This window comes from Xiphophorus couchianus, chromosome 13 (genome assembly GCF_001444195.1).
Source record: "Xiphophorus couchianus chromosome 13, X_couchianus-1.0, whole genome shotgun sequence".
NCBI lineage: Eukaryota > Metazoa > Chordata > Actinopteri > Cyprinodontiformes > Poeciliidae > Xiphophorus > Xiphophorus couchianus.
Window position 1 is genome coordinate 3,222,124 of NC_040240.1, and position 127,802 is coordinate 3,349,925.

General features: G+C 39.5%; 1 protein-coding gene and 3 long non-coding RNA genes across 5 annotated transcripts; 2 read left to right on the top strand and 2 right to left on the bottom strand.

Moving 5' to 3' along the window:
* Positions 1–1,485: 1,485 nt before the first annotated feature.
* Positions 1,486–2,000, bottom strand: LOC114155593 (uncharacterized). Its single transcript, XR_003597788.1, has 2 exons — positions 1,859–2,000; positions 1,486–1,566 (listed from the first exon to the last, which is right to left on the bottom strand). It is a non-coding gene; the product is annotated as an uncharacterized LOC114155593 (long non-coding RNA).
* Positions 2,001–13,050: 11,050 nt separating this feature from the next.
* Positions 13,051–118,697, top strand: LOC114155585 (CMP-N-acetylneuraminate-beta-galactosamide-alpha-2,3-sialyltransferase 1-like). The gene is made up of 7 exons (XM_028035551.1): positions 13,051–13,489; positions 78,787–79,385; positions 83,967–84,160; positions 112,152–112,331; positions 113,629–113,674; positions 113,775–113,894; positions 115,159–118,697. Exons 2-7 carry the CDS (start codon positions 79,098–79,100, stop codon positions 115,330–115,332), a joined length of 1,002 nt encoding a protein of 333 aa, XP_027891352.1. The 5' UTR covers positions 13,051–13,489; positions 78,787–79,097; the 3' UTR covers positions 115,333–118,697.
* LOC114155589 (uncharacterized) lies at positions 20,143–28,331 on the bottom strand. Of its 2 annotated transcripts, XR_003597784.1 has the most exons (4): positions 26,339–28,331; positions 22,858–22,919; positions 22,730–22,789; positions 20,143–22,651 (listed from the first exon to the last, which is right to left on the bottom strand). It is a non-coding gene; the product is annotated as an uncharacterized LOC114155589 (long non-coding RNA). The 2 variants fall into 2 exon arrangements; XR_003597783.1 differs by having other exon boundaries at positions 22,730–22,919.
* A 6,323-nt stretch (positions 118,698–125,020) lies between the features above and the next one.
* LOC114156122 (uncharacterized) lies at positions 125,021–127,089 on the top strand. The gene is made up of 4 exons (XR_003597908.1): positions 125,021–125,243; positions 125,345–125,825; positions 126,058–126,527; positions 126,914–127,089. It is a non-coding gene; the product is annotated as an uncharacterized LOC114156122 (long non-coding RNA).
* The last annotated feature ends 713 nt before the right edge of the window (positions 127,090–127,802 follow it).

The window sequence follows — 127,802 nt, forward strand, 5'->3', positions numbered from 1 at the left end:
CAATTTGGCATAAACACGGGACGTCTAGCATGTGGCTAGACTTCATGTGGTCTAGCCACATGCTAGACCTCATGTGGCTGGAGTGTGTCAGCAGTTCCTGCAAGATGAAGGCATTGAAGCTATGGACTGGCCAGTCCGTTCCCCAGACCTGAATCCGATTGAGCACATCTGGGACATCATGTCTCGCTCCATCCACCAGTCTGTTGCACCACAGACTGTCCAGGAGTTGGCGGATGCTTTAGTCCAGGTCTGGGAGAAGATCCCTCAGGAGACCATCCGCCACCTCATCAGGAGCATGCCCAGGCGTTGTAGGGAGGTCATACAGGCACGTGGAGGCCACACACAATACTGAGCCTCATTTTGACTTGTTTTAAGGACATTACATTAAAGTTGGATCAGCGTGTAGTGTTATTTTACTTTAATTTTGTGTGTGTCTCCAAATCCAGGCCTCCATTGGTTAATAAATTTGATTTCCATTGATGATTTTTGTGTGATTTTGTTGTCAGCACATTCAACTTTGTACAGAACAAAGTATTCAATGAGAATATTTCTTTCATTCAGATCTAGGATGTGTTATTTGAGTGTTCCCTTTATTTTTTTGAGCAGTGTATGTGGTAGAAATGAACAAGAAGAAATAGTACACAGGTGTTTTTTCATTATGACGTAATTATACATTATTAAATTTTAAGTAGCTTTTCCATAATCTAAAAATAGCATTTTACTTCCTGCTAATTTTTTTTCAGTGTTCTGTTTTAACACCAAATAAATCTGTTAAACAGATGCATCTTTCCCCTCTCTTCTACCTGCAGCATCGTTTATAGATTCAGAAAGATTATGCTAGCATGATTCATCCACTGAGAATTGGTCAAATTGCTTTGTTTTCTGTTGTGTTTGTAACTTAAGAGAGATCAACTTCAGCTCGGCCGGACTTGTGTGGAAAAGCTCCTCTGTCTACTTGGTGCATTCTGCTTCGTGAATCAGGTGCAGAACATTCCCAAAACCTATACATACGGTAAATAGTTGGCAAATTGAGACTTCACTGCTACTCAAACAGAAAGAAAGATCATGTGCCATTAATTCAGCTTGAGCCAGACACTTTCAGGCAGAAAACACGAAGAGCCAGATGGGGAAACAAATTGAAAATAATGGGTGACAAAAAGAAGGAAAATTGGAGAAAAGTATCACCAGACAATTGGACATCTGTTTCTTCACAACTATTAACAAAGAGAAGCTCGGCGTGAAAAACAAATTGGATTAGTCACTCATTTTGCCTTTCTCTCGTTCGTCCCATTCACTGATACATGAGCTGCATTTCCTGCTCCCATTCATGCTACCCTGCAGCTAACCGGCTATATGTACGAGTTAAAACATTAAATTGATGGTCATCTTATCCAGATGTGCAACAGTGGGTTATTACGTATCATCCGCCATCTCTCACAATGTACAAGATTTCAAGTACAGGAAAATACTCTAGGCAAAAAAGAAAAAGTGCAGAAGAAATACCAATAAATTTAATAATCATTGGAGAGGCAGGAACATCATCACAGTCCACAGAGAAACGGAGATCTGAAAACAGAACCAGGGAACAGCAAAATACAGCCACATGAGAATATCATCATTAATTATGTTTGATGTAACCAGCAAATTATAAAGCACATAGTTTACTCCTTGAGCACTTTACAGTGTAATATACATCGTCATTAAACACCACTGTGCAATAAACAAAATCTAGAATTGTGCTAATTAGCTGCTAACCACTAGCATTTTCATTAGCTTAAAGCTAATTTGCCTTAAATCACGTGTAAAACGAACAACACATCTCTCAATGGGCTACAACATTCAGTATCAATCAACTCACCCAACATGGTGAGTGTTGCCCACCATGTTGGGCAACACTCAACAACATAAATAATAAGTAGTTTTAATAACTACATGGTTATTAATATGGTGTCACGCTCCAGTGAACTTTATAACTGACAGCCAACTTGGCAGGCAGTTGCTATATGGAGTTGCTATGACAACAATAAGCAGGCCACAAGCTCAGGACTATCGTTTATTATCCAACTTATAAACACAAGTATCTATTACTCAATCACAATTTTTGAGTACTTGTCCCATCTCTGTGTAATAGTAAGATAAATAGCAGTTATATTTACTCTAGGACTGATGAACTATAGCAAAATAAGCTTAGCTAATGTAGCTTTTTATCTGCAAGTTAAGGCTTGCATGTGGCCTACGAGTATGCTACTACATGTACTCACTGTTCCAGTCACAATTACTTTGTTATTCACATGAAGAGTTTGAACGTTGTTTACAAAGTCGTCTAAATATTGATTTTATTCGTCCATGGACTTGCGGCTCTGAAGCTCCTCCATGTTGTACGCTCTCTTCATGTTCACTAGGGAGTTAACTATGTCATAATAGGAGATCGAAGGCAGCTTGTCCACATCATCTGACTTATTTTCATTCTCCGTCTCATACGGGTCGATCCAGACAGCAGTGATTTAGTGTATCTTTCTCTTGCACATTAGTCAAGAGTGTCCACATATTTTCTTTCTGTTGGTCTTGAAGCCATGGGTCCGCTAAGCCTTCCACTGCTCTTCCCTACCAAGATCACTTCTGGTTCTGACTTGTGAGAGCTATGTATTCACCTGGCTTGCTTCAGCTGTCGCCGCCATAAGACCACTTCTGGTTCACAGTCAAGTCACTTAAACCAACGTAAATAATCTGCAGGGCCCCCCAGGGAATGGGAGGAGAGACTCCAACATCAATAAAGTACATTGAAGGTACGATTAAAACAAACAAAACACAATCTAGGATATAAATGTATAATATAAAGTTATTCTGCATTTTAAGACACATTAGATGTTTTCCCTTTATTGTACTATTATTATTCCTGCACGTGGTGTCACCAAGCATAAGCCTAAATGACAGAGAAGGCTTTGTAGTTCCTTTAGTTTAAACTTGATAAACTAAATACAATATTAACACACACACACCTGATGGCCACAGGGCGCCGCAGCGCAGAGACACTTGCCCAGATCAACACCAGACGACTTAAGGAAGAAAATATACTTCGAGATCAAACGTGAGACAAGGCACGACATGCACTGGCAGATGGAGGAAGGGGACAGCAATTTCTCTCTCCAGTCCATTTGATGTTTTTTGATTATGACTCTCCATCAGAAAAAACGGATTTTAAATTCCTCCTTTGAGACCATTTGTCAGCTTTCCTTAGCCGCCACGTAGCTCTCCAGCTCAAGCAGCTGCAAACACTTCTTTCATTTATTTCCCCACAGCATAACATGCTTTAGCCTGCCCAATCAACCGGCACCCACACAAACCTGTTCACACAGCATCCCAGGCAGGCATAACAAAAATTGGACGAAGATTTGAAATAACAGTGCTTCCCAGGAGAGAAGGTTTTTTGGAGGTTTTTTCTTCCTCCTGGCAGGTGGGAATTGATAAATCACTCTGTAAAAAACACTGCTGCGGTTCCTGCTCAAGTGCGGCGCTGCTGCCGAATGGCCGGGGCAGCACTCAGGGTCACCACAATCAATTCCCTACATTGCACATCTTCATCTAATCCTAACTGCACCTCTACAAAACAGTAACATGGCAACAATGCACTTCTATTTGCTGTTATTACGCCTATAAATCATTGACGAGTTTTTGCTTTAAGGTCGATTTGGAACATCTTCCTGAAGGATGTGATGAGGCTTCATCTTGGCAGCCGAAGCCTTCTTGGTTTGCTAATAATCTCGGGAAGGCGTATGTGGATCTGTCTCATTGGAGGCAATTTTTCTCATCTCGTCTCATTCACGAAGGATTTTAGCTGACAATCTAACCGGGGAAGCAAGAGAAACGGTGATTTGCAAAACTGTTTGTACCCATTGCACCATCTTGCTTTTTGTACCGTCAGAACCACAAAGTTTGACATATTTTATTGGGACTTCACATAGCGCACCAACAAAAAGTAGTGTATAATTGTGAAGTGGGAAAAAAGTATTACATTTAAAAAAAAAATTAAGATAAGAAAAGAACTCCTGGAAGACTTTCACGTCTTGCTCTCCTTTCCTTGTTTGTCTCTGAATTTCTGCCCAATCTCTTAGCCGCTTCTCCGACTGCCTACTTAACAATCACTCACCCCAACTTTCTGTGCCCGTCTGTCACTGCTTCAGCTCCCTTCATGCATACACAGAACATGAACACAACAAAAACAAATTTCATGTCACCCAGATTTACAGAATTTCCCTCCTACACCACTCAAATTTCCTAGACAAAGTAAGACAAGAAACGTTCTTTCTGTCCAACTATCATCATCTGTTCCTCACAAGTTCTTTCCAGTCAAATCTTCATGGATTCCCACCTACAGGTAGAAGACACAAATCTATTCTGAGTTTTCACACCTAATACTCCAGGAGATCCAGTTTGATTGGGATGTATCAAAAAACCAAACCCATTGAAAAACCGGTTCCCCTCCTCGCCTGTGGTGGTGCTGCACCAAAAACCACTGAAGGAGACAACACAAAAATCTTTGAAGAAAACACTGAGCCCAACTTCCTTATTCACAAATATAGTGGCGTTAGATTTTAGCAATTGTAGGATTTCTCTTTCATCTTTCCATTTCTCCCACCAGCACTAGACTTGCACGTTTGTTTTGGTTGTATTTACCCAGAATGCTCTGTGTTATAGTCCACTTCCTGATTATTTAAGCGGCCTCCGGTCCACTTGGCGTTAACATATGAATTTGAACAAAACCAGAGTTCACTTCAGTCGAACTGGTTCACTTCAATCGAACAGGTTTGTAGGCGGATCAGAATTTGCGTTTTAGGTCCACATCAGAGTTTGATTACACATTCACACCTCCCGAAACAAACCGGACTTTCTACACAAACAAACAGGAGTTGTATTAAAGCGGACGGACCAGGATTTACACAATAACCACCTTAAAAACCACTTACTGACACATTTTTTGTATATTTAAAAAAAAAAACACATTACTCAAACATTAAGGTTTTTGATTGTGATGCATTCTGTCTTTATGCTCCAAAAAAACAACTGGAGCATTAATTAATATAATGTATTATTGATTATCCTCGATGATTTTGATGATGGCCTTTGATAATTGTTTATTGTGTTTTTATTACATGAAGCACTTTGATCTACCTTGTTACTGAGCTTAATGTGACAAAATGCGAAAAAGATTCAGGGATACACAGTAATGTTGAGTAAATTAAAATATGTCTTCCAATGTTGCCTGTTTTGAAAATAATCTCAAGGAAGTAATTAACATATTTTTCATTAAGCCCACATTTATACATTAAAAATGTTTTTTTTTTTTAAATGGGTCTGATGTAATATTCTATACTGAAAGGTCACGTCTTCTTCAGCAGTACGGAGAAAATTATCATAATTAACAGGCTTAAAAAGCCTGCAGGTAATCACTCTATACAATGTGATTCTCTTGGTGAACTGAGTTTCTGACATTCTAATTTATTGAATGAGTCTACACATTTGTGTTTCTCATTTCACCTTAAACATGCAGGATTTTACCTGATGAACTATCAGCAGGAACGATGAAAGGAATGAATGAAATAAGTGAGGTCACTTTGGAGAACAGAAGAAGAAGGAGGCACAAAAATAAATAAAAATCCATTCCTGGAAATGGGAAATGCTCAAAAGAGCTCTGCTCTATTGTTCCAGGTGGCTAATAAATTTAGAAAGCACAGAGAATAAGAGTTGATTTATGCTCTGAATAACAAAAGAGGGAAACGCATACAAATTGGGCCGTGTTCGAAAGTTGAGGATTTGTTAAGGGGGGGGGAAAGTGCTTGTAAGGATTTTGGCCCCTCTGGAGAGCGGCCCCGGCGAAGTGGTAATCCCATTGTGCTGAGATGAGATGCTGCATCCCGCTAAGTGACCTTGGCTTCATGTGGGAAGGATGATGCCAGAGGGACGCACGCATACATCCTGCTGGGAGGCAACGCGGCTTGGCTCCGGCGCAGATCGCAGGAAGAACGTCCCTGTGGCTCTCTGGCTGAATAGGGAGCCAATCAGATCTTCGTTTCTATTAGCAACAACAGAAAGGAGAATTTTTTTTCCCAATTCTCACAGTCGAAGCTGTCAAGACTTAGAGACACAATATCTGATGTCAGCCGAGCTATAAGAGGCACATGATAAAATGAATTAACTTTTACTTCATTGCTGTGTAACACACACGCACACCCCCGCAAAATCAGACACACAACTATTGGAGAGTCGGTACAATGGTTCAAAGTCTTTTGTTTTCTATTTCTATGATTATCCAACACAGATACCCAGTTTCCCTCCATCTTAGTCATATAGAAGCTCTACAGTTCCATTCAAATGGCTAGTATTATGAAAAATTGACTTATTTTAGCTTTACATCATGTTATAATATTATTCCCTCATCACAAACAAACCAGGAGTGTTGCCTCGATTCGTTCATGCAGGTTTGAGAAATCCTTTAATTTCCATGGCAACCATTCAGCTGTGCAAAACACCTCTGTAGACCTAGCCCCGCCTTTGAGGACAAAGCTTCTCCTCTGAGCTTCAGGGACTCTCCCACTCAGCTCCTTCAGACTAGCCAGCAGCAATTAGCAAACACCTGATGGAATTGAGCATCTACTGAGCTCATTATAGAAGCTACTTCCCATTAAAAAGCTGGTAAAAAAGTTGTTAAAGGGTTAATAGAGGAACCATGTTGTGATGACTTCCTGGAGGTGGATCTTCAGAAAGAGCAGGAGAATCTTAAAGAGACAGATTTAATTTAATTTCAAGGCAGTAAATTACAAAACAAAATTTCCTTCAAGTAAAGGATTTTAATAACAACTGAACACAACACAGCTACTGAATTGTGCTACAAATTAAAAAATTAAACAAAAATATGAAAATTATGAACAGAAGTCAAGAAAAGAACAAGTCGGAACATAACACAGTTACTGCAACATGGAAAAAATACTGACATCTAACATCAACATGTGAAAATCTCAGACCTTTCTTCTTGACTTCAGTACAGTGTAGGGCTGATTCGGTGATTGCCATCCAGTTATTAATTGATTAATCCAAAAAACAAAAGGTGCTGAATAATTTTTTCTTTCTTTTACAAAACCTGAACTAAAAAAAATGCCACTTGAGGACTTCAGTATAGAAAATATTAACAAAGTTTTTTTTGTAGTTTTTACACACAAAATGTATTTATATTATGTACAGTTTAACTTAATTACTGCCCTGACTATTGTTTCAGGAAATTCTTTTCTTTTTTTTTGAGTCTGTATATTCCAGTTAACCATTACTAAATGAGTTGTATGATTATTTCAATAGTCAGTCCATCATGATTACTCCAATCAGTTGTTTTAAACCTAAAATGTATGTAGACTTTGAAACTTGTAACATGTTCTAACAATGTTCTGAAGATTTCTTCCTCTCATTGTTCTGGCATTTACTAAATATAAATAATTTTGATAATGCTATCTAACCTTAAAAGAGGTTGGGGGGGAGGGGGAGGGGGGAAATGTGCCCTGTTTTAATGTTGGGAAGTGAGGAAAAAAATGCTATTTGTCTGTGTATGTAAATCTCTAATGTCAACAGTTTTAAATAATCCAAGATGACAAAATAATGCTGATAATATAGAAGTCGCCTGAACTGATTCACAACAGCTGAGACAGAATGCAAAACGAAGCTCTCGTAAAGATACAAATCTCGTCAAAGTCTGAGACCTCGAAATCTATCTCCCATTCATCGTTAATTGAACTTGTCTGGACTAACACTGGAGAGGAATTGTTCTAGCCTGCAGTATTGATTGACCTGCGTCGGGCCTTCAGGGGAACTGTGGCAACGCCGCAGAAAGAGCACAAATTCCACCTTGCCGTCCTTTTTGTAATTACAACCAGACATCACCTCCTCTCCTACATAAAGAATTCATGACCCGAGGACAAAGATACGCCACTGAAAAGTAGACGAGACTCGGCTGCCAATCAGCGGATAGAACGGTAACTTCAATTGAAAGTTTGCCGTCCAGTTGGCGGGCGTCGAAGCCATGACAGGTTCAGAACTTCGTAATACAGGTTAATATCCCGTCTGTTATCTATCTGCTTTGCATTTTAATGTTACTAGGCAAACAATTCTCCAGCATCTCGTTTGTTCGTATCTGATACTGCAGCCAGTGTGATATAAACTGCGACTAAACGACCATTTATACTCACTTTTGAATGCGCAGAAGAAAGTTCTCTGTCTTCTGCGTTCATTTTGTGCTTCATCTTCTGATGCAATACCACCAGTAAATGTGGGGGGCAGTGTGGAGTAGGGTAGCTAACCTCTGATTAACAGGAGGAATAAGGAGAAAGATGAAGTGGTCAAAACGAATGTTTTGCTGAAGGGGTGGACTCTTGCTGATGTCTTGTTGAAACAATTGAATCTGATTTTACACGATCACTAACCCATCACAGCTCAATCGTGAAGGAAGCTACACTCTGAAGCTAGCCGGAAATTGTCTAAATGGGGAAGTATTTTGTGTTTTCCAATTACATCGTGCCATTTTACAGCACAGTTAAGTATCTTTGTTACCTTTAGTTGTTATAAAAATGCTATATATATCAAATATGACTTAAAAGAAAATTGACATTGCAATTTAGCATCTTCAAATTGGGCCTCTGTCTCTTTAAAAATTCCACCTTCAGGAAATCATTGCACCATGGTTCCTTTATTAACCTTTTAACAACGTTTTTACCGGCTTTTCACTGAGAAGTGGCTCCTATAATGAGCTCAGAACATGCTCAGTTCCACCAGGTGTTTGCTAATTGCTGCTGGCTAGTCTGAAGGAGCTGAGTGGGGAAGTCCTTGAAGCTTGTAAGCCTGGAAACTGCAGCTCAGAGGAGGAGCTTTGTCCTTGAAGGCGGGGCTAGTTCCTCTCAAGTGTTTTCCACAGCTGCTTGGTTGCCACGAGAGATTAACGGATTCCTCAAACATGCATGGAAGAATTAAGGCAATGTTGAGGTATTTTTTTGATGAGGGTATAACATTATAACATGATGTAAAGCTCAAAAAAAGTTAACTTTACATAGTACTGTCCCTTTAAACATTTGCCTTGCACTGACTTTAGTTGCTCAATATTTGGAAGTGTGGCCAGCAACATTGCCGACTTGCAACCACAAGCAGACTACAATTCTAAAACCGTGCAGCTACTCAGGGTCATCGTTCACAACTCCTCCTTCTGTTTGCTGATTGGCCCGGTGGAAATATGTGTCCTGAGAAATCCAACTCAATGGGAGAAATCCCAGACAGAGCCCTGAATTGAGATGAGAGTTGAACGGAACTGCGTAGGAAAGCAAAGTTCAGGCTCACGTTTTGGTTTTCTTTTCTTATTTTTCCTGTCCTCAGGGGATCCTCTGCACTTCGGGAAATGAAAAGATGTGCCCTGGCATGCAGCAGTTTATTTTCAGGAGGTGCTAATTAAGCACTACCAAGTTTAGCTTCATGATAGGGAGGACAGAATGGCCAGTTGGTTCAAATGTTGTATAATTTCTTTGATGTCAGTTTACTAAGAATAGAAGCATAGAAACATCCGTTATCGTCCCACAATGAGGAAATTTTTGTGCAACAGCAGCAAAGTGACAGGCAATAAAAACATTTACGCAAAAACTCAAATACTGAAACACAGAATAAAGAATTAAATAACATTTAATTAGTTTACTAGATGCTTATGTTTCATTATTGGTCACCGTAATGACTAGCTATAGTCATTACGGTGACTATTATAATGACCTGTCTTGCTCTTTCTTTTTGTTCAGCAATTTGTCAAAATTTGTCAGTTTGTCCTCTTTTAAGGACCTGTGACATTTCTCAATTTTTTTATGTTTTATTTTTATTTTTGGGTAAATAAAACCCACATTTCTCAAAAGTACTAGTGTCCTCAAGCCTTACTTCTTTTTTTTTTTGTTCATTACAAAGGCTGAATAGAGGCGCACATCACACTTTTCTGATTGCAATTTGTAAAAACCATACATGTATCCATCTATCTATCTGTAATTTAAAATCATCCCCGGCTTACCTTTTCTCTGTAAAAAATAAATAAACAAAATAAAACTGCAGTACAATACACCCAAGATTTCAGAGTGCAACACGATAAGGTGTGAAAATAATTTAAGAGCTCTGACTACATTTTGGGGATTTATTACAACATTTTGAGCCTTGAGAAACACGAAGCTATTTCTCATCATTCCATCTTTTTTTTTTTTTTTTTTTGACAAAATAGCCAAGAAAACTGGTTTGGTTTTCTTGTGATTAATAAAATGTACAAACTTTGTTTCTAGAGAAAAGAAGGTTTCTTGTTTTTAGAGTATAACACAATGAAACTATGTTACGCCAACATAATGAGACGAGTTACTCATTTTCTTAAACCAATGGAAACTATTTATTCCAATGGGGCTTTTAGAAGCGTCCGCGCTCTCGGGGTTTGTCTGATAACAGAGCTGTCGACTCATTTCTCTCCACTTTGAGCTTCTGTCTGGCGATGCCTTCGCTACAATCAATGTCAGCGAGGAATGAGATTGATTTTTCCAGCCCAATCAGTAGTTATCAACAGCCCGTCTGACTTAAACATCATTTTAAGCCGACATCGACGTGAATCTCGCTAACGCGTTTCTTTTCAAAGGGCAGCACGAGCGAAGCTGAGTGAAGCGAGTCGTGTTTAATCACGTCGCTCCATTTCTGATTCGGCAGCCACGTTTGGAAAGAGGTGAACAAACTGAGAAACAAACGGCAGATCAAAAGGCGTGGACCGCACAAAGTCGAGGCATCTGTTTACGGAGCGTCAGGTCGAAGGAGGCAAGCAGAGCCAGGTTGCGTTCGGGTGCTTCATCCCACAAAGCAGCAACAAACAAAAACATTATATAATTATATTTTTAAAACTATTCGCACGCTTGGATGTTTTACTGTTTTTATTGCTTTTACATAGCAATCATGAGCAACAAAAAGCGGCTGTTTTTTTTGTTGAGAAATTACCACAAAAAAACCGTTTAATGTCAAAGTGACAACTGAATTTTACCAAATAATGACTATTGTAAAAAAATTTGTTGTACTCCCTTTGAAGGTGCGGTATGTGACGTTTACCAAAAAAAAATCACATTTGTTAAAAGATCAAAATGTTGTGACAGATGGTCTATGAAAAGATCCAGCTCCTATTTCTGTGTGAATCAATGCACCGCTCCCTGTCAGAAACAACCCATCAGGGCCAGGAGGCGGGTCTTAGCGCTGTCAATCATCCTCATGTACGCTAAATGTGCTAATGGGGGAGAAACAACTTAATGTTACGGAATATCTGTCCATCTGCCGTTATCAGTTGGCCATGCTAACTAACCATAGCATTCACAACAACATTGTGATTGACAGCGCTAAGACCCCTGGCTCTGATTGGTTGTTTCTAGTTAGCACTAAGAAAAGGCAGAGGACTTTTTTTCACAGATTATCTCTCTCAAACCATACTGTAACAACATAGTGACAACAACAAAAATATATATATGTGTGTGTGTGTGTGTGTGTGTGTATTAAAGGTTACATACTGCCTGTACCCTGGCCCTGACTCAGAAAATGCAATCTTCCTGTAAATTAGTCCTCATACAAAAGGACAGCATTAGTTCAAATATAGCTGATTTTATTTCTATTTACCTCATGACTCTGAAAGTACTGAGGGAGGTGGGGGGGCTGCAATAAATCCGTTTCTCCCTTTAACAGCAGTAATCATCCTGAGTTCACAATTGGTGCAAAACACCATGGCAACAAACATTACCATATCTGCCATCACAACTGCACATTGTGGCCAAAAGGAAGAGAAGAAAACAAGATTTTTGCATACAAGCTCTGCTTCTGTTTCCCAGCTCCCGTTTTCACCGGCCTGTCTTCGCTTTCCCACGCAGCGAAGACGCGCTGCGTTCCCCACTTTCCCCGATGCAGATGTGGTGCCAGTAGACGGTGCTCCGATGTGCACGCTCAGCTGACTTGTTAAGGACCCGTGCAGCCAAAGCGCCAAACCGTCTGCTGAACTTAAGACAGTTCAGCAGCCGAAACCACACAGGAAATGGTGGGGAACTTATCTACATGCAAACAGGGTGTTGTACAGGCTGCTGGAGAAAAGTTGCTCATATATTTAAGAGAAAAATTGACACGAGTGTCGTCCTTAACAAAATAGTGTGACCTTTTTGAACTTTATCCATTAACCTTAATAATAATAATAATAATAATAATAATAATAAATATAATTATATCATATGATTTTTCTCACCTTAAGATTAAAGCTAACTTATATTTTCTTCACCTTTTTGGAAAGCAGACGTACAATACTTTGAAAGAGATAACCTACCACCTTACAGGGGTTGAAAATAAATGCACACCACACTTTTCAGATTTTAATGAATTTTTTTTTTTTTTTAGCCATCTTCAAAATTTTAAAACAAAATTCCAGTAAACACAGTGAGGTTTGTGGCTGTATAGCTATAGGAAAAGTGGAAAACGTTCTCGGGCAATGCCCACTTTGCCAAAGCACACGTCTCGGTTTTTCTTTAAAAACATCTCAGATATTCTCCACTAAAAACCTTGAAGGTGCAAGTTTTACACTCCAGACAGATCAAATCAAATCTGATATGATTAATTCAGTAGCAGTAGCATCCATTAAGAAAAAACTAAGTTTTCCCCTCATAGATTCAGGACATAAAGGAACAAAAATAAATAAATAAAATTGGTATTGCTGGTGACACCGGCCAGCCCAACAGGTCCGTCTCCTGCAGGGCCTCAGGCTGCTCTGACTGAGTGTCATTAGCTTGGTGGAGTTTACCTGCTTAGACTGGCTGCCTTTAATCCGCCAGTCACCTCTGTTATCCTATTAGTCAGCTGCACTGATGGAAAACAGCTGCAGCGATAGCGTGAAGGTGGAAGGAGGGAGGGCACTACAAATACACACAGTTTATTCTTTAGGTTACTGTCACTAAAGTATCACCAATGAAGCAAATTCAGTTAGAAATCAGCTGCGGGTGATGTAGACCGGGTGGGGTTTGTTTTTAAATGATCTGGGAAGTTGGATAAATCGGAGGATTTTTGACTGAACGATCAGATGTGAGTGAGTGGTGAGGATGCTGAGGGGCGTAGCGGCGTCGTGCCCCTCATGGTCAGCCTTCAGGGACTAACCCGCCCGCCACTCGCTGCCTGGGAGCGGAGGGAACAGCAGCCCCGCACTTCACCGCTCTCTGCCGTCCTCCAACCTTCGCGGATAACAGGAGAGGAGCCTGCTTCTGCTTCTGCCTCGCGGGGGAGTGAACTTACCATTCAAACAGGCAGTTCGGAGCGCGTGCTCTCGCTCGGAGCTCTCGCGGCGGGGCTGACTTGCGCCTACCAGTCCGCTCCGCGCGCAGCCTCCGGCGGCCACGGCACGCCGACAAGTACCGGGACGCCGCTCGCCGCTCCGGAGCGACTTCAGGTCAGAACCGAAACAAGAACCGAAAAAATTGTGCTTTGACACTTTGGTAGCATCACCTTCTTTTCTAATTATAGTTTCCAAGCTGGCTGCGTTAAACTGAGAGGTGAACACGCGGGATTAAAGTCTTAGTGAGGATGACCAGGTGTTGAACTGTAACTTTCCTGACCGATCTGAGCAGATGAGAAATTTTAAAGACCCAGTGCGGGCGCTGTCTGCATGTTTGCCTCGTGCTTTTTTTTTAAAAAATCACCTGTATTTAGCCTGCACTGAGCATGTGCTTATTATTTTAATTACTCGTATACGTATAGGCAGATGAAGTTATTTAAAAAAAAAAAGCAAATAATTTCGGTTTACCTGCACACTTTTCACATCATAAATTAGAGGTGGGTGACTCCAAAATATTGATAATATCGATACCAAGTTGGTATCTGATTGATACTAAGATGAAACTTTAATGTCATGTTCCCTATTGATTATTTTAAAATTATTTTGTCATTCTAGTTTTTTATGACTGCCATAAAAAAGATTTTGATTTGTTCATAAATCATGATAAAAAAAAAAATGTTTACTTGTAAAACAATGCACACAAATCAGGGTTTTTTCTGTTTATCATGGGAATATGTTGTCAAAATATTTTGTAGATTATCTATAAACTTTATCTAAATTCTGTCCTAGAAGTTTCATGAGATATCATATTTAAATAATTATTGGTATTATCAGTATCTGCAATACCTCTTGGTATCGGATTGATATCAAAATATGCAGCATTGCCTCTATCAAGTTTATTCTTTCACATTCTCAAGTTGACATTTGTCTCAATCCTTTTATGCTTGATGTAAAAATGCAAAAGTTTACTGTTGGAATTTAAATTGTTCAGGCTTTATGTGAAGGCAGCTGGAAATACCAAAAACTAGAAGGTAAAAAGGAGGAAGGCGAGATGGATGAATGGACACACTGATGGAATAATAGAGGGACAAACGGGCGGATGAATAAATTGATGCTAATACTTTTCTTCTGTTAGATGCAGAGGTGGGTAGAATACTCAGAAATTGTACTCGAATACGAGTAGCAATTCTTCAGCATCAGGTAAAGGTAACAAGTAGTCATCCAAGAAATTAGTTGTGGTGGTTGTGTCATGTGATCAGGATGTCTTGGACCTTAAGAGTTTTTCTGCATACATGCCACATTGAGAAACCTGTTCCCGCCAGCCCCCTTCGTCTGTGGTGGCGCTGCACCAAGAATAACTGAAGGAAACAAAATAAAAACCTCAGAAGAAGACACTAGGTGGAACTTCCTCCTTCACAAAATGTAACAAGAAGAATGGAGTGGCGTCACATTTTAGCAGTTGAAGATTTTTCTTGTCTTTGCAAAACACCACAAGCTAATTCTCCTACTTGCAATACTCCCACAACTTTGTTTTGGTTGTATTTGACCTGAATGTTCTGCCCTGCAGTTTGTCTCCTGCTTCTGGAGGACTCTCCAGTTCACTTGGCATTCACATGTGCATTCGAATCGCACCACAAACCTAGGTTCAACCAAACCTACCAGAGTTTGCTTATTATTTGGTCCGCACCAGAGTTTTGATTGTGCATTTACATCTCCCCAAATGAGCCGGACGTTCAAGGCAACCAAACTCGAGTTCGATTAAAGCAGACTAATCAGAACTGGTGTGAATGCGCCCTACGTGTCCTTCCTACACCTGTTGGCTTCTTGACGTGATCTCAGATATGCAGGAGAGAAAAAAGATGGCTTGATAATAGAAAAATTGAGAAATTTATAGCATTTGCATCTGGAAATGCAGGTTTTTCTACATTTTTTTTTCTTACTTGTGTAGACCTGGAAAATAGTGTTTCTGTCTAACTAGAGCAAACCTTACCTCTTTGACTCCAGTGTTCGCTGTGTTTCCTTTGGTTTAAGCCTGTGAAACTGTTGAATTTACAGCACACTGCGAGCTCAGAAGAGAGATATCTCCGCACTAAACACTTTACAGGAGCTGGATAGTCCCCTGGCAGCAGGCTCATTAAGAGCAACAAAAAGATTTCCTTTGATATATTTTTTTAATATGTCGTAAACATTAATCAGTCTTGCTTTCATGGCCTGCAGTGTCCCATGTGTTGATAAATTCCAAGTTTATGGGCTTGGAGTTTTGTTGTGATCCCAGAGATGTCATTTCCTAATGAAGGCGTCCGCAGCTTGTTGCCTAGATTTTTTTTATGAGCAACAAGCCGGTGGAATAAAGGCACAGAGGCCCTGGCTCATCAGTTCTTCAATCTGACTGGATGGGATGACCTTGGGTAGCTGAGCTGCAGTGTTTAGTGCAGCCGGGGGGGGGGGGGGAAGCAGAATTTGATTTGGGGAGCTTTCTTACTACTACTGCCCCTCGTTTAAGATTTGTGCAAAACTCAACTTGTACAACCGTTCATTGCTTTACAGCTAGAAACCTATAGTCAGCACCCGGGTTGTCAAAAATAATTGCAGTGAACCTTCGCTATAACTCGGGTCACCTTTCACGGCCTCGCTGTTTTTTTGTTTTTTTTTCACAGTACATTGTGTTCTGCGTCCTGATTGGCTAAACAGTCTCCGCGCTTCTTCTCTACCTGTGTGCCAATAACGTTACGGTATTTAAATATACGTAATACAGCTTGGCAAATTTTGGCAAATGTTTTTGCCCAGAAGAAAAAAGAGCGACAACAACTACCGATAACTATGTTCTTCTCTCGAAAAAACACACCTGCCCCACAGGCTTCAGAAGAAAAAGCCACTAGAGAGCGGAGTCAGGCTGCAGTATCACAGTGAAATACGCGAGTCACAATTTGTCCTACTGTACTTCGTATTGATGATTACAATGATTCTTTTACTGTAGTTATTTGTAAGAAAGCGTTATATTTGTTTCAAAAAATGATTGGGCCTGAAAACAGGTTTTGTTCTTTGGTTTCAATGTAGAGTATTTAATTATGCTGTATAATAATTGTAAAAAGTAAAGGTAACTACTTCACGGATTTCGCCTATCACGGGTTTTTTTTTTCGGAACGCAACCCCCGCGATAAACGAGGGTTCTCTGTATCTCGATTTACTATTACTATTAAAAGGAACTATTTAAAGATATTAATTTGCATCAAATCGATCAAGTGACTCATTCACTTTTGGCCAAATTTGTGTATTTCTTCTTTTTCAGATGTTTATAAAGGAAGCTTATGTTTCTAATTTATTATAGAAGGATCTTTTATTTTTGCCTCCATTTCATTTTGTTGTCAATAGCAAGTTTACAGACAAATGGAAGCACACACTAAAGTAAAGCAGCTATAATAAAACAATTGCACAACTGACTCAAAGGTACACACTTTCATGAAGGACAGTAGAGTACAATAAAATGATCAATATCGTTCCACAGTTGGGGAAAATCAGGCATGTTAAAGGTTAATGAAATCATTCGTATTCAATAGGATTGAAAAATATAAACACAGAATCATATACTGTACATATGGGATAAATACGCATTGAACTGGGCACGGTCCCTTCACCTGCCCATTGGTCTTGCACATTATTTTAGAATTATGATGCCTGTTCGTGCAACTCCAAATTTTTGTAACTTAACATATATCACAAAACGACAATACGCTGCAGGTGGACTGTCCTCGCGCCCCAGCACCGAGTTTTCTGGATATTAAGATTAATTATATATATTTTTTTCTCTTGCCTAAAAAGAAAGAGAGCATGTGCCTTCAAAAAATGTTACTGTAATATCAAAAACAGTGTAGAGTATATTTTCTAGTATCAATATCAAGTTTGAAAATTAAGTATTGGGTCATCTCTATTTAGCACGTCTTATGGATTTACAGTCTTTACAACTGAATTTGTGCTTCTTGAGTCACTCCATGGGATTCATATAATTGTACTCTTTGACAAGGTTTTTGTTTTTTGCTAAAGTCTGAACTTCTAAGGCTGAGAACTTAACATTGGTAGAGCTATGGAGTAGAGAATGAACATCTACCCAAAATTAACAAGAGTTTTACAATTGCATAATTGGTGCTAAAATCTCACATTTGTAAATGTGACCATTGTGAAAACTATAGGGTGATCCCTGGGGTTGCTGCAAACCAAATTTTGGATGCATATTTGTTTTCTCTATTGGCAATCGCAATTGGTTACGTGACATGCGACGGGGGAAACTATTTTAAGAGGAAGGCTCTGCTGATAATTGCCGCCTCAGCCAGACTTAGTCCTGTCTTTTCTGAGTGCTCTAATGATTTCAATCCAGAGGGGAATGTAATTCCTCTGAATGGCAGTCCTTTTCTCAAGCTCTTTTACCGCGCATCACAGTGAATCATGGCAACTTTCACCAGCTGCCAGCCAGACGAAGACGCATTGCGAGTCAAGGCCTGATGAAACTGCTCTAGCGGCGATGCCGCCATTTCCACTTCAAAGCACGCCGGTGCTGAACGGAAAGTATTCCACACGTGAGTGCCCAACGGCTCATTCCAAAGTTTCTGCGAGTTTCTCATAACGATCCGACTTCCTGCTTTAAGAGCTTTCCTGTAAGGTATCTTCCTTTAGTCCTCGGCTGCCGTAGCGTGAAGGTTGAGTCCAAGTCAGCGCTGGCTTTGCTGTAATCAGTTATTCAGTTCTGCCGTTCAGCCTCAGACAGAGGAATCCCCCCAGCTCACCACACACCCAATCAGCCTTTTAAGTGCGCGGCTTTACAGTTGTAGGTCTTCGACCCGAGGCTGCAGCAGAAAAATGTTTCCAGGCTCCAGGGGGGGTTTGGTGGTTGGCAAGCCTCTGGTGCTTGTACAAGTATATTTCACCAACAGTTGTCCTGCACTGGGGCCTCTTGGCTCAGTCACAAACCGTCTTTTCTTCCTTCAGAGTATTCCCTTCGGACATCTCTCTGCCTTTTTGATTTGCCCTCTGTTTCCACTTAACAGTCCTGGCTGTTTTCCAAGAAACACCTCAGCAATAGTCTTTTTTTTTTTTTTTTTTTTTTTTTTTTTTACCCTTTCTGAAAACCTGAGCAGACTGCACAAACTCTGCGGGGAATGCAAGGCATTTCACAAGAAAAGGAAAACGTCCTCAGCCACATTTTCCCTCAGTCGTGAAGTTATCACAGATGATTGCTAAATGACAATTAAAGTCCGTCGTCTTCCGCCTGTCGAGAATCCCCACAATTGCCGCCTTAATCTTTCCTGAGCGCAATCAGCCATGTTGAGACGACACGTCGGTCCTGCAATTAGGCTTGCCAGATTAAAGCGCGGCGTTTTATTGGCGGTGGCTCATTTGGTGATGCTTATTGGCAGGTGCCATTTGGTGAAGCACAGCATGACCACTGCCAGCTTCCACTGTATGTAAAAACCATGTTATATTCCTCTTAGCACCACAACAAGAGATATTATTTTCCTCTTGATCTGAATTTTGATTAGATCTTTGTTGAGAAAGTCGTTAATTTGCTGAGCTGATTATTATTTGGCCCAGGCACTTGCAGTACCTACAAGTATTTACATCTCGATGTCAGATGTTATGCAATATGATGACACAAATGAAAAAGGTGCTAACATGATTTCCAATCAAAATCTTCTATTTTATTCTTTAATCTAAATCGTTCCATTGTAGCTCTGGCTCCATGTTTATTGTCGTGCTAGAATAGGAATGCCCACCCTATTCTCAAGACCTTTGTAGTTTCTATAACAGGTTGTCTTCCAGGATTGGTCTGTTTTATGTCAGTCCATCGCCCCGTCGACTGACAAACCCCCTCTCTACTGAAGGAAAGAAAACCTTCTACACGATGCTACCACAACTAATGGTGGAATGAGGAAGGTGTGAGGATAGGGTTAGTTTTTGGCAGAACTAATCCTCCCTCATGCCAAAGAGCTCAATTTTGTTCTCATTTGCTAAGTTTCCTTCATGACTTGTTGGCAAATTGCAAACAAGACTTATGTCTTTCTTTGAACATTGGCATTTTCTCAAGACTCTTCCTTGTAGAATTACGTGACTAATAATTGTCCTAACTTGATTTCCTCTGACGTGGATGGTCAATCTTTATAGTAAATTAAGTAAGTGTGGAAATCTTGGTTGATTCTCTGATTTGAAAAATCAGAGAATGTTTAGGTGTCTGTTCAGTGGACTGCGTTCAGTTGGGGACCAAAGTTGCGACATTTTACATTTTCAGGTAGATTGTCAAATGAACCAAACCCTTTGAGAAACATGTTTACTCTCTCACTTGTGGTGGCGCTGCCCCAAGTATCACTGAAGGGAAACAACATGAAAATCATAGAACAAGACACTGAGCACAACGACCTTCTTCACAAAATAGAGACAAAAATGGAGTAGTATCAAATTTTAGCAGTTGCAGGAATTGTTTTTTATCTTTCATCAACAATTGACTCAGGACAAGCCATTTCTCCCTCTAGCACTAGGTTCTTGCATTTGTTTTGGTTGTATTTACCCAGAAGGCCCTGCGCTGTAGTCTGCTTACTGCTTTTGGAGATGTCTCAGATCCACTTTGAGTTCAAAAATGCATCCAAACGGTGCCAGAGGTGACTTAAACTAAACGGAGACTCAGGTTTTTATGTGGACCAGAGTTTGCTTGTTTTGGTTCGCATCAGAGTTCTCTTATTGAAAGGTAGAAACACTGAATCAGTTATACAGAGAAATGCGCATTTGTCTTTAAGATATTTTATTCAAGGGTTCAACAAGCTTAGACTGTTGAGAAAAGACGAGAATGAAGAAACATGTGCATACATCGCTTTTTTTGTACAGCTTGTCACGTACACAAATTCACACTTCCCTAAAAGAACTTTCCATCTCAAGCAACAGCTTACATAAAAAGATAAAGTCTGATACACATCTGGTTTTGCATCTGGAACCTCTGAACACATTTCAACCAAAGATCAAGATGATAAAAACATTTTTGTAAGTTAATTTTTCCGGTAAATAAGTCCAAAGTACAAAATTTGTCACCACAAAGCCAGTTACAGATTGGTTCTCTGGTTGTTATTTAGGGGTGTTAGAGTAAAGTGGGCTGAGAACACAAACTGCATGGTTTTGTAACGTGTTTTTGTACAAGTTAAAATTTTTCTTCCTCACAAATACTTTGTGTTGGAGCATCAAACATAACCCTGTGGTTTGTGGTTGTGATGTGACGCATGCGGTGTGAATACTTTTACGGGGCTCTGCACTCTGAACCGAGTGTGTTGCTCTTTCCTTCAGTGTCTTCATGACTGCAAAACGTCTTCCGTGCTAGTTATTTTCATCACTGTGATCGTTACAGGCTGGCAGTCTCGGTGACCTTGTCAGGGGAAGAAAATAAATGCACTCAATAGGGACTCGATATCGTATGAGCACCACTTCAGACGCTCAGCAAGGCCACGTAAGGTTCTCTGCAGGGTTATATTTGCAAACTGAAACGGAGGAAAACGGACTTTGGCAGCGGACTTTATGGGTTTGCTCTTGTTGGGTTTATTTAAAGGCGAAGCTAATTGTTATGCCTCCGAGGTCCATTGGTAATTAGAAGTTATCTCGGGCCGCTTCTCACATGGTCACCGCTCTAATTGGCAGTCGAAACTGCATACCACCTGGCCCGTGCCTTCAACTCGACAAGCGCTGCGGGCGAAACCGACGACCACGGCTTCAAGCAGGGACGCCCTCTCCAAAGACGAAACGCAGCAAAATGGGAAAAACACAGAGGAAAAGGACAAAGAAGTGACGACAGAGGCGCATTGGCTGCAGGCGGAATGAGCCTCTTTAAATAATTTTTGTTTATTGACAGAGAAAACCTAGAAAGGCTAAGAGGTTTTAGATAAATGATTGGATAGACGATGGGTATTTACAGAAACTGTTACGTGAATGACTGTTTAAAAGACAAACTTCTAAGCTGCACATTATTTGTTGATTATAATTGAGATAGAAGCTGATTAAAAATCAGCTTGAGCCTTAGATGTCAGGAGTAAGAACATTTTCTATGGATTAATTCCCACCATTAGGACTTTATTTTGAGGAAGGAGAGGTTAAGAGAAGAGAAAAATTCAACCAATTTTTTTTTTTATCCTTTTGTCAAACATAGAGAAACAATCAGCATGTAGTATTTCATCTGTCAGTTTCTCCCTGCATATTGTCACCTTCCATAATGACTCAAGTCTTTCTTTTCTTTTTTTTGCCAAAAGATGAATTTGGCTTTAAAAAAAAAAGATTATTGCTATGGCAATGCTGCTGTAATGATATCAGGGATAAATCCATATTGTTCTCCTTTTGTTTCTTAACTAATTGCAGCAAATATATCTCTGTTACCTTAGATGACTTGCATCAGACTAAATATACCTTATTGACATCCAGAGTGCTCATTCCTGAGATTTAAAATTTTTTAGCCTGCAAACATAAATCTGTTGAATCCCTCCGACTCACTCATGAAAAAATTTGCCTATTTGCTCTTTTATTTTTTTTATAGATTATATGAAAACTATTTGATTGAAAATGCTACTTGGACAGCTGAAATATTTATGTTCAATGCTAATTTAAATGCCATTGGGTGATGTCTGTACAGTCGCCGGTTCAGGATTGGTATTTACTCGTCGCGTTCCTTGTTGGCTGTAACCCCGGGGAGCAAAGAAGAGCACCGTAGACGTCAGCTCTTTCAATATTTCAAATACGGTTTGCGTATTAATGCATATTAAGGGATATTTGGTGTTTGAATTAGTAACATAAGTATTTGTAGGTATTTTAAAGGGATTCAGTTATTTGTGGATCTTGGCTGTTAGCAGAATTCTGAGGTCCCTAACCCTGTGAATGTTGAAGATCCTTTGCATTGATATTACATGCCTTGATATTGTAATGATTATATATTTGATATTTTTATGTGTTATAGCTGAGACCAGCCAAAGCGTAATAATCAACAACAGGGATTAAGTTAATTATTGATATTTATTGTTGAATACATGAAGGATTCCCTGCTAGCTTTATCCGTTCGTTGTCAACCCAACATAGGGATCACACCAAACAGGATGTAAGTATTCAGGGAAGTGCCACAAAATAACCAAAACAAACAAAATGAATGGAAAAAGTTGTTAGCCCGCCCTCACAAGTACTAGAAGCAGAAAAATGATCCTAACTGGGCGGACTAACAAAAAAGAAAAAAAACAAACGCTAAAAGGACAGCAGGAGGCAGTGCAAAAACTGTGAAACAAAAATTACTAAATGCATATTAAATCATTTTAATCAAATCAACCTAAAACACATTAAAACACTGCCTACCTGCATTGGATAAATCAACACTTCCAAATCAAATCTTGGTGTATCCAATGTGGTGCAACCCTAGCAAATAAAACAATATATAAACACACAATTCATTCGGATTAAAAAGACCAATGTATAAAACCTACCTGCGGCGTCGAACACCCACGCCCAGGTAACGCTACCAGCCAACACCATCAACAATGCAGTCCTGTATAAAAACACCACATCAGCACAACTTACTTAAAAGAATCACTTTAAAATATCACAATATTCACATATCAGATCACGCTCCCGTGTCACTGAACCTTAAATTAGATTTTAAAAAGGGGGGGTGGAACTGGCGTTTAAATAACACTCTGTTGAAAGATAAGGAATTTTGCTCTTTTATTTCAAACGAAATTAAGTCATACCTGAGTGCTAATGACAGGGGGGATGTAGATGACTCGATGCTCTGGGAAGCAATGAAGGCGGTTATAAGGGGATGTATAATTTCGTTCGAGGCAGCAAGGGGTAAAGAGTCCAAGATTAGGTTGGATAAAATAGAAGGCCTGTTGACCAGCTTAGAAAACTCATACAAATTAAAGCAGTGTCCAGATACATTGAATAAAATAACAGCTCTACGGTATGAATATAACTCTATTATGTCTAGGAATGTTTCTAAATTACTGGGACAAGTCAAACAAAAATACTTCGAGTTAGGTGATAAACCTCATAAGCTTTTAGCCCGGCAGCTTAAACAATCACAGGCCTCTAGAGCCATACATCGCATTAAGCTTGAAGATGGAACTTTTCTCACAGAACCGGATAAAATCAATAACTGCTTTGTGGACTTCTATGCTAGTGTTTATCAGTCACAGGAAAAATTAGACATTGAAAATCTGGAAAGATTTTTTGAAAATTTGAATTTGCCAAAACTTCCATCAGATTCAGCTGAAGCTCTGGAAGCCGACATAACTTTACAGGAAATTGAATCTGTTATCTCTGCACTTCCCAATAACAAAGCTTCAGTGTTGACTTCTTCAAAGTATTTAGTTCAAAATTATCACCTCTACTTTTGCGTATGTTAAACCATTCTAAGCAAGTGTCAAGACTGCCCCCCACTTTATACAGAGCCAATATTTCGCTCATTCCTAAACCTGGCCGAGATCCGGAGGTTGTTTCATCCTACCGCCCAATTTCGTTGTTACCTCTAGAAACCAAAATTCTTGGGAAAATTCTAGCCAATAGACTCAAAGAACATATAGGTTTAATCGTCCATCCGGATCAGACTGGCTTTATGCCAGGTAGGCATATGTTTTTTAACCTGCGGCGTCTTTTCAATATTTTATATTCAAATCATTCAAATGAGTCCATTGTTATTTCGCTAGATGCACAACGTGCATTTGACCAAGTAGAATGGCCTTATATGATGTATGTTCTCAAAAAATTTGGTTTTGGACCCTTGTTTACAGAATGGATTAAAATAATTTATTCACACCCAACTGCTTCCGTCATTACTAATCAGAATATCTCCTGTCCCTTTGCTATTCATCGCGGTACACGTCAGGGCTGCCCCCTCTCCCCATTTCTCTTCGCAATCATTATTGAACCTCTGGCCGCCAGCATTAGGCAAAACCCCTTAATATCCCCTATTGAGATGTTTAATTGTAAACATCATATTTCGCTGTATGCTGATGATATACTTTTGTATGTCTCTAACCCACGGAAATCGCTGTCTCCTCTTTTGACGATGATCAACAGTTTTGGCAGTTTCTCAGGTTTTTCTATTAACTGGGACAAAAGTGAACTAATGCCACTTACCACAGATGCTGATTTGGTATATTTGACGTCCACATCGTTTAAGATAGCTTATGACTCCTTTACATATTTGGGCGTGTTGGTAACAAAAAAACCAGAACATCTTTTACGACTGAACTGGCAGAGTAAAATTCTTCAACTCAAGCAGAATATTGATTTCTGGAAGACGCTCCCACTATCCATGGCCGGTAGGATCAATGCCATTAAAATGGTGGTATTACCGCGATTCCTTCATTTATTTCAATCTGTCCCATGTTTTATAGGTGTATCCTACTTCAGACAATTAGATTCTATTATTATTCCCTTTATTTGGGGCTATAAAAGAGTCAGAATTTCCAAAAAACACTTATGTAAACCAGGAATGGAGGGTGGGTTCTCCTTACCAGATTTCAAGCAATATTACTGGGCTTGCCATTTATACATCCTGGCGTGGTGGAGGAAGGGCCCACTCCCGTCTGATGTGACCTGTCCTACCTGGTTATCTTTAGAGCGTCTGCATTGTTGTAATTCGTCTCTACCTGCCCTCCTTAACAGCCCCATTAAAGTCAGTAAAACACTCTATACCAATAGTTTTGTCATTGGCCATACTATCAGAATCTGGAATCAGATACAAAAATTTATAAAAGCTCCGGAGGTTTACTTTGACACTCCTATCTGTGAAAATCACTCCTTTGCACCAGGTCTCAGTGACGCCGTCTTTCGGATGTGGAGAATGAAAGGCGTCAGTGTGATAGGTGATCTATATATTAATGGAACTTTTGCGTCTTTTGCACAGTTATGCTCTAAGTATAATCTTCCCCCGTCGAGTTTTTTTCGTTATCTGGAGGTTCGGGACTATGTTCAGAAAAATTTATCGGATTTTGGAACTTTAACAAAACATAAAACCCTAGAGGAAATAAATAAATTTGATCTTGTCAGTCGGGGGGCAGTGTCTCACTTTTATAAGATCTTTAATAATATATGTGTAGACACATCCAGGATTAAAAAGGCATGGGAGGTTGAGTTGGGGCAACAGTTATCTGAAGATCTATGGGAGGAAGGTTTGAAAAGTATTCAAGAATGCTCAGTCAATGCCAGACACAACCTCATACAGTTCAAAACCATTCATAGGCTCCATTATTCGAGGGAAAAGCTGAGCACTTTCTTTCCTAGTGTGTCTCCAATTTGTAATCGATGTCGGGTTGCTATTGGTAACTTGACGCACTCCTTCTGGTCATGTGTTCAGCTTCACTCATTCTGGAAGAAAATTTTTAATTTTTTTTCAACAGCTTTTGGAAAAAAATGGGATCCAGAACCTCTTATTGCCATCATCGGGGTCTCTAGTGCTTTGCAACCAGCCACTAAAAGTGTGAAAAGGGCTGTTTTGTTTGGTATGGTGATTGCTAAAAGATTGATTTTGAGATTTTGGAAAAAGGACTCGGTGCCCACATTTGATTTGTGGTTGGGAGAACTAGCAAATACTCTGCATCTGGAAAGACTGAGATACTATAACGAAGATAAGGTCAATGTGTTTGAGGAAATATGGGACCCTGTACTAAAATCCCTTCAATGAAAAAGTGTTTATGACAAACCCGTCACTGTTTAATACCCTGTATAACTGCCCTTTTTCTTTTCTTTTTTCTCGTGCGTGTGGAATGGTTTGGATCAACTTGTGGTGTTTTCATCATGTTGTCTTGACTGTGTAAGTGTTATATGATGTGCTGTTCTGTGTTGGTAAGGGAAGGGTGGGGATTTGATCCTTTATGTTAATTTTTGTATATCCATTTGGAAAATTTAATAAAAAAAAAAAAAAAAAAAAGAATCACTTTAAAACGATTTCCCCCAACCTACCACAGCCAGCAAACAGCGTTGGCCCAACACACAGCTGGTCTAACACACGGGAAATTGACACCTGGCCACCACCCCATCAGCTTCCCTTTTATGGAGGCACAGGCTGGAGAGAGTGCAACACCTAATTGTGCCACCTGTTACATATGCATTCTTTTTTCTTTTTTTTTTCTCCCCTCCAGGGGGCCTTACATGAAAGTAGGCTGACAGGAAAGGGGGAAGGAGACTGGGGAAGACATGTGGCAAATATCGCCGGGTCCGGGAATCGAACCCACGACTGCCGCGTCGAGGACTCATGGCACGCCCATTTGTATGTATTCTAATAAAAATTTAGCAATAAACCTCATGATGATAAATCATAAGCTACTTGGATTACAATGAAAAAACTGGTTAGCCTTTTTGAGCTAGCTAAACTAGACTCACTTAGGCTTTTGAAAGACACCTTGACGTTGCAATTACCATATATTTAGGCTATTTTCTGCAGTCTTATAATGGAAAATTAGCAACAAACCTCATGATAATAAACTATAAGCTACTTATTAGAACGAATAAAATGGTTAGCCTTCTTGAGCTAGTTTAATGCTTTGAGACACGTTGTTTGTTTTTCTTGACAAGTTCAGAATTTTGCTGCCCAGCTAAAGTAAGTAGAAGAGCAGAGAGTCTTTGGGAGATGACGAGTCAAAGTTCGAGCATCGGTTCGTACTGCGGCGTCCTGGACAAGTTGACTTCAATCAAGGAGGCGAACCGAAGCCGTTTGAGGCTTAAAGCACTCCTTTTGAAGTCAACATAATGCAAGAAATTAGTGTTCCATAGAAATTAGTGTAATCTTTTAATACTCGCACACACACACCAGGACAGGCACACTCCTCCTCTGCTGCAGTTTCCTAACGACCAAGGAGATGACAGCTCGGTGACACCCTGTTCAGCCTCCCAAGGTTTGTTTACCTGCGCTGTGAATTAAAACGACGTTAAACCTGTGGAATAACCTGTAACTGGCAGCTTTTTAATTCGATCTGTTCAAAGCTTAAGGGGGGGGAGTAATGAGATTAGTTGCAATTTTAGACGGGGACAAATGACATTTAAAAGCTGTTCTTGCTTTAGGTTTTCGCAGAAGTTGGTGAAATGCAGTTGCATTTGCAGAGCCTCGCTGGAAGCTGTGCTGAGGAAGTGATTTAATCAAGAGATAGTGCAGCTTGTTTACACGCTGAATTGGAAAACCCACACCAGGACCAGCTGAATAGAGACTTGACTCGGCCACGTATTATTAGGACTTATGTTGCTTTTTATTATTATTGTTATTATTATTCACCCGTGGCCGTAGTAAATCTTGATTTATTGGATATCACAATCTGTCGGCCGTTCAGAGAGCCAGACAGAAGTGGGTCGAGGATGACACGGGGAAAATCTCTGATAAACTGCACCATGCATCTCTGTGCTGCTGTAGAACAAAAAGGTTTTTGTCTTTCTGTATTCCGAAAAGTCAACGGCTTTGTTTGGTCTCGGCGCCCATGCCTCTGAACTTCACACCGATTCCCAAAATGTGACGGCTCCTTATTGTTCTTTCATCACGATAGGAGTTGAACATGTAAATCAGACTTGCGATCAGTACCGTGTCTTGATGGGTGGGCTGAATGGAGACAAATCTGTAAATTGCTTCCTAACAGTATTATGATGGCAGCATTGGGTAGAGTGTGTCGGCAGACAGCGGAGCAGAGGACGGTGTGGGTTTGTCTGATTTGTTGGCTGTGTGGCTTTTGTTTTTCTGTGGAGCACAGACTCTGAGCTTGTCCGGCATGTGTTTTAGCCTGTCACCTAATGCAATAAACAGTATGTTCAGTGCACTCTTAAAACATAAATGATACTTTTATTGTGTTCTGCATTTGATAACCAGTTCACAATCAGCCAGAATTAATATAGTCTACACTGCAGGGGTATCAAACTCCAGTCCTCAAGGGCCGCTTTCTTGCAACATTTAGATGTGTCTCTGCTGCACCATCTGAATAGAATAATTAGGTCATTAGCAAGACTCTGGAGAACTGATCTATACAAGGAGGAAGTAATTAAGCCATTTCATTCCAGTGTTTTGTACCTGTGGCACATGTAAAAACCAGAGGTGTGACCAAGTCACTGAGTTGCAAGTCTCAAGTAAGTCTCAAGTCTTTGTCCTCAAGTCCGAGTCAAGTCTCAAGTAAAGACAGGCAAAAGTCGAGTCAAGTCTCAAGTCAGGAACCTTTAATTTCAAGTCATTTCGAGTCGTTTTTATTTTATTTTATTTTTATAATTTGCAATTATACAAAAAATTCAAATAATAGACCATTTGTTCGTTTTAAAATATGTATTTATCTCAAATGATAGAACATGTGTAGCTGAACACAAAGTATAAAAACATTTTTAAATTGGACCACTTTATTGCCCAGTTCTGTTAAACTTGATATTCAATAAAAAAAGACGAAAATGCTGACATTTCCACAGCACAATACAAAGAACCATAACAGCAGTTTTTTCCTCTTTTCTCTGACCTGTCAAAACAATATATTGTCAATATAATTTCCCAACGTAGATGTCTTCAAATACACCAACCATCCTTAGATGATACTAGACCCGGCTCATCATCATGATGGGACAAAGAGACTCTGTTCCCTGTGTTCAGGTCCAGAATCTGCTTTCTGGTCCGGCGCCCCGCTCACTATCCACCGGCTTCGTGAGCTAACACGGTGCACATTATTTGTGGAGCCATTTGAAGGACCGGATTTATGGTAAATAATCACCAATTTAACCCGGAGTACACATGCTAACACGAAGTTAGCTAAAGTCAACTATCTTACAGCAAAAGAAAAGTGCCACCTACCGATCTTTGTGAAGCTTCAAATGCCGGACAAAGTTGGACGTCGTGGCATCTCCATCCGATATTCTCTTCTTGCATGTTTTACAAGTTGCAGTTCGTTTTTTAGTCGAAAGTTCATAACCTACGTAGCCAAAAGAAATTACTCGCGGAAGCATATCCGAGCGGTTATTTCGTATTTCGTTCCCTGAGCTCTGTAGCTTTGCCGCGGTTTTTTAAACGTCCAAATCCTGTTAATTTGATTGGTTGTGCTGCAGCTACGTACACATACATACATACATAAGGAGAGAGGAAAACCATAGTGACGGTCTGCGCATATTGGTACGGAATGAGTGACATTAATTAATGACGCCACTTTATAAATAATGTGTTTTAAATTTTAAGACTGAGTAAAAAAATCAAGTCTTTTCAAGTAAACAGCTTCAAGTCGAGTCAAGTCCCAAGTCAATGGCATGAAAGTCAAAGTCAAGTCCGAGTCTTTGAGCATTTTTTCAAGTCAAGTCTCAAGTCGTGATTTTAACGACTCGAGTCTGACTCGAGTCCAAGTCATGTGACTCGAGTCCCCACCTCTGGTAAAAACTGCAGGACAGCGGCCCTTGAGGACTGGAGTTTGAGACCCCTGGTCTACAGTTCAGTGATAAAACATTTGCCGCTTTCTAAATTTAGTATTTTGTCTTGCCTACATGTTTCTGATCACAAAACAAAATTTTTAATCAGACAAAGCAAACTTGATTAAATTCAGTAGGTGAGAAAAAAAGCTATCCATACCTACCTATAGTGATCGTCTCCTAAACCTAAGGACTTGCTGTGCCACTCTTGCAAAGGAAAAGTGCCATCTATCAGTCCTCTTTCACATTGGAGGACTTTTGGCCTGCTCTTCATTTTAGAATTGATCATATTTTAGGAAACGGACGGCATAACCCTAGTGTGCTTGAGGTTAAGGTTACAAACTGTTGGTCGGAAATTCTTATTTAGCATTTTCTGGTTGAGATCAACATTCATGAGTCTATCAGTTCATCACGTTGTCCAGTTCTCAGAATAGCAAAGCAGTTCCAGACCATCACACTACCATGTTTGACTATTGATATATTTGTTTTCTCTTAAATTTTGTGTTGTACCACGTATGCTACAACCATATGTGGTACAGCAAAATGTAATGTTTCAATTATATTTTTGTGTTTTTATGATGTAAAGCACTATGAACTGCCTTGTTGCTGAAATGTGCTACACAAATAAAACTCCATTTTTGATTGATTGATATGCAACAGGTTACACACCTTCCAAAATGTTCCACCGTTGTTTAATCAGTCAATTGACGTTAAGGCAAGTGAGGCCTTCTGTGCTTAGATGTTGTTCTGGGTCTTTTCTGTTGCCTCCTAGATGAGTGGTTGATGCACTTTTGGAGTAATTTTGGTTTGCCCGCTGCTTCTGGCAAGGCTTACTACTGTTTTGCATTTTCTCCATTTGCGAATAATGGTTCTCCTCTTTACTAGCAATGACACCAGAACTCTTTCAAGAAAAACAGATGACAGTAACATTTCTTCATCCTTTCCTGAATTTCATTAGATCGTGGTATACTAGGTTTGTATTTGAGATGCTTATAGCCTACTTCATATTGCCGAACGGGTTCTATTTCAGTCATTTCTCTATTCTTTTTTTGCTGACAGTAATCAGGGCTGGGAATAGCTAGTGAAATTAATTCAGGTCAGTTAATTTATAATTTAACAGGAAGACCTTTTTCACATGCCAGATGTAGATGACCTTTTCCCAGGTTTCACCAACTCAAATTTAAGACATTTTAAGACCGCCATGAATGGAATTTAAGACCTATATCTCCGCAGAAATGTGCAAACGTCGTTCAGTTCTGGGTTAATGCGACAAATTTGCATGTACCCACTGAAGATGGGGGGGGAAAGCTAGCTACCTAGCAGGGATATGTTAGAAGTGACAAAAGAGAAAATGGGCAGCAAATATCTTGCACAACTCTATAATTTGCCAAGTTTCATAGCAGGTTAACACAGACGGAAAAACAGAACTGGCATTCACAGCCCAATCACAATAAACAAGCCAATTATTACTTCCGCTAATACCCCTCGGCAACCAGTTTTAATAACACTCCATTAATCAAACGTGGTGCGGAAAGCAGCAGTTTTGCTCAGTGAACGTTTCTCCTTGACTGGACACACAGTTACAGAATGCAGCTTCATTTTGCTCTGAGGGCCGGCTCAGGAATAATGAGCAAGACAAAATGTAAATACGATTTTTGCTCAACGGTTCTTCTCTTCACTTAGAATACCTGAAACAGGCTAAACCTAAAAATCAGGTTCCTAATGAGCAGTTTATTCAGACAACTAAACAACAAAAAGGTTTAAGTGTTATGTCATTATGCTCCATTATCACATTTTATGATGTTTTTTTATGAGGGTATGAATTCATTTTAGTATTTAATTTGATCTATGTATCTTGCTTTGATGAAAATAAGACATAATTTATTTTATTTTGTGGTAAATGAGACAGCTGACCTAAACCTTACCTCTTAATGCTGAGCTGGTGTAAGTATGAGAAGGGCTTACTTTAGCATAAAAACTGAACACCAAGAAATCAACTTGCTTATATTTTACAGTTTAGGAAACATTTCTGAGATGCTTTCTAATTTGTTGTTACACAGCAAGTTTGGGTTTGGATTCCATTTGACCAAGCTTGTTTTCTTCTACTACTCCTTTTAAAGCTTATTATGCCAAGTAGTAAAATGTTGCTGACTACTCAAACTAACCAAAATAAGATATAAAATGATGAAAAAAAACACTCAAAAATTTAAGTGCGTTTGAAGTATTTGCTGTTTACACTTACTTTATTTCCACGCTTTAGCTCCTTGTAAGATTTGGAACCTGACAAGCTAATGCTAGCGAGGATAGCTACCGATTCACCTGGAGAAAAACTAGAGCTCTTGCTTATTCGTCCATGACAACCAACTGAAAGCAGATTAAACTGCTGAGAAACATTGAAACACTATGCTTGTTGCTTTTAAACAGTGTTGGGTTTAAACAAAAATTCAGCATTTTTCTACATTTCTGAAAAAAACAATTCTTTTGATTACATTTGTCAGTGTGGATTAGATGTTACAAGTACCGGCGCCTCTAAGAATAATAACTGTTGGTTACGCTTTCACCACTTTTCAATCATTTCAGTGATATGTACTTTTGTTACATGGGAGAAAGAAAGTGCCAAAGGTGGAGTGGAGTTTTAATTGTGTGTGTACTGAGCACTAAATATTCTCAGTTTTTCATCACCTCCCTGTGTAAGCCTCTGTACCGTTCATATGTTGTTTTTTTTTTTATAATCATAAGCCAGAAGTAATTGCTATTTTTGTTTGCCAACACAATATTCAAACTCAGTCGCTTGTGTTGAGGATCAGACGTTCACAGCTTTCCCTTTTAAATATAATTTTTTAAAAATCAGCTGGAAATATTAATTAAATGAATTAAATCAAACGCCTTAAATTTTATTAAAGGTGGCATATAAACGGTTTTAAAAAGTCTTAAATTTGACTTGCTGAAACCTGCTACATTTTCTACTGAGGCTATTGTCTAAACAATCAGTTTCTACCAGATTTTAAAGGTAGAAGCTGAACACAAAGTCCTATGACGCATTGATCATTAGAATAATCATAATCTTCATAGATACTTGTGAAACGTCTTGCCTTATAAAACGATGCCAAACTAGTGGAAATGTATCCCATCCCCCACACAATGCAATCCTCTAGACTCCATATAACTATCATAACTTTTCTGTTTCCTTTTGCAGTCTAGTGTCCTTTTTCTTCGTAGTCCTTGAAACAAATCAGACTTGGCACAGGTCTTCAGGAGCGCACCGCACACATCCTAATCGGCCTCTACAACATCTATGAATAATTACTTTCATCAATTCAATTGTGCAAACAGTTGTGGGAGTGCATGTGGCCAGGCTCAGCCGGATACAGCAGGGATATCAGACGTGCACAGCCTGCTTTCTAATTTCTAAGTTATTGCCATGAAGGCCGAATCGAAAACCCATTAAATTAAATTTCTTAATTTTAATTTGGCTTTGCAAACATACTGAGTAAAAAAAAAAAGTGTGTGTATGTATGCGTGTATATGTGCATGTGAGACGTCTAATTTATGACAGCGTGTTTATGAAGTAAAATGAAAAGACTGCAATCCAGTAATGGTGAAAAACATTCGTTTTATGGTTTCTTAATGCCAGTGTGAAGATCTCTCCGTCTCTCTACCAATGCAAAAACAGTCTCTAATTTTATTTTATTTTTTTAATATTCAGTATCGGCGGGTTTCTCCATCCACTCTTCTTTGGAATTCATAGAATTTACATCTCGGCTGGTTTGATGTTTCTTTTTCAAATCCAGGATGGAAGATTCAATCATTTTTGATTGTTTTCGCTGAAGAGGGTAATGGAAACATCTCAACACTCAGAGCCACCCATCTGCACATAGACATTCCTAATACTAACAGACTAATTACTGCCGATTTTGCGTAGCGCGAGTCATTTAGCAGCACACGCTAAATGTAAATGACTGCGCTCTATGAGCTGTTCTGGTTGTAATCATTGATTTACTCTCGCGTTTATCCAGTTGCTGTACCATGAGTGTCTTGGGGCTCATTATGGAGGGTTACAATATGCACAGATTACACACTATGAGCCAGGGCCATTAGCTGTGGGTGTCTATTTGCAGCACTACCGAACTGTTCAAAGTGATTGCCTGTTTAGCATTTCTCCATTTTGCATGGTATTTTAGATGGGGTGTTGGTGACCATTAAGCAGCTAATTGGAAATGTCAAAGCTTCCTGTAAGACAGCGTGTTTGTTTTTAGACTCTGAACAACAGGTGGAAGTGTTGACGCACCTGCTGTGGTGCTAGGCTGTTTAAATGGTTGCAGCTAATTATCATTATATTCAAGAGGGGGGAAAAAAATGCTATACATAGGCCTGTCACAATAGCAAATTTTGCTGAGCGATTAATTGTCTCAAAAATTATTGCGATAAACGATAATATTGTTTGAAGATCTTTTTACACTGATTTAATGGAAATGACGTAATAATGCATGCGATTTCCTGCCAAAGACAGATACACATTATTTTCAAAAGAACACTAAATACTGGAACTGATAAACAAAATAAACAAAACAACCAAGAACAAAAATAAAATGGATTCTCAGTCTCCATTAACAAAAAACTCACTTGGAAAAAAAAACTAAACAACATAAAGCCAAAGTGGAAATAAATACTGCGTTCAACCAAAAGAGTGCAGATTATGAAGTCTGTATATTATGTTGCCCTTCAGTAATAATTAGATTTAAATAGAGAAAATGGGCAGATCGACTACCTGATGCAATAATTCACACTACATGATTTTTTGCTCCTATTTTTCCCCATACAACAATCTTAGATCGTTGGTCTTTCTAAGATTGTGTGGTGTGTTACGGTAGATCGTCGTTGCCGCTCCGATCCAAATCAGGGTTTTTTCCCCTACTGGGATCTTAACGCAGCCTGTTGAATGTGACAGGTAGCCAATCAGAAAGCGAGGATTCTCCTCCGTGCTTTCTGATGGGAAATTACGTCGGGGAATCCCAAACAGCTGACACGGCGCAACCCGAAGTCCAGAGGACATTGGAGATGATATGTGGAAACAACATTAATGTTTATTCAACATGCAAAGAATATAGAAATGACAAGAGGAGGAGTTGGAGCCAAATTGCTACCGCAGTTGATAAACCCGGTAACTTTTCAGCTGTTCTTCGTTAACGTGACGTAAATAGGTTATAATGATTTTCATTCAGTCAGAACTGACACTAGCCACATGCATTGCAGGTAGATTGTAGTAAAGCATTGATTAATGCCTGGTTTTAAATTTAGTTCACTGGACTTGTAGCCATTATTTTGTGCCCATTGTTGGACACCACATGGCAGGAACGAACCGATCGAACCGTTTTACCTAGGATTTCTGTCGGCTAATGTTTGGTCTGTCAGGTTTTGAAAATGAGCCGACAATCGGCTGGCAGCTCTAAGATTGTGCAGTGTGCGCTGGGCTTTACACTAAGGAAATGAGGAAGGGAGGCACCGGAGTTGAGCCTTTTTTCATTCAGTCTCATTAGCTGAAAGAGAAAAAGGTCGGAAGAGACGATAGTGCCGATAATTAAAATGACGTTGATAGCTTTAATTTATCGTACGATTAATCGATTTATCGTTTATCGCGACAGGCCTAGCTATACACTCTATATGTGACCCTGAAACAGACCTACACTGTTCTTATTATAGCCCAAACAGTACAGCTCTTATTCACCAGGGAAAATAATCTCCCAACATGTCAATGTTTCTTTCAGTCAACATGTTTCTGATAGATGGGGCTTTTGACATCAACAGCAGAGGTCGGTAACTACCCAAGTAATCCACACACACAGAAAAGTCTGAAACGGTTATGTTCAATAATCAAGTGTTATAAAATAGAATGATAGATTGAATGCATTTCCCAGATGTGTGTAATATAAAAGAGAAAGTAGTTGGGTTTTTTTTGTAAGTGGCCTGAAGATATTCACATAGAAAATGACTTCCTTACATCGATCAGTCTTCAGATCTAGAAAGTTCTTAGTAGTACAGATCTGAAAATTTGAGCTGATATCGATATCCAATATTTTATATGTATTGTATACATTCCACTACCCTTTGGTCAACTTGGGGGAGGGGGGGAACGGCCGCACTGCTGACTTCACTACTGCTTCTCTGCTTCAGTGAAATTCCCCACAATCCTTTGCTGCATTACACAATAGCTGCTTTTCCATTACAAATGTGCGCAAAACTTTGTCGGTGTCCTGCTGAAGTTGAAAAAACCAAATTTTTCAATTTAGCATTTCCATTAAGTAGGAAACCTTATTAAAATAAGGTTTTAATAAGGTTTGTTCACGTTTGTTTTGCGTGAACAAACGTATTCACGTTTGCCACACCAACGTCTGTGCTGCTCGCTTCTCCTCTTAGGTCCATGCTTGTACATTTGAATTTTTTTTTCAAAAAGTAATTAAACAGCATCCTGTGCCTTCATCCTACAATTACTTCCTGTTGTCTTCTTCGTGGTTTGCGCCAGCGGTGACATCCGAATGTTGATCATGTGACTCGTGCGATGGGGGAAGTGTTTCCATTGCAATTTTGCAAAATAAACCAATTTTGATGTGACTAAAAAAAAAAACACCTCATCCTATCGCCAAGCAATTTTTTAATTGAAGAACAGGTTTTTCGAAACAAGTCTATTTTCAAAATGTCAAATTGTGCAATTATATGATCCATGGAAAAGAAGTTGTTGTCACATGACCAAACAAATACCACATGACCAATCCCCTCCAATTTACCTCCAGAAATAAACGGCGACAAAATGGAAATAAATACTGGTCATCAGGCTGATACCGGTATGTTAAAAAGTGACTAATATCAGCCGATATCGTCATTCTAGCCACTTTACTGCAGAGCTACTACCTATGGGGGGAAAAAAAAAAGGCAACACATTCTCTGGTTTTATGTGTTCTTGTCCTGGAACAAAAAGATCATCACAGGTCACCAGAGATCGGTATCGACCGGGGAAAGCGTGGTTGGTGTATCCTTGAAAGTTTAATATATTCACCGTTTTAATCTCGCTTTTTGTCTCTGCCGTAAGCATTCCATCACAATTGTTTCTGACTGTGCATCAGAATCATTCATCTCATTTATTAATCCTGAAGTACGGTACGGTTTCCTTCCTCGTGCAGACAGTTGTTTTTACCTTTGTGATGAGTGCCTGTTGGGGCCTGTAGATTGCTCAAATCAGTTTTCTTTGTCACCTCTGCATCTGCTCTGTAAAATTTTTTGAACGTGTTTGCTCTATGAAGAACTGTTGAATATTAAATATTGCGAATTTAACAGTGTGTGGGAGTTTGGTTTCACTGCTTTCTAGGACTGAGACTGGTCCATTCTTCCCCTCGGCGCCTCTTTAAGTAATAGATGTGCAAAGTCCATTGTTTCTTTTTACTGTGTGCTCAACAGATTGCATATTGTGAAGTCTATGTCAAATTAAAAATGACATGGACAGTTTTATGACATATGTAATACAATAATAATGGACATCATTCCAAATAGGTCTCACTGTCAAAGTGTCGTTAAGGTCATTGATGCCTGAGGCAGCAGGAGCCCAGGAACCTGTTGGAGGCTCCGGGGACTCATGAGTGGCTTTGAAAAGCATCAGTTGCTCTGAATGGCTAGAAGGAACAGCAGCTTGTAGGGGTGGTAAAAGCAAGAACTCGGGCTTGGAGAATTTTGAGAGAGTAAGGAGACATTGGCTGTAGTTCCATTGCAAATGTGCGCAAAACTTTGCAGATATTCCGCTAATGTTGGGGAAAAAATTTAATTTTTGCATTTGCAGAGTTCCCATTGAATAAGAAACACAATTAAAATCACACAAGAATGTTTGTTCACGCGATAAGCTATTAAAAAACATCATCCTCCTACTACTTCCTGTTGTCTTCATCTCGTCCGCCTGTAGTAACATCTGGATGTTAATCACAACTTGTGTGATGTGGAAAAAATGTTTCTATTGCAGTTTTGTGAAATACAGTAATTTGGATACAGCCAAAAAAAAACACACCTTATCCTAGCACAAAAAGTTTTTATTGAAAAGTGAACTTTTTTTTTTTTTAAATTGCTGAAATTGGGAGGATATAGCGCCATCTTCAAAGGGCAGCTTCTCCCCAAAGTTGTAGTTTCTTCTGAGCTTCTGCTTCACAGAGCAGCCCTCACTCCACTCAGCTCCTTCAAACTAGCCACTGGCAATTGGCAAATGGCTGGTGGAACTGCTTGTCAGTGTAACACTGGTAAAAACCTTTTTAAAGGGTTGATAGAGGAGCCATATTGTGATGACTTTTACATATGAAGGTAGAGTTTCAGAAAGAGCAGGAGCTTCTTAAAGAGACAGAGACCCAATTTCAAAGTGTTAAATCAGGAAGTCAAATTTCATTTACATCAAATTTTATACATGGCATTTTTATAAGAACTGAAGGTAACATGGATATTTGATTGTGCTATGAAAGGATTCTGTGTGGCTGAAAAATGCAAAAAATACACTTTGGAAATGTCAATAGCCATTCTGTATCTGAGATTTTATAAATGAGTACATCTGGGTTAAGTCCTTAATGGAAACCGATGGCAATATTGTTAATTTTTAAAAAATCCTTGACAGACAGCTAGCACATTTATTCCTGATTATTCCTCTGATAGTGACAGTTTAACCATTTAAAACAAAAATCTACATTAGATCCTGAGCTGCTATGTGCAACAGAACTCTGATTTCTGCAGCTGTGCTGAAGGTGTGGAAATGATCCTGAGTCGGCCTGAGAATTGAGTTGAAACTGCCCCATGTGAAACAGCCACATCTGACTCCGCATGTAACCTTTGGGAATAAAAACCAGAAAGCTAAGACTCAAACTTTCTAACCCCACTCGCCCCTCGCAGACTATGTGGAGAGAGTGAGTGCGTATCCGTGCATAATTAACACGGACTGTGTGTTATTTTTAGGGAGAAGTGGTGTCTGTCTTGCCACTTGACTGCACAGGCCAGAAACCTTGAGAACATGCAAATGAGAGCGGGATTCCAGCTCACACTATAGTTGTTAATATCACTGCTGGCCACCTGGATTCACCTGATTAGCTTTTTTATTTTTATTTTCCTGCAGCCTTCGTCGGTCTCAAAGGATTCTCCTGACTTGGATGAAATCCTGCTGCCGTATAACCAGCAGTCTGATTACATTTATTTATTGCCTTTAGGTTTTCATTAATGGGAATCTTTTATTTATTTATTTTTTCATCAGGGGCTTTTAAAAACGGATCATATTCAAGATGTGTGAAATCGTTACTTTGATCAGAGGATTTAGGGCCATTGGTGTTAGATAAACGCTGCTGTTATTTTGGTGCATCGTGGGAAATTTGAAGACTAAGCTTCATCTTATTTTTAAAAATCTAATATGATTTTAAAGAGGTAGAAATCCAGTTTGTTTTAGCCTTTAAATACATTTTGTTGTATACTTGGACTCTAGAAGGAGGGAAAAAGTTTAATTTAGACTCTCCTGGTGTGTAGATCTCTGTATTTTTCAGTTTTCTCTGTTTCTTGTTTTGTTTTTTGGACCATTATACCACACTATTTGCTGTGGAAAAGCTAAATAAGGTCATGGATTTCTGGCTAACTAGTTGCTTTTTTTTTTCCCGTAGCAATTTTATAAACCAATTTAAAAAATTTCGGTTTGCTGTATTAACCCAAATGATTCCTACCCCATCAGAACGTCTATGAAATGCCTGGCTGAATGCAAATTTTCTTGGAAATTGTTATACCTCAGTGAGGAAAGCACTTCAAGGATGAGCGCTTTAGGAATTTCCTTGAGTATCGAGACAAATTTGCCCCAAAACTTTGTCCAGTGGAGGCCCTGACGTTCCTATATATATATAAAAGTACACATATAAAGTTGTATTAAAACTTGCCTTAAAAGTGTCATTATTTACCGAATGATGAACAGTCATAACCATTCACAAAGACTTCTTCATGTTCATAACAGGTGTTATGTCATGTTGTCCGGTGCAGTTTCAGAGTTCAGCATTTCTGCTTTTATTATGAATCTTCCTATACCATCTGCCTCGGCAGTGTCATGACCCGGGGTCAAGACTTATTACTATTTTGGAGCAGCCGCCTGAATACTAAAAATTGAAAGAGGGGGAGGAACAAAACTCTAAACAGAGTCTCGTAGGTCGTTCTAATGTTTGCCTTTAGGCCACTACATTGCTGGTATTTTGCCAATGAATTAGAGAGGCCTTGTCTTTGCCGGTTTTTGGAGAGGTTTTATGGGGGACTTCAGGAAAGCAATGCACTCCTCTTTATTCATGATAGAGTGGGAGTTCAGCAACTGCTTTAGCATGCACAACACTTCTGGGGTGAGATCGTGGCAACAAATCTAGAAGTGCGGGCAGCAGTGGGAACTTATTCATGGGAGATGGAAGGAAGTTTTTCAGCCTGTGATTTAAATGCAAAATGTAGCCATTATGCTGTTTACCAATCAGAAGGGAGGACGACAGTGGAAGTACAATTTCAGTTTTGAGGGTATTGTGAGTGTGACTCAATAAAAACACAAATCAATTAATTGCATGACCAATTAAAATGAGCTTGATCATTTTTGTCCTGATATTATTTGTAGGCCAATTTTGTTTACAATCCGTTTTTGTCGTTTCGGTTCTGTGTAGTTTTAATTTGTTTTATTGATTGTTTTTGTGTTTATTATTTTTTGGATATTTAAAATGGCTTACAGTTCCAGTCCTGAGTGTTCTTTACAAAATGAAAGTGTAGTTGACTTTGAGAGGGAAAACTTGTATTATTATGCCAATATCAACATATTGCTTGAAAAGGGTCTCAAAACGACAGTATTATCTTTTATTGTAATAATTTCTGGGACAGTTCATCCACCAGCAGACTTTATAGTGACAGTCCTAGTGAGATGTAAATACATATCCTATTCAGACATCCCTTTTTTTTCTAAGAATCACCTCTGTCGTTGCTGGACAATATCCATAAATGTAGCATCAGAATGTTTTGGACATCTTCTTAAAAACTTTACCAAAATTTTGATAAGATTAAAATTGTATCGAATGTTGTTTCTGGGTGGGACGGTTCGTCAACATTGGCTCAGGTTTGGTTTCCGCCATGAAATGGGCGTCCTGAGTGTCAAGAGATGAATTTGCAGTCGATGTTCTCTTTCACCTTTTGGTTCCTCCATGGTGCCCCTGCTTGCCCGCCCAGGCTCCCAGCTTGACCGACTTCATCTTATTTCTCACAATCGGGAGTTTTAAGCCCGTGCCATCTTTCTGGCCATGCAGCTCTTTTTTTCTTCTTCTTTGTTTTTATTGATCCAACAGCTAACGCCTCCTGTGAAGTTCGCGTCACAGACGTTGCAATCAAAGCCGTCGAAAAAAAACACGAGGCGCTGGAAATGAATCAGTCGGATCCTCACCTCCATCTAATCAAATGGCCTTAGAAAAGTTCTCGCTTCGCTGGAACTTGATTCAAATCACGTTCCCGCTGGAACGTGATTTGGCTTCGCTAAGAGCCAAATCACGCCAATAACTTTCTCGTCATCCAAGTAAACACACTATATATATATATGTGTGTGTGTGTATGTGTCAGATTAGGCCAGTCCATCTCAAAAGAGCTAGTAATCAGCTTAAAGGATAATGCCACCTGTATCGAGCTTCTCTGTATCTGCAGCGTCTTGTGATTTTCTCCTTCCTCCTCTGACGGTTCCCCTCTATATCTGCAAATTATAGTTAATTTATATTGCACTCAGTGGCTCTGGTGTGCATGAAAAGAATATGCAGTCACTGATTGTTTATTTTTATTTCTCCTTTTTTTTTAGTCATCGCCAAGAGTACGTGTCATTAAAACAGGCAAATTCCTGCTTGCCGTATTCAGTTGAGCCCTCCTCGAATACGCAGCCTAGTTATTCACATTTCACTTTCATGAAGATGTTTCCCATTAAAACATGACCCGAGGGTTGAACCGCTCTTCACAATATATCATAATAACTGTGGCACTCATAGAATTAGTGTTGCATAAATGCGCAAGGAAGGTATAGCCCTGTCAGACTGCCATTAATGTTTTTTTTTCTTTTGGCATTGAAATGGAGTAGAACCGTCAAAAGGATTATACGTTTCACTTGCGTGTGGATAAATGAAAGGTGGTGTTAAAGTTCTAGCAATGCAGCAAACAAACTGCCGTTGTCGCACTGTTTGTCAGGAGCATCTTTTAAACGTTTCCCTCATTTAAGGCAACCTGATGCTCTGAGTGAGCACTGGGACTGTTAATTAAAAGGCAGGCTATATCTGATGAGCTTCATAGCATCAAATTGACACACTGACTCATTGCAGCACAAAATTTTGAACAAACAAATTAACGCAACAATCCATGATGGCTTGAAAATCATCTGGTGTGGCTTTATTCTGAAGAGTGAGTCAACTTCCTCCACAGTGACGTAGAAGACTTATTTGCAGTCACACACTAAGATGGGAGCACAATAACTAGGTTGTCATCTGCTCTTGAATTCCTTTAGCATGATGTGTTGCTTTTGGAAATCCTTTAGCCTACTTCTTGTCGAACGGTTTGTGTTTAAACAATTTCCTGATTGCACAGGTCTGGCAGTAACCAGGTCTGTGTATTTCAAGCTTTCAGAAACATCATTTAACAATAAAAAAAGACTTTTTGCCATGGGGACAAATTGGTTGGCATTGGTAAGAGTTGGTTGGAGTTGCTATAGCTTCGGTGTGGCAAAAAACCATTCATCATCACGTAGAAACATGATACTGCTGTTTAGCAATCCAATCAATAAATTGTATCAGACATGCCAGATTAGTTCAATGATATAAGCTTTTTCTTTTCTTTTTTTTTTTACAATTTATCCAATTCGTCCTAAAAGCAATTGACTATATCTGTTCAGGCTTTGAAGGAGTTTTATGTTTAGCACGCTGGTACTTATTTATCCCACTTTCACTAGCAGTTAGAGATCTCATGTTTTAAAATGCTTATTTAAACAGATTCCCACAAAGTGTTTCTAATCAGTCAATCAACACTGAGATGTTGCATGTTTATGCAAGAGAGAAGCAATCATTATCAAGTTTCAGCCTCTTCATCTTTGATTTAAGATGATCAGTACAGAGAATTTCACAGAACTGATTACGGTTGGTAGATGAAAAACCACTTTGCTTTTACAATTTTTTAAATTAATACAGACTGAGACTAATGAGAACTGTTATCTGTCATCCATCAGAATCTCTTGGCAAGTTAAGATTACAGACACATGATTCATCCACCATATTGTGCTGTGATTAAAATCTGTCCAAAACAGTTTTCAGTTTCACTGAGCTGGTATTAATGGTTGGCATAGGAACTGTATGGCTGCAGAATAACTTTCTGCACTGCTTACGAAAGAACATTTTCACACTTAAAGTTTGTTTACTTTGGTTTGGATCAGTTGACTAGCTTGTTAACTTGAAGCTTTTTCCAGTGCTTCTGATTTATTTTATTTTTTCCACACAGAGAAAACCGGAAGGGAGTGAAAACCTCACTCTTAATTGCACAAGAAATCATTACGGTTAGTATAAGAAACCCTTAAAATTGCCATTTTTGTCACTTTTTGTCCAGATTGATAGGAACATTAAGAACAGGGATAAACATCTGATTTCCTTGAGTTGTGTCACACTCATGAATTTGCAAAAAGCCTTCATTACTATTTTACTGATTCTATAAAATGGACATGTTTAAAGGGTGTGAAATGCTGCAGAGAACCAAGATGTGTGTCTTTTGGAATGTTGATGCCTCAACACATAGGCGTAACTTCCTGAAGGACTGGTGTGGACATGTCCCCACCGACTCTGGCCTGAAGGGGACAGTCCCCACCAGTGTTGTATAAAGTACTGAAATCTCAGAGTCAAGTAAAAGTACAAGTACCTCTCCAAAATACGACTTTGGTAAAAGTCCAAGTCACTGACTGAAATGTTACTTGAGTTAAAGTCTTAAAGTATCTGAAACTTCTTGTACTTAAGTATGAAAATTACTGTAAAAATGGATGTACTCAAGTAATGTAATGAAAAGTACAAGTAAAAAGTAAAACAAAGCAAATGCAGTTTGAATGACATTTTTTATATTTTGGTAAACTTGTCAAATACACTTAAAATAATGTACCCAACCAAGTGCAGGCAAAATTAAACCTGCTAATAGATATACCTGCAGGCATCATTTAGTTAAGAAAATTAGGTGCTTTACCTATAGCATAAGGTTAACTTAACCTGCTTTACAACTGAACCAGCTTCTTAGTATACCCTCCAGGACAGAAAATACAAAGTTTTTGTAAGCCTTAAGTTTTCCCTTCAAGTAAGGTCAGTGCTGAAAATGAGAAAAATAAATAGTACAGAAAATGCGGCCAACATGAAGAAAAAGAGCTGTTACGATTACTCTACTTCACAAATCAGTGAATCAGTCAATGCTACAGTCAGTAGGTGGTGCACACAACTGGTCATTATGCAAAAGAAAAAAAGAATTGGGAGGGAAATGCAGCTTATTGGCATCTGTAAACCTGGTTTTGAACTTGCATGCCTTTCCTATATTCGTTAAATTTAGTCTAAATTGCTATCGCTATGGCTTCTGTCCCCCTTGAACAGAGGAGTCTAGGTAGCCTGCTACAGTCAATGTTAAAAGTCCGTCGGTTAGTTTAGTTTACTACATTACCCAAGATGCATCTGTTCATTTTGTGATTCCGTTTCACGTAGTTGAGTGGCTTGTTTTTTCTGTGCTACTGTGTGGCTCGGTGGCATGAAAGTGGCATCCGCTGACATCCACCATCAACCTATCTTGGGTCCTTTGTGTACGAAACCTGTGTGCGTTTTTATGATATAACCACACACACACACACACACACACATACACACATACACACACTCTCATATACGAAACATCAATAAACTTTTGAGCTGCACCGTTGGAGTCGCCCTAGTCCTTCTGACCGAGGAAGAGTCGATTGACGAGAGATCTGGATTTAGCGCCTGTTTAGACGCAAACAGTCTTCTATAAGTGGTCCTTCGAGCCGGATTCTCATTGGTCGAATCAACAACATGGCAACTTCACAAGACAACGCTTCTCAGGAGAAAGGTCACAAGCATAGTCCCCGTCCACGCAGGAGCAGGAAGCTTCCGGGACATCTGGCAGAGTATGACCATGACCTACCTGATCCAGAGGAGTCAGAGTCGTCAACGAGCAGCAGCTCAGAAGAACCTGATAAGGATAAGAAGCGAAGATGGGACAAGATGGAGGCAGTATGGGGCAGCGTTTTAGAAGCAATGAATGAGATGCAAGTCACTATGAAGGAGACCAGTGGTGCATTAACCAAGCGTGTGGAGCAACTAGAGCGAACATGTAAGTCATGCAGCCCTCTCCTACCACACAGTCACGCTCAACAACATGGTAGAGCAGAATCCCTTCCTGCATTTCTACCACATCCTAGCAGTGTGGATATATACAGCAGTCACACCAGGGATCAGTTGAACATAATGGCACCAGCAAGGCAGGACAACAGAACACCTGTGAACCTACTAAGACCAGTAGAACCTGCTGCATCCTTCTCATCTCTAAAGGCAAGCCCCAGGGTACAGACAGCACCATGGCCAGTTCCACAGCCAGATGTACTTGCAGCACCTAGGCATATGCTTCAGTCACCACCTGCGTCCCAGCCTTGGACGAACACGGCCTTCCAGCCTGTAGGTCAGTCTGTACCTTCACCTGTTCCGCAGCCAAGAGGCCCTCCGGTTTATCCAGCGATCCAGCCAGCATCGTTACCAGCTCCGCCTCCTAGAGTGAACCATGTGATACAGCCTGCTCTACAACCTGACATACAAGTATCACAATCCATGCAGCTTGGGAAGCTTGAACCACAGCAAGCTCAGTCTCTATACAGTCAGAGATACCAACATCCGCAGCTACCAAGCTGCACCAACCAGTTCCACTCTGCACCATCATACAACCTCGCTGCAGCCTCCGCTACACCTCTGCTTCAGCCACCAGAGAGAGCGGCAGCACAACAGAACTACAGCCAGCATTATGCAGTTCCACCTGCTGATTTTCCCAGACATTACTCTGCTGCCTACCAATCACCTCCAGCTGAATACCAGGCAACAGCCTCCCTACCTTCAACAGCAGAAGTCAACCAGCCAAAGCTGTTGGAGATGATTGTGGCATCATCAGTGGCTTCAGCAGATTAGCATCCCTCGCTGCTACAGCCCGCACAGCATCACTGGTGCTACAAACGAGGTTCACATCTTCTGTGATGCCTCTGAGAGATCCTATGGGGCTGTTGCCTATCTGAGAGCCACAGAGCAACAGGCACACATCTCCACCTCCTTCATCATGGCACGCTCAAGAGTTGCACCCCGCAAACAGGTGTCGATTCCCCGACTGGAGCTGTGTGCTGCGCTGACCGGAGCCCAACTAGCCAAAGTTCTGCAGACTGAACTCTCATTACCCCTGCACTCTATCTACCTGTGGACGGATTCTACTACAGTGCTGCAGTGGATCCAGTCTAGTTCCTGTAGGTACAAAGTTTTTGTTGGGACTCGGATTTGTGAAATACAGGAGTTGACCTCCTCAGAGCAGTGGGGGTATGTGAACTCTGATGAAAATCCAGCTGATGACATCACAAGAGGGAAACCACTGTCAGAGCTCACTATCTCCAGCCGCTGGTCACAGGGCCCACACTTTCTCACACAGATTCCTGACACCTGGCCAAAACCCCCAACAGAGTTCCCAGATTGTGGCAGTGAAGAACTCAGAAGGACTGCTTTCTGTAGCTTCACATCTATATCTCAAAATCTACCAGATCCTGCACAGTGCACATCATTAGAGGACCTGGCTCTGGCCACTCACCAATCTCTACATGGGACAGCTGCCACCTCATTCACTGCTGCTGAGCGTCTAGAGGCAGAGACTCAGCTGCTTCGCTCTGCACAGAAGGACAGCTTCCCAGAAGAGGTCCGAGCCCTCCAAGCAGGTGACTCTGTCCGCTCAACCAGTCGTCTTAGTGCTCTTTCCCCTGAATATGACAGCATCAGTGGACTGATCAGAGTTGGAGGCCGCCTGCGCCAAGCTATAGATGTAGACCCCGACAGCATCCATCCGGTTGTGTTAGCTCCTGATCATCCTCTGACTCGTCTCCTCATAAAGCACTACGACTCCCAGCTGCTTCACCCAGGTGCAGAGAGACTCTATGCAGAGATACGGCGCACATATTGGATTCTCAGAGGTCGACAGGCCATTAAGAAACACCAGTACCATTGTGTGGACTGTAGGAGATGGCGCGCCTCACCTTCCACACCAAAGATGGCTGACCTTCCTTCAGCTCGTCTGAGACTCTACAAACCCCCATTCTGGTCTACAGGCGTAGACTGTTTTGGACCCTACCTAGTTAAGATTGGACGTCGAAGAGAAAAACGCTGGGGGATCATCTACAAATGTCTGACCACTCGATGTGTTCACTTGGATCTCCTCCCTAGCCTTGACACAGACTCTTTCCTGATGTCATTACGCAGGTTTATTGCTCGCCGGGGGAAGCCGTATGAGCTGTGGTCCGACAGAGGCACCAATTTCAGGGGAGGCCACAAAGAATTGCAGAGCGCCTTTGAAAACATGGCCCCAGTGTTGCAGCAACAGTTGGCCAAACAGACCATCAACTTTAACTTCAACCCGCCGCATGCTCCTCACTTTGGGGGAGCCTGGGAGAGGGAAATCAGGTCAGTCAAATCCGCTTTACAAGTTGTCCTGAAAGACCAGGTTGTGGCAGAGGAAGTGCTTCTAACAGCTCTCATGGAGGTTGAAGGCATCCTTAACTCTAAACCTCTCGGTTATGCCTCCTCTGATGTGGCTGACCCGGACCCCATCACGCCAAACCTTCTGTTAATGGGGCGGCGGGATGCAGGATTACCACAAGCAGTGTATGGTCCTCATGATGCCCTGTCCAAGAGAAGATGGCAACACAGTCAGGTTGTCAGTGATCATTTTTGGAAACGCTTCATCCAGAACTACCTCCCAGGACTTCAGTTAAGACAGAAATGGAGGAAATCTACTGATAATACTGCTGTGGGACAAATTGTGATGATCGCTGATTCCAACCTTCCCCGAGGACTATGGCCTGTCGGGACCATCGCCAAGGTCTTCCCTGGGACGGATGGCGTCGTTCGAGCTGCTGAGGTGAAGGTCAAGGACAGTCTCTACATTCGCCCGGTAACCAAACTGGTGGAGCTTCCTGAAGTGCCTGAAGATTTGGATCGTCCTTCCAACTAGCGGACTTTGTATGAGTGTATTTGTTGCAAATACAGGGACGGCTGTTAAAAGTCCGTCGGTTAGTTTAGTTTACTACATTACCCAAGATGCATCTGTTCATTTTGTGATTCCGTTTCACGTAGTTGAGTGGCTTGTTTTTTCTGTGCTACTGTGTGGCTCGGTGGCATGAAAGTGGCATCCGCTGACATCCACCATCAACCTATCTTGGGTCCTTTGTGTACGAAACCTGTGTGCGTTTTTATGATATAACCACACACACACACATACACACACTCTCATATACGAAACATCAATAAACTTTTGAGCTGCACCGTTGGAGTCGCCCTAGTCCTTCTGACCGAGGAAGAGTCGATTGACGAGAGATCTGGATTTAGCGCCTGTTTAGACGCAAACAGTCTTCTACAGTCAACATTAAGCCTAAGCTAAATACACCACGTGTGGAACTGAAACACTGCCAAACAAAGTTCATTTATGGTCAACGTTTCACAATACAGTAGTGTCTAGTGACCAAGCTATAGTTACTGAAACAGGAGGATTATAACCATTTCATAAGAAGTTACCTCGATGTGTTTCTTCAAGTTGGACGGGGAGTTTTTGTAAGATAGAATTTTCATGTGACCGCTACTGATTGCAAGACTTGCTTTGTGTTTAATGGGAGAAGCGAAACAGGTGTATCCTAATTAAAAGTAAAGAAATCAAGAAATGGCAAAAAATGTGGAATGAAGATGAGAAAGGAAGAAGATTATATGAAGTACAAAAGTCAGTTCAAATTCGAAGCATTAATGAAAGAAACAGAAGAGAAGAAATAATAATTAGTAGATTAAGAGTAGGTCATACCTACTTAAATGACATGCTTTATACAATAGGGAGGAAAAATAATGATAAATGTGAAAGATGTGGAGAGAAAGAAAATGTAGAACACATATTGATGAACTGTAAGTCAAATGAACTCGAAAGGGAAGAATTAAAGAGAATAGTTAGAAATATAGGGCATGAATGGAATCTTAAAGGTATATTAGGAAATGAAGGAAACATAACAGATATTCACAAATTAAGGAAAGCATTGTTTATTTATCTTAAGAATACAAAATTAAAAAATAGAATTTAATAGATGTGAAGTAATGCTTCTACACACTCATGTACAGTAGGTGGCGGTATGCACCTTAAAGTTGCTTGTGATCCGCCATAATAGAAAAGAAGAAGAAGAAGGTGTATCCTATGGGCTCTTTGCACCTGCCGCTCTGACGTCACATCCGCATGCGCAAATACGGCTCATTTTTTTCCTTATGAGTGACCATGACCGCAAGGAAAGATAAACTCGTATTTCAAAGGCAATTTAAGCAATACCATTAACACTGTTGTGTTCCACGGTGCACAGTGTCTTCTAAATATAACAGTCGTTTAAGTTTTCATGGATTTCCAAGCGATCCTGACTTACAACAACGATGGCTTGTCAATATTCGTCGCGACAACATCAAGCTAACATCGCATAGCAAAGTTTGCAGCTTTCACTTCCCTCCGGATCAGTTTCATCAGCCTAAAACTCCTGGCGGGAGAAGAATGGTTAAAAAAAAGGAGCCTCCCTGTGCTATTTCAATGGAACAACTTCTGTGTTCAGCCTGGAAGAGCCAGTGTATGGGAAAGAGTGATCCGCCTGTGGAATGCACGTATGCAGATCACCATTATTGCTCTGTCCCAGAACCAGCTGGCCTGGACATGGTAATAAATGGAAACCATAAATTAAAAGAAGAAATAAAAGCCCTAACAAGCCAGATCGAAGAACTGAAAATCCATTCTACCTTCAGATTACAAAGGTTCACAGGGTCTGATAATGACATCCGATTTTACACGAGGTAAGCATCCACACCGCAACAAACCTTTTTCTTTTTAAAATTTGTGTTACTCGCCCCACCTCTGGTTTCTTAATTAAATATGTCTGAACTCAAAAATACAATAAACAAAAGTTATGGGGCTTCTCGTGCTTCCTCATGCTTCGGAAGCAAAAAGCCCGAACCGTAATCTCCACGTTACTTGGTCTCTGTTTGACACTAACGACAAAAAACACACATTAAAGCAATAAAATTAAAAATGAATACAAAATAACGTAAGAACATTGTCCGTTAGAAAGAATAAGAATGTTTAGATATTTAAATAGTACAATTGTATTAGTAAAATGTCCGAGAATATTCTCTATTAGCATAAGCTAAAGCTAATGTTAGCCACAAAGTTTAAAGAACTTTAAAGTAAGACTCACCTTCATATCCATGAATGTATGACGATACATACGTCTTAGAACCTTTTTCCAGTTTGCTTGATGGGGCTTTAGATCCCGCCTTACAATTACGATGTACATCGTTAATTGTTAGCTTTGGCAAGCGCTGCAAACACTGACTGTAAAATGACATCTTTAATAGCCCGGACAAAAATGAGCCGCTTTTCCCCGAACGCGAAAGCTGAGGTGCAAAGAGCCCATTGGTGGTGATGAACAAGCCCAGGCAAGTAGGCTACGGACTTTGTTCGGTAGCCTGCTTGCTACTTGCTAATCAGCAGGTGGGATCAAAACACTTGCGTTTCTCTCTCTCGCTTTTTTGTAACGAGTAACTAAACCACACATTGAAAAGGTATCGGAGTAAAAGTACTATTGAGGAAGAATTTATTAAAACTTTGAACAAAACGTTTGGCTCGTCTCTTCCTTAACACAGCCGGGTTCTTCTCGGCGAGCGGCGGCCAGCTGTAAAACGAAACTAAACAAAGCGTGTTGACGTCACAGATCACAGAGTTTAATTCCATACAAAGCAATGAACAACAAAGCTGCAGAGATATGCATTTTCTCATAAAAATAAAATAAAAACACACCAGGGGAAGACAAACGAACACAAACACACAGACAGACAAAGGCGCCCAACGTGGAGAGAAAAAAGATGGAAAAAACTCTCTCTCTCTCTCTCTCTACACTTCGTTTTAAACAAAAGGGGTGTTTCCGTATTTTAATCTATGCAACGAAGGCGTTCCGTTGTTCAACCAATCAGAGACCTGTTTTCGGCCCCAGAGAAACCCCGGAACTCCCCTCCTTACAACTCAGAGGTCTGGTTTTTATCTCAGTAAGAGGGCGAACCACTTCGTGCTCATCTCTGTCTGGCACGGGGAGAGGCGCCAAGAAGTCTCTTGCCCCCTATCGGAATGTAAATTTATTACTCTGTCTTCAGCGGGGGAGGAAAAAAGCCCTGCTTGTTTAAATGTCTGCTATTGTCAGCTCCCCCATGCTCAACAGAAAACTGTTCCAAATAAAAGTGTTGGCTATACCTTTACACATGTTGTAAGTATTTTAGCACTTAAATAATCATTTTCCTTAACAGTACGCAATTAAGTTCGGAAATATAGTGAAGTAAAAGTGAAAGTCATCAAAAATTTTCATACTCCAGGAAAGTATGAAGTACTCCAAAATATACTTAAGTAAAGTAGTGAAGTATTTTTACTTCGTTACTATACAACACTGGTCCCCACCAATATTTCCTGCACTTTTTTTTTCTTTATGTGCCTGCATCTATGTAACTCAGCAGCTGCACGTTGTATTCAAAGCATTAACGGCCAGATGAGGCTTTTTAAAATTCCTTTGTAAAACGTAAATGGCAGGTCCGCTCTGTGATCTAGTACGGCGGTTTTCAAAGTGTGAGGCGCGCCTCCCCTAGGGGGCGCCAGAGCACTTTAGGGGAGGCCCGGTGCGAGGGAAAAAATTAACCGGAAAAGAAGCTATCTGCTTGCTGTCTACTAGAATAGAATAGAAGTACTTTATTCATCCCAGCAGGGAAATTACTTCGCAGTTACAGCATAGAGACAAGACAAGAGACAAGACACAATAACAACGTCTGGGTATTGAGTCTGGAGTTTGGCTTCGGTAGAGCTGATGACGTCACAGGCCACCGCTGCATCAGCTGATGGGGGAATGTAAACAGCGATCAAAATGGCAGACGTAAACTCCCTCGGTAAATAATACGGCCGCATTCCCACAGCCAGAAGTTCAATGTCCGGGCTACAAATCTGTTCCTTCACGTTAACATGGGATTACACCACCTCTCACTCACATAAAAGTGCAATCCCGCCGCCCCTCTTCTTCCGACTCTTGGAAGGGAAATCCAGGGACCTCCACGCTGTAGTCCGGAATAAGCGAGTGCAGCCAGGTTTCCGTGAAGCAGAAGATACTGTACTCCCTCTGGGTCCTAACCAGCGCCGTGAGTTCGTCTGTCCTATTTCCCAAAGACCTCACGTGCCCCACAATAATCGCCGGTACCGCTGGCCTGCGCCGTCTCCTCTTCTCTCTCTATTAACTCCAGACCCGCAGCCCCGTCGTCTCCTCCGTAACTCCTCCGGGACCACAGGCCCGTCTCCGGGCAGCAGCAGAGGCCCGCACAGCGCAATCAGCAGTTCACGCGAGCAAACAATGCCGCTACTCCGCTCGGCGAGGTTCTCCACAACCAAGAGTAGAAAAAGTAGCAGAAGAACGCGGAGAACATCGACAGAACCACATCCAGCCATTGTGGAAAGCCCAACTGATGATCCATGGGTTCTTCAAGAACGGATCCTTAATCGGTTACAGCAAATATACACAGATTAACACACACGACGGGAGCTGCTTCTGCAGGCAGCCAGCTGCGCCGGCGCCATCTTGAAACTGATGTGAGAGAAAGAATGGACAAATTTTTAGTAAAGAAAAAGGCAAGGGAGGCAAGCTCTGGCGTAAGTAGAAAAAAGAGGAAGTATGACCAGACTAAAAGTTTGGATTTTCCTGGACTGCTCCCGATGATGCTCCAAGGCCGCAATGTGTAATCTGCAAGGAGGTTATAGAATAGAATAGAATTACTTTATTTATCCCAGCAGGGAAATTATTTCGCAGTTACAGCATAGAGACAAGACACACAACAACCACCACTGAGTAGCAATTGTAGACAAAATAAAAATAAAATATAACATGCTGTCAATATAAAAAGCAACTTAGAGCAGTCCTTGCAAAGATTCAAAAAATGCAGATACAGGTTCTGGCTAATGATAGCATGAGACCCTGTAAGCTCCGGCGTCGCATTGAAACAAAGCACGCAAGTTTAGTGACCAAGCCGTGGGAGTTTTTTGAGAGGAAGCTGAAGGAGCTGTGCACACAGAAAAAAACAATAGAGACGTTCAGTACTGTTAATGCTAAGGCAACCGAAGCATCTTATTGGGTGGCCTTACGCATTGCAAAGACGGGAAACCCCACAACATCGGTGAAACTTTACTCCTTCCTGCTGCTAAGGACATGTGTTCAGTAATGATGGGAGAAGCTGCTGCTGCCAAACTGAATGTCATCCAGTTGTCTGACAACACCATCCAACGCCAAATCTCACATATGGGCGCAGATGTGCGGCAACAGGTCGTGGACATTGTTCGTGAAAGCCCCCCCTTCTCCCTTCAGCTGGACGAGACGACTGATGTCGCCAACTGTGCTCAATTAATGGTGTATGTGCGTTATGTTAAAGAGCTAAATGTGCATGAGGAGTTTTTGTTTTGTCACCCTCTGCCCTCGCGCACTACAGCAGAAGAAATCTTCAAGGTTTTGAATGATTTCATGCGGGAAAATAATGTGGATTGGGGCCGCTGCTGTGGAACATGCACTGATGGGGCAAGGGCCGGCACATTGGTCTGGTAAAAAAGGTGCAAGAGGTCGCCCTGGCTGCTATTTGGATGCACTGCATAATCCACCACCAGGCCTTGGCAACTAAGAGGATGCCCCAAGAGCTGCACACTGTGCTGGATGAGGCAATAAAAATTGTTAACCTTATAAAGTCGTTGTAGTGGCATTTGTTTGTGTGTGGGTTGATTATATGGGAGGGGAGCGGAGGGGGCCTCACCCTTTCATACTTTGAAAACCCCTGATCTAGTGGATTGGACATCACGTGACTTACTGTGCGCGCCGTGGCAGTGCGCCACAGGCGTTGTTGCTTTACATTTAGTCAGGAATATAGGTGATCGGGGAAATGACGCAATCAAGCAAAGAATCTGAGAAGGGGACGCAAAGTTTTGATATTAATTGTCAGCACTACGATAGCAAGATAACAAGGTCTAAAGGGATCAAATTCACAGGTCAGTAAAACACTTTAATTAAAATATAAATAAAGTGGAGAGTAGGTTAGTTATGCTAGCTTAACTTTTATCACCTTAACATGTACGCAGTTTGGAGTATTTCGGTTCAATTAACACAAAAATAAGGCTACCCACATACTTTTTCTGACAAATGATCAGGAGCACAGGTGTTTAAGATGGCTAATCACCACTGCGAGTGTTAGGGATCACTTCCTAATGATTGCAAAATGGAAATTCAAAAACATAAATCTGGAGCGGACAGAATGTTCTGTATGTGTTTTTACTTTTTTGTTTTTTGTGGGGTTTCTTTTTAGTGTTGATTCCTGATGCACTTGGATGTAATCTTTGCTCTGCGCTCCTGGGGCTGTTGTTTATTGGTTGCCATGGCAACGAGTCTGGGTATGACTTTGTGCTGACAGACTGAGTGAAAAATAATGCAATCACCCGTTTTTCGACAATTTTCCCAGGACAAATTGCATAATTTGTTCGTAGAACGCGGCAATATTCAGAGCAATCATCAAATGGGATGAAATATTTCAGAAAGCATATAGGAGTCAAAGTTTGTTACATTTTAAATCATTTCTCCTATCAAGTAAAATTTAATTATGGGCCATTATAAAGAGAAATTCGCTTTGTTCTGTCTTGTTTCTAGAACTGACAGAAACCAAACTATAGATTTAACCCTATTGGTTCAGGTTTTGATGCTGATTCACAATATAAAAATCCCATTTGAGTATTTTTATTTTTTTTAGATTGAAAAACAAACACATTCACAGTCTCTTCAGTTTATCCCTGGTTGCTTCTGCAACAAATAAGCTGCTTGTTCTTAAAAACTGAGTTTAAAAATATAACCTGTCAGGTGAGGAATATCGAACTGTATCGGATGCCCTGTGGAGCTGCGTTTAAGACGAGCGGAAACATAAATGACTTTTTTTTTTTTTAAAACAACTGGAGGACAGCTTTAGGATTCCTGCTGCTACACCTCATTCAAAGCCACTGCTACTTTATTTAGAGTTATATGAGCTCCAGGAAGGTTTGACGTGCCAAACAGAGATTGCCTGACAGAAAATAGAAAAATACATTTCCTGTTTAATATTAAAATGGCTTTCTCAGGAGGATAAGACCTGCACTCGGAGCTGATATTAGTCGCAGGGAGAAAATCCCAAGAAACCTCTCCTTTTAGCTCCGCGGTAGATCATCAAAGCTTTACGTGGAATAGCGCCCCCTGTAGGAACAGGCAGAAAATGTTAAGGAAAACACACAATATTAATCCTTTGATAATCACTTCTTGTCTTTGATTTCATAATGAAAAATCAACACAGATATTAATTAGCATTTACTCAAAATCAGACTCGGGTGAACCCAAATTAGCCTTTTATCAACTTATTAAAGTTGGATAAAAATAGTAAATGTTTTCATATAGTGACCCAAAATCCTTGTTGCTGAGAATAGATAGGATTTTTTTTTAAATTAAAAAATAAGAAGATTGATAGATTCTAATGCATTTGATTTAATTTCATTTATTAAGTCAAATTTAATTTATCACTATACACATGTACTATGAATACACATGCAAACTCTGTATTTTAAGACTTATCCCATGTAAATAGCTATTAGTAAATGGCTGTTTTATTTTGTTTGTGGACGCTAACGGAAAAACCGTCTTTCCTTCAAATTTTAGTCCCTAGTTAGCGCTAACCTAACAACTCTTTCTAAAAGAAAAACTGAATGCAGTCCTAAGCATTGCTATTTTTGTTATCTGAAACAAACATGTCTAAATTACATCTAGATTGTCTACTGACTTGAATGCTAAAGTCAACCAGAGAAAGCTACCACTCTGATCCAAATTTTGAACGCTAACTCTCAGCTAGTCAAAACAACAGCAGGTGAGGCCAATGAACCAATCAAGAGGAAGTGTGGAATCTGGAGCACCTCTTCACCACCTGCACTTCTACATACACTTGCCATGTTAACTTTATGGTGCATTCAAGTCAAATTGTACAGTAGTCTGCATTGACATGACTAAATTAAGCTTCATTTAAAGAATTATGTTCTCTTCAAACCAGTTCATCAAAAACATACCCACTTAACTCTTTCAAAATGTTACATTTTGTATTATTATTACAAACACTCACCAATTCAGTGGTGTGTATGTTAAGTTCAGTCACTCGCTGTGACTTCATTCATCAACACCTCAATTACTCGGTTAATGTATCCTTCATGGTCGAGGTCTTAGATACAGTTAATCAAATAATCAAACCAGTGCACATCTAAAGCTCTCTATCTGTCCAATATCTACTAATAATGCCACGATAAGCTTCATTAAAGCTTAGAGGATAGTATTTGCCATATTGGACACCTCTAAGCCTAAAATAAGACCATCAGTAATGGTCTATGCAATGTGCCTCAGAGCATTTCATGCTGCTAAATTGCAATGTATGAAGATTGCACATTTTCATTAGGATTATGGCAGAACAAAGACTAATGAAATTTTCTTTTTATATGCAGGAGCAATAAATACAGGATAGCAGATATTTCCATTAGCCCTTTGCTCTAATGATCAGCGCTCTTATCTGGAAAATGCTTGGGGATAATGGATTCATGCTCTATTCATAGAGCTGAATGAATAAAAGCATTGAGGTTTTTTTTGCTCAGTCATATACAATTATGTAAATAACTACATTCCTGCTTCATTGCATATTTAAAGACTACAGCAAACCGAGTTGTAGTCTTCCCTTTTACAAATCCTACCTAATCGGATAAAGATATTTAGACGATGATACTCTGGTGCTTTTATCGGGTTACCATTGACTGAGTGGAAATTGACTGCCGTCAAGGTTGACCCTCTTGCGGTGACAGTACCAATGCCCAGCTGCTCTTTCTTTCCCCTCGTTCGGATGACTCACTTCCTTCCTTTTGTCTGCGTTTGCAGAAAGCACGCCGACGCGACATAGGGGGACGAGATGTGGGCGAGGCAGGTGGATGCCCCTGTGGCGTGTTGCCACGAGACAGCAGCTGACAAAGGTCCAGCGGGCGGCTCAATGCGCTGCGCTGTCATCTTTCATTTAGGGATTTTTTTTTTTTTAGCTTCAGCATATCGCCCAACTTTAACAATAAGAGAGCTCTTTATGTATTGGCATGAGGTTTTAGCAGTTTAACTCCTTTATTTTGCCTCCATTAAGGTCTTGTTTAAATATTTCTGACCTGTTTTGAGGAGGTAACTTTGTTCAGGTATTTGCAGGTTGTTGTGCTTTTTTTCTTCTTCTTTCTTTTAATCCAAACAATGAGTATAAAAATTCAGGAAGAAAACGGCAGAAAGCCGAGCTCACAGCTTCACGTTAATCCTCAGTCGAACGAGCAGCTTTTCTGTCACTGTTGCACATCTTTGTGCATACACTCACTCAATTAGTTTTCACAAGCCAGTTTTCACAAGTTGTTGACATCACCGAAACAGCAGGCCAGTGCCGTATTTCTCCGGTGCGAACGATCCAGAGGGACGAATGAAAACGATGCTGGAGGTCGGTGTGTTGGTCAAAGGGGGACGTGAAACATTTGTCATGTTGGAACAGTGGGGGGATTGTCAAAATGATTTCTGTGAAAGGTAGCGATGGGACGTTCGGCTGCTTTCAGAGAGCCGGCTCTTTTGGCTCGACTCCCAAAGAAGAGCTTTCAAACGGCTGTTAATCTGTTATCATCTGCAGCATCTTGTTTTAGCTAAACTTGGCAAATATGAAGGTTTTCTACGCTAATAAGTCCTTTTGCATTGTGTTTTTCTGAAAAACCTTATACACTCCCAAGCAAAGCATCAAAGTCAAAACGAATTCTTCACAAAAAAATTGTTCTAAAACAAATTGCACATACAGAAGCTGGATTGTTGTTGTTTTTTTTTAAATCGCTTTCTTAGGGGAGCTGAACAGATTGTGTTATTTATAAATGAAACGACGGCGCCATTCAAACCCTCATTGTTCACGGCTTTACCAGCAGTAATCAGCTGCAGTTAATGTCGCCATTTTTTTCTTCTTTTTCTTTTTTCATGGCATCAGAGATAGAAGAACAACACACAATTCATAAGACTTTTCACTCTTTCGGATCATCTTTTCCGCCAACAATTTGTTGTACAAAAAGCAGCTTGCCGCTTGGGATGGTTTTTATGACTTAATGATATGTTGTCAGCTGTAATAGCAGTTTCTCATCAGAAACGACTAACTATTCTGGGAGTGCAACTATATTAAAAAACGTTGTAGCATTCACTAGTTGATGTTGCTGAAACGTGATGTGGACGACATATTTTTTTCCCGCTCACCACGATTTACATGACTAAACTTTCCATGTTTCTACAGAAATATGCCATGCATATTTGTGAAATGAAAAGGTAACGGGACGAAATGAAAATGTGTTTGGGAAGTGAACAGAAATGGATAGGCTGGATCAAAGTGCAATTGGAGCAATATAATTTTTTTTTTATTGTACTTTTTATTCTTTTATTGTCTTTGCTTTCCTTTTTATGTAATCTGGACTCTGAGTCTGTAATATCTATCTAGGTTTCAATATGTTTTTAATTTTCATACAAAAAAAGGTTCAATAAAAAGTTGAAACACAACTGGGTTTGTTCTAATTCAACTATCCTTCCTGAGCTTCTGAAGAATACCTTTCCACTGGAGGAAGCTGGGATGTGGATAGGCTGACCTTTTTTAATCAATATAAAATAATTTAATTTAGCCTCTAATTCATATAAAATTAAATTTCAGAGGGAGGAAAGAAAACAATGACTGTCTAAATTCCAACATAAGATATGCAGAGTTAGCTGCTTCCGTTTCTGAACTGCTTTTCAGTTAACTCTGACTGAAGCTGAAGCAACTAATTCTTTAGTTTACTCTTCAGTTAGCTGCTAACAGTTAGCAATTTCTGAAACTAGACCTACTAGAGATGTAAAAATGTTTTATTATGATTATTATTAAGAAATGTGACAGCTCCTTATTAACCAATGCCAGGGACAAGTTGCAGTCTTTAGTCTGAACACTTGACCTTTTTGGTTCTGTTTTATAAGCCAACGGCTCTGAGGGCTTAAAGAAAAGCATGTTTCAGTTCATCAGGTGTTTACCTGCTTCAAGCATAAATTCTCATTATTTCGGCTGTCCCACACAGCACCAGTCGACCTTCGGCTGCGGTGCCAGTCGTCCAAGTATGGGGCTAGCTGGTTACCAAACTAGAATGTTTTGAAGGCTACAAACATGAGGTCGCTTACCTAGCATTAGCTGCTAACGAGCTAATGGCTACTGGTGGAGCCACTTTTCTTGTAAGAAGACAAAGACATCTTTTTATAAGTATAGCTCCATTTAAGACTTGCTCTTGGCTTTGCTTCAACTGCCTTTTGCTTGTGTGGATACAAACAGGCTGCAGTTAGTGGACAATTAAAAAAACCTGGAGATTTGAACTGCGCAGCCACCAAATGCAGATTTAATGCTAATTTCTTTGTGAAATAGTAATACTGATGGAAATGTTACAGAAGTAATGATTATTTCTTTCCCTGCCTATTTCCCCCCCCCCCTTTTTTAATTAGAGTTAACATACACAATTGGAGAACACGTGATTATAGGGATTATTGCAACGTTATGCTAGTTTTTTTTTTAAACTATTATTTTTCCTTTAATTAGTCATCAGTTTAAAAAGATGTAATTTCACAGTTTGTTCCTCTTGACCAAATTTATAGCTCTGCTAATTTAAAAAAAATAAGAAAAATGTTTAAGTTTTTTGCTCAAACAAATTTTCCAGTGAATATATAATTACCAGGATTCTATTAAACATTGGGTAGATACCTAAATCTGCTACAGGGAGACTACTCTGCTGTATTTCCAGTGATTCATATTGCACAATTTATTTCATCCAAATTCCTCATGTCTTCAAATTCATTTAGTCTCACCAGGACACCAGCATTTACTTGACTCTTCTGTAGTTTTACATGTACGGTACACAGCAGCCAATATCGTAGATCTTAGTGTTGATGGCTTAACTGGAACAAGTTGGATTTACAACTGTCTCGCATCAGGAGCAGAAACAAAGCAGGTGTTAGAACCACAAGGCTCAGAGCTCATCCAACACTCCACATGGCAGCGCCGGCCCTGACAGCTGAAGGGAGGGATGGCGGGAGCCAGAGCGGCGCTTCCATTATTAAGAACCTGCAGTGGTCCGATAACACTGTGGCAATAGATTAGACAGAGCAGAGATGGCTGTTCTTCCTGTGGAAGGTCAGGTTATTTAATATAGCCTGTCTTAATCCCACACACTGCTACTGCCAGAAATGGTCCCATCTGTTCCCGGCGTGTAGGCATCTCCAGTCTGTCAATTTGATTAATATTTTAAACAGTGTGGGGTCTTCTGATGACGAGTGGAACACTGAAAGAGGTTTTCACATCTTGTTCTGTTTATTTTGGAGATGATCACCTTTTTTTATTCAGACACAGCTACTTGCACGCATCCGGCAGTAAATACGCGATCACAGAACTTAAAACTCTGGATCCTCTGTCGGCCTTTTCACGTTCTGTCTAAAATTAAAAGGTATGACTATTCAACAGCAGAACACTGTGTGTTTCCAAAATATACCTCAAAACAATATTATGTATTTCAGGGATACATAATATTGTATGCATCCCACATTGTTCAATTCTGATACTGATATCTATCTGAGGTTTAGTGTCGGCCAATACCGATCCGATACAGAAAAAGGGCTGAATTGACTTGATGTTTTTTTTTTATACATACATACTGTAAATCTACTAATTTACAAATTTTTTAAATAATTCTGCACCAGTACATCGCACTTAAATGCACCAATAGCTTTAACTTTAATTCGTTCAGCCAATGCAACTATGAGTATAACAGTCAATATAAAATGGAAACCGCCAGATCTCTTGTTCAGACCATATTTTCCCAAGGAAAATAGAGTTCATCAAATTGCTTTGAGGGACTACAGAAAATGGTCACAACAACCTTAAAACAATCTCCTCCTACACTACTTTCTCTTTTATTCCCTCCTCCTCTTCCCACACCACGTGAAATTTTCTAACAGAGAAGAGGCCACTCCATAGCAAAGATCCTATTAGAAGCTCTAGTGAGCAGCATGAAAATTGCTGCAAATGTTTTTTTTTATTCCATTTGCATTTGGGGCTGAAAGCTTTTAGATCTAGTGTACCACAACATGACTGCCGAAAACGGATTATTTTCTCTCTGTGTTACAATATGTGACCGTCATCACTGAATGCTTTTTGTGGCCCTAAATTGCACCTTTGATCGCCCTTTCCTTGACTTTAACCATTTGTATAACAGGTTGTAGGAGCTGAATTTCCTGGGGAAATGTTTTGGCGCCACAATGGCGGTCGTGAGGATGTATCACTTCTTAATTTCTCTTGACTTCAAGAGGACTCCCAGGAATTGTTTTTTTTTTTCAGTCTTTAGTGACCGCCACCAGACAGGAAATGGGTGCAGAGAGAAGGTGGGACGAAGGCGTGCGCCAAAGTTCTCTGGGTCAGAAATCAAACCAACCTAACTATTGCCTCCCTACGCAATTCCGCTCGATTCTCATATCCCTTCAGTATGCCATTTGGGATTTCTCTCACTGAGCTGGATTTCTCCAGTAGAATTTCCATGGGTCCAATCAGCGAATAAAAGTAGAAGTTATGAGCGATGACATTGATTTTCTACGCTGTTTTCAGAACTGTAGTCTGCCTCTAGTTCTTAGTTTCATTCAATAAAACTACTACACATTATACATGCCCCAACTATCAATCACTACAATGACGATCTATCTGATAGTGTGTTGGTCAATCATCAGTGCAGAGACTCCACTGGACAGCTGAAGATGCGCTGTGGTATCGGGCACAAAGACGGTACCAGAAGATTCTCTTAACTCCCATAAAGCGTAAGGTGGACCGGACGTCTTTGTCCAATACATCCAACAGAGGCTCGAATGGATGGAGATGTGGCGAATTTGCCAAGTCAGCACCTCAGACTTTTTTTGTTGTGCAACTCAAACCATTCCAGAACCAATTTTTGCTTTGAAAGCTGCTCTGAAGTGCATTGAAGTGGACATTTATTGATTGGTATTGAAGTGCTGGTTCAGTGTTTCTATAAAGCAAGGAAAGGATCCTGAGAGAACAACACGGAAGGCTTTTTTCCAAAAGAGAGTTGTACTTCGTCAAACAATCGTGATGCTGACAGTATTGATAATTTTATGGTATCCTTTGGGGGATACCTATAATTAGAAGTGAAGATGAAAATATTATTTTGAGAAAGTAATGTTTCATTAAGTCATTTGTGAAATTAGAATTCAATTAATTTTTGGACAGTTGGTTGTGATAAATTTATTTCTTAATCAATAACCACAGTAACCAAAGTTGTCATCTAATTTAATGCACCTTGAGACGCAGGGGAGGACAGTATCTTTTTATTCACTATATGTAAACTTCTTGTTTACTCTTTAAATTTTTTTCATAAAATTAGATTCCAAACTGTGTTTTTTTTTTTTTTTTTTAAATGTATCGTGTTATTTTCCAACATGAGCGACTGTAGTAAAAAGAGAAAAGGTTGTAGGGCTTTATGAGAAAAAAACCCTTGGAGTTAACCTTGGTGTTTTCATGCTCAGCAACTTCCCATGCTTGGTTGCACTTGCCTACGGTTACTTAAACTTTAAATTAAACAATGAAGGGTAATGATTTAATGACCCTATCTTATCTTCTGGCCTTTTCTCTACTACACAGTTTAAACGTCTTCACTCAGCTGTATTCCGGCACTTCTTTTCATTTTCATTAAAGCAAATTCAAGTGTATCTGATCCAGTTAAACCTTGTGGAGTAGTTTCAGTTCAAGCCATGCAGAGGAAGAGAAAAATGTCTCAAGGTCTCCACTGTCGACACAACAGGTGCCTTTCCGTTCACTACATAATTGCGCAATTTGACATTTCGAAAATAAGTTCGCTTCATGGAAACGTGGCAATTTTGACAAAGCTCATATTTTGGCAATAAGATGACTTGTTTTTTGTGTGTTTTTTGGCAGTATAAAAGTTTATTTGATATTGCCAAATCAACTAAATTGCAATGGAAGCACTTTTTTTTTTTTCACCCTACAGGAGTCACAGGATCAACTATTGACTGTTACCACTGGAGCAAACGACGAAGAATGACTGACAGAAATTGGTAACAGAATGATGTCGCCGCATGTTTTTTAAAAATTACTTATTGTGTGAACAAACCTATTCACGTGTGATTTTAATTGTGTTACTAATATAATGGAAACACAGTTGGTTTATAATTTTCCTACGGCGTTAGACGTTCAGATGTTTTTGTTCTGTTTTCTGTTTATCCTAAAGAGAAACACAACCTTCTAGTCTTTGTTTAGAAGATTTAATTCCAGGAATTTGTTTCAGTTCAATTAAAATTTATTTCACATTAAATAATTTCACGTAAAGCAATGTTGCATGTGAGAAACAGAGCAACCGTTGTTTTGTGTATAGGTTTTCTACCCACTGGCTAATCTGCAAACCCAGTCTTTGGTTGGACCTTTATTAAAAGACAGTAAAATTATATATTCTTCTCACACACACACACGGAACCCTGCGCTGAAGTTCTAACAAGAAAAGAAACAAAAAATACAGTTTATGCATTATTGTCATCAACAAGGGAGAAATGATCAATTTGTTAGCATCACGTCTTCTCATATACGGTCTTCAAACTTTCTTATTTTTTTCTTCCTCTACTTGTGATTTCAGTTTGTCTTCCCTTTTTGATTGTCAAAAAACTTTTTCTTGTCCACAGGTAAATACAAAAATACTATCAGCGATAAAGCCTGATGCTTGAGTGGACCGTCAGGTTGCTTGAAATGCATGCATAAAAGAGAGTGATTTTCTCCAACACAATCAAGCAGGATCTCAAGGCTCTACATTGAGACATCCACTTTCTATCCCTTTTTAAATCACGCCCTTGATCAAATTGTTTTCGGTCATGGTCTACAATTTCATTTCTTTGGTGATGACATAAAAATCTACATCAGTATCGAATCATTGAGCAAACTGTCCCAGCAATCAGTAGATGTCTGCCAAGCTACTTAAGCACAACAGTAGCAGAAATGAATCCCCCCCCCCCTCCCCCTCCCATAAGCACTTCTCAGAAAGGTTGGAGATATAATTTACCAGATGTAGAAATGTTTTCCATCATCCTAGATCCACAATCTTGGCTTGACCTTTCACGTCACCTTGTCTGTTGAATCCAAGAAACGTCTCGATGCTCGGACAATATATCCGTGACTTAGTAAAAGAAACTCTCATTAAGCCTTTAGTTTCGGCTATGCTGCTATTGTTTGGTTTTCCGTCAAAGCTTTTGAAAGCCTCTGATGCATTTAACACTCCAGCGTCTAGTATTTTTACACACACCAAACCACCACGAAAGTACGGAAGTGTTTAGGTGGTAGAGGCTGGAAATAAATTCAGAATCTTGTTTAAGCGAGAACAAGTTCTCGTTGCAACGAGATTTTAAAAACCTGTGTTAATGAGGGGTTGGTTGTATTAAAACCAAAACATATTTTTCTTTTAAATAAGAAGAGGTGTAGACGTTTTACCATTACGACCTTTGGAGTTTTTAGGTGCAGCCTAGAGAAAATGGGATAAAGTTTGAAAGTTTGTCAAAAAAAAAGTCTTTGCAAGCCTTTTTATGCCTTTTTAGAACATCGTAATCTGCCATAGCAGTGTATATTCTCGTAATGATGTCAAACTCTTCTTGTTAAAGGGTTTCTTGCGAGTTTTAGATCTCGTTAAAATGAGGTTTTCTCGTCACAACAATTTTCCGTTCCACAACACGAAAACAAAACAGCCGCAGTTCTTCTCCTCAGTAACCATTTTCCCTCACCAATTCATCCAAACCTCTGACACTGGACAAGCCTGGTCATTACCTTACTCTGCTATTCTGCTATATTGTCATCTCCCTCCAGTCTGGCATTTCTCCCTTTGACTTGGATTCTTCTGTTACAATTTTTACCAGTCCAATCAGCGAAAAGAAGAAGTTGTGAACAATAAATTTTCAAAAGTTTTAGAATTGTAGTCTGTCTATAGTTTTAGTAGTGGAGGAAGTGAATAAAGTCCTTCAGTCCATGTTGGTCACACTTCCAAAAGTTGAATTAATATTAACAGCCATCTTGTTCGAATTGGCACTTCTCTCTTCGCAGTGGAAGATGGTTGTTCACAGCACAGGCAATTTCCGGTAAACTTTATAGCTGGTGCATTACATATGTCACGCGTGGACAAATGTTAGAAATTAGGTAACAATTAAACCTTTGACAGGGTTCATGCCTCCAGGATGTAATCATTTTTCAATAGCGTTGAACAAGGGGCTTGTTTTTTACCTGGCTAACACTGGACAGAAATTATCCTAAGTTTAGAGATAACATTTAATGGGAAGGAGGAAAGCAAAGAATAACGTGTTCCTGCTGTTGCAGCATAATATCATTCCATTTAAATGCGTCTTTGGGCTGTGCAGCTGAAAAACAGGCCATTTGTAATCAGAAACATGCTTTTTATTACATGCTTCTTAGCTGCAAGCCAATCTCAAAAGTCCTTGATGAACATCTGTGCATCGTAAACCGTTTTGTCACGTGATCTGTCTTCAGTAAACATGCCCTCTGACCTCCTTTCCTAACTTTAGATTTTTCTGTTTGTGGAAGTGGAAAAAAATGAGTAGCAAGGTTTTTTATTTTAACAATATCATAAATGTGAAGTTTGTCAAAAAATATTTATTCTTTTAATTTATTTTGTCTAGTCAAGTAGTTGTTTCTTCAGGCATTTATTGGTGTTTTAAGTTCTGTTATGTTGCTCTTGACAGTTGGTGGTGTAAAGGAAGAATTATTTATTAAAACTTTGAACAAAACGTTTGGCTCGTATCTTCCTTTAAAAGCAGGGTCCTCTCGGCGAGCAGCGGGGCAGCTGTAAAACGAAACTAAACAAGGCGTGTTGACGTCACAGATCACAGAGTTTAATTCATACAAAGCAACGCATGAATCAGTTAACAAAGCTGCAGAGGTACAGAGATATGCATTTTATCACAAAATAACAGACAAGGAGAGACAGACAAACACAAAACACAGAGACAGACAAGGGCGCCCACGTGGAGAAAATGGAAAAAACTCTCTCTATATTAGCGTTACATGTACTTTATACTGAGTAGGTGTTTCCTCACTTTAATATATGCAAAGAAGGCGTTCTGTTGTTCAACCAATCAGAGACCTGTTTCGGCCCCCCAGAGAACCCCGGAAACTCCCCTCCTTACAGCCTCTGTTCTCTGTCAAACCAAACAGGAGGGAAACCCCTTAATCCTGGGCGTACCACGCACGAATGTCCCCAGCACCGAAGTCCTGATATAAATCTCGCCGACTCCCCTGGAGTTTCTTCCTCCCACATTCCAGCTGCCGTTTCCATGGAGATGCTAATTTTATGGCTTTTGTGTGCTCTTAAGCAGACAGTGGAAGGCGTCTGCTTGTCTCCTTGGGCCTCTCTCTGGGTCCCACAAAACCTGTTTTTCAAATAAGAATGCTTAATATACCTTTACACATGTTGTAAGTATTTTAGCACTAAAATAATCATTTTCCTTAACAGTGGTTACCATAGTAACTAGTAACTGACTGTTACCTTTTTCTGTTGCTATCTGTAACTATGGGGCAGAAGCTGCTCTATGTAGGACGGTTCCTTCGCAGGTTGCGAATATCCAAGACCGGATGAGAGAAACTGTGAATTTGGACACCCCTAGCCTTCAGCTAGCTGTTTAGCCTCCACCTCAGCGTAGCTCATGTTGCCTAGCAATCGTGACTGCGTGAAGCACAGAGCGGCAAAGGAAAAAATAACTGTGCTGAAGTTTATTTTTTAGCCATGTATTTCTCCTGATTTCTGTGTTACTCTTCACATTTTGTACTAGAGGTTGTTCTATTGTAAAGAAAAAAAGGGAAATCAGTTTGATTCTAAAATGTTCAAACATGCAGCACATTTTTACAAGGAATGGACATAAGCAAATTAATCATTTACAAATATAATACTCTCCAAATCTCACATAAGACATTATAGTTAAATAAAACCAACATGTTTGAAGCCTTAACTTCAATCAGTCAAACTGATTTGCTCAGGAATAAATTAAATACTGTAGACCAAACATTTTACACCAATAATGCAGCGGGAGCACACGTCTCCGAAAATGTTGGAGCAATACCGCAATTAGGTGATGTTTTGATGAAAACGTTGAAAAAAGAATCATGTGGTCACTTAAAGTGTAATATAGCAAACACATTTTTTGCCTCTCTTCACCGCCATTGCCGCTTTGTCTGAATACCCGCAGGTGTCTGAGCAATGTCTTGCGGGCATTACGGACCCACAATGAATTATGGGACATGATGGGCCGTGAAGGATACACCCAACCCATCCTTCAAATCTGGGGAAAAGAAGGCCGTATTTGAAGGAGTCTTTGAATTCGGACAGGCCTCGTCGCCACCCTATGATGTAAGTGGTCTACAAATCCGGCCGTCCTTCGAAGGATGCAGCCCCTGAATTCGGACACCAGCTAATGAACCTGAATGTGCCTGTAGTGAAGTCAACTTAATGGATCTGAGACAAGCATAGAAGGGTGACAAATGTAGGCCTTCAGTTTAAAGCAGGAGTGGAAAGGCCTGCTGCGATCCACAGCACTAAAACCCAGAGAATTATCACCATCATGGCAGAGATTTTTATGCTGACAAAAAATGCAAATGCAACAGTTCATTTCACTCGAGGTCTCCCACACCTCTCCCGCCGATCATGATTAATAGGGCCGACTTCGCGTTCACAACGGAGGACTTCGTCCACCGGGCGCATTAAACCCCAGGTCTGTTTAGTATTCTCTTCGAGGCTGCATCGGTGACAGCCCCGGAAAACATTTGTCTGCATGTAAAGTAGCCTCATCAAAAATAGAGATAAAAATGGCAGACCTCCCCAGCGCCACGCGAACATATAGTCTGTGATGGAAGATCTCTGTCCTGTTTTACTCCGTCAGAACCATCCGTCATCCTTGGCTTTGTCAGTGATTAATGCGAGTCGTTCCAGTACGTAGAATAAATGTGACAAGACACATCCACAACTGGGACTGCTTTTATTTCTATTCACCCTTTATATGTGAGAAATATCAAGGTGCATGGAGGAAAACTTTCAGAATGGGGAAAAAAAAAAAAAAAACTTTTACTCCACCTCATGCTTTTTTTTTTTTTTCAGTCACAAAACAATCCGCTGTCTTAAAATAACATAAACTGGACGTTGTACCGCATTTCATGAGTGGATTGAACTTGTTCTGTCGGGTTACTTTCCATAATTATGTCAGAAAAAAAGTTTGTTTGAATTTTGTTTGCTATAATTTATGTTCTGTGTTTATTGTGCTCATAACATCAGACAACAGAGGCAATATCTTTAATAATGTGTCCTGTAGCTCACACTGCTAAGGTATTATATTTTTTGCATCCTGAGAGAATACACAAATTTAAAACGTAACTATCACAACTGATGTGTTTGTTAATTATATGTTTTCATTAAGATGAAAATGGCACCACAATATAATTTCTAATAGTGAGAATACAATGAGGTTTCTTCCACTCGCAGAGCAGCAGTCTTCCTTATTTAAACTCTTTGTGCCAAGGAAAAGAAATGATGCTCCTGGATTGGCCGGTTTGAAAACACCAGCCAATAGTGTGTTAAGTAGCATTATTGTTAAGCAACTTCAGCTTCCCATGCTGCTTTTTCTTTTGAATAATTCAGATAGGCTCCAAGATAACACACGTGAATAGACGGGTTTTTCGTGAATAATTCAGAGTACATCATGCGAAAAATACGCAAGCTATCGAATCCGTGAATTGGCCAGAATCCAATGGAACCCAAAACAAATCGATTACAACTTTTTGTTTCAGACATGCATACCTGTTGTAAATGTTTTAGAATAGAATTATTTATTAGGTAGAGGCTACAGAGCTCAAAAAACCCCTCACTTTTAAATATTTTATTATAACCCTGGTGAAAAATGGCACATGTTTAAGGAATCAATTCTTAAGGATTTATGGTAGAAATACTGCCAGAAAATATATAACTTTCATTGTTGGTGCCATTTTCTGCAATCAACTGTTGAAAATCCCTATGTTGCTTCTTTTCAAAAGGGAAAAAACACAAACAATAGAGCTTTGAAAATTTGTTGAATTCATCGAGCACTTAGCGCAGTTACCTTTGCGTCAGTCAAGCTCCCCATCCTACTAAGGGGGGGGCCTTAAGAGAGAATACATTTCCAAGCTCTGCTTTCCGATTTGTTTTCTTTTAATTTCACTCCACCAATATAGATGATGTGAAGGTCAATTTTGAAAAAAATTAACCATATCCATTTAAAGCGCGAGGTGTGATGCTTCTGAAAAAGAAAAACACGCCAAAGGGGGTGCACAATTTAGCAGGGTGCTCAAGCTTTTCCATGAATACTAAAGTCTGTCATTCATTGCTAAGTCATGGTGTGGTTTTAAGAAGCTTTGAATATTTGAATATTTTATTCTTAGAAAAAAGGAAACCTCTTAAATTAAACTGCAACAGGGCGATGCGTCGTGTGGCTGAAGATTGCTTAAACAAACACCTACTTTATCATGATAGAGATGAGGATATTGCTCTGTGCTAGGAGTTTCTCAAGCCGCAGTGCTTTGTGCTGCACACTGTGACAGCAGCCTAAACTCAACAAGGCAGCCTCACAGGGACTCGACACTCCAGAGGAAGTTCATTGCTTCAGGCAGCTGCAGGTACATGGATGGGTTGTGAAGGACGTGACTCATGAGTCTGCCGTAGTCGGCTCTAAATGAGCGGCTAATCTAATTCTTTCATTATGAAATTAGATACAGAAACTGCAGGACACATGAGGGAAGGTTAACCGGAGATGTGATTTACATGGGCAAGGATGGCGGGCGAAGATGGAAATAGAGTATCTGCCAATTTAGGTTGAGGGTATTTTTGAGTAAGTGTGTGCTTGTAGCCCGAAGCTCCTGAATTTGCTTGTTGATCCTTTAGGACTCAACAAACGAAAGCCCGCCTAAAATACACCGAGTCATCACAAACAACACCCAGTCTGCCCTGAAGCTCTGATTTACATGTCATGTCCTCGGGTCTCCTACTGTACTTAAGTCTGATTGGTGCTTTTTCATATTACGCCTAGCTTCAGAAGCAAAACAGAGTTTTAAAGGGATAGTCTTGAAATTTTTCTCTTCTGAAGATCTTTACTTGTAAACGTATATTGCAGTGGCTTTGCTGAAGAACATAGAGGTCATCAGGGTAACAATGGAAGTCTAACAAAGAGTATCCGGAATACAGCACTACACCATCAAGCCTGTCTACACTTTCATAGGAGGCTGCTGCTGAGTTTGTCGCTGTCTTATAATGTATATTGGACTCCCACATATTGGCAGTTTATTACTTGCAGATTGTTTTGTGGAACATGACCCTAAATCACTTGCTTATGCTTTCATATCTGGAATATTTTTTAAAATGCAATTTGGGAGGGTGAAAAATACCTGGGCACAATTCTACTTGGTTTGCTATTGGCGGACATTTGCAAAGTTGCCAATGCAGGAGTACATTGGCCACTTGTACTCCAATCTTGACGCTAATTGGATGCAAGTACAAGACTGGAAATGAGGTTTGCAAGTAGTGGCCAAAATGGAGTCTGTAGGCAGTTCCCAATCAAAGTAAATTCCTAACAGAGGAAAAATCAGAAATATAGTGTTTTAAGGCTTGGGATTCGGCCGGAGGTGCTGGCCCAAGTGGCTGAGGAGAGGGAAGTCTGGGCCTCCTTACTTAGTCTGCTACCGCCACGACCTGACTGTGGATAAGCAGAAGAAGCTGGATGGATAGTGTTTTAAGAGAATTCTATAGATTTTGGCTCACAATGCTTTGTAATTTCTGTTCTAAGCTTGTGTTTCACTGGTGGCACACCACACCGCAAGACCAACGCTAAGGTCAGACCTTCCAAGAACAATGTCACACACCCCAAGATCAAGACTAGACCAGACCTCTCAAGACTAATTAATTTCGCAACATTAAATTTCCCTTTCTGATCAATAAAATACTTCTGAATTTCAATTGAAGTTTGAAGTCTTAAGACAAGACCTCCCAAGACCAAGACTGAGGCCAAACGTTTCGAGTTCGGCTAATACTTCAGGACATTGGGGACAGCGGGGTTTGTTTCTTCACCATGAAATGCAAAACTTTATGGAGAAACAAAAACCAAAACTACTACTTGTTATTGAATCAAGAACTGACATAATAATTGAGGCTTAAGTTATTACATGCAGCCACAAATTGATACACAATAGCTGAACTGAATTAATTTAGCTTACATTGCACAATAGTTGTATGATAAATAATAATAAAAAACAGTAATAGAGTAATAAAGATTTGTATATTGGATGTGAAGTCAGGACCGGTTCTTTCAAGAGCGAGGCCAGAAAATAACGGTACAGGAGCCCTCCATCCCTAGCTAAGGTACTATAGCTCCTTACAACCATTTGGCAGAATCTCACTTTAAAAATCCTGAACTGCCTCCTTAAGATCTTGTGAGAACAGCTGTAAATCCATCAGCGCCCTTTGATTCATCTCCTTTGTGCTTGAGCGGGAAACGTTACTAATGGCTTTTTTTCCTTTTCGATAAAAACCAAGCTACCAGTCAGTATTTGCTCAAATGAAATTCTCCGCTCTACACTTGCAGGACTTGTATACGTGATGCCATCAGATGTAACATCCGGAGCTCTCTGATATTATTAGCTACATAGCAGAGAATTCATAGAAAATCCCTCTGGATTTCATCTCGGCTGCCTTTACCATCTCTGAGTTTTCTCATTCATTACTAATTCTGTCAGGTACGGCTGCAGACACTGAATGAGAATGACAGGAAAGTTTAGGGGATTCTTACCTATAGTACCAGCATTGTGTCGTTCATGCCGAGGAGTTGAGCTATGAGACGGACCAGCACACCGCACAGAAACCATTTCGGGCTTCGTCTGTGAACTTTCCCTGCCTTCTCCTCCTTTATTTCTATCCACTGAAACTCAGCATAAACTAAACACAGTGCCATCACTCATTTCAAGTGACAATTCTGCTTCCAGGGGATCGCTAACAATGAAAAACGCAGGAAATAGTGTCAGTCAGCACAAAGTGTCAGTCAGCACAAAAAAAAAAAAAGTCGAACCTCTTTGCGGCAAGTGAAGTGCTGAGGTTCAGAGAAACGGCCTGAGTGTGTAGTTGGGAAGGAGTGCAAAAAAAAGCAGAACTCATGATGAGGTCCAACAACTCTTGTAAAGGTGTTTGAATTAGCTGCATTAAACAGAGGAGAGAAGCAGCAAATCTGAAATTAATACCGAAGCCTCAGAAGCCGTTTGATGCCTGAAATCTGCTACACACCTGATACACACAGTTCACCACACATTCCTGCCATGAATCATTTTTTTTACTGGGTCTTATTGGGTTTTCTATAAAAGAATAGGCCAATATGAAGCAATGGGTGAAAACAGAGGCTTACGTACGCAGAGTAAAATGATTTTTTTTCTTCCCATTTCTTGACATTAAATCAGAAACTTCTCTTGTTTTAGCTCAGCTTGAATGACCAAAATATTTCCATTTGCGAAATGCCACAACGAGTGTATTTGACAGATTTATTTATTAGTGTCTACAAAATCAGAAGATCACATACATTTCCTCTCTGGTTGCATTGCCTTTGATCTGTAATATTTTGGCCAAATGTTTTTGGCCGTCCTTCCACAAGCTGCTCAGAGTAGCGTGTTAGAATTCTGGCCTCTCTAGATATTTCCACATAATTTTCATTCTTCATGACGCCACCACTTCCTCCTGCAGCGTAACAACCACTAAAAACACAATGCTGCTACTCCCATACTTCATAGTTGGTTTAGTGTGCTCCTATTCTTACCAGCATCCCGTTTTTTCCTCCAAATGTGACAAACCGTTCCACTTTAGTCTCATCAGACCACAAGTCATGTCCCCAAAAGTGAAGGACTTTGTCCCTGTGTTCATTTTTACTTTACTTTTGGAGTAATGGCTTCCTCCTTGGTGAGTGGACTTTCAGCCCACGTCCATCACGTTTCTAGGTGCATAGTAACTTTGTCTCACCACATTCAGCCATTTTCTTTTTCTACAAAGTGTTTGGCTTTTGGTGTGGGGTAAATTTGCACATTTTGCACCAAACTCCGTTAACTTCTGGGACACAGAAACGTCTCCGTCCCGAGTGGTGCAATGATTGGACGTTCCCGTCATGTGGATACTTCCAAATGAACGTGGTACCTTCAAGCAGCTGGAAATTCTTCCCAGATTGACCCAGACTTTTGTTGTTTTTACAAATAAAGTCTGAATAATCTGTGGCATGCATTTGTATTGAGCATCACTGGGACATTATTTGACAGAAGAGACATTCACTTCATTTAAAACTGTAAGTCTTTTGAATGGGCTTTAGCCCAGTCACACAAGCTGCATTTCCATTATAAATGTGCACAAAACTTTGTTCATATTCCACTAACGTAAAAAAAACACAATTTCACAATTGTGGTGTCTCCATTAAATAAGTCCCGTTACAATCTCACGTGAATGACTTTGTTTTAAGTCATTAAAAAACATCATCGTCTTTCCACTTCCTGTTACTGGAGGAAGGAACAAGCAGTGGTTCATGTCTTTTTTTTGAAAAGCAGCGCTCTTCAGGATCACTGAACATTGGGATTTTTATCCACTCCACACTCCCCCTAGTGGTCTGGAGCATTCCGTTTGCACTGGTTTCTCACCATTTGCTGTATTTTTCCCTTTGCTTCTATTTGCTGTGGTCGCAGCATTTTTTGTTTTTGTTAATTGTAGGTTTATGCGTCTGTAGCTGTCACATGTGTTGTTTTCAGCATTTTTCTGTTGCATTTGTGTTATATTTGTTAGTATCATCCATGTGTTTGCAGCACGTTTTGCCGTCTCCTGTGCATTTGCACAGCTGATTTTGATTGAAAATGACTTAAGTTTGATCATAATGTTTGTACAGAGTAGTTTTTCACGCGCTTCCTCTGGTCCTTTGACGATTTACCTTTAATGATGAGGCTCTAAGGTTTCTTTGCCATCACCCTAATCATTAATTCCCTCCATAAATTTTCTATTGGATCCAACACATTAATGGCACATTCCAATATTGGGCGTAATGTGCAGTATAATAGTTATTAACATGTACTGTTATTACAGCAATCAGTATGTAAATTTTTTTTATGCTTCTAATATAACTTTCATCCACTGAGAAACTGTCAGAATAAAGCCAACTTAAGCATGTTTGCGCACATGTAAAACTGACATGTTCTAGTCGCTGATGCACTAAAGTCAGGAGCAAACGTTCGACTCTTCTGGCCCCACTCTAAGTCCGGCAGACAAAACCGCTCTCAGGTATGCTTAAACGTCTTCAAAACAGCCCAGTTTAGATTTCCTGAACAGGGACACGAGTGCAAGAAGCAGCGGTAAGACACAGCGAAGGGCAATTTCCACGAACCGCGAATCCGAAATCACTTTACAGCAACTACAGCCCCTGAAAAGTTGTTGACTCCTCAAAAGCGAAGATTAGGCTGAAAAAAAAAATCAAAGCTTGTGTGCACTTCTTCTTTGTCTTCATTCTCTCCTCGCCCTCTCCTCCCTGTTCTCTGAAGTGTGAACAGATGCTTTGCTGTCTCAGCTCGGCAACCTTTGATCAGCGCCCGAGTCTCTCGGACAAGGTCGGGGGAAACAATGTGACGGTTGGCGGTGCGACGCCACCTGTTTGAGAAAAATGTTGTTTGCTCTGCCACCTAACCACCAAAAGACCTCAAACCGAGAGGCGGCAGCAGCATGTTTGTTATTGATGCATCCCCTTGGTAAAGCTGTTAAGGTTGATCTCTTAGACAGCACTCGCCCTTTGGGGTGTCCGCAAATCTGTATTTACCCACAGAGGCTAGGATTGCTTGAGCATCGCTTTGTGTCAGTGCAGCTGATGAACGGCTGTGCCGTTTGTTTTCTGCTCCCCTAGCAAAAATGAAATCGGCACACGAGCCATATAGTCTTTCTCAGCCAATTTGCTTTATGCCCCTTAGGGTGGAATTTGAACGAACTGATCAATTTCTAATCAGCAAAAAAAGAATAAAAAATCTGCAGACCTGTTCTAAAGAAATGGAATTCGCCACAAATCTTCCCTACAAACTCTTAAAAAATGTTAGGAGCAAAAGGGAGGCGGGAGTTGAGGTGTGTTGGATTCCCGCGGCTTGCTTCTTCAAACCCATTTCTCGCTCTGTGAGGTGATGATGGCGTTTAATCTGCACTGCGGATCCACTGTATACCTAAATATAGAGTTATCGCTGGAGTCCCAAAACGGCGCTGCACATCAGAGGGATGGCTGGTCCCCCGCACAAAGGCGGAGGTGGCCTTTTCATGTTGGAAATGAAACCCCAGGACACCTGCTGCTGTTTCCTGTGCTGAAAAAGTCGCGGTCTGAAAAATGAAACTTTACTTGACTCCAGTGTTTCTGCCACGAGTGTGTGTGTCAAATACTGGCGTGTGTTTGAATTATTAAATCCAGTTTATACTGATGTACAAATCAGAGTTTGTGGCCAATTTTCCATCTTTAATTTAGTAATTCTTTGAGCTACAGATACAGATTTTAGCTTGAAACACATTTAGGTTTCTTCCGATTAATCCTTCTTCCGGTTATTAGTTGTTCATTTTTAGGAGCAGCGATGTTTTTATCTGTCTTTATCAACTTATATTCCACAGTTAGCATTGTAAAGCTCTGTCTCTGTGTGTACCTGCTGTAAGATATAGGCTCCTATCATAACTGCAAGATTGACAAAAGGTGCCAAAGCTCCATGTTAGCATGCGAGGACAATAAAATATATTTCTATTCCAAGTTAAGAGGCTAACTTTAAATCTTGCTCTCCATTTCCTCTATTGCAGATTAGCTAAAGCACAAATATGTTCGACATCTTGTAAATAGTTTCCTTTTAAGTACCATCTGACTTTGTACCACTCTGACTTTAGGTTTAAAAATTTGTTGCCGACATTAGTTGCGTTTCAGTTAAACATAAATAAATTGACCTTAATTGAAACATGGCAAATTTAGAAAAATATGTAGAAATCACGTTTATTGATGAACGATTTTAGCTCTAGGATGAGGTGGTATTTTTTGGCCTTATCAAAATAGATGTATGTTGCAAAAACTGCAGTGAAAACGCCTTTTTAAATCACATGAGTCACGTGATCAACAACTGGTTGTTACTGCTGACGGAAACGACAAAGAAGACAACAGGAAATGGTAAAACTGAAACCATTTAAATACTTTCTGTATGAAATGTGTGTATTGACTGTATGGTCGCATAAGCATTATGTTTAACCTACTTACTGTTTGTCACTAATTATTACAAATTAGTATAACTATGCAGTTTTGAGGTCTGTTTCACCATTTCCTGATGGTTTTATTCTTTTTTGTTTGTTTGTTTTGGGTCATATTTCACTCAAAAAGCAAACAAGACAAAACTTTGAAAGAATCCCCTAAACACAAATTGTTGATGAAAACCACTTCAACGGAGGACAACAAAGTCTGCCTTCTTGAAAGCAGAGCATTAAAAAAGCGGATTGTTTAAAAACTCTTGCTGGGAATGGTATGAAAAGTGCACTTTCATCATTAGTATTTCGACCGCATCTTTTGTTTTGTGGTCCTCGGAACACCGGAGTGGAGCTTTAAACCTTCTTTTTACAGCAGATAACATTTCAGCTGCTGAAATAAATTGCGACAGCTCTACCTATTTCTTTTTTTCCCCAAATGTTTCAAAGAGGAACTCCCGGCGGGTGATAAACTACTAACTCCTACAACACTGTAGTGAGCATTTATGCCCAGTGGTTGCTCTATGAGATTGAGCTACGTATAAATATTCAGGATGCATTTTTCTACCTGTCTTTTAATTTATTTTTTTAGAGCTTTTATTTCAGTTAATTATTCTGTGTTTCTTGGCAGTTTCTAAGATTATTGCAACTACTAGTAAGTTTACACACCCATAATAATTATATTTTTATTAACTCCCTCTCTCATTTGTTCTTTTATTCTGCTATTTCCACCCAAAATCCTGCTTCTACCTTTAAACTGAGCAATTTTTCTTGGCTATAAATCAATTACTATTAGAAAATCTGCATATTTCCTTCTAAGTAGTGCCACATTCATACGAAAACTATATTTGCAGGTTTCATAACAGTTAAAAATGGGTTGCAGCCATTAAAATCTCGCTAAATCCTTTATGCTAATGCCAGACTGAGCTTATTTTGCCATTTCTCCATGTTTTGACATTGTTTATTGGATTGGATAATTGAAATTTGAGAAGATCAGAAAATCTTTAGTTTCACACAGCACCCCTCCTCCACGACTCAGCTCCTTCAGACTAGCCAGCAGCAATTAGCAAACACCTGGTGAAACTGCACATCTGAGTTCATTGTAGGAGCTACTTCTCAGTGAAGCGCTAGTAAAAACGCTGCTAAAGGTTTAGTAGAGCAGACATGTTGTGATGACTTCCTGAAGGCGGAGTCTCAGAGTTAAAATTTTTAAAGAGACAGAGGCCCAATTTCATGGCGTTACATTCCAAAGTTAGATTTCTTTTAAGTCATATTTGATATATGTACATAGCATTTTTATAACAACTTACTGAAGTTAACAAAGCTACTTGATGTGCTATAAAATAGCAAGAAACCCCTGAATTGTGTGAACTCAATAAGAAATTTTATTTTTTTGGAAGATCTTGTCCAATGGCCACTGGAAATAGCCCTCATAAAACTATTTCCTTAGGTTTTGCTTTTTGTCTGGTCAATCGATGATCTCTGGATCTCAGTCTATCCAGACAGCAACATTTTCTCTGCACTGGGTGAGCAGGGGCCAGATAATCAAATCTGTTTTGCTCCAGGTTGGTTGCAGCCATTTTCACTAAAGACGGTCCATAATAGTCTTTTTAAGAGCTGTGTAATGTGGCACCAAAATACGGCGCTGTGAAAATGGTGTTGCCCCCTCAGAGATTTCTTCTGTTTTTTCTCTTCTTTTTTTTTCCTTTTGTCACAATGAAATGTTTCATACCATTAGTTAAATTTTTACATTAGACAAAAATATCCGAGAAAAATCTTAACGGCAGCAAAGCAAGCACCCCATATACGGAGACTATTAGTCCTCGATTTAACTTTCTGTGGTTTGATTCTTGACCAAAAGGCCTTTGCTGCATGTCTTCTCCCATTCTGTCTTCATTCATTTCCTTTTGTAAAATATTAAAAATAAAGGCATCTAACATCACTGAAAACCCTTTAATAAGAATAAGAATGATTTTTGCTCAATTGTTGGCCTAGTAAGGCATGCCATTGTCTGACTAGGCCATTTTCTGTACATGTAATTTTTACTTGAGCCTTACTTTGGATGTTTTTGAACTATCCCTTTAAAGCCCGTATGTTGCTTTCTCTATAAAACATTTTTTTTCTCTTTGTTTGTGTTTCAGGATGATAAGAGAAGAGTGAAAGACTCAGCAGTCACTGACCCTGCAGAGTAAACACCTGATTGGTAAAAGCAGTTTTCACACAGAACACACGCCGTCCTCTGGTGGATTTCAAGATCTTTTCAAACTAACAATACGGACACCTTTGACTGAGGACGTTTATGAACTAAATCCTCATCTCTCTGCATAGTAAGGACGCCGGGGTTTTCCACATTACACCATGTGATTGAAATATTTGTGGATCTAAACTCGCCACGATGCCATTTCCCTTCACTGCACTCTCCGAGTTTTCAACCAAGTGACTTTGTGACAAAATGTCTTTGGTCAAACGGAGAAAGTTCAGGACTTTTGCTCTCCTGCTGTGCGTCATTACCTTCACCACGCTCCTGTTCAGCTACACTTTCCGGGACCCGTCGCTCTACTTCTTCAAGTACTTCCGGCTCTCGGACAGCTTCTTCTCCAAGGGGCCGTGTTCCTGTCGGCAGTGCGTCGCCGAGCTGGAAGGCGACCCGTGGTTCGCCGAGCACTTCAACCTCTCCATCCACCCTCTGATGACCAGGGAGAACAGCTTCCTCTCTGAGGAGACCTTTAAATGGTGGCAGGTGAGATGTGGAAGCTTTTTCGCTTGTGACTAGGCCTGTTGCGATAAACAATAAATCAATTAATCATACGATAAATTAAAACTATCCACGTCATTTTAATTATCGGCATTAACGTCTCTTCCGGCCTTTTTCTCTTTCTGTTAATGACACTGAAAGAAAAAAGGCTCAACTCCGGTGCTCTCCACTGACCCTCCTTTCCTCATTTCCTTAGTGTGTAAAGCCCAGTGCACACCATCTTATCCTGCACGATCTTAGAGCTTCGGCCGATTGTCGGCCCATTTTCAAAACCTGAGAGACCACACATTAGCCAACAGAAATCCTAGGTATAACTGTTTGATCGTGTGGTGTCCAACAATGGGCACCAAATAATGGCTACAAGTCCAGTTAACAAATTTTAAAACCAGGCATTACCATAATCAATGCTTTACTACAGTCTACCTGCAATGCATGTGGCTAGTGTCAGCGTAAAGTCCTGACTGAATGAAAATCATTATAACCTATTTACGTTAGGTTAACGAAGAACAGCTGAAAAGTTACAGGGTTTATCAACTGCTGTAGCAATTTCGCTCCAACTCCTCCCCTTGTTATTTCTATATTCTTTGCATGTTGAATAAACATTAACGTTGTTTCCACGTATCATCTCCAATGTCCGCTGCCGTGTCAGCTCTTTGGGATTCCCCGATGTAATTTCCCCTCAGAAAGCAAGGAGGGAATCTGCACTTTCTGATTGGCTACCTGTCACATTCAACAGGCTGCGTTAACGCTCCCAGTCGGGGAAAACCCCAGATTTAGATCGGAGCAGCAACGACAATCAACCGTAACACACCACACAATCTTAGAAAGACCAACGTTCTAAGATTGTTGTAAGGGGAAAAATAGGAGCAAAAATCATGTACAGTAGTGTGAACTATTGCATCAGGTAGTCCGATGTGCCCGACTTCTCTATTTAAATCTAATTATTACTGAAAGGCGATATAATATACAGACTTCATAATCTGCACTCTTTTGGTTAAATGCAGTATTTATTTCCACTTTGGCTTTATGCTGTTTAGTTTTTTTTCCAAGTGCGTTTTTTGTTAATGGAGACAGAGAATCTATTTTATTTTTGTTTTTGGTTGTTTTGTTTATTTTGTTTATCAGTTCCAGTGTTAAGTGTTCTTTTGAAAGTAAAGTGTATCTATCTTTGGCAAGAAATCGCATGCATTATTACGTCATTTTCATTAAATCAGTGTAAAAAGGTCTTCAAACAATATTATCGTCTATCACAATAATTTTTGAGACAATTAATCGTTCAGCAAAATTTGCTATCGTGACGGGCCTACTTGTGACATTCTCTTGTCGCAGTCTTACGAAAGCTGGAGAAGCAGGGAGGGGAGCCGGTTCAGGAAACAGGTGAGGTGCAGATTTGGAAAGGACGTAGATAAAGGGAGCTAATGCACTGCTGTGGCGCTTCCAAAAAGGTGGTTGTTTTGGCCTCACTGATTGTTTCCAAATCCAGGGGATCTTTACCGGGATCAGACTGCAAAGCAAACTCCCACACACCATTTGTATGCATTTAATGAATACAATGGGGGAGAAGAAAACTGTTGTTTTTGTCTCACTGCCTTTCCTCCTGTTTATCTTTAGATAAGCACAGCTATGTTTTCAATCATAACTCGGAGTCTTGGATAACGCTGTGACATTTCACTCTCTTAAAATTTTCATCAGAAAGTGCAGAGGCCTTTAGCGGTGGAAACACCAACAGCAAAGCCGTGAAAGTACAGCAACATCCTGCTGACTAGTAACACCTTTGACCGTCTGACTGCTGAGCCAAATTGTCAAGATCTTTTGCGATCCTACAATAGCATGTCAAAAGTAGAGCGGGTATAAAAAGCATACACGCACCTTTATTAAAATGCCTGGTTTTTGTGATGAAAAATAGAAAAACCAGAACTTAAGCAACTACACCCAAGGACTCCAGTGAAATTTGGGTTTTGCTAAAAATGCAACTGTAATGCATATACAGTAATTTTGTAATTGTTTGACTATGAACTTACTTTCATGTTATTGTTTACATTCAGAAATTTTGCACATGTGCACAACACTGGAGGTAGGCCTGTCGCGATAAACGATAAATCGATTAATCGTACGATAAATAAAAACTATCGACCTCGTTTTAATTATCGGCATTATCGTCTCTTCCGGCCTTCTTCTCTTTCTGTTGATGACACCGAATGAAAAAAGGCTCAACTCCGGTGCTCTCCACTCACCCTCCCTTCCTCATTTCCTTAGTGTAAAGCTCAGCGCACAGGACACGATCTTACAGCTGTCGGCCGATTGTCGGCCCATTTTCAAAACCTGACAGACCACACATTAGCCGACAGAAATCCTAGGTATAACGGTTCGATCGGGTTCGTTCCTGCCGTGTGGTGTCCAACAATGGGCACAAAATAATGGCTGCATGTTCAGTGAACTAATTTTAAAACCAGGCATTAATCAATGCTTTACTGCAATCTACCTGCAATGCATGTGGCTAGTGTCAGCGTAAAGTCCTGCCTGAATTAAAATCATTAGAACCTATTTATGTCACGTTAACGAAGAACAGCTGAAAAGTTACCGGGTTTATCAACTGCGGTAGCAATTTCGCTCCAACTCCTCCTCTTGTCATTTCTATATTCTTTGCGTGTTGAATAAACATTAATTTGTTTCCACGTTGGCTGGACTTCGTGTTGCGCTGTGTCAGCTGTTTGGGATTCCCCGAGGTAATTTCCCCTCAGAAAGCACGAGGAGAATCCGCGCTTTCTGATTGGCTACCTGTCACATTCAACAGGTGTAGTTAAAGCTCCCAGTCGGAAAACCCCTGATTTCGATCGGAGCGGCAACGACGATCTACCATAACACACCACACAATCTTAGAAAGATCAACGTTTTAAGATTGTCATAAGGGGAAAAATAGGAGCAAAAAATCATGTAGTGTGAATTATTGCATCAGGTAGTCGATGTGCCCATCTTCTCTATTTACATCAAATTACTACTGAAGGGCAACATAATATACAGACTTCATAATCTGCACTCTTTTGGTTGAATGCAGTATTTATTTCCACTTTGGCTTTATGTTGTTTAGTTTTTATCAAGTACATTTTTTGTTAATGGAGACTGAGAATCAATTTTGTTTTTGGTTGTTTTGTTTATTTTGTTTATCAGCTCCAGTGTTAAATATTCTTTTGAAAATAAAGTGTATCCATCTTTGGCAGGAAATCGCATGCATTATTACGTCATTTCCATTAAATCAGTGTAAAAAGGTCTTCAGACAATATTATCGTTTATCGCAATAGTTTTTTGAGACAATTAATCGCTCAGCAAAATTTGCTATCGTGACAGGCCTAACTGGAGGGCAAAAATACCATAATTTTACTTGCCATCCATTTAAACACCTACTCTATTGATGATCCGTCAAAGTTGGTGTGTCGGTCGCCTTTTTCAAATTTTGTAACTGAACCAAAACGCACCGAATTACACATCATGCTAAGGTTGTCAAAGTCAAGCTAGCATAGCTGCTTCTTTCTCCCTCGCTACTTTTTTCTTAATTAAAACTTTTTCTTGACATTCTTACCTAGTTGTCTTCATGTTGGCAATTAGTAGTAAAGCACTGCATGCCTTTTTCTTTTATATAACAGACATACATTTAAGATTTTGCACTTTATATTGATAACAGCTAAAACCAATGGTAGTCATTGTCAGCAAAACAATGACTACCCTTGGTTTTTTTATGTGTATATAGCATTATTCCAGTTACTTTCACTTTTTTTCAAATAAAATATAAAAATACATTTTGAGTGTGCCTATAATGGTATGTGATCATCTAAATGTTGGCCCAGGGCACCAAACAGACTAGGACCGCCCCTGCTGGCAGCCTTAGGTGTCCCCACATTCACCTCGCACAACGCTTAATTAGACGCCAGTGTAAAGAAAAAGAAATTGAAGACAAGGTTGCCTCCTGTCACTGCTCATTCCAGAGGATGTGTCTACCTGGAGAGTTGGACCCGGGGGAAGCGTCACATTTCAGCAGCGCTGCCAGGCGGTTCCTGGGCCCTTTTCTCCACTGAGCTAACATGGACCATGCTAACATGCTAATACTATGACAAAGGGAGTGAACAGCGTGAGTCTCAATGTGATAAGATAATTTAACATGCTAACATTGTGACAGAGGGTATAAACAGTGTGAGGCTCTGTGACATATACAAGGTAATTTAACATGCTAACATTGTAACGGTGAAAACACTATGGGGCTCCATCTGATATATATGTCATTTGATTTGCTTAAAAGCTCTTTTGAGATCAGAACGTGAAGCGCTAACAAACCAGCCAGTCCTGTTAAACTGGTGGGATGTGTTTAAAAATAATATTAAGCTGTTAAGGAAGCCTTGAAGGAAATCTAATGTGGCCTTGCAGAAAAGCTAACTTCTCCCCCGAGGTTATGTCGGAAATAAATTCCGCGTCTGCAGCTCGGCCGTCCTCGTTTTAGTCGATTTTACTTAAAGCGACCCCACCCCCCCGGGGGTCTCGCCCCTGACTGAAAGGCTTTCGTTTTGTCGTCACCAGTGGTTGCAGTCAGAGAGGCAGCCGGCCAACTTCTCCGAGGTGGTGGAGGAGCTGTTCCAAGTCATCCCCGACGGCGTCCTCTATGTGGACGCCAGCCCCGAGCGCTGCCGGAGCTGCGCCGTGGTGGGGAACTCCGGGAACCTGAAGCGGTCCCGCTATGGTGGCCTCATTGACGCCTGCGATTTCATCATAAGGTAGGCTAAACCTTCACATGGAGTTACATTACCGGTGCCCGGCAGGGCCTTTGGAGGGGCAGGGCCTCAAAGTTAAAAAGGGGGCACTTTGAGCAAGATCTTAAACACCATACAACAGCATAGCAACAACCCATATTGATCAAGAATTTAATTGGATCATATTATATCATTTCCATCATGCAGGGACAATGCAAAGCAAATGTAGTCTATATTTTCCCCAACAGGTATAAAGTTGCTGTTTCTGCTGCTGACAGGAGGGCTGAGCTGATCTGAGACTGTAGCTGTTAAACAGACCAGAGGAGAGAAGGTCTCTGGCTATGAAACAAGCAAATTTGCTGCCATTTTACTAATTAAGCCCTAATAATATCTATTTAACTTCTACAACAACTTGGCTGCAGGCTGATGTATAAATCAAAAATATACTTCACCCACACCAGCTCATCCGTTACTTCCACAGTTTTTGAACATAAAACATAAATGTGCTACTTTAGCTTTCCATTTCAATGAAATAAAATTATCTTACAAATAACATCCTTCACAGAAAATAAAACACACTTTTTAACTCACCAAGTCCAGTTCTGTAACATATAACACTCCCGAACGCAGTCAGTTAAAAAAAAATGCGGAAAGCTGCTCCTCCAAAAATAGAAAAAGGTTTCCAGACAGCAGGTAGACTTTTTAATAGCCGATTTTCTCTTATGTTTCTCTCTTTCACAGCACAACTCTTTTAGCTCTCCCTGCTTCTTCTTCAAGCTCCAGAGAACGTAGCAACCCGGTTGGCTGGAGCAAGTCACATGGGCTACACATCAATGTGTAGCCCAGAATAAGAGATTTTTCTCACACTTGACCGTTTTAGCTGCTGACAAAATAAATCTCTGTTTTATACGGTTTTAGACTAAATAAAATATAACATAAAATACAACATTTATAATGTCTGTAATTATTATTTTTTATATTAACTATTTTAAGACCTATTTATTCTCTGTTTATTTATCAACTATTTATCCATTTTATAGCTACTTTTATGAAAAGGCTTATATTTAGTTAGAGGTACAGACCCGCCCCCCTCCTCCTTACCATGGACCCGGTGTCTGAACAACATGGAGGCAGAGAAACTAATTATTTTGATAAATTATTATATTTAGCTAAATATTATTGCTGAAGGCCACATACAGATAAAAAATAAATAAATAAATAAAATAATTTTTAAAAAACTCAAAAAGGGAACTAGGGGCATCAAGGATAAAAGGGGCAGGGGCTCAAGCCCCTTTTGCCCCCTCCCCCCGCATGTGCCTGGTGTCCGGGTACGTTTCTCCAATCATCCTTACTTAAAAAATATAAAGACATATATTAGACAGCTCAAACCGTCATGTTCCCACATACAAAGTTCACTTTTGGCATTTGGTAAACCATTCTTCCCCCAAACATGGTGTGTTCAACAACATCCAAATGTATTAGTTAATACTGTTTCAGGGTATTAAAAAAAAGAAGAGAAAAATGTTAAACAAAATGATATTGTTGTGTATTACTGTTGGTCTTTTAGTATGTGGGTTATGTAAATGGAGAGAAATCAAACTCAATCAATCAAATTTTATTTGTATAGCACATTTCAGCAGCAAGGCATTTCAAAGTGCTTCGAATCATAAAAACACAAAGTCATGCAACATAGAATCAACAATCAAAACATTACATTAAGTCAGATGCCATCGTTAAATTCTTAATTGATTGTTTCAAAAGCAACTTTAAACAGGTGGGTTTTAGTCCTAAATTTAAAGGCACTCAGTGTTTCAGCAGTTTTGCGGTTTTCTGGAAGCTTGTTCCTAGGCCTGTCGCGATAAACGATAAATCGATTAATCGTACGATAAATTAAAACTATCAACGTCATTTCAATTATCGGCATTATCGTCTCTTCCGGCCTTTTTCTCTTTCTGTTGATGACACCGAATGAAAAAAGGCTCAACTCCGGTGCTCTCCACTGACTCCTCCCTTCCTCATTTCCTTAGTGTAAAGCCCAGCGCACACTACACGATCTTAGAGCTGTCTGCCGATTGTCGGCTCATTTTTAAAACCTGACAGACCACACATTACCCGACAGAAATCCTAGGTATAACGGTTCGATCGGGTTCGTTCCTGCCATGTGGTGTCCAACAATGTGCACAAAATAATGGCTGCAAGTCCAGTGAACTAATTTTAAAACCAGACATTAATCAATGCTTTACTACTATCTACCTGCAATGCATGTGGTTATTGTCAGCGTAAAGTCCTGACTGAATGAAAATCATTATAACCTATTTATGTCACGTTAACGAAGAACAGCTGAAAAGTTACTGGGTTTATCAACTGCTGTAGCAATTTCGCTCCAACTCCTCCTCTTGTCATTTCTATATTCTTTGCATGTTGAATAAACATTAATGTTGTTTCCACGTCGGCTGGGCTTCGGGTTGCGCCGTGTCAGCTGTTTGGGATTCCCCGAGGTAATTTCCCCTCATAAAGAACGGAGGAGAATTCGCGCTTTCTGATTGGCTGCCTGTCACATTCAACAGGCTGCGTTAAGGCTCCCAGTCGGGGAAAACCCCTGATTTAGATCAGAGCGGCAACGACGATCTACCCTAACACACCACACAATCTTAGAAAGACCAACGTGCTAAGATTGTCATAAGGGGAAAAATAGGAGCAAAAAAATCGTGTAGTGTGAACTATTGCATCAGGTAGTTGATGTGCCCATCTTCTCTATTTAAATCTAATTATTACTGAAGGGCAACATAATATACAGACTTCATAATCTGCACTCTTTTGGTTGAATGCAGTATTTATTTCCACTTTGGTTTTATGTTGTTTAGTTTTTATCAAGTACATTTTTTGTTAATGGAGACTGAGAATCCATTTTGTTTTTGGTTGTTTTGTTTATTTTGTTTATCAGCTCCAGTGTTAAATATTCTTTTGAAAATAAAGTGTATCTATCTTTGGCAGGAAATCACATGCATTATTACGTCATTTCCATTAAATCAGTGTAAAAAGGTCTTCAGACAATATTATCGTTTATCGCAATAATTTTTTGAGACAATTAATTGCTCAGCAAAATTTGCTATCGTGACAGGCCTACTTGTTCCAGATTTGTGGTGCATAGAAGCTGAATGCTGCTTCTCCTTGTTTGGTTCTGGGGACTAAAACCAGAACCAGAAGACCTGAAGGGTCTGGAAGCTGATACAACAACAGCAGATCTTTAATGTATTGTGGTGCCAAGCCGTTCAGTGATTTATAAACTAACAATAGTATTTTAAAGTCTATTCTCTGAGCTCCAGGATCCAGTGTAGGGACTTTAAAACTGGTGTGATGTTCTCTATCTTCCTGGTTTTAGTGAGAACGCGAGCAGCACTGTTCTGGATCAGCTGCAGCTGTTTGATTGATTTGTTAGGCAAACCTCTGAAGACGCTGCTGCAGTAATCAATGTGACTAAAGATAAACGCATGGATGAGTTTCTCTAGATAAACACAATAATTAATTTCTATATTGGAGTGAAATTCATGGGAATTAGATGCACCGTGATTGCTCTTCACTAGCCAGTTATTTTTACATTTTAAAACTATTTCTAAAATTTGCATTTGGGATTAAGTTTGTTTAATCTAAATTGTGGAATTAAAGTAAGAGACATAAAGAGCAGCATTTGAATATTGTAAAGTGAAAAAAACAACTCACAAGCTGGGGCTCCCGGTTATCTGTCACATGAACTGAAGCGTGACAGAGCAGCAGGAGGCAGTTCTCCCCAGATGGTTCTGGGTCTGTATTGTATCGTCTTAAAATGTACGGCTGTATTTATAATAACAGCTAATTTAGATGCTAAGAGGCTAGATCACCATCCCCAGTGAGACTCTGTGGAAAAACATGACTACTGGCTGTGTCCATGTGTAAAACCTGTAGAGTTACAGTAATATGTTGATACGTTCACATCCCTCATTTGGCTGGAACTTTAAAATCTGTTCAAATCTGCCTCCAACTTATTTATTATGAATCTGAGAAATCAAGTTTCATTCTGTAGCCTAAGAGGGTTTCTGCACCCGAGTGAGTTCTCGTCAGACGACATTATTCTTTTGAACAACAGCATTAAAAGCTTGTTGATTTTTTTTTACCAAATGTATTGATCAGAAATGTTGCAGGACCTTGACTAAGTATTAATTTGTGAGAAAAATGAAGCCTATTTGGTTTTTCCTCTTGAACGAATGATGTTCTGAAACAAACGGAACCTTTGCTTCTAGTTTTTGTTCGGCAGATGAAAGTGTTGAAATGAGCCTTTATGTCCGACTCCTACAGACAAAAGTAACTTCCAAGGCTTTTGAATTATGTTTAATAAAAAATTTACTTCTGAAGCATGAATAAGTCACACCAATGATTAAAATTAGATTGCACCTTGTGCGCTCGTGTGTGGTTACTGTCGTAGTTGTTCAAATTTTTCTCTAGATAACTTCCGCCCTCTTTCAGTTTCCAGATGAAGCATTTTAAGCCACAAAATGAAGATGCAGACTATTTCATTGTTGTGTAAATGAGGGAGATTAAATCTCCCCGTTATCTCTTTTATACGGTGGCACTGGAGATAAAGAGCCACACTCTCCCCAACAACCAAAAGCTTAAAGTGGTTAAAAACAAAAAACTAAACAAGAAAAACTGCCTCTGATCACAGTCAAAGAAAAATGCAACAGAAGTGTTAAAAAAAAAGTTTGAAGACAATTAATTCTCTATGTATTTGGACGTATAGATGTTTAATATAAATGTCAACAATACAGAATGTTTCAAATGCTATTAAGGTTGAAAACAACAATTATTTTAGTAATTGATTGTTCTGACAATTGTATAAAATTTTTATACAATTAGAAAAAAAAGATTTTTTTTTATGCTATTGTATAAAAAAAAACTTATGTTTTTTTATACAATAGCAGAAATGCATTAAAAGATGCAAGTAAGCAAATAATTCAATACAGTTTGGTCTTTATTAGAGACTGTATGCTTCAGACAATTAATCGATTACTAAAGTAGTCGATTATTTCAACAATCGAGTCATCGCCATAAATCCAATTAATCGCTTTGGCCTTAAATAATAGGAAAAAACTATAAAACAGAAAATACCTTCCAAAATGTCGTTTTAAAATGTAATGACAACAAAAACAATTTCTGGAAAGGAATAATTCAGAATGCCCCTTTATTGTTTCCAACATAAAACAATTAAAGTTGCAGCAGTTTGAAGGATGCTAAGCCTCAGATATCGGTGTTGGAAGTGAAAACAGTGGATCGGTGCATCCCTACTAAAGACTTCCAGAGTTATTTCTCTGAAGCGGAAATGAGCGCTGCAAGATGACAGTGATCCGAGTTCTGGGCCTAGTCAAAGCCTGGATTTTCAATCTTGCTGGAGATGCTGTGGGGTGACTTTAAACGAGCCGTCCGTGCAAAAGAGCGCTCAAACATCTCACAGCTGGAAGTAAGGAGTGGTGTCAACTTTCCTCGGCCTGATGTCGGACGGTAGATGTCTCACTGAAGTTACGTTAGCCAAAGTAGCTAAGAGTAGCTAATACTTTTAACTTTTTCCTTGGCTACACAATGCATTTTAATATATTTTCTTTGATGACTTTAAAAAATATTACTTTTTGGTTTTTAAGTGAAATCAAACCTTAACCAGAGAGAGAGAAAAAAATAGATTTGGCATTAATATTTGAACATTAAGGAACTGAATGTTTAATAAGGGATCCTAATTTTTTCACTCTACTGTACTTCCTAAACACCAGCCATATTTTATAAAAGATTACTTTAGTTTTCAACCTATCAAATGGCGCTTCACAAGTTCACCCTTTATCAGAACAATGTGTATGTCCATACATAGGAAAGTATTTGGTGATTCTGAGTTAAATTCACAGACCCAATATGAACTATTTCACACTTTTCCACCCTTATTCTTTCTTTTCTTTTTTTACAACACAGTCTTCCAGAACAACGAGCTGGAGCTGGAAGACAATGTCATGCATCAATTAGCATGTTAATTAAGTCATCACTAGCATTTGCAGTCTGCTCTCCACCAGCTTATTTATATCCATTTGATTCTCTCCTGCTCTCTTTGCTCACATAAATATTTTAATGAGGCCCGATTCCTAAGAAAACAACAATTGTTGGTATATTTTTCAGTTTCTGTTGGGAGATGAAGGCTGAAAGAAAGCTGCTTGAAATGAAGTTGACAGATCAGTTGGATTGTACATTTGTTTTCAAAATGTGAGCAATCCAATGTCATTGACCACAAATTTCATCTGTTTCTGGTTGAAATTTGGAGTTCAGTATCCATCTACGTGATATTTTTTGTGGAACATAACTTATCAAAAATAATTCTTAGAAAGTTTGCTTATTGTAGTTTTTTTTTTCGTAGAGCATTCTGACATATAAAAAGAAAATGCAGCATGGGAAGCTGAAACACCTCAGGGCAATGCTACATGACGCTATTGGATAGCTTTTGCCAAACAACCAATCCTCGAGCGGCTTTCTTTTCCCTTGACGCTGATTGGCTGTTTCCCCAAAGACTGAATATGAGGAAGTCTATAGATGTTAAGCAGATATTATCTACTTCGGTCTACTAAGGTCTAAGGATCAGCCACTGTCCTCTTTGACCGTTGGCCCCGCCCACCAGGTCATGTCTGCACATTTGCAGTTAACAATAGTCACCCCATTGCTGCCAACTCAGTGACTTTCTCGCTTTGTTTAGCAACATTTTGCACAAAAATATTGGTATCGGCCAAAATCAGAATCGGCAGGTCAGGCTTTTTACTGATCGGCGATCGGCCAGAAAACTACAATCGGTGCTTATTAATAGATGTTCAATGTTGTCGTAAATACACCGGATTTAGCAGAATGCAAATTTCCAACCATTGTCCCATCCGACAGATGCAGGATACAAACGTTCATAAAGTTTCCTGCATGAAAATAAGAAGCACAGAAAAAAAGAAATTAAAACCATCGTTCGGATCTATAGAAATCGAGTTTGTAGCAAAGTTTCCGCTAAACACACAAATTCCACCATCGACATGACTGCAGCGCAGCTCAAATGTCCGAAAGCGAATTTCACCCCGCATTATGGCCTCATCATTCTTCGCTGCGTGGCTTTGACGGCCCGCCGCGACACGTCGCCGCTCTAAATAAAGCCACATTACCGCTCCCCCCCGCCCCCGCCCTGCGACAGTAGCGTGCTATTCTCCACAGATTCAATTACGGCGTGACGGGGACCACAGCAAGATGAGAATTATTACTTTGCCATTAGCGGACAAAAAAGAAATCTAATCCTTGCCATGGAATTGTGATGTTTTTCCTTTTTTTTTTTCTTTTCTTTTTTTATTTATTTACTCATCCGAGCGGAGTCAGACCCGGAGCCCACGCTCGGGCTGAAAAGCTGGAAGGTTTACCTTAGCAGCAGGAACAGGCTGGGTGACAGGAAGGTGTGGAGTACACATGCTTCTGATAAGACTGTGGGGTGGTGTGTTTGCCGAACTGACGGGTGCAGAGGCACAACATGCAAATTAGTTAGTGTAGAGTTTCACCTCTGCTTTCACAGGAAAGCATTTCAGCGTTAATGTTCGGTTTGTATTCTACTTTTTTCTCACATCGCTGTGAATGGAAAGGATTATATCTCACTGACGCGTCAGGATGTACGAGTCTCTTTAAATAGAATACTTTTATCACTCTTAAATTTATGTGAACAGTCAGTAATGATCAGAAATCCTTGATTTCACATATAATGAAACAAAAGACGCCAATTCACTGCAAAACTATATCCATTCTTCTGATTACAATAATTGCATGTAATTATAGAGCAAACATGAAACGTTAATCACCCTAACATGTTTCAGTTATTAAGTGGAGAAGACAAAAAACGGTGAAGTCTACCACTTAAAGGGAATGCTCAGGCTAGTTTCAGCTGAAAGTGCTGATAATATAAAATGGATTCTTTCCCTTTCTCTCTAGCTGCTCTTCCATTACAAATGTGCTCAAAACATTTTTCAATATTCCACTAATGTTGAAAGAACACAATTTGGCAATTGTGGTGTTTACATTAAGTAAGAAAATCACACTTTGATGAATTTGTTCATACAGTAAGACTTCTTACCTCGTCTTCTTCTTCTTCTTCTTCTTCGTGGTTTGCATCACCTGCAACATCCGATTGTTGTTCTTGTGACGTGAAATAAACCAATTATGATCCACACAGAGAAACCCCCTACCTCACCTTCGCAAAAACGTTTTATCGAAGAACGACACTCTTCAAAATTGCTGCATTTCCATTAATCAAACTTATCAAAATGTCCAATTGCGCAATTACATGGTCAACAGAAATGAAGCTTCTCTCTTTTGGTTTTCTTTTTCCTTACACACACATTTTCATCAAGAAACATATACAATATGTATGTAGGGGTGTGTGTGTGTGTGTGTATACTTTGTTCTTCCTTTTCTTTTTGTAAAAAGAACAAACGCTTGTATTAGGTAAAAGGCAAAACAGCACATATATTTTTCTTGACGAAAATGCACGTATAAGAACAGAATCAAATTTTCACATTTTAAAGAAGTCCTCTCTCACACACAGAGGTCAGAGTGTCTTTTGGGTCACCATAGCCACGGTTTACAAGAGGACAGAATATCCTGAAACAACGCACAGATAACAACGCTACTGTCCTGAAAAGTGTTTCTAAGTTGAGGTCTGGGGCCTGCTGGAAGAGGAGAAAATGACAGAATAAGACCACATATATTCATGTGCATTAGCATTTTTACAAAAAATTTTAAATATTTTATCATATCAGCCTCGTTGTTCTAAATAAGAAATTAGAGTGGATCAGAATTGTTCCACAGAGGGGAAATTCAGCAAAGTGACAGGCAATCAAAGCAAGTAGGTTAACGCAAAGATAGAATATTTAAAAACTGAAGAAATACTAAAATAAGGAAAGAATTTTCAACATAAATACTGTGCAGATATTAAAGTGAAGACTGGAGACTTTTTTTCCTCCCCTTGATGAGGGAATAACATTCTAAAATCCAAAAGCTACACAAATCCAAACAAAAAGTTGATTTTACATAACACTCCCCCTTTAAGCACAACATTCAGTTTTCTTGTCTTGTAACATCCTGACAGAATACAATGAATTTTGTGGTTGTAATGTGACAAGACATGGAACGATGAGCATGAACATTTCTGTGGGGCAGTGAATTCACATCACAATGCAACCAAATCCTGTAAAGCTTTAATCAAAGACTCCTGTGATTGCTGAATAGCATTGGCTTATTGGCTGAAAGCCTGTTGTTTGTTCAGCCATTTGCGGCACCAAAATCGACTGTCATCACAAGAGATTTTTTTCATCTTCCTCTGATTGACAAGTGCAAGCTGTGTAGCTTTCGAATAATTAAATGTTTTCATGTATAGGCTTTTTGAAGCGCTAATAAGCCACTGAGGTTGTTCGATTTAAATTTGAAATGAGTTTTTTTTTTTTTTTTTTCTAGTTCCAAGACATGAACATCAATAAGCAAAAGCATATGATGTCGCAGAAATGTGTTACTGTGTTGTTGTTTTTTTGAATTATTATTTTTATAAATGTTATCTTTTGGATGCTGGCTCTGCTTTATGTCTGTACGGAGATAAGACTTACATTTCCCACTCAAACAAAGAGCTTTTATCTTTAAAATGTGAAAATGCAGCTGACTTTATCGAGCTAAAATTGAGATGACGGAATCGCACTTCATGTCCTTTGTGGCCCCGAAACGCGCGGCGTAGCATAGATAAGGGAGACAAATGAGAGCAAAACAATAAACACAACTGGCCTGCTAAACGCTCGCCTCGGGAACACAAACAATTAAGCGTGAATGGAAAGTGCAACACAAGGATAAAGAGATGGAACAGCAAATAAATCAATGCATGAAGACCACAGTGGTACTAAACAGGACTTGGTCGTTGCAGGACGGTGGACTGCAGACACACACACACACAAAACAACCTATTTGACCTGCTTTTAAATGTCAAGAACATGACAAGTGTCTGTATGAGAACAAGTTTGCGTGAATATGCAGAAGGTTTTGATTCAGCCTTTTTGTTTTATGCAAAACTAGAGGAGCGAGTCGAGAGGAGCTGCTGGTTGGTTTGAATGAGGATGTGTTCACATCAACCAGTGATCTAAACACCTGCTCTACTGATGTTCTGTTGGAGATTTGGTGTGTGGGTCGCCTTTTCTTTTTAGCTGAACTGAAACACACCAAATTCTGCAGCACATCTACCTGTTGAGGTTCTCAAAGTCAAGCTGGCATAACTAACCATCTTCTCTCTTCCATGCCATTTTCTTTTTGTTAAAACTTTTCCTAACTTCCTTATCTAGTTGTAGTGTCGACAAATAGTAGCTGCGTCCCCTTTTCTTTTACTAATGTGTCTGTGTGTATATATATATACATATATACACACATTTACATTTAAGAGTTGGCATTTTATTTCTACAACTTGACAATGCTAAAACCAATGCTAGTCGTTGTCGGCAAGCAGTTTTTTTGCAATTCCAGTAACGTCTCCATGGAGCACTTTTTACAGTGCCAAATACTTAAACACACTACACAACAGCTATGTCAGAACTGACCTCCTCTAAAACATATTCACATTTTTATTTTTCAAAGAATGTAACAGTTATTATGTTGTTGAACCGCCACATTATTGCTGTTCTTCTGTATGTTCCCTCGTCACACCAGAGCGTCTTTTATCTTAGAAAAGTGAGGCTGTCTTGCACGTCTCGTCGTCTCATTATTCATATTTACTCAGCTGAATTGAGCATCAGTCAGGCTTAAAGTCTACAAGATGATGTATGCTTTGGCAGAGACCTTCATTAAGATGGATCTTAAACCGTGAAAGTTTAAATTCCCCTCTCGACTCATCTCAGCCAGCGATGAATCTGTGCAAACACGAAGGTTTTGCCCTCGTTTGCGAGAGCGTTATTACCGTAATGAGATGTTCCTGTGAGGCGACAAATGGCCAGAACGTTTTTTTTGCAAGCGCCACCTACACATCAAAAACATGTCGGAGAGCAGATAACCCGCGCTTGGAACCAGCAAGCAACACCCTGAAGCTTTAAAAGCTCGTGTCCAGTTATTCCTCCTCCTCTTTTTTGTTATTAATGTGTCCCTAAAAATTCAATTTAGGTTTCTCTTTTTTATGGGCACTCAATCAACTCTGCAATCAGGCCTTTTTCTTTGCCCAGTGGACCTCATTGTAAATCAAAGAAAAACACAGGTCAACGGATTGATTGCCGTTTGGGCTGCAACAACACATAAAAAAAATAAATAAATAGTGTAAACACAGCAGAGCCAGAAGGGTGGACATGGATGCTTTCCATGTGCGGTGTAGTGTTAAACATAGCTCTGTGTAAATGCTAACCCAAGGACCCATGGAGGTTGCAGAGAGGCGTGTTGCCCTAATGCTAACGGAGAACACTGTCAGGCAATTGGCTTGTTTACATTTCATCAGGGAATAATTCAGCAGGTCTACAATGCAAATGCCTTAGTTAAACAAAAGGGGACGATAACAGGGATTTTTCCATCAGCATTTTTAAATGACTCAAAGCTGCCGGCTTTCTGCAGACACTTTAAGGATGAGCTTATAGGATCGTGTGATCGACCCTTTGGCTCGTTTGTTGACCCCTGAGGTCCCCGCTGAAAATAGGAATGAGGCACATTACCACCATGAGGCACGGCAAGGTTTTTAAATTTTGAAAAGCTTTCAAATTTACCATCACGCTGTCTCTGGTACTTAAATCGAATTAGAGTTTCTTTGACTGTATGGAGCAGAGAACACTGTAACGTGTGGTTACTGGTGCTTTGCAAAAATCAAAAGTTGTTTGGTTTTTTTTGGTCTACTTTCTAGTACGCTTGAAATTAGACAAAACTAACTCGCAAGAAATGGAAGCTTGTTTTATGCTAATAATTCCTTGTAAAAAGATGTTTTTTTACATATCTGTTGAAACTGTCTCTGTGTTGTGACAGCATGGTATGATACAGATAATCTATAAAAAAAGAAATCAAGCTCCACCTCCTTCTCCCAGGGCTAATTGGAGGCAATCAATCAGAACCAGGAGGAGCGTCTTAGTGCTGTCAATCATAATCTTGTGTGGCCCTGTTCATCGCCTCCATGCTCTCTGCTACACTGCAGCTAGCATTGCTTGTGGTGATTGCTAAGGCTAGTTAGCATGTGCACCAATGACTGCAGATGAGCGATTGTTTCTCCACCATTAGCACATTCCGCAGCGAGTACATGAGGATGATTGACAGCACCCCCTGACTATGATTGGTTGTTTTTGGTCAGGAGGGGGATATTTTGTTTGACAGAGTGACTGTAACAGACAGCTGATGTTTAACACCAGAATGAATTTTAAAGTTTGATGGTAGTATAAGATTAGACATGTAAAAGGTCTGCTTTACTAAAGATCTCTATGTAAGAAAATCTATTTTGATACAAGAACATCATAAATACTGTACAAGATATGATGCGCAGTGTTTTATATAATTATTACCCAGCTGAAAGTGCGCAGGCTTCTCTAAATGTTACCCAGTCAGGTTTGTAAAGACCAGCTGCGGTAGCAACAGCAGACTGAGGATGTGGAACCCACAGAGAGCTGAAATGCCGCTGACCTTTAAAGTGCTGCCTATTACATGCTGTGCGATCCAGCTGCACCTTCAATTGTTCGGCCATGTCATGAAACGCAAAGATTCTTGACACCGGACATTTAAAGTGGAAGTGAATATTAATTAGGCCAACAGTATCCGAGAGGCTGCTGGATAACAAACAGCCATGACATTAAAGCTGCTGTCGGTTACCGGTCGCCATGACACCATGCCGTTGTTGTTCTGCACTTCAAAAACGACCCACTACAATCCTGACTGCCCCCCTCAATGTGTTCTAAACATTTCTCAGCACTATAAGGATGAGTCGGCTCTACCTCTGGGGTAGCGATGCACGTCCTGTCAAGTCAGGAGTCCTGAAGCAGACCACCAACAAAATTTAGCACCTTAAAATATAATTGTTTGTTTTGACAAATAAATGTACCATGCAAATATTTCTATCATTTCTAAGTCTTAAAGTGGCAGTATTATGTGTTTTCCTGGTGGCACATTGTGCCATTTTACAGCACAATCAAGTAACTGCTAACTTCAGTTATCAAAATGCTGTATATATCAAGTACAACTTAAAAGAAATTTTACTTTGTAAGTTAACACTTTGAAATTGGGCCTCTGTCTCTTTAAGAAGCTCCCGCTCGTTCTGAAGCTCCGCCTTCAGGAAGTCATCACAACGTCGTTCCTCTATTAACCCTTTAATCACGTTTCAGTTTCTTGAAAGAGCAGAAGTTTTTAAAGAGACGGAGGCTCAATTTCAAGGCGTTAACTGACAAATTAAAATTTCTTTTAACTCATATTTACTACATATAGCATTTTTATAACTGAAGGTAACACAGTTGATTGTGCTATAAACTGGAACTCCGTGCCCGGGAAATGCAATATGCTGCCTCTTAAAAGTAGTCCAGACTAAAATAAACTGTAATTCGTGGCACTCGATCATCTAAATTGCTGAATCCTGACATTTGAATTCAAAAGTTAATTTTACAAAACACTGCCCCTTTAAGATTTTGGGGAGGTTTTTTTTCTTTTTTTTTTAACATCTTAATCCATGTCCCAAAATTACTACTGAAGTCCACCAAAATCATGAATAAATTGGTGGTGTGGTATGTAAAGTTCACATACCTCTGTGACCTTCTGGACCTTAGTATGTGTTGTACACAAACCCTTTTTCTAACATCATTAGCCACTGTAGTGAACACTATTAAGACGGAAGTAGTAAGCGTAGCAGCGACTTGCTCTGACAAGATTTTTTTTCTGTTTTTTTACGGAAACTCCAACATAGAGAACAAGGATCAGATCAATTCTTTCCTTTCTGCAATGAGGATAGCCTGAAAAAGAACCATGTCAGCGTCTTTCTTCTGCTAATTTATCCCGCCTGCCTCTTCAGAGCTTCCAGACGACCGTTTTTCAACACCAGGACTGTCTGTGCAGGTGCTGACCATTAGTGGAGATGGTTCGCCATGTTCAAATACATGTCTGTGATGAATGGTGACCAACACGGCACAGTCTGCTGGCAGGCAAGCACTACTGAGCATCAGTGAATTGATGATCTGTCTTCTTCACAGACGGATCATCGCAAAGCGGAAAACAGGCTTTCAGAATGGCTATAAATAAAAATCTGAATGTAAACAAGTAAATTTAAGAGCCTTTCAAGATAAAAATCTAAATCAAATTAACAGAGTAATAATAAATAGTAATTTATGACATATATGGTGGGAAAAAAATCTAAAATCCACCAAAAATCTTAAATGATGCAATCAGAAAAAGAAAAAAACATTAAGAGAAAAAAATTACCCAAACTCGACCCTGAATAGACGAGCTTTCAGTTTGTCCTTGAACAAGTTCGGTACACAGAAAGTGTGGGACCAACTTTTGCTGCAGTTACAATCTTTGTTTGCTGATTTTCTTTCCAGTAATCGCAGCTTTTCCGCAAATCTGACCAAATCACATGAACATTTTCTGCATTCCCCTCTTTTCTGACCAATCACTGCAACTCCTCTGATATTGGTCAAAATTACCAGTTTTAGTTGGTCCCTTCTTAATTCAACATCCTGTTTCACGGTATCTGTTGAAAGCCAAACCGAATGAAAGCATGCGTGATGCTAAATGGTAACATTTAGCCTTCCTATCTCTTTTTTTTTATTTTGTCCAAAAACCATTTTGAGATGTGATGTAGAACTTTTATATCGGATATGTGCAAATCCCACATTTGTCTAAAATGGCTAAAATGTTTTGGGTTTTTGGCTCTGGCTAAAAAAACTTTGCAGTTTTCGTCCAAATTAGCCTTGTAAGCTGAGTAAAGCTGCTGCATGCAGCATTTAAGTTAATCATTTAGATTAACAAATAATATTTAGTCAACCTAATGTCAGTATAATATATTAAATTTGGTAACAAGAATATTAATATTGCTGTTACCCACTTTACATGAATAAACCCGGTTCTTTTTCAGTTTTGTTTCCATTGACCATATAATTGCGCGTTGACATTTCGAAAATAAATTTGCTTATGGGAAACATGGCAAAGTTGAAAAAAACTAATTTGTCAATAAAATGTTTTGGTGATGGGATGAGATGGTCTTCATCAAACTGATGGTCTGTATCAAAACTGGCTTATTTGGGCGTGCCGTGGTGGCGTAGGGGATAGCGCGACCCACGTTTGGAGGCCTCGAGTCCTTGACGCGGCCGTCGTGGGTTCGACTCCCGGACCCGACAATATTTGCCGCATGTCTTTCCCCGTCTCCTTCCCCGTTTCCTGTCAGCCTACTGTCATTTAAGGGACACAAGAGCCCACAAAAGACCCCCTGGAGGGGTAAAAAAAAAAAAACTGGCTTATTTCACAAAACTAAAATGGAAACATTTTTTGCATCACAAGAGTCACATGTCGGCCCTGTCGGAAACCATGAAGAAGACGACGACAGGAAGTAGTTGGCAGCGCCATGTCATTGACAAACATGGCGTTGCATGTTTTTCAATGACTTGTCGCATGAACAATCTTATTTAGGTGTGGTTTGAACTACGTGTCTTATTCAATGGAAATGCAGTTGCGAAATTGCGTTTATTCGACATAAGTGGAACATTGACAAAGTTCTGCACACAATTGTAATGGAAACGCAGCTACTGTTTCTTTCCGTTTAACTAAAGGAAATCTTTCCTGTCACTACAGAGCAAAGAGTCAGAATTGTCGTTTGGAAAAAGTTCCACTAAAACCAGTCGTTTTAGGTTGCAACGATCACAGGATGATGCTCTTCGTTAGTTTTCCTCAACACGGAGCTTTTTGTATGTATCTGAAAAGTTTAATTTGCACCTTTTTTTCTTTCTTTTTCCCCCACGTAAAGTGTGAAAAACTTGTGGCCGATGTTTAAATTGCTACCTTTCAGCAACAGCTTTCCTCTTGTGCTCCTCAGAAATAGCCACATCTCACTGTCACATCACACTAAGCTATTAGTGTTGTTGCTTTTTCTTTCTTTTTCTCCACTGACTCGATGTTTGCTACACCACAGCAGTCCCTTTCCGTCTCTTTGCGTTTCAGCTTCAACCCGCCTACTGAGCTGCTGCGCTGCACAATAGATTAATCATTTTATTAAAATTCAATTTGGTGTTTAGTCATGAGCGTGACCCGTGTCTCGCGGGAATATTCATTAACAGTAACTGACAACAAACTCAGCAGTCATGACAAGGAGACATAATGTGCGACTCCAAACAAGACACAGGCATCATCTGTGAGGGTGACGGCTGAACGAATGAGCAGTTAATACTTTAGCCAGGCAGGTGGGCTGCAGTTTAAAAGACACGTTAGCCGTTTGGGCCGTAAATACAATACAGTAAAAATTATTCATCAACAAAGAAAGATTAATAATCCAAGTTTGTACCTCAGAGTTGTGCATTGTTTTGTTTTTTATCTAAAATGAACACAGGAATGTTTTTTTAGCGCCAATCTGTTCGTCATCAGATGAGTATGAGGTGAGCCAGTGTAGATGCGAGTAAAAGAATACATTTCTGCAAGAAAAAAAAATCCCAGGAATTTTGAGATTAATCTTAGAAGTTTTCTACAAAAATATTGAAAATGTCTGTGCTTCTAAAGTTGAACATTTTCTAGAAATTTTTTTTTTTAGAGAAAATTACATACTTTGAACATTTTTGACTTTTGGAAAGTTTTGTTTTCTAGAAAATCTCTGAGATTAGTCTCTAAATTTCTGAGTTGTTTTTTTCTAGCAAGTTTTCAACTTTTCAAGCTCAGAGATTTCCATGTTTTTTGTTTCTAGAAAATTTCTGAAGATAATTTCAAAATGGCTTTTTTGTAAAAAAAAAAATTTTTTTAAATTAAAAATTGCTACTTTTTTTTTCTATCTGCCAAGTCCCTACTATGCTGTTGTAAATCAGTGTGAGTTTAAATTTAAAAGTCCCACAGTGGATCTTACACTCAAACTTCTGTGACCTAAACAAAAATAAAAATGGAAATTATAGAGTTCAGACCATTCCAATGAGCCCTTTATGTCTTTAACAGTTTCTTTAAATTCACCAGACAGTCCTGCAGTTGTCAAGGCGACGATGCTGTTTTTAATTATGACTTACTGCTAAGCAAAAACCTTCCTTTCTAAAGATTTTTGAAGGATTGAGCCACATTGTTATATCAACCTGTCTAGATTATTTTAAAATCCTTTGTGCTGGCTCAGATCAGTCATCCTTTCCCCATTTGCAGCTTGTAGAAAATGCTGCTGCTGGTCTGTTAACAGGAAGTAGTGAACAAGAAACAGTTGAAACCAGAAGTTTACATACACTCAATAAAAACACCTACATCATTTTTATCCACCGTCTGAAGTTAAATCAGGCCAAACTTCTCTTGTTTTAGGTCAGTCAGAATGACCAAAATTATTTCGATTTGTTAAAAGAAAATGTCAAAGCTCTTTTTTTTTGTCATCTTGTTAGAAACTTTTTTCTTATGTAATTTTGCACAAATATCAGCATAATGTAGAATGAAAATCAACCCATCCTGAACATGAAAAAAGTTCAATAAAATGGTGGTACTTTAAATGTGACAGCAAATTGTTCCTAGTTGATATTTATCAAATAATGGCTCAAGTCATTTTTTGACACAAGTTTGTTTTGTTTTTTTTTTCACTTTTTTCTGATTAAATCATCTTTTGGCATTAGAAAGTGGGTGATTTTTTTTTTTTTGAATTTTTTTTTTTTTTATTTATTTTTTTCCCAAAATCACTTTTTTTTTTCTTTTTTTTTTTTTGTTATTCAAATTTTTATTATGGAACAACACGGAGGACGTGTATCTCCTCCATTTACAAAAGGTGGTACAGACATATACTAGCATCCATTCAGTTTAACATATTGGTCCGTACAACATACCCCTTCCTGTGGTTATCCTACCACCGGTATTTAGTGTTCCTTTTTTTTTTTTTCCTTCTTCCGCCCCAGACCCTCTCAGAGGAACGGGGAGAAAAAAGAATTAACAAACTGGTACCACGTCATAAAAACTTTCCTGAACTGTAAAACAGTATACATCGAACAGAGTAGCTAAAGAACCGTGGGTGTCACCTCATTGTCATCGTTTTCAGATCTGGAGTCCATGAAAGTTTGCCATGGGGTCCAGGATCTTTCAAATCTGTCTTGCTCCAGTTTCAGTGCAAATGTCAGTTCCTCCATCTTGCGAATGTCTTGGATGATGTTTATCCAGTCTTGTAGTGTGGGTGTTTTATCAGTCATCCAATTTCGAGTGATTGCTTTCTTGCTGGCATTATATTGAACATGTATGTTTTATAGAATCCCTTTACACAGTTTGGTCGTCTGCCCAAGAACATCGTCTCAAAGCTCAGAACAAGATTGACCCCAATAACAAACTCTACACTTTGCTTAATTGTCTCCCAGTAGGAAAATAGTTTAGGACAGCTCCAAAAAATATGAAGTGGCCGGCTTGATTCGACCCACATAACCTCCAGCATGTTCTGTCTGCATTTCTGCCCCTCTGAGCTGGTGTTTTGAAGAAGCGTGTAGCAGTCTTCCAAGCAAATTCCTTGTAGGCTAGTGATGATGTACATTTCCAACAGTTATTCAAAATGTCTGACCAGTCCTCAATGTGAATTTGACTGTTCCTTTCCTTGTCCCATCTCTCCTTTATATATAGTGTATTCCCCCCTGCCAAGTTTTGTAGTTCATTATACATTTTAGACGTTAATTTATTAACGGGGGTTGATTGATACGATTTTAGAAAGATGTTCAATATGTCGACAAATGTTCCGTCTAGCTTATCTTTGTTTGTTTTTTCTAGATAATGCCGGATTTGTAGATAACGGAAAAAATCTCTGTTGTCAAGGCCATATTTTTGCTTGATATCTTGAAAGGTCCTCAGACAACCTTTTTGATATAAATCATTGTATTTTACCAAGCCCTTATCAATCCACTTTTTAAAAGTAATATCTGTTTTATTTGGGGTAAAATCTTGATCATATGCTATCCACCTGATTGGTAAACATGACTCTTTATTTTCTCTTACTAATTTTGACCAGGTCTTGAGTGCTGTTTCTGAACATGGATTGAGTTGTTTAAGGTCTTTTATTAAGTCTATATTTCCAATTGCTGCTTGCAAGGGGACACCAATGCTTTTGCATTCAATCTCCTTCCATTTTGCTGTGTATGAGGGGTCACACATTTCCACCAATGGGATTATTTGTGCTGCTTTGTAGTAGTTATTCATATTTGGGAGTGAGAGACCTCCTTTACTTTTATTTAACTGTAAAGTTTTAAATCTAGTCCTTGGCTGTTTCCCTTGCCAAATAAATCTTGAAATCAGTTTGTCAATTTCTTGGAACATAGATTTGGCTGGTTCTGCTGGTAGTGACTGAAAAAAGTATAGTAGCTTTGGCAGCATCATCATTTTGATAGCCTCTATTCTCTGCATGAGACCCAGATAGGGTAACAGGCTCCACCTGGATATGTCGTTTTTTATTTTAGTCATTAATGGGTCATAATTTACTGAGACAATATTCTTTGGGTCTTTAGGAATGGTCACTCCTAGGTATACTATTGAGTCCATGTCCCAATTTATTTTGAAGTTTTCCTTATCAATATTATTGGGTGAATATTTGAATGTCAAAACCTGAGTTTTGTGGGAGTTCAGTTTATAACCTGAAAATTTCCCATACTCTATCAAGGTTTTATGCAATTCTGGGAGGGATTCCCGAGGTTTTGCTAAGTAGATTAAAATATCGTCTGCGAAAAGCGCTAATTTTTGTTCAATATGATTTATCTTAATGCCATGTATTTTGGTGCTCTGTCTAATCCGTTGTGCTAAAGGTTCAATAAATATGGCAAATAATAATGGGGATATAGAGCATCCTTGTCTGCACCCTTGCTCGATTTTTATTTCTTCTGATAATCCCCCGTTGATCCGGATCCTACCCGTAGGTTTGTTGTACAATTCCTGAATTATCTTTATAAATTTATTGGAAAAGTTGAATTGGGACAAGACTCTGAATAAAAATGCCCAGTCTACAGTGTCGAATGCTTTTTGGGCGTCTAGACCCAGTATTATTGCTTGTTCGTCAGTCCTCTTAATATGATTAATCACGTTTAGGGTTCTTCTAATATTATCTCTGGTACGTCTCTTCTTTATGAATCCTGTCTGGTCTAAATTTATTATATCTGGAAGAACATGTTCTAGTCTTTTAGCTAATATGGCTGTAAAGATGTTATAGTCTTGATTAAGTAGACTAATTGGACGGTAATTCGAACAGTTTAGTTTGTCTTTACGTTCCTTTGGGATAACTGTAATCATTGTTTCCCTCCAGGAGGGAGGAATTTGCCCCCCATTTAAAACCCAATTAAATGTTCTCAAAAGAACAGGAGACAGCTCTTTTAAATAGATCTTATACCATTCAGCGCTGAATCCGTCTGGTCCTGGTGATTTGTTCAATTTTAAGTTATTTATTGCTTTTTCAATTTCTTGAAGAGTTATATTTTTGGTCAGGCTTTCATTTTGCTCATTTGTTACAGTGGGCAGTAACAATTTGTTCAGTAGTGTGTTAGCTTCATCCATTCCTTCTTGTTCTCTTAGGGCATACAATTTTTGGTAGTATTTTTCAAAGCATTTTCTTATTTCTGTACCGTCATATGAAACTTTATTAGTCATTTGTTCTCTAATTTTATATATGGTTCTTTCCTCTTGTTGTTTTCTTAGTCTGTATGCTAAAAATGTTGATGACTTGGGGCCAGACTCATAGTAACTTTGCCTTAGGAATAAAAGTTTCTTCTGTATGTTGGTCTGCAATTCATGATCAATTTCATCTCTGATTTGTTTTATTTTTTGTGTAATTTGTAGGTCTACTTTGTTTTTATTTTACCCCTCTAGTTTGGTCAAGACATGTTTTAAATTGTTTAATTTTTCTTGTCTAGTTTTTTTTTATAAGAGATGATTTTGCAATTATTTTTCCTCTCAGGACAGCTTTACATGCATCCCATAATATTGCAGGAGAGACTTCTCCATTGTCGTTGTCCTGCATATATGTCTGAATTTCATGCCTTAACTCCTCTTTAATTCTGCCCTTGAGTATGCTAGAATTAAGTCTCCATAAGAATGGGGTTTTTGTTTTGTTCACATTTACTTCTATATGAAGTGGGCAATGATCAGAGAGGTCCATCAGCCCAATATGACATTTTTCTACTCGTCCTACGTCCTTATTATACATGAAGAAGTAATCAATTCTTGAATACGTATGGTGAGCAGCAGAGTAGAATGTATAGTCCCTCTTTCTGGGATTGAATTCACGCCAAACGTCACTTATCCCCAGCTCTTTGATCATCTTCCTGATCTTCCTGTCTAAGCTGCTGTTAATTCTGGGTTATTTAGAGGTATCTTCAGAGGGGTTTAGTCTTATGTTAAAATCCCCACCGCAGACTACTAAGCCTTGTGATTTAGTTATCATCATGTCGAAAATATGTTTATAAAATAACCACTCCGAACCTGGCGGAGCATATACATTGATAAAAGTAATTTCTTGTCCCTCGAGTCTGCCCACTACTATGTTGTATCTGCCTTCCTTGTCTTTATATTCATGGATCATCTCAAATGTGATCCTCTGAGATATTAAGGTTGCCACTCCCCTTCTACGACCTGTTTTGTGTGATGAACTAAAAACCTGATTGAAGCCCATTCTTTTAAGTTTATTATGCTCTACCTCTGAGAGATGGGTTTCCTGGAGGAATAACACCTCTGCTTTTTCCTTTTTCATCTTTCCCAATATTTTCGCCCTTTTTATAGGATTAAGAACTCCTTTTACATTGTAGGTTACAATTCGCAGTGGAGATAATGAGGTCATTGGATTATATATCGTTGGAAATTCCAAGCAAGTGAAATAGGTGACAACCCTAGACTACTCAAACAAAGAACTGAGAACAAACAGAACATTTTAGCATTGTAAATTAAGTCTTTACATGGACACACGTGTCCATGTAAAGACTTCCTTTCTTCTGGTCTTGTTAATGACCTTAGTGATGTTATAGTTTGTGAGCGATTTTGAGGGAAAACCAGCGCAACTCCGTAGTTGCGAAGGGCCCCCTGGTGGCGTTACCTGTTTATGGCGTCCCATTTTCTAGGTGGTGTGGTCCCCGACTCCAAATAACGTCAAAGGAGATGAAGCATTATTAATCAAAACAAAACAGACGGGGATATGCTTGATCCATCCGCTCCTATGGTTGTGCTTGTCCTCTTCTAAACCCGTCCAGTTTCTTCTTATATTCCTCCCGCGCTCCATTTCGTGGATGATCCTTGTCATTCTTTCCCGACTTGGTCCACATCGTGCTCTTGATTTTGTCGACCCACGTGGCAGATGGCTGAATGACAGTGATTTGGTAACCTCGATTCACCATATCTTTTGTAGCTTCTGCCGCAGAGTTGTAGACACATGTGTTGTTCTCGTAGAAAACTCTCAACCTGGCCGGGAACGGGGTTTGGAATTTAATCTTCTTTTCTCTGAGGACCCGCTTCACTTCGAGGTACTCACGTCGCCGTTTTAACACGTCTGGAGCATAGTCGTGATCCGCTATGACTTTTTTCCCTCCCAGCATGAAGCCTTTCTTTTGCCAGGCTCGTTTTAATATTTCGTCTTTGACCTTGGATGTGGCAAACCTAACTATTATTGAACGTGGGGGGGCTTCAGGTGGAGCTCTGGGTCCCAGAGATCGGTGGGCTCTCTCAATATTCAAGTCGAGCAATGTCGGGATATCCAGTTTCTCTCTGAGTAGATTCTCTATGAAAGCTGATAAAGATGGTGAGCTTTCCTCAGAGCCCTCCGCAATGCCGTGGAGCCTCAAGTTTTCCCGTCTCGATCTCCCCTCGAGCTCCACCAGCTTAGCCTCGAGTTCGTCCTGCACTTTACTTAGCTTCAATGCTACGTCTTCGAGCTGCTGAACCCTGTTCTCCGCCTCCGAGATGCGCGTTTCTGCCTCGTCCAGTCTTTTGTTTACGTTTTTTATTTCCTCTTTAACCTCTCGGAAGCCCTCACTATTCTCTCGACGTGATTCTCTTAGTTCTTCGAGAATAGTTTGTAGGTTAGCTGTCTCGTTAGCTAAATCGTTAGCCGCTAGTGAAGCATCCAGGCCCGAGTGGTTAGCCATGTCGTCTTCGTTCGATTCTTCCTCTCTTAACATTAGATGTCGAGACTGCAAAGTGCTCTTTGATTTAAACTTGGGCATTTCGGCCCACTTCTAAGTTGCTTTATATCCCGCACTTGCGTCAAACCTGTGATTTTCAATAATATGTCGGGGAGCCACCTGATTATGCTGTCGCCATCTTGCTTGCTCACCCGGAAGTCTCCCAAAATCACTTTTGACAAAAAAATAGACTTAGGAAGGTGACAATATAATAAAGTTAAAAAAAAAAACGTTGGTTTTGTCAAAAAGAACATGTAATATTTGCGCCTCTGAATGACTTTTTATTTGTGTGACTTAAAAATGTCTCTGGATTGTTTTGGCGTTTTGCGGGTTAAAAACCTCTGTTTCCAGTGCATAAGCAATCCAATTTATTAGCTCCGAAGGGCCAGAACATCCATTTATTTTGTTTCAAGTCCATCTGCCGTGAATACTTTTCTCGAGCCGGGGCAGAGAAGCAGACGGCCGAGGTGATGTAGTTGAATATTGAATGAACCAATTTAAAATATCTACCTCCTTAGAGCAGTTGAAACACACGCACACACACCCCACACACACACACAAGTAACTGAATAAGCATCCACAGAGTCCACTTATCAACACAAGTGAGGGCGTCTCTTAGTGCCCTCAGAGACGGGAGTTATTCTTGCATCGACCCCTCTGGCAGGAAGCGGAAGGATGCGCGCGTTCTTCGACAGAGCTCTAAAAGCAGGAAGGCGAAGAAAAATTCTTGGTAATTTCCATCCGTCGGCTTCAAATGAATAACGTTTCAGTGGCCCTGAAAAGACAATAATGGAAAGATTTAACAAAGAAGGCTTGACACTGACTCGCAGTGAAGGTTTTTGAAAGAAAAATACAGATTTTATTTCTTTTTTTATTTCATGAACGGGCTGCACAGTGGCGCAGTTGGTAGCACTGTTGCCTTGCAGCAAGAAGGTCCTGGGTTCGATTCCCGGCCGGGGTCTTTCTGCATGGAGTTTGCATATTCTCCCTGTGCATGCGTGGGTTCTCTCCGGGTACTCTGGCTTCCTCCCACAGTCCAAAAACATGACTGTTAGGTTAATTGGTCTATCTAAATTCTCCCTAGGGGTGTGTGTTGTGTGTGAATGGTTGTTTGTCCTGTATGTCTCTGTGTTGCCCTGCGACAGACTGGCGACCTGTCCAGGGTGTACCCCGCCTCCCGCCTGGAACGTAGCTGGAGATAGGCACCAGCAACCCTCCTGACCCCATTAGGGACAAGGGTGAACAGAAAATGGATGGATGGATGGATGGATGGGAGAGATTTACAATTACACAACCGAAATTCCTTATTTTTCAATGTGTTCTTGTCAGCAGAGTTGACGCACCTTAAGTTCTCTGAAAAAGCTTAGTACATATGTGACCAACTCGAGGCCCCAGGGGCCAAATCTGGCCCGTCGCAGCTTTTTATGTGGCCCTTTAAACTCCTAATTACATCAATAAGTCCTTCCAGTTTTTCTCAAATCTGCAAAATTCACACAAAGTCAAGTCTCCACTCTCTTATTTTACTGCATTTATTTTTCAAAATTGCTCAAAAACATTGAGTTTAAGTGACAGTTGCCTCAGCCTTACTTGATGTCAAGTTATAATTAATAATGTGAGTAATAAAAAAAGCCACATTTAACATCATACATTAGTGCAAATATAAAAAATCCTTATAGACATTTCTAAATTTGCACCAGGAAATCTGCAAATCTGATTGCAAAAAAAGAAAAGCATTAAAACAATCACAAAATTCTGGAGGAACAGCTATTTATTGATATTTTAATATTTTAACAATTTAATTGGGTTTTATCAAAATATTCAGTCACAACCGGTCCTTCAAGAACATTCAGATTTTTGATATGGCCCAAAATGAAACTGACTTTGATGCCCCTGCCTTGGTGCCATCACTTCACTCTTTTATACAGGCAAAAACTACGCCTAGGCGTGGATGGTCAAAATGAAAAGCACTATATAAGTCCAGTTCATTTAACAGTTATCACTGCCATGTCCTTGCCATCATACTCCACCAAGCTGTTACTGATTCCAGATCTTTGGCTGCTCTTGCAAACTGTCCTTTTTGATGCGTTTGTGTGTTCATAAACAAAAGTAAAATCATCAAGAATGCCCAAAAATGCTGTTAAAATGTCCAAAATGAAGCTTTGTAATCTTGCTAAAACTTTGTGTTTATTCCCTTTTGTCCTTTCTAATTACATTTCTCCAAACTTCGATGTTCCATGTTCCCAGTCCTGCTGATTTTCATTTTGCTACCTCGTTGAGGTTTGCTGTAATAACTCTCCACTTGTGGCTTTATACCTCTTTTGACAGCACCAGGTCTGTTGCGCAGATACAACCATATCCTTTGAGCGCAAGAATATGTCACATTCCAGGAATGTGACATATTGAACTTGTCATCAACAATAAATAGCCTTGGCCAATGATTCCTCTCGCCAGCGATTGTTCTGACAGGCCCAGGCTGAAAATGTCAGGTTGTTATATAGCCGTCATCTCAGACTCTGTAATGAGGGAGATGATTCTGCTCAGGCCAGAGCTCCCAAATAGGTAACGCTAGTCACACAAGGGGGTCGGACTCGTGTTTCAGGCTTTGTGTGTCACTTCCTACTTGTGTGACCGAAGCCAGCTGCCATTGTCAAACTGTATTCCCGCCAATTACTGTCCCAGTTTGAGAGAAAATTGTTGGGACAATAATGGGATGCCTCGGCTGCTCTGCCAAGAGGTAATTGCCTGGCTCCATACGGACGCTGGATTGTACCAAGTCGTTTTTTGGGGTGGCGGAACAAGGTGATGGAGGACAATTTAAGCATTTTTCTCTTTTCTGTCTTCTTGTATTTTTTTAATGTAAAATCTGTGGCTCTGCTTATATTAAAAGTATCATACCAGTTTAACTTTTCTACATTTTGCTATGTGACAACCACGAGGTTTTAGGAGATTTTATGTGCTGGAACTACAAAAAGTAGTGCACAATTGTGAAGGGGAATAATACATGTATCATATCTTCTGTACATGGTTACAAACATTTGTTAAAAAGAGAAATGTTGTCCACTTATGTATTCAACCATCTACACCACAATACACTTCTGACACAGTCTGCAAACTACCAAAAAAAATGGCTGTCCGTCTTAACGGCACGCAGCAAATTTGGCAGAGTTAAATCAACACTGTGCTGAGTAAATTTAACACTCGAAGGGGTTCAAATGAAACCAATTTCTTGTTGAAATAACTTTGAAAGAGTTAAATTAATACCAATTCTGAAAAGGACAAACTAGACTCTGCACAGTTGCTGTGCTTCCTTTGACTATATAATTGCACAATTTGACATTTAGAAAATAAAATTGTTTAATGGAAACACATCAATTTTGAAAAATACAAACAAAAACAAACTCATTTTCCGATTTCTGACTGTGTATTAATCGGGTTATTTGGCAAAACTGCAGTGGAGACACTTTTTTTTGCATCACACAAGTCGCTTGATGAGCAACCGGATGTTGCTGCTGGCGCAAACCACAAAGAAGAAAATGACAGGAAGTGGTTGGAGGATGATGGCATGGGATGTTTTTTAGTGACTTACTGCATGAACAAACTTATTCACGTGTGATTTTTTTTTAAAATTACGTTTCTTATTTAACAGAGTCACCGCAATTACCAAATTTTGTTTTTTCAACATCAGTGGAATATTGACAAAGTTTGGCAAACATTTGTAATAGAAACATGCTGCTAATGTTGATTTAACTCTAGTTGTGCACTCTATAAAGCTAGTCTTTATAAGACTAAGCCCTTTGGAAGGCCATGTAGAAGAAGTTGCTGTGGTCATATAAGGCCAACATGGAACTTTTCTGAATAGAAAGTAATACAACTAAATGTAGTGTAGTCCAAGAAGAAAACCTATTGGAGGATTCTCATCTATTGGGTGTAAAAGTTGCAGGACAGGTATATGTTTTGAGTTCTCAAGAACTAAATCCTAACTGTGTCTCTAAAATGCTCTCAGATCAATTTGTCAGCAGCTGCATTTCCGTTGACTGTAAATCTGTGCAAATTGGGATTACGAAAATACATTTGTTTAATGGAAGTGCACCGATTTCAAAAAACCTTGAGGTTTTCCAGTCGAATGTTTTTGCGCCGGGATGAGCTGTATCAAAATGTGTGTATTTTGCAAAACTGCAATAAAAACACTTCTTTCGCATCACGTCAGTTTGCAGCTGCAGCAAAAGGTAGTTCTGCAAGGCGTTGGAAAAAAAGGGATGGAATGCAAATGCACAACTCTGTTTCCAGATTTTATGGGGTAAAAAAATTGCAAAAATCTCCTATTTTGTGTTGGCCTCTCACATCAAACTGCAAGCAAGATTAAAGACTGGGGTTATAATGTAAGAAAATGTTAAAAATAAAAAAATAAAAAGCCCAAAATAAAAACACAGCAATATACTTTTGCTGTGATTCATATCTCGCTAAGTAGTTTAAGCAAGTTGGAGGGAATCTTATTAAGTAAGACACAAACTCTTTTTCTGAGGCCTGCTTGTGTATTTATTTCCCATCTTTGATAGTTAAAGACTCTCTGAATTGTCCAGGGACACAGGAAGATGACAAACTCGATCCATAAATGGGGGGAATAAAGAGAGGAGATGTGAGAGAAACGGCTCTTGAATGAAGGATGTTTTTGTCTGTCCCTCCAGGATGAACCAGGCTCCTACCAGTGGATTCGAGGAGGATGTCGGAACACGCACCACTCACCATGTCATGTACCCAGAAAGCGCCATAGACTTGGACAACACCACCAGCCTGGTTCTGATCCCGTTCAAGACTCTGGACCTGCAGTGGGTCATCAGTGCTCTGACCACTGGCGCTATCACACAGTAAGAGCTGTGGGAAAAGCTGAAGCTCCACTAAGCTATGAGTTGGTTTTCAAATATGAACAAAAGATAAAGTGAGACGTAAAAGTAAAACCCAAGAAATCAGCTAAATTCAGCGTCAACAGGTCAAACGGATTAGAAATCACGTTAGAATCGGTTTCTACACATCTGTGTTTGGTATTATCGCTGGAAAAGCAATAAGGCAACACAGTAATTATCTGTTCAGAAATTTGTGTAACAACATGATCAGCAAAAATTGAGTAGGTTTATTCATCCTACTTTTTTTTTTTGCTTTGTTTCAAGTTTTTGTTATAATGAATATTTTTACAGGTAGTCATTAAGTAAAACAAAAATGTTTGTTTCTCTCTCTCAGTGTGAGAAGAAAAAAAAACAAACTAGTTTTCATTACCCACTTTCTCACTGCCAAGCTGCAGAGGCATCATCATGCATGCTGCATGTATCTCACTCCCAGAATCATTTCCACTCCTCTAACACCAGATTGCCATCCAGTCACACTCTCCTGCTTTTTCTATCCGTCTCTTTGCCACAACGAGGATAATCACTTTGATTATTATCTTTTCTTCTTCTTCTTCTTCTTCTTCTTCTTTTCCAGTACATTTCACCTTTAGCCGCTTCTCTCTCACTTACCCATAATCATTAGCTTAACTACCGGACACGCAGGAATAAAACGGAGCCGCTGCCAAGCAGAGCCGCGGCTGACGAATCGATCACGCCGCTATAAATGGTGGGAGTTTCCGAGCAAATGTGGCTCATAACTGCGGAGTTGTCCCGCTGCCAGAGTAATCCGTCTGCATCATTAATTTGAACTCCACCGGCAGAGATGTCGGCTTCAGCCCGGCGGCCTTCAGATCGCTGCGAGTTTTGTCGCGTTTTCAGTGAAACGGGGCTCCGAGTGTCGTAGGACTATTTGTCCACATTTGCATACTGAGAAGACATTTTTCATGCTAACTAAACATGGGCTCAGCAGCAGGTGCCGCACACACCTTTCTATTTAAACATTTAGTGTCTACACTTGGAGATTCACACCAGATGATCTCGTGTAAAACAACAACAACAAAAAAACCCAGAAAAGACGAAAAAATGAGCTTTACTTTGGTATCTGCTTCGGTATCTGGATTCAATTGGCTACATACGCACAGGCTTAATGAAAAAAGACACTGGACATTCATTTTATTCACCATCTGTTACCTTTGAATGAAGCCATTTAGATGTGTTATTATTCTGGAGCTCTTGCTTAAAAGGAGAAAAATGACTTTGTGTGTATGTATGTCTCTTGCAGCACATATTTACCAGTTAGGGCCAGGATAAAGGCGAACAAAGATAAGGTGGGCTAAAATATTCTTATTAAACATGTTTTCTCGATTAAAAATGCAATATAACTGAGTCTTTGTTTCTGCTATATTTTTATTTTTTTGTTTATTTCAGGTGTTAATTTATAGTCCAACTTTTTTCAAATACGTCCACGAGTCGTGGCTCGAAGGTCATGGACGATATCCGTCGACTGGCTTCCTCAGCTTGCTGCTTGCTCTCCACATATGTGACGAGGTAAGCGACACTTCTCCGGTCCAGCAGCATCATCTGTCTGTACGGTGCTGTTCTCACGTAACTCATTTTTTGTCCAACAAAGGTAGCAAAATTACATGGATCTGGACTGAGCTACACTGCTTTCCGAAAATATTTGTACTGCTCGGACCTCAGTAATGGCACCGACTGCGAATGACGTCACGTTTGCACTTTAATTTTTGCTAGCACGCTAGTTGCACAGGTGTTGGGATAAACGGTATGGCAACATTTGAAATGTGTGTAACTTTGGAAGACGACGACGTTCCGGCAGCTTCATTTCCACATACTTTGCCAAAGAAACACGGTGTGGAACAACTTAAACATTTGTTGAAATTGTAGAGGACTTAAAGTGAGCAGAAAGAAGGCAGTGTAGGTTGCTAGCGCAAGGTAATTTAGTGCTATCAGACACTAGATAACTCTGATCAGGAATTTGAGCAATACCCACGTTCATGCTCGGGAATAGAGGTGGGTAAAAACATCGATTTATCAATGCATTGCAATAAATTTTTTTCTTCTTCTATGTACCCTGGTAAAAACCAGCCCCTTGTTCTATGCTTTACGTCTCACAGCGAGTCTGAAGTCTTAACTATTGAGAAACGATTACTTCTTGGAGGCGTGGACTTTAAGGTTGGAAATTTCACCCAAAAGCTACCATTTAGCTGTGACGTATGTAATGCTCCAGTTTAACGCTAAGAAACTTACCAGAAATTGCCTCCACTCAATATTTGGAAGTGTGGCCAACACGGACTGAATGACTTTGTATACTTCCTCTGCTGTCATTGCTACAATTCTAAAGCAGCGCAGAAAATCAATGTCGTCGTTCACAACTTCTCCTTCTGTTCGCTGATAGACGGGGCAGAAATTCTTTGGGAGAAATCCAGGTCAATGAGAGAAAGGCCAGATGGAGCTGTGAAGGGAGATGAGAATCGAGTTGAATTGTGTAGGAAGGCAGTGACCAGACTACATTGTGACATGTTAACAAAATTGATGGAAATAAAAATCTACCCAAACCTGATTCAAATCTTTGATCGCTGAGAGGCTAATGATCAGGGAAAGCGTTGCCGATATTTTGATGGCGTTGACTTTGTGACGTTGAACATAAGAGGAGTCAGAGAACTGCATCTTTAATGTAATCGATGTCTTTCCTGCAATTTTCAAGTCAAACATAGTTGCATGTTTTCTTACAATAGCTGAGGGCTACTATTGATGATTTTACATTTTATTGGGATTGCTTTTTCTGTCTCAGGTCAGCGTGTTCGGATTTGGCGCCGACCGGTACGGAAACTGGCACCACTATTGGGAGGAGAACCATTTGGCTGGAGCTTTCAGACACACCGGAGTCCATGACGGAGATTATGAATATAATGTCACCTTGCTGCTGGCGGACAAGCACAAAATCCGAATGTTCACTGGCAGATGATACCGAGCATGGGATGACCGGCGAATGAACGTCACCGAACTTTAAATGATAACAAAAAATACAAGCAAAAGGCTAATTTCATTGTGTCTGCAAATATGTCTACTTGACCTCTTTTATACAGGCCGGTTATTTCTTATTAGCACGGTAATTAGAAACTTTCTGTCAAATGGACGTTTCATTGAGGAGACAAAAAGCAACACTGCCGCTTTCCAGAAGCTTACGTTCCACCGCAGACTGAGCAGCCAGGAGGAAAATAAAGATGCATGCCGTATTAAAATGCCAATGTCACATGATTAAACGTTTCCCTCTGTTTTCTTTTTGTTTTCTCCTAACCAACTTTAATTTTTTTTTCTTTATGTGCAACTTTCTGTGGACATCTTAAGCCCTTGTGTTAATGAAATTGAAAGAACAAAGCCGTTCTGTCAGCAGCAGAAAGACAAAGTGCTACATTAGACTCCTGATGTATGCATACGGAGACCTGAATTGCTAAAAAGGCCCATTTGTTTTTGAAGCTGCTACGCCCTGCGTTTATGGCCAAAAAGAAAAACTAGTGTCAGAACCCTAGTGACTGAGGTGTAAATCTTATTCAGAAATCGACACAATCCGAGAGTTGAGGCGTCTTCGTTTAATGGCCATCATGACAAAGTCTCGGTTGTTTTTATTGCGCCGATCAATCCTGGTATTACTCATTTCCATCACGTCGCTTCTTGCGTGTGTCCTTGCAGATGTTTGACGATCGAAGATCATTCTTAAACTTATCCCCCAAGGAACGCATTTTATTACAATGTGACATTTATAAAATATATATTTATATATAAAACACCCACTGGGCAGCAGCCAGCCTTCAAGAATAACTGATGTTGTTAGCCTTCAAACATAATATTATCCAAACTGGGAACATTTCAATCAAACAATAAACATATTCCTTTTTTATTATTTTTTACATTTTGGTAATTGACTGAAAGTGGATTCAGTCTGTTATTTTTTTCCCCAAAAATGTTTTCCAATTTAAAAATACAATCTAAAAAGAAATGCATTTGCATGCATAGAAAAGTAAATTGTCCTGTTGGTTGTTTGATTGGCTTTTAATGGGGGGGGGGGGGAAGCATAGAACACACTGGAAAATTACATTGTTGACTTGGAAAGTCAGATTTCTCACCAAGCCCTTATCTCAAAATCCAACATGGCTGCCACACTTTCAAAAGATGTTTCATGTAATTCCGAAAGTAATTTCCCTAGTGTTTTTGGCACTTCTGACAATTTATATATCATTCAGTGACATTGTGCATTATTGGTAGGTTAGATCAGAAGTATTCATACCCCCGGCAGATTTAGGTATAAAGTACTCTTAATCGTACTTTCTTCTGATTAGAATTAGCATAGATGCACTGGAGAAGCCATGCTCGTGTCCCAACTTGAATCTGACAAAGAAAGTGTGGAGGGAGTTAATGATTAGGGTGATGGAAAAGAGTTTTTTCCAACCTTCAATATAAGCTCCAGCAGACATGGAGCTTATATCGTCGTAAAAACATGCAAAAATAAAAACTGGAATGCAATTATGAGAAGCTTTTGCTTCAAAGACAAAAGTATTATTACATGTATTATTGAGAAAGGTGTAAATAATTTTCTGCGAGGCATTTTTTAATTCAATCTAATTGAAAAGACATTTTTTAAGATGTAAATACTTATTTCAGTTTTTTATTTCTCCTTTGAAGAAATGTATCTCTTTCCCTATCAGAAATTATCTTATTTGAATGAAAGCAATGTTAAATCTCATAATAACAGGGGTATGGATAGTTTTGGGCTTACCTGTGTTTGCCAACATGTTCCTTTGGTAAATAAAAAGGCAAAGCAATATGTTGTTGGTGGCCTGTATTACTGACTCCACACAAATAGCTAATCCCACTGACAGTTTAAACTTGGAACTGGAGCAAAGTTTACTTGGTCATGATGTCATTCCAGCTTCTGAGGTAAACGGAACAAACATTCATATGGAGCTAAATTGGGGCCATAAAGTAAGTTCAAATGAAAAAAATAAATAAACTGGGGGGAAAAATAAAATCTGAAAAGTACTTTGAACTTTTTTTTTTCAATTTCAAAACATTTCTTTCTGTTTCAAATCTTTATTTTCAGTTTAAATTTGTTTGGCCCTAATTTATCTCCATACCCTTAGCTTTGGCTTAGCTACTCTCCTGAAGTCATCATGTTTAAAAATACTTAATGCACTTTCTAGAACAGCTAAATTACTCACCCAGAAGCTATTTTTCCAATGTATGCATCTACTTAGAGTTTGGGCCTTAAGGATAAGAATCACCATGATTGGGTTTCATATGACATAACCTGCAAAAATATGCCTTATAGTGTGCAGTTTTTATGTACATAGTAACACATTTTGAATGAAAAGTAGATGTAAGTGCCTTCATGGACAGTTTTTGACATTTATTTTACCATCAAATTCAGCTGTATTCTGATATTTACACATTTGTAATGTCTGTTATTGTCTGTTCTAATTTTTTTTTTTAATAATTCAAATGGTATATGCAGTATAACGATCTAAAAGTTACAATTAAGATGTCGACATGTTTAGTTTGTCAGTTTTGTGAGCATCACTCCATGTAGTGGAGGTTTGAAATTAGAATCTACTTGCTAAGCTACTGTATGTATTTAAATATTAATTTCTCTGTGGTTGAGGGGGATAAAAGCATATCCATTCACACTCCACAGTGGTTTTTTTTCCAACAGACTTTTCAGGCTCTTAGGTTGGGTGCTGTCTCCTGATTGGCTAAGATTTGCTCCATGTGCCTTGAAACCAAACGTTGCATTGTGACCTGCTTTACATGTCTTCGCAAATCTGTAGAGTTGTCTGAAGGCTGTTGCTGTTTATTTGTTCTACAGGGAACACTGTCATCTAGTGGACAAGCATCACGTCTATTAGGGTTAATAGACCCTATTTTCATCACATCGATTAACCCTAATAGACGTGATGCAATACTAACGGTAAACGCTTTATGTTTCATTGTCCATCTTTTAAATAATATTTTTGAGTGTTTGAAATTCATGGATGAAGCAACATGTCAACTTTACTGGCCTGAGAAGTTTCGCTGATGTTGACCTGAGTGGGACAGACGCATGATTAAAATTTAAATAATTAAGTTATTCAGCCATCTGTGGATGCCCAGCCAATGTATAAACTGCTTTTGGATGAAAGATGTGTGTGCGGGGAGAGGGGTAAATTATTCATATGTGATTCAAAAGAGAAATAATTGCTTATGAATAAAAATCAGTATTTTAGATATCATGGTGAGAACTTTGACTGGCTGTCCTTTTGTTCTGCAGTGTTTTAAAATCAACATATTCCCTCATTATTCCTATGTAAGTTTCTGAAATGACTTCATCAACCATAACTGGAGAACTTAATTATCAGTGTTGTTTGCGTCTCTTTTTTTCATTAATGTACACTATAGATTAATTTTTTTAAATAAAATTGTTTGAATTAAATTCTTTTTTGTTAATATATTTTATAAAAAATGGTAGGGATAGAGGTTGCACCAGAGGGCGGACGGTAGGGGGTCCTATAGCGCCCTCTGGAATAGACATGGAAATCCTCCCACAGCTCCGCACGCCACGAAGATAAGGTGTTTTTATTTATTTATTTATTCATTTATTCTTATTGACTTGGATTTAATAAGAAGTCAAAGTTGATAGTCAAGTATTATGAACGGTGTAATGAATGAACAACAACAGAAAAATAAATAAATAAATCAGAAAATAGGAAATGAAAATGTACTTTTGCAGAAAATCAGCCAGGAAAAATCGGAAGCATCCACCAGGTTTACTAGTGTTCTGAAAGGTACAGGGATGTACCATTAAAAACATGAAGGACTTAATTTGGAAAAACAGTGACGTAGTTTCTCTTAGTTGACATCTGTATCTTCGACTCTTAATGTTACACCGCTTAAGTGTGAACGGAGGTGGGCTGTGTAGGCATATGCTGGGCATTACTAGATCATAGATGTGGCAATGTTTCTGTGGCACCAAAGAACGGAAGCTACACTTATAACATCTTACAATGACTTATATCAAGATAACAATTCAACATTAAAATGTTAACATATGTTATAATTATATATATTAACATATTTTTTGCCTCGTAAGAGTGATTTGTAACTGAACTCTGTGCTACAACACAAGGTCCCCTGCATGAATCTTTTGCTATTTAGCTGGTGCAATTTGCAACTTCTGTAGTCCACTTTCTCTCACGCACCAGCGCGTGGATCCGTCATTGAGCCTTCGTCAACAAAAGTCATGGAAACGACGTTAGCGGCGGCAACCCTATAAATGACGCTGAGCTTCTGAATTCTTTCCCTTTGCTACGGGACTTTTGAAGGAGACGCCTGAAGGAGCATAACGCCTCGGAAGGTTTGAACCTATTGAGAAGCCTGCTTTGCAAAACTTGCTGAAGAAGCACTTGCTGAAATACGCACTTGCTGAAGAAGCCCAGAACCTGCGAAAGATGGATCCTGGCCAGGAGAAGGACCAGCAGGGTGATCAGCTGGAAGGTTAATATCATTCTTCTACTATTTTAATAAACAAAAACAAGTTATTACTAAAATAATAATGAATTGCTTAGTTTATTTTGTGTTTGTGTGCGTTTTTTAAAGAAATGCCGCCTGCTAACAAAAAAAAAGACAAGCAGCATTCTTGCTAGCATAGATCTTTCTTTACTAATGAGCCTTTTTCTTGAGTGAATTTCCAGGAAATGTCAGGGATTTAAGAAATATGTGTATTTTAGTTAATTATACTCAAATTAGTTGAGTTAATGTCAAATTCTTGAAAAATTAGCTTGTTCGTGACCGTTATTTTTTGAAAAATGCTCTGATAAACACTCAGTTTCCATGGTTACGCTAAATAATATACATTAGCTATTTAATGTTACTTAAAAAAAACCATTTAACAACATGTATTTTTTCCTTTGGTAGTCTGTAACTTGATTGTTTAGTTTTGTTTTTGTTATTCTTTTAAGAAAGGAACATGTAGACCTGTTTTTTTTTTAGGGGGGGGGGGTTGGCATATGCTAAAATCTGCAAATTGATTGAAACAAATGTGCTATACTGAGAGTATCAGGTTTAATGACTTTCCAATGCTTTATTAACGCTAGTGTTCGAGAATAACTGTTATGCTGATTTCAAAAGAAAGAAGAAAAAAACAGTTAAATTTCTGTCCAGTTGTTGGAAAATTAGCTTGTTTTTGACCGTTATGATTTGAAAAATGCCATGATACACACTCGGTATCTATGGATACGCCGAATGAAACGCATTAAATATTTAATATTACTTTAAAAAGATTTTTTAAAAGTGTATTTTCCCTAAGACATTCTATGATTTAATAGTTTAGTTTTATAATGATTTTCAAGATAGGGACATGTTGATCTGGTTGTTTTAGCATAGCCAGGAATGCTAACATGGGTGAATTGATTTGAAAAAGCTAAAACGGTGCTACTTACGGTAATCGAAGAGTATCAGGTTTGATGACTTTGTAGTCCAATACTTTGGAATTTTGTTGACTTCTTTGAAATATATAGCTTTAATAGGTCTCTTTTGCATTTGTGGGATGAAATTAATTTGTGAGTTAATTTAAATGATTTTTTGTGACTTACGTGTTAGCTTATTGAAATTTGTGGACAAGGCACTAGTGTTTGAGGAAAATTGTTATGCTGGTTTGAAAAAAACAAAACAAAACGGGAAAACTGTTCTTGACCATAATTTGTTTTTAAAATGCCCTGACAAAACATATTTGGTTTCCATGGCAATGACATCAGACTTGTAGAGGTTTATTAGAACAATCACTTTCACACACTGATGATGATGATAAGCTAATGGATTGTAGCCACAGCCGTTATCAAGCCAGTGACCCTTCTGACCAACACCAGCAGGAAAGGTGGGAGAAGAGTCTTGACCAAGGACACGACGACAGAGGCTGGCCATTGCAGGGCAAACTCCTACCACTGTCGCCCCAGTAATGAGCATCGTGTGTGGGCGTGTGTGTGTCTGTGTTGTAGTGATCATCAATCAAAGCTGATTTTCAAATACAAAATAATGATTTCTTTGTGAAAATCAGCTTTTATGGCTTTGGTGTTCAATTCTTGGCAAACTGGATGGTTATTTGTCCAATTTTTAAAAAAAAAATGCCCAAACATGTTTAATTTCCATGGATACATTGGGGAAATTATATAAAATGACTTCAATAAATAGTTAAGAAAGACAAAAACTTTTCAAACATGTACCTCCTATAATATCCCTAAATTATTTAGTTGATCTCTTTCAGATCTAATTTTAGAAATGTCACAAATGCTTGTTGTGATTATCTTATGTTGTTTTCAGACAATATTTATATATATATATATATATATATATATATATATATATATATATATATATATATATATATATGTATATATATTATCTTAAACAGATATACAAAACTAGATTGTTCTTGACCTAATTTTAAAATATCTCCTGACAGGCATGTTTGTTTTCCATGGATGCGTTGATCTGAAAACAATAAATAAGCCTAGTACTTAGAATATATAAATTCATTTGTTTTCATTCATTTGTTAGTTAACATTTTTGGTGGGGTTGTGGGGGTTTAACACTGCTTATGTGGTTTAAAAAGTTATTTCTGGTTTTAGAAAATCTGTTTTGTTTCATTCAGATCTTTGGAATAAGAAGTCAACCTGGTCCAGGTTTCAGAAATTGCCTCAAACACAATTTTGGTCTCCTTGGATACGTTGCTTGAAATAAAACCTTAATACTTGGAGATTAGAAAAGTTTTTAAAATATATATTTCTATTTATATATCTTTTAGATATTTTAGATATACATTTCTCCTGTGTTATTACTAAATAGTTTAGTTTATATTTTTATTATTGTTCAGTTTGATTTATCTAAGAAAGAGGAGTTTTGAATAATTAGTGGTTTACAAAATGCTGTGGCTATGAAGATAAAACGTACTACTTGTTCAACAGCATCAAAGATTTGTGAGAGTTATAGGAGGGTAAACTGAGTAACTTCTTGCAGTGTTTTATTTTATTCACGCTAATGGTACAATGTAAGATTAAAGGTATTTTATCAGCTATTAAAAGGTCTTCAACGCAGCACATACTTTTTAAATTTATATTTAGACATTTTCAAACCTGGGTTAATGTATTTTGGTATTTCAGTGTTCTCTTTAAACATTGCTTTGGATTTTTCTGAAGGTCTTGATACTGAGCTATAGATTTTTTCTTGTTTTCCTTCACAGCTCATAGTGTAGCGCTTCCAGCAGATGGATCCCCAACGTTGGAGGAACATCCAGACGACGGTAAGGATCTTGGTAAGGTGTGGTCAGATGTTTTCCCTCAGATTTCTGACACCATGGTTTCTGGAGGTCATGGAGAGGAGTCTAGGTGTAGTTCCAGCTCCAGTGGTAGCTCCAGTCAAGATGAGGTTGGTAACGACTGTGCTAGCAGTTCTAGTGGTAGCAGTACTAGCAGCTCCAGTGGTAGCAGTACTAGCAGCTCCAGTGGTAGCAGTACTAGCAGCTCCAGTGAGGACGAGGTAAGTAATGATTCTACTACCAGTTCCCGTCCGACAATGGACCGTGCTTACGCTGCGTCACAGCTGCTTGAGGTTCTTCCTCCAAATTTTAAATACCTATGGGACATTGAGAAATCTCAGGAGCTTCAAGAGGATATTTCTCAATTGGCCTCACTTGAATCCACACATGGACTTGACAAGCGGGAAGAGGCCATTTTGAGTCCAGATGACTCCAGACCTATTGGTATCTCCGAACGTCATCAGGTAGGTTTGGTAGGGGATGTGGCTCGCGTGACATCTGTGACCGGCTTAAACAGAAAGAGGTCAAAGGACAGCGACTCTGAGGAGGAGCCCCCCGCCAAGAAGACTAGGGACACCGTTGCTGAAGAGGAGCTCTCCTCCAAGAGGACCAGGGAGAGTGATGATGCCCCAGCCAACAGGACCAGGGAGAGTGACAATGCTGAAGAGGAGCCCGCAGCCAAGAGGACCAGGGAGAGTGGTGAAGCTGAAGAGGAGATCCCTGCCAAGAGGACCAGGGAGAGTGATGAAGCTGAAGAGGAGCCCCCAGCCAAGAGGACCACGGAGAGTAATGATGCTGAAGAGGAGATCCCTGCCAAGAGGCCCAGAACCAGCGATCATGAAGAGGATCATGTTCTGAGTCCCTCCACAACTATGTTGTGTCAGTGTCCCGTTCTGTCATCCCCTGTCCTCAGTCCCTCACAAGGGACGGCGCATGAGGATTCTTTCCAGTCATCCCCTGTCTCCAATCCCTCGCCCATGACATTCTGGCTGGATCACTTTCATTCACCCTTCAGTATTTCACCCTCCAGTGTTTCACCTCAGAGTACATGTGATGATCCCATTCTGTCCTCCCCTGTCTTCAGTCCCTTACCAAGATTGCCCATTGTGTCAGTTCATGCCATCAGTCCAGTCAGTGAAGATTCTATTTCGTCATTCCCTGTCTTCGGTAGTCCACGAAGCACAGCGAGTGAGGATCCCATTGTGTCTTCCCCTGTCGTTAGTCCTTCACCATCAACATACTGCAAAATTCCAAGTTTGTCATTCCCTTGCATATGTGTCTGGATGAAGTCTGAAAAGGACAGAGAAGAGGAACCAATACCTTCAACATCTGAAATTGGATCTGACAGAATTAGAGAACGAGTGCGTTCCAGACAAGTGTTGTTTAGACCTCACTACGACTTGTCAAGTGACTCTGATTAGACTGGGATCTTGAAGATCTACCTGAGTAGTCCCATTAGGATGTCATCATTTCTCTGTTGGTTTTGTTAAAACCATTAGCTTTCTAGCAGGACTGAGGAAGCCTGAGGTAGCGTCTTGCACCGGGGCTTTTCTTTTTCCTACTGCTAGATTTTTCATTTTAGATGTTCAGGATTCTAATCGCGGTGCTCTCTAATATAGTAATTAGAGAGCACCCCCTGTTCCTTCATTAATCCACTCTCCCAGTTTGAATCTTTCAGGTTTTAGCTGCTCATCGCTGGATTCTTTCCTGGATGTCCATGTGGTTCTTGTCCTCGTAGTTCCTGCTTGTAAGTTTTTGCATTCCACTGCACATAATACTAGTTGCCTCCTCCTGGCACTGGGGACCATCAGCTTTGCTAAATAAACATAGAAAGAAATTCACTATTAGTAGAAAGTGTGAATCCATATAGAGTTAAAATTCACATTAAGTATGTAAAATTTACCGGATAATATTTTGTATTAGAGACCAAATTAAAGCATCATGCCAATAAGAAATCAGAAGACAGAGGAGAACATAATTAAATCCCTCAATCATAAATTCTGCTTAAGCGCTTTTATCCAGAGGGAAAGTAGAGAACAGGAGAGTATGTGGAGTAAAAATGAACTATTAATCTTATTTTATATGGCCATATTCATGTGTTACAACTCAGAAAGATCACAAAAAGAGAATAGACATTAAAAAATGCACACACTAGTCTCTGATCCCAGGTCCAGACTAATCAGATCTCTGATGTTCTGATCGTCCCAGGTTGAATCTCGTAAACCTGTAATCCTCCACCTTCAGCACCACCAGTCAGGAGGAGGAAGATAAGAGAACCCAGTTGACAAAAAAAGTAAGAGCATTTACTTTTACACAACACACCGTTTTCAATATGCATGAAGTTGAGGACAATACTCAGATCTTATTCCTACTTTCTGCTGTACTTTCCCCTCACTGACCCTTTTGTTTTGTTTGATTTTTTTCATTGAGTCATTTCATAACAGCAGAGCTTTGATGAGCTTTGTGCTGATGGAAGGAGGATCAGGAATAGAGCAGAGGACCTGCTGATCTACTGGTTCTAGTAGATTCTATTAATGGTGAGGTCATGATGATGACTTGATCAGAAAGTCTGATTCAATCATCTGTTATTTAGACAGAAATTAAGGAATGTGTGTCTGATCATGTGTTGGTTCACTAGCATGACTGAAACAAGTCAACATCACTGGACCAATGAGGAGAGAGAAGACCCAGAAGACTGAGGAGACATGGGACATCCTGCTGGAAATCCAGAGAAGTTTCCTGATGCATCAGCTGAGGATGGACGCAGAATAAAGAGACAGAGATTGTGTGAAGTGAATCCTCATCAGCCTGCAATCCTCCACCTTCTACACCACCAGTCAGGTGGAGGAAGATAAGAGAACTCAGTTGACAAAAAAAGTAAGAATATTTCTATCTACATAACATAACTAAGCATTTCAGATGTAGCTGCGTAGAGTTGAGCTGAAAGTTAGAAGCTGGTTCTGTCTGCTGTCTCTGCATATTTTCCTCTTTAACTCTGTTGTCTTTTCTCTTTATTTCATTTCTGTCAACTCATGTCACATGACTTGAGTTGACCAATAATTAAAGCAGAAGACCTGCTCCACCTGCTGTTCTACTGGTTGTAACAGATTGTGGAAAAGGTGAGGACATGATGATGACTTGATCAAAAAGTCTCCTTCAATCATCTGTTATTTAGACTGAATGTGTATCTGATTATGTGTTGATTCTCCAGCATCTCATGTTAAAGTTCACCTGTTCATGGGTCAGACGTTGAATATTAAATAATTTTAGAAACATTATAGAAAATCCAGCCCTAGTTTCTGATCCCAGATTCAGATATTGCAGATCGATAATGTCTCTGATCGTCCCCAGATTGGAAAGTCAGAGAAGTTTCCTGATGCATCTGAGGGACAGCTGAGGATGGACCAGAATAAAGAGACAGAGATTATGTGAAGTGTATCCTCATCCGCCTGCAATCCTCCACCTTCAACACCACCAGTCAGAACGAGGAAGATAAGAGAACCCAGTTGACAAAAAAAGTAAGAAAACATATTTTTTCCCACCTAACAATTTAAAATATGGATGAAATTGAGATCACTGTCAAAGCTATGACAGTGATCTCAGTGGCAAGAATATACATTTATTCTGTCCATGTGTATTCTCTTTATTTAACCCTGTTGTCTTTTCCCTGTATTTCATTTCTCTATCAACTTATGTCACACGATTTGAGCTGCTGATCTACTGGTTGTAACAGACTGTGAAGAGGTGACGCCATGATGATGACTTGATCAGATACCAACAGGTGCAAACATGCAGCAATCAGTGAAACGAGCTGCAAACAGGTGAAACGGTGCAGAAAAAGTGAAACAAAAAATCTTTTTACATTTCCAAACTGAACTTGCTTATACTGTCACTGAAGCCAAAAACTCTCTCTGTCTGTATAGATAGACTGACATCTATCTGTTATTCAGTACATGAATATGTATCTAATGAAATACATTTTTATACCTAAGTCATTTTTTTAATGGTTACTTTTACTTCTACTTGAGTAAAAATAAATAAAATATTGTATTCTAGTATGATAGAAGTATAAAGTATATACATTCCTTGTTCATGTGTGTGATTTTATACTTCTACTCTTGTGTAATTTTTGGCTACTCTGCTACCCTCGTGAATTAAGTGCAGTTTTTTATTTGTCTTTGAAAAAATAAAAAAAAACTACGTGAAGACCAGAGACGGGGATAGATGGAACCAATGATCTGACAAAAAGAAATCTCCTGGACCGAGACAAAATGACTAACTAGCACAACTACAGCTGCATCTTTAACGTCTTTTCCGTCTCTATTCTTTGAGTTCCGGTTTTGTAGACTCAGTCTCTTTTCTTAATAAAACATTTGTTACGGTTTTGTGTTTCCATATGGTATAATTAGCAAGCCATACATTGTCCACATACTTTTATTGCATGCTTTTGACGATTGTAAAGACATAAAACAACAGACTTTAACTATAATCAATTCACTGCACAGCACCCATAGATTCTCTAGAAAAACTAATCCTGGTGACGATATCGGTGGAGGCTACAAAAACAAAATCTTACCAAGTATTTTTGATCTAGTTTCTAGTGCAAATATCTTAGTACACTGGAAATAAGACAAAACTCATTTAGAAGTAACTTTTCAACAAGATGCAGTAGATTGTTTTAAGTCAATATTGATGGAAAAAGTACTAGTTCCACTGGCAGATTATTTTCAAATATAACTTTGCAGGACTTTTATTTACGATCTTGTACATGTTTTTTCTTCTTTTTTTTTTTTGACAGTGCGACATGCCAAATTCCATAGCAACACGCCTATTCAAAAAGCCATACCCAGCTACAGAACAAACAGCCTCATAGCATGCGGTATTATAGCTTTGATGGGAAGTCACAGAGGAGAAAAAGACAATGAGACGGGATAAATCCACAGAGGAGCGTCCTCTTTTAAGAGGCTTGAAACAGGTGTGTTGGTATCTTTAGAATCGCATCGCATAAGTGCAGTGTCTACAGTTTGATTCAAGCAGAGTGGGCTGTATGTGGCCTACATACAGCCTACGCAGCAGCGTATGAAAGCCATGGGCAT

Excerpts from the sequence above, each read along its gene's own strand:
- LOC114155585 (XM_028035551.1), top strand. The coding sequence starts at position 79,098 with ATGTCTTTGGTCAAACGGAGAAAGTTCAGGACTTTTGCTCTCCTGCTG. Across the intron at positions 84,161-112,151 it reads GCCTGCGATTTCATCATAAG|GATGAACCAGGCTCCTACCA; the intron begins GTAGGCTAAACC and ends CTGTCCCTCCAG. Across the intron at positions 112,332-113,628 it reads ACCACTGGCGCTATCACACA|CACATATTTACCAGTTAGGG; the intron begins GTAAGAGCTGTG and ends TGTCTCTTGCAG.